The sequence below is a fragment of the Cibotium barometz genome, chromosome 50 (assembly GCF_041138505.1).
Source record: "Cibotium barometz isolate CiBa-2024 chromosome 50, ASM4113850v1, whole genome shotgun sequence".
NCBI classification, from domain to species: domain Eukaryota; kingdom Viridiplantae; phylum Streptophyta; class Polypodiopsida; order Cyatheales; family Cibotiaceae; genus Cibotium; species Cibotium barometz.
In genome coordinates this window covers 30,088,334-30,232,512 of record NC_141095.1, presented here as the reverse complement: position 1 = coordinate 30,232,512, position 144,179 = coordinate 30,088,334, and the positions used below count along the sequence as shown (strand labels likewise).

The 144,179-nt window shown below is 41.5% G+C and overlaps 1 protein-coding gene across 2 annotated transcripts; it reads left to right on the top strand.

The window, feature by feature from the left end:
- Positions 1–67,564: 67,564 nt before the first annotated feature.
- On the top strand, positions 67,565–133,234 carry LOC147610018 (guanine nucleotide-binding protein subunit beta-like). 2 transcript variants are annotated; one of them, XM_086787334.1, is made up of 6 exons: positions 67,565–68,283; positions 68,855–68,949; positions 104,649–105,067; positions 105,238–105,595; positions 132,277–132,390; positions 132,537–133,234. In XM_086787334.1, the coding sequence occupies exons 1-6, from the start codon at positions 68,178–68,180 to the stop codon at positions 132,570–132,572; spliced, it is 1,128 nt and encodes a 375-aa protein (XP_086643460.1). In that variant the 5' UTR covers positions 67,565–68,177; the 3' UTR covers positions 132,573–133,234. The 2 variants fall into 2 exon arrangements, 1 of the variants encoding a protein (XP_086643460.1); XR_015264203.1 differs by having other exon boundaries at positions 67,575–68,283; positions 132,263–132,390.
- Positions 133,235–144,179: the final 10,945 nt, after the last annotated feature.

The window sequence follows — 144,179 nt, the reverse complement described above, 5'->3', positions numbered from 1 at the left end:
TATAATAAAAACTATATGGATTAAAGTTCTTGGTTCCTTGAATCCATGAAAAAAATTGAGTCAATTTGAGTAAGGGAAGCTCCATTTTCAATTATCACAAGTAAAAATCTCAAATTTGTGTTCACTCTCCTCTTTTAAGTTTGAAACCAACCCTAGTTAGCTTTGAAAGTCTAGGGTTGGTTATCTAGCAAGTCCGAAGATGATGCCATGTGTGAGCCTTGGGATGGGCACACATCTTACATGTAATGCCAACTTTGTTCCACATAAGCTTGGAGAGGATCCACATAAGCACTAAGACACCTCACCGTCCACCTCAACTTGGTCAACCTAGTTGACTTTCCACCTCATCATCAATGCCACATCATATTGTCACCTTTGCATGCCACCTCACATATGTTGACATGGCATGCCACATCAATTAAGGTTGTGTCATACAACACATGTCCACATCATCCATCTACATGTAAACCCATGCATCCCATGTGGAATTGCCATGTCAGCTCACATGGTGCCACATGGCACTCGAGCTGGCACATGACATGAATGAAGCCACATCAACACCTCCCTCTCCCATGGCTCCATGCATACATACATTCTTATTTTTAAAATATTTTAAAATGATATTTTATTAATCTAACTACCTAATGGTTGATTTTATTTCATGCATTAATAAACTTAATATAAATTTTTAAAAATAAACTATATTTTTTATTTTTTATTAAAAATAAAAAAATAATTTATTTATTTTTTACTTTTAATAAATTATAATTTACTTTTTTATTAAATTAATATAAAATATTGGATTAAAAAAATCTCATATCACCTTTTAAATATGTATTTGCATTATAGAGATATTATTGAGTAAGATAAAAGAATATTTATTTAATATAAATATAGAGTTTTTAAATAATTAAATAATTAATGTGTTAATATAATAATAGATTATTCTATTTTACAAGAAGCTTTATATAACTTGTTTTTTATAGTATAATTTGCATTTTTTTAAAAGACTAATAATATGCACATGTTTATCTATTTATCTTAAACAATCCTATTTAGATAAAATGCAATCTTGCACCCAAATGAAATCTTCAGTGAATAAGTTATTTTTCCTATATAACTACACATCTCTAGGATCATGTCATCAACTCATAACTTAGTTTGAGCCCTCATATATATGTCTCTGGTAGCTTCCTTGAGAATAAGTTCTCAAAGTCGTTAGGAGACAAAAGTGTGATAGGACTAGACTCCCCCCCTTCTAAGAGACTATTGAGAAGGAGAGGAAAAGAATAGCTCATGAGTGAAAGAGGGAGTGGGGAGAACACCAACATGTAACAAGTACTGCTAGCTAGCCCAACCCTCCCCCTCCTCTTCCCCTATCCCCCATTTTAGATAGTGATCATGAACCCTCCCTTTCAGCTCCAAATGAGTCTATCCCTTTTGCTCCAGATGTGACCCCCCCCTTCCTCTTTCATATGAGCCCATTCCTTCTTCTCCACATGAACCACCCCCTCCTCCTCCACAATACCCCCCTTCTCCACAAGGACCCACCCCTCCTCCTCCACAATACCCCCCTTCTCCACAAGGACCCACCCCTCCTCCTCCACAATACCCCCCTTCTCCACAAGGGCCCACCCCTCCTCCTCCACAATAACCCCCTTCTCCTCCACAAGGACCCACCCCTCCTCCACAAAGTGCCCAAAGTGCCCAAAGTGTGGATAGGAAGAACTCTCAAAGTCCTCAATGCATCGTCGTGCCAATGTGATCTTTGAAGCCTATTTCAAGGATCTCACACCTTCATGACAATTGTTTGTGCTCGATGCTTTGCTTGAGAATCACAACAAGCGAAGTGCAGGGTGCTTTCTTCTATTGGAGGTCAAAGAGAGAGAAGATCTAGCATGGCAGTGCTTACAAGTGTGCATCAATCTTGCAATTATTAAGAAGAGGAATAGTGTAGATGCTTTGGCTACTTGAAGGACTATTGTGGTGGGTATAAGTAGCTCCAAAATGATGGATAAGGTGAGTGCTACATCTCACATCCTTTCCATAGCACCACACACACTTAGAGTTGGCTCTAGTAGAATGCCAATGATACTAAAGCATTGTGGATGACGAGTAGTGGTCATGCACCTAGTCATGGACGCCTAGTTCATGAAACCACTAGAGCCTTAATAGAAAGTTTTGGAAGAAGGAGAATCGTGCATCTCACCAGATTACAAGAGAGCTTTATGCAATAGAGTCACAAGAGGTGTGTTCATTGAGCACGGTTCTTGCTTTCTTGAGATGACCTAGTCTGAGTTATATTCCTAGTTTGTGGCATCATTTCCAGACCTTAAAATTGGACAAAGGTCATTTGAGGGGTGTAAGCCTTGGTTTGTGAGGTACTCACGAGAACATGGAACATGTTTATGTAGCCAGAATGTTGAGTTGTAGCATTTTTATGATGTGTTTCATTTTCTTTATAGGCATACAGAGTTGCCTCATAGTACTCAAGAGTTCACCCACTCTCTCTTATGTGAATGCATGGATGCTTCCCTTTACCATAATCTCCCTTGTTAAGAGTAGTTGCACATCATAAGAATCACTTGCAAGGCTAGACATGGTAGACCTAGATGCAAGTGATGAGGAGCTCATGCGGAAGTGCTATGTGAGTATGTAGTACATGAGCTCTAAGGTGGGGAGTCTAGGAGGCTGCAACTTGTGGATAAGCATACATCTCATTCTCAGTTCACATTAACATTCAAGGAGTGAAGTTGTACCCATACATTCAAGGAGAAGGTGTACCCATACATTCAGCACACTCAAAGAGAAGGTGAACCCATACATTCAACACACTCATTATGCCGAGTGGTAGGACAGCCAATTTCAAGCATGCTTAGCAAAGTTCCCTATTGGTGCGGTTCCATTTAGAGAACTACACATTTGAACCTTTTCAAGAGATACAATCCAAGTATTACTTCTCTAAGCAGGTATTCTTTATTATTAACATTAATTGCATAATATTAGAACCATGTAAATGGTTCAATATAGTGACTTAACTACTAGCTTTTATCTCCTCTCTCTTCACTAGGTTGTTTTGGTACATATTAGCTATCGACATGCAGAGGCACATATAGATGGCGTGGACTTTTATAGAACAGTAATAAGGAGTTTTTTTGGGGGATTTACAAGTGGCATACGCAGTCTGGTACCAGTGATTTGGAGCTACTTTCAGACTGGTCTCACGAGAAGGGTAAGCATGATGGTATAAGCACGTGTGTGAAATATGTTTTAAGACATCATCAGTTTGTGACATGATTTAAAGTAGTTTAGAGATTCACGCCAAGTGGTCAAGTGGTATTCTTAGAATTTGCGCGAGAGTGCAGTCTCATCCTACCCGAGACGTGATGCCAGGATTGTCAGGAGATTTTTTTGGTGTGTGGATGCTACCAGTATCAACTACTCTACTCCATATGATTGTGATACAGTAATAGGCACCCTTCTCTTGCATTGCATTAGGATTTTTGGCTTGAGTGATCCCACGATCTTAACACGAACAATTTACATGCTTTTCTAGAGCAAGTATGGAGGGCAATTGGATAGATTATTCCAGGTCATACTGGGTAGATCGCTAGCACTACAACACGTTGGGGGCATAGTAGCATTTTCTAGCAGTGTTTCAACGACGCTCTTTTCGGGATGTTGGGGATTAGGTTCGTTGCTGGGTAGCGGAATCTCGCTATGCAGCAGCGCTTCCATAGTAAAATTTTGCTACTAAGCATTATCTATAGCAGCGAAATTTCGCTGTTATATTGTGATTTTGCTGTTGAACAGAGAGGATAGCAGCGAAATTATGGTGCTATTTTCGCTGTAAGAAATTCCAAAGAGTTATTGGATACTGAATTCTGAAAATACATGTCACATGCACATAGAAAATGATATATAGTTTTAAAAAATCATCCATTAAAACCCTTGGAGCCAATGTTTCGAGCAAAAAAAAAAGATAGTTGAAAACGTTTAAGAAGCAAAACAACGTCAAGATCATGAATCTATCCCATCTTGTAATAAATCCATATGTGTTGCTTTATCAATGTCTATATCTAATTGTCTATATCTAATGGAAGCTCAATGAAAAGACAGGATTCTTTATTAATATCAATATCATTATCATGATCCAATGAAGTATTGTCATGATTGATAGTAGGTGACTCATCATCTTCTTTCGATTGATGTTCCTCATGCTCTTCATCGACCCCATCCAAAATGTTTTCTTCATTGTCTTCTTCCAATGAGCTGATTTAAGGTAGTATTTGTACCTCATCCAGAGATTTGGCATCCATATCTTGATCTTGAAAGATATGTTTTGAATGAGGGGAAACTTGTATAACATACCACCACTTTGGATCAATTCGATCGGCGTAAAACACAACCTAATATCACAAAGCAAAGGGGTTACACTTTTATTATTCTACATCAAGATTTAATTTGGGATTGGTTGGGTTACTAACCTGTTGAATGACAGTGTTGAGGTAGTACGAAGGTGTTTTTCTTATCATTCCAAAACTTCATGGTGGAATCAATTTGGAAGAACCCATTTGGATTTTTCTTCACGGTTGCTTGAGCACCTCTATATATCACCTTGAACCATTTGACATCAAAGATGGATAGACTAAATGCTCTAAATCCAACCTCAAGAATATCCTAAATAGTTCCACAATACTCAATATTGTCCTCTATGACATTGGTATCATGTCTACTGGCTCAACTTTCTTGCTCAAAAGTTACCATCACACCACAATCAAATGTGGCATGGAAGGATCTATGTGAGATAGATGTTTTGAGATATACACAAGAGACTCTTGCATCAACCATCCCTCTGCCATGCTTGCTTCTGGCCTTGCTCTTTGTCTCACAAAGTCCTTCAAGGTTTTTATGAACCTTTCAAAGAAAAACATCCATCGAACATGAACAACGCCACACAACTCCACTTCATCAACCAAATGCACCATGAGATGCAATAGGCTAGTGAGAATTGTTCTAGGAAAGTTATCATCGATCATACACACTGCCTCAATAGCATTGAGAACGAGCCATCTCAATGGATGTAGGATCTATCTCCTTTAAGGATATGTACCTACATACATAGAAATTACGTGTACTATTTACAAATACATAGCTTGTGAGCACATAAGAATTCCAAATAAGCAATATAACTTAGTGAATTGAAGAGAAGATTCATACCTCACCAAGCTTCCCATTTTGTAAATAGCCTCTCTCACCTTCTTATCTCCACAACTAACTATAGCAATTGGAAGAATAAGCTATGCATAGAAAAAAATGGAAGTTAGTATATGAGCGTACAAATTATGTACCACAAAGAGAAAATGAAAAAATTAATATTTATATCCCTATAATATCTTGTGCCAATCATGTGTCTTGAGGCCATATAATTCTTCCCCTCCTTTCTTTTTGGTCTTTGTGAAGGCACCCTTCAATGAATGCATTACTCCTGTTGGTGTACGAAAAGAGGAGATCACACTTTTCAGCTTATTGTTCTCCGTCTTGGTTAATGCCCATGATGCCTTTGGTAAGACTATTTTACCCCTCTCACTTTCAATTGGCCATGCACTTTGAAGGCGTCCAATGTTTTGTAAGTCATCCCTTGCACCCTTTGTATCTCTTTTACCAATTAAATGGTCCCAAATATTTGTTGCCACATTCTTGAAGATATGCATGGGATCTGAGAGATGATTGACCTTCATGTCACACCAATATGGAAGTCGAAAGAAGATTAAGTGTCTAGACATCCCATTTGGTGGTGGATTGGGAGTGCTTCTCCATGCCTCAAACCAATCTCTACCTCTCATCACACGAGTAGTGAGACATCATGTGGCACATACTTGGGATGTGAAGGAGGGAGAAATCGATGGTGTTTGTCATACACCACCTTCTTAAGTGTAGAGAGTCTTTCTGAAATAAGTGATGGTCCACAAATCAGACATGCATGATATCTGAAGGTTGCCAAACCTATTTTAATTGAGATGATTGAGATAGAGATATAAACATAAAGTTTAAAGGCTAAAACTTATGGACATAAGGTTCAAGTAGGTACCTGAGCACTCCGAGAACCCGGGATAGTCATGCATTGTTCAAAGCAAAACTCCTTTCACCTCCGCCTCACGCCTATTTATTGGCCTTGAAACGTCATGTACTTTGATACCTTGCCATAGTGTCTTAAGCTCCTCAATCAAAGGCTCAAGGTAGACATCCATGTTTGCCACCTTATATTTGCCTGGTACAAGGAGAGCAAGCATGATATGACCTTTCTTGATTGCCACCCATAGAGGGAGGTTGTAATTCACCAATACAATAGGCCAAGTAGACCATGATGTGGACTTGAAGCCAAATGGGTTAACACCATCCATCCCCAAGCGAAGACGTAAGTGACGAGGCTTATCTTTAAACTCTCGCCATTGATGCTCCACATGTTGCCATGTTGGTGAATCAGCCCTACGATCCTCATGATGCTATCGGTCGAGCGATGAGTAGCATGCCACATCATGAGTAGCATGCCACATCATGAGTTCTGCAATCGCCTTACATTTAAACATGTCTTGGATGAGAAGAATAACAGGGAAGTGTCTCAAAACCTTTTGGGGAACTGTATCACCTTAAAAATCATCTCTATAGCGGTTCTCCCCACATTGTAGACATCGTGTTGCATCTTTATTAACCCCTCTAAATAGCATGCAATCTTTGGGACATGCATGTATTTTTGTGTAATTCATACCTAGCATAGAGAGCATTTAACGACGCCCGTCTCGTGAGTTTGGTAATAGATTTTGAGGGGGAAGAATCTTCTTGAGAAGCCTACAACATAGGGTAAGAAATCATATATCAAAATGTTAGCAAGGAGAGTATATAGAACATGAAATATTTTCAATAGAATGAGGCTTTCTTACCGAAGAAGACTTGTGACACTTGCATCACTCCATCCATAAGTTGTTTGCAAGTTCAATAGCTCCAAGTTTTCTCGTAGTGTGGAGTAAGAACATCCCTCATACAAATGTGTGCTTGCCTCTCTATGCAAGGTTTCCTCCTCTTGTGACATTCGAGCTTGCTCACTATCATCTATGACCTCCTGTTTAAAGAAGTCATTCAGCATATCATCCATGATGAGATTATCTTCCTCCTCATGTGGCAATAGTGGAGGCACCTCATAAATTGGTTGGGCAAGATGAGTCTTTGCCATGCTTTCCATATGAAGCCTTGCCACCTTCCACACTTTACCCAATGTCACCAAATGGTGCGGCATGTTACCTAGAACTCTCCTATGGTTCTCCTCTATGTCATCATCCGCACTTGGTCATGCCAGTGCCTCATGAAGACCATATGTTCAGACATGCTCAATTGTTATATGACGTTGTCATATATACTAGCCCTTGCATCGATCACACATACATTGAATTTTTTCTCTCAACCATACCTCAGATCCAACTTTCGGCCCTTGATCATCACTATCAGACATCTTTAACCTAGCCAAAATTGATTTAGGGTTCATATAAAACACACAACAACATCCATTACTGCAAACATAAATTGAATTTTTTCTCTCAACCATACCTCAGATCCAACTTCTAGCCCTTGATCATCACTATCAGACATCTTTAACCTGGACAAAATTGATTTAGGGTTCATATAAAACACACAACAACATCCAGTACTGCAAACATAAATTTACCCAAGTTTTTGCTCCTAGACAATGACCACAACAATGTTTTTTTGCTGCTCATCACCAGAGCGAAATCTTGCTACTCAGCCAACGAAGCTAGCAACGAAATTTTGCTGCTCAGCAGCAATCTGCGAAACTATGACTCCCGCCTAAATCACTGCCAATGGGTGTCAATACCTACCTACTTACCTATTGCTGCACATGTAGAGCTATGCCTGCAACGTGAGTTTTCCTCCCACCTCTACTCTTGCTACACTATTTAAGACCTAGGTGTACTTCTTCTTAGAATATAAGTTGGTGTTGAGGCTATCCTATCCTTGACGGCCTTGGATAGTACCAAGATGGTGGAATTACCTCATAATACCCTTTAGTGAGTAAGCATATAGAAACCCATTTTTTATGAATTTTATAACATGGGGGTTAGTGCCTTGGTTTGTTGAGGGTGCTTCCTTTATGTACATTGAGGGGATCTTGTGGATTTCTTCGGAATCCACATATTATCATTGCCTTCATAGAGTCTATATGCTTGTAACAATTTCTTATGAACCCATAACAAGTGAATTTGAAGAAGATTTTTTGGGATCTTTTGGGTTTTTGTGGAAGAGGTTCACGAGTATTCTACCTTCCAAGCGCTCAGGATTTGCATTGTGAGCATGTCGATAAGTATTATCTAGGTTGGTGAGGTACCCAAATGGGATTTCCACCCTTATAGTAGCATTGAGCCACTAATAACGACTTTTCCACCCACCTTTTTGATACCATGAGGATATGTTGATAGTGAATTATGTAGTGGATATACCTACTTTTATGGAGCTAAAGGTTGGGTTCCTTTCTTAGCGTTTGCTTGTAATGGAAGAGGGACATTTGTTGGTTTAGTCTCAGCATCAATGATGCGGCTTGAGTCTTCATGAGAGGGGCTGCTGCTACCGATGGTGAGGTCACTTGGATGGATTTACCTTTGGAGTTGTCCTCGTTGATGACTTAGGATTGTTTGCAAACAGGAATATTGATGAAGAGTTTTTATGATAGTATCCTTTGACTCCTTTGGTGAGGTTAGTTGAAGAGAGGCTCTCAAGATAGAAGCTTCCTCATGAGGTACTACCGATGTGGAGATGAGGTCTTTATTATTAATGGTAGCTAGAGAGCCTATTTACTTGGACAAAGGGTCTATTGATGTTGAGGTTGAAGAGGGTTACTCTTGTGAGAGGAGGATCCAATGTGTGTTGGTGTTGATATGATATATGAAGGAACATATTCTAGAGTGGCTGTTGATATGATATATGAAGGAACATATTCTAGAGTGGCTGTTGGACTTTGAGGTTGTGAAGTTAGACGTAAAAGCCAGTTCATTTAATGGTGAGGATGGAGTTGAAGGGATAGAGGCTTTGTTAAGAAGGCCTTCCGATGGAGAAGGCTACTTTTCAAGTTCAAGAACTTTCTAGAAGGGGCCTTGTAGCATGTTGCACTAAGCACCAATACACATCTTTTAGCATCGAGTTCTTTCTCACTCTCAGATCCTCTTTGTCACAAAATGGTATCATGATCTCCATGTGATAAACCTTCAAGTTAATTATATTTCTTATATAAAGCATGGTAGCAATTATCCATTCCCATCCTAGAACCAAGTCTGGTTCTAATATAAACTCAATCACAAAGAATTTACAATTATGAGGGTTAGTTTGCATGTAGATTATCTATTCATAATACCCCAAACATGGCATATTTATGTCATGCATGATAGGAATCCACTCAGGATGAGTGCAAGTTAACCAAACAATTTTGGTGGTTCAAGAGTCATGAGATTATATTTACACCATGAATAAAGCTGGTCTTGAATGATATTAATATTTCCAAAGGCTTTAAATTCTACATCAAAGCTTGGAATATTTAAAGTAGGGTCCAATTCAGGCTCCGTCTTCCGTGGACAACATGAGCCTCGGCTTTTTCTTGTTGTTTTCTTCCTCCTTGCGCTTTGGCACAACTGCCTCCTTTGCGCCTTGAGCTCCTCACGAGCTGCTGTGCAATTTTCCAAGGTGGAGGGAATGTTCCCTTGAAGCCTTGAAGGTGGTTTTTTCCTAAGTACAAGACCTGAAGCTAGGGAAAATGCCTTCCAGCTGATTAGAATCACGAAAGAGACTGGCTATGGAGCCTCCATGATGATTCCTTCTTCCATGCCAACCTTCTTTCCATCTCTGTGAAGTGGTACGTTTCTCAAAGGAGCATGAAGGCCAGTGATGTTTCTCTCATGTGTTGAGAGAAAACTAGAATCGGGCCATTTACGTGCTTTCGATTTGAAATGGGAGACCCTTCAAGAACCTTTGTTAAAGTATGATGCTTTGAACATTGCATACATTTCTTGGGAAAGATTTTTCGAATTCTGTTTTCGGCGAGAATCAGAGATCAGATGCACCAACATACTTTTGAGTTCAATGAACGAAAAAAAATAACTTGGAACTTTGAGCAAGCCCAATGAAGATAGCTGTCTTAGCTTGATTGCGTAAGCACACTCTATCACCCCTATATTACCATGTCTTTGTTAACTATTTATTTTACAATAACAACTAAGTTTGGTAACATTGCATTTTTATGCAGTTATTGGTGTGCTTTTGGGCCTCATGATGCTCGCAAAATTTTTGAATCCAAAGATGATGCCAAAAGACGAGTATAGTCCAAAAGGCACCATACTGTTGGTTGTCAATTTCACTTTATTGTCTCACAATGATATTTGTGCCGTGAAATACCAGCACATAGACAACCAAGGTGATATTTGCCATGGGCCGCATAGCCAAGCTAATCCATCAACAAAGGACACTAGTAGACTCATTTTTGGGGACTTACCACACACAACATCAATTCATAACATACTTTAAAGAGCATTGGCTGTGCAAAAAATCGGTAAGTACCTTATTTTCACAACTTATAAAGGCATGGAGGTTAAATTTTGACAAGTGCATGCATGTTCATATTTTTTGAAGGGATGTGGGTTTGTGCCACACGAATGTTTTCCCATGCAAACCAAGATACCAATGGTTTTATTAAGTCATGCCATGGGCTTTTGAGAAGCCATTTTCTAAGTGGACGCCACATGATTCACAGGGTCAATGCATTGATTGGCTCATCCACAACCTATTTTGAGCATCTCATGCATACTTCTGGTATCAGGATATGTTGAAGGATGCAAGTTTGAGGAGAAACTTCAACATTTGGATGTGGTCATGTACTCAATAGAGCATGCAAAAGCCATTACAGATGAGGATGTGCTTTTTCTAAATGATATGCATGCACATGCAAAAGTGAGGAGCCTATATAGGAAAAACCACTAGTACAAAGTCCAAAATGCATACTATGAGTGGGCTAGTTGCAATTGTGAATGAGCAATGAAAAGTAACATGTGTAAGCACCAAATCAAGGTATTGATAGTCAATAGATTACATGTACATAGCATTGTTTCAAAAACAATGAACATGTACAATAATAGCTGTGGACACAATAAAGGTTAGTTACATTTGAATATAATGAGCATCCTATCTTTTGTTTACACAGACGACAATCAAGTATTTACAAGCAAAATTTGTGTGTGTGTCTTTTTTGGATTTTTTGTAGATCCTGGAAGGTTAGAAACGCGTATGAATTTTTCGCATGAAGCACACATTGACAAAGCAGATGTTGAAAGTAAGTGGTGTTTAATCATGATGGATTGTTTATTAATAACTTTCCAATTATTCTCTTATACTTTACTTTTTTAATGTAACAGTTTTGACTGGTGTAGGGTCTACACATCAACATGAAAATACCATCGACATGAATGCAATGCTCCATTAATTCCATCTCACTGTGTCCAACAAAATCTAGACATATCATGTTAGATACAAACTATAATTCAATCATGTTTGCCTTCTCTTTTTTTATATTTACACTTAATATGCATGCTAGGTGGTCACCCAAGATTACTACGACATGCGTAAAAAATGGCAAACCAAATGCTCAATTCAACTCAACAAATGAAGGCTTACATCTCCAGCTTCGACTCCCATCCATGTGGTGAATTGCAACCAATGTAGGATGGGTTTAGGAGAATTGACTAAAGCATGCAAAGTCATTCATTGAGGGAGTACTAACTAAAAGTAAAAGAAAAAGTATCAATGAATGGGATTTAAAGTCTTTTCCAAAAGCGACACACAAACGAAAGGTGACAATGCAAGCAAAGTTGGACGTTGAAGCCACACTTGGCCCAACACATGATGGTTTAGATTAGGCAAGCGATGGTTGTGGGCTTCACATCCATGCAACAATGTATTCATAAAGTGTATCAATTACTAGACTGAGTAATTATGTGACTTTTTGCATCACTAATACCGTTCAATTCGTCTACTCTTGTTTGGATCCTAGTGATCAATGGAAATGACACTACTCTCTTTTGTTAACAAACACTTAACAATCAAGCTACAATTGTTTGTCTATTCATTGTTTGGAGTTATGTTGTCAATACTTTGTTAATATGTTGTTAATGGGTAGGAAATATGGTTAATACTATGAAATGGGTCAATTTAGTACTAGTGACATACTAAGTAAACATGTATCCATCTTGAGATACCTATGATAAGTACTACTTGGCATTCCATCAATATTGACAAATATATAAGTAAATGCTTGCTTGTTCAAAATTACTACTTACTCTTAAAGTTATCTTGTGATAAAAGGAATACAGAGTAAAGAGATTTGAATTACTACTTACGCCATGATGTCAACAGACAGCCCAACCCCTTTGGACCGTCAATAACCGCCATGATGTCAACAGACAGCCGTTGCATATATCAATCCCTTTGGGTTGTTAATAGTATCTCTGTTCATATCATTAACGTTGTTGTTCACTCTGTGTCTGCTCATAGTCTTTTCTCTAAAAAATGGTGTCTTTAACATGCATGATCATAGGTCACATGTGAAGGTGTAAATATATTATATTCATGCATATTTTATGATATTTTCCTCTTGATAGTATTTACCCCTAAAAGGAATAAATGAAATTCTATTCATGTATATTAAAATGGTATTTACCTCTTGATATTACATGATATTCACCTCTTCAAGGTGTAAATTAAATTCTATACATGGATATTACATGGTATTACCTCTTGATAGTCATTAAATTAAATGTTATTTATGGATATTACATGCTCTTACAATTTTGGACATATATATTTATTTCCGTATGGTGCATTTGTGCATAAACCCTTTGTAATCTACGTGGCTCAATACCTTGATGGTGTAGCTACCATATTAAACAACATCTACAACCAATCATTACTTTGAGAACAACCATTCTAGTCTTCCTTTTAGCAGTCAAGACAACCATATCCCAAATACACTCATCGACGAGGGCCCCATTGAGTGAAAATTCTTTAAAGACCTTGGCTTGTAATATAAGCTATTCATGGTGATGATGCTAGTTAAAAGACTTTAAGACTTTTCCTTGTAGAACAATAACAGTTATATACTTCAAGTTACATCTTTAATAGGAAGTTTGTAAGATTTTCTTAATAATAACAAGATCGATTCTCACAAATTCTAAAGATACTAAGTAAGAAAACAACATAAAAGCAATATGAGTCCATTATTGTGACGTAAGGTTTGTTTCTAGCTCATTTTTTCCATTCTCACTTACATTGACCAAGACTATCAACTAATCACTCAAGAAATCATGATATATAGTACTTGTTATTGGGCGATGAAATAAAGCATTTCCAAATGAAAATACTTAGTGACATTCCTATTATTAGCAACATGGTCATGTCAAAAGATGGCTACTCAATTTTTGGGTGAAAGTGCATTATCAATATTTGTGTTTTTGGTGCATTTGAATAAGACTAAAATAAATTTAATCTAATTTTGGGATTTTAATATTAAGGATTCAATATAATAAAAATAAAATAGGCTTTTGATTTGAATTTCAATGCATGTTTTGGATTTGCATGTCATATGATCAAGGGTAGGGTATTAATACAATATAAAAGCTATAAAATGGTGCTTTATTACTTGTGTTAACCCTCACTAGAGGCCTCTTAGTTGTCGAAACCTACCACTCCATCATTTTCACCTCTTTTAGCCATGGGCATGTTAGAAGGTTGAATTCACATTAAACCATTTTAATATATTATTTTACATGCGTCATTGCCACTTGTATATGAAAGGTGTGCCACGGGATAGCTTAATTAAGGGTACCAACAATCACTATAAGGTTTACACTAGTGTAAGCGGTCTAGGAGGCCCTAAATTTTAGCTTTAGCCACCTAAACAGTGTAAACCCTAAAAAACAAGGAGGTAAGGCAAAATGTAACCTTAACCCCTCATTCTCTCTTGTATTCTACTATGCTAAGAAATTGAGTGCTCAAGGGGGTCACTCATAAATATGTAAGCGTAGCACGTGGGTTCAACAGAAGGGGTTTCTTAAATCCCTTTTTTACACATTTTTTACATACAGAAGGGTATCATTTAAAGGGGCTATTTATAGAATAAATAGAAAAAGGGTGTGTTTTATTCATGAAAAAATTATAGATAAGGGGTTTTTTAATTAGGCCTTCAACGCACATGATATAGAGAGTTTACATATAGTGAACCCCCAGAGATTGAGTTCTCTTCTTCTCACCTATCACTCGCCTTAATTGATTTAAGATCTAGTGTGCTTGTGTCTATGCATGTGTGAGTGCGTGTGAATGAGGGATCGAGGTCTGAGAGGAGGATGGAGCTTCTCTTATGCACAACGACAATGTGAAGGTAAACCTCTCACATCCTCCATTGGCGATGCTTTCCATTGGCGATGCTTTCCTTGTAGGGGTAACGGCCTATAGGGCCATCCATTGCCTCCACGGCAACCAATCCGAATCCGCCATTGAGCAGCAGTCACAACGTCTTGAAGACCTAGACTTGTAATAGAAAATAATCATTAAGACTTTGACTTGTACTAGCAATAATAATATTTACATGATTCACATCTAATATGCAGTTATGTTTTAAACAATGGTTCTCTAATCTATTACATATTAACGATGGACAACCAAAGGAGAGAAAAGAGAAATCTTGGATTTCTAAAAAATAAGAGAAAAAAATCCCTTTGATTGACCTTTTGTATCTCCGGCTTCTATTCATGTGTTTCACTTCTTAATGTCTTTTACATACCGCATCAACGCGTGGGTTTCAAGAGTACTAGTGATAATATATTAGTATACTAGTTATAACAAATTGAAGCAACTAGTTAACGTGCCAAGAGATGGGTACTTGACTTTTTGAGTTTAATTTCTTTAGTTCACTTGGATGAGTTTGAAGCAAATTTGAAAGAGCTTTGGGACTAGAATGCAAAGAGACATATCATATAGGAAAATGTTCAATAACTCTCTCTCTCTCTCTCTCTCTCTCTCTTATTGGAGGACAAATATATCTACAATGACCTAAATTGTTCTATAATATATGACTTCTATAGTAATTGGTATGTCTTTAATGGTATAATTAGTATCATGAGTGGTTGTTTTTTTCAAGTTTTAATTAACATTGTTAAAATAAACATCAAATTATTTAATAAGAGAAGATAGAGAGAATATATCTAAATGCACATATCTTATTTTAAGAAAATCATGATTAAAAATTCACAAAAAAAGTGACAATATGTACTTGTTCTCTGAAGATCCAAAAAATCTTAAGAACTTTAAACACAAAAAGGAGAAATCACATTCATAGGAATGCCTTCATAGATGGACAAGTACGTGCTCTTTGAAGGTCCAAAAATCTTCAAAACTTTAAACACACGAAGGAGAAATTACATTCATAGGAATGCCTTCAAAGATGGATAAGTTCTTGTTCTTTGTTGAAGATCCAAAAATTCTTAAGAACTTTAAACACAAAAAGGAGAAGTTACATGTATACAAATTCCTTCATAGATGGAGAAGATACAAATGAGAAACAATGCAAGGTTTTGGTTATTTTTCAGAAAACTTAGACTGACATTTTTGAAAAATAATTTTTAATGTAAATATTTATGAAAGATAACCACTCCAATCATTTTATATTGCATTTTTCCTTTAATTTGAAATTTTTAAATGATAATGATAGACATTATGCTTTTTCCCTTAATGTAATTGAGTGGTTGAAGTTCAAGGGTGGAACTTTTGAAGTTGAATTCGAGGGGATTGTGTTTCGGGAAAAAGACCTTTCTTCCATTCTGGAACTTCCCATATCTTGAGTTTGACGTCTCTTAGGCGGTGGAAAGTTGGAATCACTTTCCAGAGAAATCTTTTGAAAGATGATGGTGCTGGCTTCGGTGGGACCTTGACATCAACAAAGGCCTTGGTGAAATCTTTCATCACATCCGTATGGCTTCAGCCATAGAAACTGGCTTGGCATTCTTCACCACCCCAGGGTATTTAAGGGTTTGTTCATTCCCCGAATGAACCTAGCCATCAGCTATTCTTCATTCAGTGGTGGCGGTTGGCGAGTACTTGAGGAGGAGAGCGAACGCCTGATAATACACTTCAATAGTTCTGCTCCCCCCTGGGTTAACTCTAAGAATTCATTCATCTTGGTTTCTAAAAAGCCGAGAGGATAGAATCTCTTCTTAGGTAAATCTTGAGATTATTCCATGTTTGGGTGTTTCGATCCACACGGTTTGTCTTGCAATCGTTTCTCCATGCCACTCTGGCTGTTTCTACTATCTTCTGCCTTGTGTACTCGGTGACATCGAAGTATTCTTCCATTGCTTGGATCCACTTCTCCATAGCCTTGCCCAAACTCTTCTTATTGTTTACTCTCTTGAATTCGAAAAATTATGTAGATAAGAGTTCTATGAATCTAATTTGGGTTAATTTAAGTTAAATAAAGAATGATAAAAATGAGAAATTGTCAGCCATACAAAGGAGGTTATGGCAAAATTTTCTAAAATTTTGTGGAAAAGAAAGTTTGTTTTTATAAAAGAGTAATTCCCACCATTTTTGCATCTAAAAGAAATATTCTAATTACTCCATGTACATATTCACCTATGAATATGCATGGATATCATTGATATTAATTATAAATTTGATTTTTATGCATAGAAAGATGCATAATGGAAATTTTTTTATTATAAAAGTGTTATTCTTATTCATGAAGGTGGAAGTTATGACTATGTTACCCCACACCCAAAGATTCTGATGCTCATTTTCTCTCGCAAAAAAAACATATATTGAGAGAGTGGGAGAGCCCATGAAAAGACTTTAGGATAGAGATGGTTAATCATACCTATTTTCAAGACTCATATCCTATCGAAATTTTCTAGCATTGAAGTGACATTTTGATAAGACAGAAAACTCATTTACAACATTTAATCATACATCATCTTTTTTACTTATTTAAGAATTTTAATACTTTTAAAAATGTATAAAACTAACCCTACACATAAAATTTAGAATTTTAATACATTTAGAAGTGTATAAAACTTATTCTTATGCATAACATTTGGCAATGTTGCAAGGTACTCTTGGAAGCCTTTTCTCTAAAAAATAGTGTCTCTAACATGCATGATCATAGGTCACATGTGAAGTGTAAATATATTATATTCATGCATATTTTATGATATTTTTCTCTTGATAGTATTTACCCCTAAAAGGAATAAATGAAATTCTATTCATGTATATTATATGGTATTTACCTCTTGATATTACATGGTATTCACCTCTTGAAGGTGTAAATTAAATTCTATTCATGGATATTACATGGTATTGACCTCTTGATAGTCATTAAATTAAATGTTATTTATGGATATTACAGGGTATTTAGTTCTTACAATTTTGGACATATATATTTATTTTCGTATGGTGCGTTTGTGCATAAACCCTTTGTAATCTATGTGGCTCAATACCTTGAAGGTGTAGCTACCATATTAAACAACATCTACAACCAATCATTACTTCGAGAACAACCATTCTAGTCTTCCTTTTAGCAGTCAAGACAACCATATCCCGAATACACTCATCGAGGGGCCCATTGAGTGAAAATTCTTTAAAGACCTTGGCTTGTAATATAAGCTATTCATGGTGAGATGCTAGTCAAAAGACTTTAAGACTTTTCCTTGTAGAACAATAATAGTTACATACTTCAAGTTACATCTTTAATAGGAAGTTTGTAAGATTTTCTTAATAATAACAAGACTGATTCTCACAAATTCTAAAGATACTAAATAAATTTCAGATTCATTCGCACAAATTCTAAAGATACCAAGTAAGAAAACAACATAAAAGAAATATGAGTCCATTATTGTGACTTGTGAGGTTTGCTTCTAGCTCATTTTTTCCATTCTCACTTACATTGAGACCAAGACTATCAACTTGTCACTCAAGAAATCATGATATATAGTACTTGTTATGGCGACGAAATAAAGCATTTCCAAATGAAAATACTTAGTGAAATTCCTATTATTAGCAACATGGTCATGTCAAAAGATGGCTACTCAACTTTTGGGTGAAAGTGCATTATCAATATTTGTGTTTTTGGTGCATTTGAATAAGACTAAAATAAATTTAATCTAATTTTGGGATTTGAATATTAAGAATTTAATATAATAAAAATAAAATAGGCTTTTGATTTGAATTTCAATGCATGTTTTGGATTTGCATGTCATATGCTCAAGGGTAGGGTATTAATACAATATAAAAGCTATAAAATGGTGCTTTATTACTTGTGTTAACCCTCACTAGAGGCCTCTTAGTTGTCGAAACTTGCCACTCCACCATTTTCACCTCTTTTAACCATGGGCATGTTAGAAGGTTGAATTCACATTAAACCATTGTAATATATTATTTTACATGCGTGATTGCCACACTTGTATATGAAAGGATAGCTTAATTAAGGGTACCAACCACTATAAGGTTTACACTAGTGTAAGCAGTCTAGGAGGCCCTAAATTTTAGCTTTAGCCACCTAAACAGTGTAAACCCTAAAAAACAAGGAGGTAAGGCAAAATGGAACCTCAACCCCTCATTCTCTCTTGTATTATACTATGCTAAGAAATTGAGTGCTCAAGGGATTCACTCATAAATATGTAAGCGTAGCACGTGGGTTCAACAGAAGGGGTTTTTTAAATCCCTTTTTTACACATTTTTTACATACAGAAGGGTACCATTTAAAGGGGCTATTATAGATTAAATAGAAAAAGGGTGTGTTTTATTCATGAAAACATTACAGATAAGGGGTTTTTAAATTAGGCCTTGAACGCACATGATATAGAGAGTTTACATATAGTGAACCCCCAGAGATTGAGTTCTCTTCTTCTCACCTATCACTCGCCTTAATTGATTTAAGATCTAGTGTGCTTGTGTCTATGCATGTGTGAGTGTGTGTGAATGAGGGATCGAGGTGTGAGAGGAGGATGGAGCTTCTCGAATCCGAGCATTCACGAGGTAAGTGACATACCGTGATCGTGAATTGTAGAGGCAACAACATGGTATATTGGTTGTTTGATTAAGCTCTTATGTGATCCTAATGGTGGTTTAGTAATTCCCCACCATGACATTGGTAGTGTACTTGTGCCTTTCTCGTGGCATTAGGGACACCCATAATTGGTGCCACTACTGATAGGGAATAGCTACATAATTAGCCACCATTGCATCTTGAATGCATGTGTGTTGTTTCTATTTTACACAATAACAAGGTTATGCTAATATATAAGGATTAGAGTAGAAAAATCAACTCTATTTGTGGATTATTGGTGCATTTAATTCTCATTTTTTCATTCTACATAAGTCTTGCTATTGTTATTTTGTTTTTGCTACCCTTAACACTAGTTTGGTAGCTCAACAAGACATAAAACATCTTTTTTTTGGGTTGGGAAAAATTCTCCCATTGAATGAGAACTTAACCACTACTAATTTCCTTGTATGGGTGAGATCTATAGATGTGTAGGGTTATGGAAAAATTATAGTTTCTTGTAAGAAATATTTTTATGCTATCTTTAGACTACCATCAACCAATCACAATACTTTAACTCGGGAAAGGCCTTGGTATCCAACATGATACTTCAAAAGGAAAAATCTATAGAAATGCTTCAGCTTTTTTTCCTTTGGTTTGGTTTTAGACAAGAAAATTAAATGAAAGCACTAAAAATCGTTGATGATATGTGGGTCTGCATTCTCAGCTTTTACATGCAAATACTTTGACTACATTACCTCGTTGATTGCAAACCAATAATAGTATAATATAAGGTAAATGAAAATATCAACTTTTCAAGAGAGACGAGAATTGAATTGCTTGTTATTAGGAACCTTGAAATCACAAAACTATAAAGACTCAAATTTTAATATTTGATAAAACTGCAGTGATGTTTGGTTACTTAGCAAACTGCAACCCATCAAAGCTACACAGTCTTTCACCTAAGACTCTAGCTTCTTCTGCATGTGAAACCCAAATCAAACCAATATCAACCCTCATAACCATCCCATAATCAACCCTTTCTTATCCCATGAAGAGGATGCTCATGCATAACAAAACAAGCGAATGTAGTCAAGGAGTCTATCCTGCCCACACACATTCAAATCAGCCCAACCATGACATAATACAAAAAAATCAGCCCATAAGCAGTTCATAACCATCCCGGATAATCAACATAAAATCATCCCCATGAAGAGTATGCACATGCATAACAAAACAAGCCAAAAACAGCCCATCAAAGCTACATAGTCTTGCATATCTCCATTTCATATTTTCCTCTTCACAAACACATATTTCACTCCAAAAACATTTGATGCAAATAAAATAGGCTTCTTGTCCATCCACGAACAAGAAATCAGCCCTCTTGATTCCCAACATGCAAACCTTATATTGTCCCACAAGCACACTTATCAATATTTAGGTCCTTGTACTTGCATGAACCTCAACCCTGAAATGTTCAAGAATCTTGATAGATGTAAAATATCTATCAAAATATATGTGATGTCCTTTCCTCTTTAAATCTTTCACAAGAGGGTCCATTGTATGGAAGGAAAGCTCTGGGCATTAAACCTTGTCATAGATACAAAAGTTGAAATTGTTCCAAAACTAGATTCCAAATTTGTGTGGCTTATTTGGTTTGTACACCTTACGTGGGTTCAACTTGCCCTTTGAGGGTATGATCCTCTTACTCACACTAAGAGATATGTGTGGATTATAAAACTTGTGAAGAAAGGTCTCATTTAACATCTCCTCCCAGGGGATGATCTGTCAAAGTTTGTGATCTCTTACACCTCTGGTGGTGAGAGGCCGTTGAGAGGTATCCCTTTTGTTTCCAAATATATCCCCCTTGCTCTTAGGTGCATTTGTGGCAATGGTAGAGTAGAGGGATATGTAATGAATGGAGAATATGGGGTGAAGGCTCCTCTAGTGGCTATTATAGTAGGTGAAATGGATGTGTTACCATAGTTGTGACCGAGGACATAAGACTAATAGGTAACTTTGTGGGTTTTGGAATGTTTCTATCACAATATCTTGTGTAGGCACATCTCTACAGTTGGGAAATGTGAAGATCATGCTCTTAGGTTCTTGGATCCCCTTGTAACCTTTTGGAATGGAAACTAGAGCTTGGTCTATGGCGTAGTTGCACAGGTGTCACTATATATGTGGGATCGGCTAGGCTTATTGGTGGTGTCTCCATCACGCTTGAGGTAGGATCCCATGTATTTCTCATCCCAATCTATGTCAGAGGGTATGGAGATTCCTTGTGTCATCCTCTCTAGCTCCACCATAACATGAAGTAATGGAGAAATTACAGAAATTACAAAAAGCGGACAAACCAATAAATGGAGAAATTACAGAAATGATGAAAGAATTAGGGGATTAACACTAGATTTGTAACTAGACATAAAAGTGTCTGAGGCCATATTTATGACTTGTTTACCAACTAGATTGTGAGAATTATCCTGTTATTGAAAAATTGAATTCCCATTTCTTTCAATTACCCCAAGTCTATACACACTTGAATATCACATGATTTTTTTTTAATGTTTGGGCATGAGAATAAGGAGAATTTTTTCTTTTCGTAATTGGATAAAATTAACACTAATTCTAGATGATTAAAAAATAGCAAGAGGGCAAAAATTACGGGCTCAATCCAAGGCATAATTCTCTAGAAATCATACACAATTGTAGCCATCTGATTGCAATTTCAAACCTTGAAATCCATGCCTTCTATTGATCTAAAAAAGAGGTAACCTTATTCACCCTATCTTCAACACGTGGTGATGCATGGCCGTGCACCCATTTTCTACAATTTTCCATAGCCCCTGTGCTCTGGATTTTTGCCCCAAGCGCTTAGGCATTTTGCCATGCCTTCTATGCCACATATCCCCTATGGAGTGTAGCCAACCCAACCATTCTTTTTACCAAAGCTTAGTGGGTCGTTATCTGGTGCTTCCAACCAGTTTCTTTGGCACAATTTGAACATAAAGTGTGCTTGGGTATAGCAATGGAAGTACAACATATGCAGGCGAGATCGCATCCTACCAATGCAAATCATGCCTCTTTTCTTGTCACTTTGGTAGTAACCAAAAGATCTACAAGGCTCACTGGGAGAGTATTGCTAAATATCTTGTGCCTGTAGCAAATTTAACAAAGGAAGACAAGGTGAATGCAATAAACGAGGGTGATTTAAATGATGAATCGCTTAACTATTGGCTGAGTGACCCTGAACATCTTTCAAAGGAAGATCAAGGAGTCTTTGCTATAAGTGGCCAAGCTAGTAGCCCTCAACAATCTTCACCAATTGCTTCAAGGTGGAAGCATGTTGACGTGCTACAATGTTTTGTGTTCGGGATAGGTGCTAGTTAGCATGACTTTTTATAATGATTTTTTGGATCGAAAGATAACACACAATGCAAAATTTTGTATCATGCTATACATCATTGGAAATCTCTTGAAGCAGAGAATGTTTATTTAAAATATCTAAAAATATACAATTTTATTTACAAAAATTTTACCACATGCCCATTTTTATGTTAGCACTACTAAAAAGCAATGCTAAAATCCTAAAAAAACATAGCACATTAACATTCTTCCACCCTGCAAGAGAGACCCAAAAAGCCCAACACAGTGACCATGCAAAGCCAGGTAAACAAACTTTTTTCATACATGATAAAAAATATTTGTTAAATTGAAGTAGTTAATTAATCTGGCTTTATACCCACCATAGATTCACCTCTACCACAATGTGGAAGGCTGCACTCAAAAGTGGCCTGCTCTCAAGGCCGAGGAAGATGTCAATCATGGTAAAATCAAGAGCAAAATCCTCAAGTAATGCAAGAGGAAAGATATTCATCTTCTAGCTCTCTAGAGAGAGAAGAACAGGGTCTTGCAGAGTGCAAGAGGGTAACACAAGGCTAGGAGGGAAGAAGATGAGTCATTGAGAGATTTTATGAGTCGACTTGAGCATTTGAACTCTCATTGTGCACTACATGAGTGCTTCTCAAATAATCATGGGCTTAAGGCTTAAACATGAGGATGTCTAAATGGCTTAGTCATTAGAGGTATCACCACATGGGATGAAGTCACAACTAATGTCATCTAGTTATGAGGATAATTTGATGATGAACAGAGTCATAGCTTCAGATTCTAAGTCTGTTGCATCAATATAGCCAACGGTCGTAGGACCATAATTGCATCAGTATAGCCAACAGTCGTAGGACCATAATTGCAAAACCTATATCTAAAGGTAGTATTTTAGTGGAAATCCCCTAGACTTACATCTCAAAGGCTCTACAAGAGGAAATGAAGATCAACAAATCTCATGAAAATGTACACATATACCTAAGAAGAGAGCTTCATTTGGTGTTCAATCTGTCATCAAGGAAATACCATAAGCAAATGTCCAATTCTAAGCTTAGCTCATTACAATGGCAACTATGGCTTCTATGGGTGCTATGGTCACAAATCCCAAGATTGTCAAACCCATATACAAGCTATTGCTAATACAATGAGACCACAAGTAACCTTGCTAGCACCACTAACATGATCCCTAGTATCTGCCATAATAAATTAGGCCATTATTGATAATCCCACACAATAACTTGTATCTAAGAGCCTCAACAATGCATCCAACATACCATTACCTCCACCATTTTAAAGACCTATGCCCACCACCAAGGGTTATTCCACTTAATCAAGTTAGGTTTAAAGAGCATACTGATTACAAAGAGTACGAGCTTGATGTCAAATGCAAAACACACTTCTTTGAGAGGATTCCATAAAACTTCACCCCCTGACTATCATGTAGTTAATGGGAGGAGAGGAGTCAAGTCATTTTACCAACTTGTTGTTGTAGTAAGGGGTCAAGACATAAATGCCATAGGAAAAAGAATGCCTCTTCATTGTTACCACTGCCAAGGTCCCATTGAGTCTCAGAGTGCCCTGTAAATTTTCCTCAACTTAACTAGGTTGAATCGTCAAACATGCCACTTACCACTTGTAATTCTTATTACTACATAGATCGTTGGATTAAAGATGTCTCAACAAACTTGTGGTAACAAATTCACAAATGGGACCCATCATTACACCACTAAACATGATTGGAGTGAGTGATCAAATACAAAGGTAAATCGTTCGAAATTCTAATCTTACGCCCCCTTGAATGCTATCACCAAGCTACAAGCTTAAAACCAACATGTACTTAAACAATGGTCCATTACCTCGATAAACAACCATATCCCAAATACACATCGAGGGCCCCATTGAGTGAAAATTCTTTAAAGACCTTGGCTTGTAATATAAGCTATTCATGGTGATGATGCTAGTCAAAAGACTTTAAGACTTTTCCTTGTAGAACAATAATAGTTACATATTTCAAGTTACATCTTTAATAGGAAGTTTGTAAGATTTTCTTAATAATAACAAGACTGATTCTCACAAATTCTAAAGATACTAAATGAATTTAAGATTGATTTGCACAAATTCTAAAGATACCAAGTAAGAAAACAACATAAAAGCAATATGAGTCCATTATTGTGACTTGTGAGGTTTGTTTCTAGCTCAATTTTTCCATTCTCACTTACATCATTGACCAAGACTATCAACTTGTCACTCAAGAAATCATGATATATAGTACTTGTTATTGCGACAAAATAAAGCATTTCCAAACGAAAATACTTAGTGACATTCCTAAATGGTCATGTCAAAAGATGGCTACTCAACTTTTGGGTGAAAGTGCATTATCAATATTTGTGTTTTTGGTGCATTTGAATAAGACTAAAATAAATTTAATCTAATTTTGGGATTTGAATATTAAGGATTCAATATAATAAAAATAAAATAGGCTTTTGATTTGAATTTCAATGCATGTTTTGGATTTGCATGTCATATGCTCAAGGGTAGGGTATTAATACAATATAAAAGCTATAAAATGGTGTTTTATTACTTGTGTTAACCCTCACTAGAGGCCTCTTAGTTGTCGAAACCTGCCACTCCATCATTTTCACCTCTTTTAACCATGGGCATGTTAGAAGGTTGAATTCACATTAAACCATTGTAATATATTATTTTACATGCGTGATTGCCACACTTGTATATGAAAGGTGTGCCCACAGGATAGCTTAATTAAGGGTACCAACCACTATAAGGTTTACACTAGTGTAAGCAGTCTAGGAGGCCCTAAATTTTAGCTTTAGCCACCTAAACAGTGTAAACCCTAAAAAACAAGGAGGTAAGGCAAAATGTAACCTCAACCCCTCATTCTCTCTTGTATTCTACTATGCTAAGAAATTGAGTGCTCAAGGGGTTCACTCATAAATATGTAAGCGTAGCACGTGGGTTCAACAGAAGGGGTTTTTTAAATCCCTTTTTTACACATTTTTTACATACAGAAGGGTGCCATTTAAAGGGGCTATTTATGGATTAAATAGAAAAAACGTGTGTTTTATTCATGAAAAAACTACAGATAAGGGGTTTTTTAATTAGGCCTTGAACGCACATGATATAGAGAGTTTACATATAGTGAACCCCCATAGATTGAGTTCTCTTCTTCTCACCTATCACTTGCCTTAAATGATTGAAGATCTACTGTGCTTGTTTCTATGCATGTGTGAGTGTGTGTGAATGAGGGATCGAGCTGTGAGAGGAGGATGGAGCTTCTCTTATGCACAACGGCAACGAGAAGGTAAACCTCTCACATGCTCCATTGGTGGCGATGCTTCCTAACATGAGGATTGAGGAATCCGAGCATTCACGAGGTAAGTGACATACCGTGATCGTGAATTGTAGAGGCAACAACATGGTATATTGGTTGTTTGATTAAGCTCTTATGTGATCCTAATGGTGGTTTAGTAATTCCCCACCATGACATTGGTAGTGTACTTGTGCCTTTCTCGTGGCATTAGGGACACCCATAATTGGTGCCACTACTGATAGGGAATAGCTACATAATTAGCCACCATTGCATCTTGAATGCATGTGTGTTGTTTCTATTTTACACAATAACAAGGTTATGCTAATAAATAAGGATTAGAGTAGAAAAATCAATTCTATTTGTGGATTATTGGTGCATTTAATGCTCGTTTTTTCATTTTGCATAAGTCTTGCTATTGTTATTTTGTTTCTGCTACCCTTAACACTAGTTTGGTAGCTTAACAAGACATAAAACATCTTTTTTCTGGGTTGGGCAAAATTCTCCCATTAAATGAGAACTTAACCACTACTAATTTCCTGGTATGGGTGAGATCTATAGATGTGTAGGGTTATGGAAAAATTATAGTTTCTTGTAAGAAATTTTTTTATGTTGTCCTTAGACTACCATCAACCAAGCACAATACTTTAACTCAGGAAAGGCCTTGGTATCCAACATGATACTTCAAAAAAAGGAAAAATCTATAGAAACGCTTCTTTTTTTTTATTTTCTCCTTACTAATGTATAAATCAAAATATGGTTTGGTTTTAGACAAGAAAATTATATGAACGCACTAAAAATCATTGATGACATGTGGGTCTGCATTCTCAGCTTTTACATCTAAATACTTTGACTACATTACCTCGTTGATTGCAAACCAATAATAGTATAATATAAGGTAAATGAAAATAACAACTTTTCAAGAGAGACGAGAATTGAATTGCTTATTAGGAACCTTGAAATCAAAAAACTATATAGACTCAAATTTCAATCTTTGGATAAAACTGCACTGATGTTTGGTTACTTAGCAAACTCGTGTAAAAGCTAAGCTTAGATCTCTTATCACATCTCATATATATTTTACTTTCATCATATTAGGAGGTGTAAATATTAAAAAAAACAACATTTTTTGTAAATATCCATATCTATATATAGTACTCATAGCTTGAAACTACCATAAGAAATCATCACAAGACAATGTTTGATGATATCATCCTCCTCATCATCGTGCAAAAGTTCCATGAGAAATTAGCCCAATCATGTTTTATGAGATTATCCTCCTCATCCAAAAAGTTTCACAAATCAATAGGTAGCATCAAAACCATAAAGATAGACTAAATTGAAAAGCTTCTCGTATAATAAAGCATGCCATGTGTCATGCTAAATAATCAGATAGAGACCAGGAAAATATAAGTCAATCAAATCAATCCTAATAAAATGTTTTTGAGATCTCCACTTCATAAGAGAAGAAATCCCAAAACATGATAGTTCAGAGCCTGTAAAGCATAACAAAAAAACATACATTCAATCCATCAATAAAAGAAACTCAACCCATCATGATCCTTCACTTGCTTGATACATTTAGTCCATCAAAGCTCCTACGGATATAAATAGAGAAACCCAAATTTTTCATAAGTCTAACCATTAATTAATTAAAGATTTTATACTTTCCTAAAAATTCAGCCCAACAAAGGTAAGTTAAAATGATAACCTACATGAAAGAAGATATTATCATTGGTGGTCCATAACAAAAAAAGCCAAAAAAATAGCACATCAAAGCTACAGAGTCTTACACATAAGATTCCATCCCATCAAAGCTTGTGCATGTGAAACCCAAGGAAAACCAAAATCAGTCCTCATAACCATCCCATCATCAACCTAAAATCATCCTATGAAGAGGATGCACATGCATAACCATCCCATAATGAACCTAAAATCATCTTATGAAGAGGATGCATATGCATAACAAAACAAGCCAAAAACAACACATCAAAGCTACACACTCTTTCACCTAAGACTCTAGCTTCTGCAAGTGAAACCCAAATCAAACCAATATCAACCCTCATAACCATCCCATAATCAACCCTTTTTTATCCCATGAAGAGGATGCTCATGCATAACAAAACAAGCGAATGTAGTCATCAAGGAGTCTATCCTGCCCACACACATTCAAATCAGCCCAACCATGACATAATACAAAAAAATCAGCCCATAAGCAGTTCATATAGCCATCCCTGTTAATCAACATAAAATCATCCCCATGAAGAGTATGCACATGCATAACAAAACAAGCCAAAAACAGCCCATCAAAGCTACGTAGTCTTGCATATCTCCATTTCATATTTTCCTCTTCACAAACACATGTTTCACTCCAAAAACATTTGATGCAAATAAAATAGGCTTCTTTTCCATCCACGAACAAGAAATCAGCCCTCTTGATTCCCAACATGCAAACCTTATATTGTCCCACAAGCACACAATATTTAGGTCCTTGTACTTTCATGAACCTCAACCCTCAAATGTTCAAGAATCTTGATAGATGTAAAATATCTATCACAATATTTGTGATGTCATTTCCTCTTTAAATCTTTCACAAGAGGGTCCATTGTATGGAAGGAAAGCTCTGGGCATTAAACCTTGTCATAGATACAAAAGTTGAAATTGTATGCAGTTTGAGAGTCACATATGTTCCAAAAGTAGATTCCAAATTTGTGTGGCTTATTTGGTTTGTACACCTTACATGGGTTCAACTTGCCCTTTGAGGGTATGATCCTCTTATTCACACTAAGAGATATGTGTGGATTATAAAACCTGTGAAGAAAGGTCTTATTTAACATCTCCTCCCAGGGGATGATCTGCCAAACTTTGTGATCTCTTACACCTCTGGTGGTGAGAGGCCGTTGAGAGGTATCCCTTTTGTTTCCAAATATATCCCCCTTGCTCTTAGGTGCATTTGTGGCAATGGTAGAGTAGAGGGATATGTAATGAATGGAGAATATGGGGTGAAGGCTCCTCTAGTGGCTATTATAGTAGGTGAAATGGATGTGTTACCATAGTTGTGACCGAGGACATAAGACTAATAGGTAACTTTGTGGGTTTTGGAATGTTTCTATCACAATATCTTGTGTAGGCACATCTCTACAGTTGGGAAATGTGAAGATCATGCTCTTAGGTTCTTGGATCCCCATGTAACCTTTTGGAATGGAAACTAGAGCTTGGTCTATGGTGTAGTTGCAGGTGTCACGATATATGTGGGATCGGCTAGGCTTATTGGTGTCTCCATCACGCTTGAGGTAGGATCCCATGTATTTCTTATCCCAATATATGTCCGAGGATGTTAAGAGGGTATGGTGATTCCTTGTCTCATCCTCTCTAGCTCCACCATAACATGAATACAATCCATGACCATTCAAAGATGCCCTTCCTCGTCCGTGTGGTAGTAGAGGCCACTTTCTCAATTTCATCCCAACTAACATCATAGATGAAGCCTGTAGCCACGTTTGTCAAGGTTTCATGAGTCTCATCAAATTACCAATTCTCAAACTACAAATAGTGTATTTGAGAATCTTATGCCTAGATCCATTTTGGATATAAATTCATCATGTCTGGTACCCTCTAGCAACATGTCAGAATATATGTTTGGTTTGGGTAGCTTGGGTAGCTGGTGCAATTTGGGCTGCAAATCTCCATTGGGCGCTTGATGTAGAGTTTCTTCCTCTTTCACTAACTTACACTGTTATCTTTGAGATCCAATAATCTTGCTTTCTTACATAATCTTTTAACAATATCCATTGTTTTCTTGAACTTTGTAACTATTTCTCTTAAAGAAAGAAAAATCTTACAAGAAATAACCAAGATTCAAGAATTCACTCACTATCACCAAGATTTGATTCTACACAATAATCTTTGCAAACTCTGAAATTATGCACCAAGATTCTTGAAATTTGGTTTTGCATAGTAAGCTTTGTATAAAACTACAGTAAACTGCAAACTGCACCAACAACCTACATAAAATCCTTAACAGAATTGTAATCTACACACTACACTACTCAAATATGCTCTACAAAACTGTTAACTGCACTACTCAAATATGCTCTACAAAACTGTTAACTGCACTAAAATCTACATAGAATCTTCAATCTGTACCAATTCTTGATGGCAATTGCACCAATATTTTCACAACAACATTTAATATCCTCCAAATTACCAAGATTCCCCACAAAACTATGCAAATATAGAAGGAAACTAAGGTTTATGAATAGATTTAATGTAAGGAAACACTAATCAAGAGGATTTAGCAAGAAAGTTCTAAGAAAATCACTCTGAAAATGGTTGAAAACCTTAATCCAAAAATTTAAAAAACTCAAGATTATCTAAAATCTATGTAGGAATTAGGGTTTTGAAATCTATGATTAGCATATACCTAAAATTGATTACCATTAATCTCATTATTAATTCACTCAAAATAAAATCTACAAAAAATCTACAAACTATGTAAAAGCACTAATCTGAAAATAGATTGAGTACTTATCACTCCTAATCAAAATGTATTAAGTATTAATCACTCATTAATCAAAACATTAAAATATAATCTAAGAGCTATGATATGAATGCAATGAAGGGACCTAGGGGATTGCACTCATTAGCATGGAGTACACGCATGCCCCACTCATCCTAGGGAGTAGCACCTAAACAAATGCATATTGGTAAATCTACATGTGGACTGACAGACCTCCACTCCTATCTACATTGAGAGTTAGAGTGCAATGGTTAGTTGCAAGAAAACTAATTTTTCATGCTCGTACAAAGCATATTGAGGTGCATTATCATTGTGTCAGTGAAAGGCTCCATGTTGGCATAGTGGTGGAGACACCAAAAGCAATTATCAATCTATGCAACAACAGTGTCCAAATCTATAACTTGGATGGGCATGTGGTGATAGATTAGTTGTGTGTGATGAGAAATGTATGCATGCTTTCTTTCATTTAAGTAGCTTTTAGATGCATGGATTAGAAGTAGGGGGTGGCTTCACACTTAGCTTAGCCATGGTCTATCGAAAGGTTGCCATAGAGGATTCAAGGGGGGTTGAAGGCTCTAACTAGAGAGATTGTGAAACACCTCTAGTCTTCTTTCTCTAGGATTATCTTACCACTCTTCCTAATCATAAAAGGGGCTCCCCATGCTTCAAGAAAAAGGTCAACAAATGATGATTCCTTGCTTTGGCTAGAAGGCTCACTTAGAGATGATCAAATTGATGTTACCACAATCTATACTCATCCGCACTTTTATAGTTCCCTACCCTAGCTTAAGTTGTTCACATTATGTATATGCATGGGCCCACTTTTCTAATGGTGAAATGCTGGCCATATAAGACTCGTATATACATGACAGTCTATTTTCAACACCCAATAAATGTTGGGCATGAGCGGGCAAAGCCCTTTGTATATAAGTGACTTATCATAATGTGAGGACCCTTACCCTCTACATCTATCAAATATATGGCTATAGTGGAGGACTCATCGAGGGGAGGAGAGTCTCACCTAGGGGCTTCATACCCCACAATGGAAAAGTGTAAAACTCCTCTTACATGTCTCCCTCATAATTCCCACAAGTAAGAGGTGATTGGTGGCTCCCCTAGGCTCAACCAATATCTTACTCCTCAATTATGAAGGTGAGAATCTTGACACATTCCGACTAATATTTCTACATTCTAACAATCCAGTTCCCCTATTTATCCTAGGTCTCTAAAGTTAAACTTTTTTATCTCATTTAGAAAGCACTCGCATGCTTGGGTCCACCCTACCCCTGCTTTCCACGTGTATTATCTTTTTTCGACTTTGACCAGATCCATAGGCTCCGCCTAGACCCCATCCAGTGAAGTAGAGTCCTCACCCACTAGAGACTTTTCTTCTATGATCAGCATAGACACTAAGTCCCAAAAGTTAGGAACATTCTTCCTAACTGCTGCAACATAGGTCTTGAACAGTTTGTACTCTTTGGCAAGCCCATCAAAGAAATAAAGAGGCCTGTTAGTCTTCATGTATGTTGTATGCATGTGATAGTAATGGGATAAACCATAGGGGAAAAAGACATTGTATAAAGATTGTATTCACACATAGAACAAGAGGTCCCTTGAGACCCTTATCATTTTCATCTTATGGTGTCACCATGCCATAAAAATATATGAGTTCTAATGTTGAAGGCTTGTTGGGAGGTTTTCATTTTATGTGAGTTCCCAATATGGGTGCCAAATTTTCTTTGGCATTAATTAATTAGTTGAGGCAACAGGACCTTACGCTGAGGTTTAATTTTCTTTAGGTTTATTAACCTTAGGCAGCTAACATGTCTATAGGGAGATTAAAAAAAGAGAAAAATCTGGAATGTTTTCAACTCATTCGAGAACCGCCTTACCGCAGGTATAAGACCACACAACTCATCCTGGGTGAAAGGCTACGAGAGAGAGAGTGCACACGGTGAGAGAGAGGATGCGGGAGAGAAGGGAAATCGAAAGGCCAGTGAGAGAGAGGAATCAAGAGCACACCCACTTCTTGGATGGTCATCTCAGTAGGATTTACCACTCGTATGACATCTATCCAGCAACACAAATTCCTATATGGTACCTTCACATGCTTCCATAACAATACATATAATGAATATACAAAAAATAATCAATATAAAAACCATCATCAAGCAATGATACATCAAACATAGATTGAGTAAACCTTTGCAAGCTTGACATATATTGTTTTCTCTCCATCAAATCTCTAAAATTTCTCTAGGTTATCATTATCCTCTCAATAACTTAATCTAGTATCATTTTAAGTCCCATGCCATGGACTAGCTTCGGAATGTTAAGTCTTCTAAGGTCTTAGTAACTCCAAGGACTCTTTTTTATCTTCAAGAGATAATTCATCTCTTAGGTTTTCGGTTACAAAAACACTTGTTTTGCTTGAGACTCTCAATCTCAATTTTCAACCTTTTCCTTCAGGTTTATTAAGGTTTAGGTTGAAATTCTATATATCCTTAATTCACATGCACTTAGCAATCTCTTTCCTTTAATTCTTTAAAACCTTGATAAGGCTCAGAAAAAAAGCCTTATTGTTTACCTAGGATAACCCATTTCTTTGACCTCCTATATACTACACTTGATTTATACTTTAAGTGTTCTAAATTGATTCTCCTAACTCTAAGGTTAAATTTATATAAATTTCACTGATGAATCTTCTGTTAGTCTAACTATCTTTCTCTCTCTAAAAGTCTCTCTTTTTCTCTCCTAGAGGCAATTATTCTCTCAATCACATAACCTCTTTGGGGATTAAATAAATATTTCTAATTTCCCCTTCTAGGTCATCTTGGCCAAATTTCTATGTGGTTTTACCAGAAGTTCCAACATTTTCTTTCTCTAAAAGAGGAAATCTTCATGGTCAAGACTCTAAAGTTTCTTTATCATGGTTCCCTATGCATTCTAGGGGCAACACAACATAAGATTAACTCATCATTCCTTCCTAAAATGTACAAATATTTTCTATGAAACTCTATTACATATTTATATACGCAAATGTGCACATAATTGGTGCACATCTACTTACATATAATTAATCTACTCTAGTCTAATAATAGTCTTCTTTTTCAACCCATTAATTTTTCTAGGGTTTAAGGTAAACTAAGGTGGGATTCCCTAAAAAGTTTAACAAAATGAGGGTGATAGATTTGGGTGCAACTATGCCTAAGGCATTTGCATATTTAAATCCCCAAAAATGATGTATCTTATCTATCAAAAAAGTCTAAAATCTAAGGTATGGTTATTTGAATTAGTCTACTATTTATTGGTTTTATAAATTCTACAAAGCCAAAAGAAAACTAAAATAAGGCTAGGAGGGAAGAAGATGAGTCATTGAGAGATTTTATGAGTCGACTTGAGCATTTGAACTCTCATTGTGCACTACATGAGTGCTTCTCAAATAATCATGGGCTTAAGGCTTAAACATGAGGATGTCTAAATGGCTTAGTCATTAGAGGTATCACCACATGGGATGAAGTCACAACTAATGTCATCTAGTTATGAGGATAATTTGATGATGAACAGAGTCATAGCTTCAGATTCTAAGTCTGTTGCATCAGTATAGCCAACGGTCTCATAGGACCATAATTGCAAAACCCATATCTAAAGGTAGTATTTTAGTGGAAATCCCCTAGACTTACATCTCAAAGGCTCTACAAGAGGAAATGAAGATCAACAAATCTCATGAAAATGTACACATATACCTAAGAAGAGAGCTTCATTTGGTGTTCAATCTGTCATCAAGGGAATACCATAAGCAAATGTCCAATTCTAAGCTTAGCTCATTACAATGGCAACTATGGCTTCTATGGGTGCTATGGTCACAAATCCCAAGATTGTCAAACCCATATACAAGCTATTGCTAATACAATGAGACCACAAGTTACCTTGCTAGCACCACTAACATGATCCCTAGTATCTGCCATAATAAATTAGGCCATTATTGATAATCCCACACAATAACTTGTATCTAAGAGCCTCAACAATGCATCCAACATACCATTACCTCCACCATTTTAAAGACCTCTGCCCACCACCAAGGGTTATTCCACTTAATCAAGTTAGGTTTAAAGAGCATACTGATTACAAAGAGTACGAGCTTGATGTCAAATGCAAAACACACTTCTTTGAGAGGATTCCATAAAACTTCACCCCCTGACTATCATGTAGTTAATGGGAGGAGAGGAGTCAAGTCATTTTACCAACTTGTCGTTGTAGTAAGGGGTCAAGACATAAATGCCATAGGAAAAAGAATGCCTCTTCATTGTTACCACTGCCAAGGTCCCATTGAGTCTCAGAGTGCCCTGTAAATTTTCCTCAACTTAACTAGGTTGAATCGTCAAAGTTCTTAATAATAACAAGACTGATTCTCACAAATTCTAAAGATACTAAATGAATTTAAGATTGATTTGCACAAATTCTAAAGATACCAAGTAAGAAAACAACATAAAAGCAATATGAGTCCATTATTGTGACTTGTGAGGTTTGTTTCTAGCTCAATTTTTCCATTCTCACTTACATTATTGACCAAGACTATCAACTTGTCACTCAAGAAATCATGATATATAGTACTTCTTATTGCGACAAAATAAAGCATTTCCAAACGAAAATACTTAGTGACATTCCTAAATGGTCATGTCAAAAGACGGCTACTCAACTTTTGGGTGAAAGTGCATTATCAATATTTGTGTTTTTGGTGCATTTGAATAAGACTAAAATAAATTTAATCTAATTTTGGGATTTGAATATTAAGGATTCAATATAATAAAAATAAAATAGGCTTTTGATTTGAATTTCAATGCATGTTTTGGATTTTCATGTCATATGCTCAAGGGTAGGGTATTAATACAATATAAAAGCTATAACATGGTGTTTTATTACTTGTGTTAACCCTCACTAGAGGCCTCTTAGTTGTCGAAACCTGCCACTCCATCATTTTCACCTCTTTTAACCATGGGCATGTTAGAAGGTTGAATTCACATTAAACCATTGTAATATATTATTTTACATGCGTGATTGCCACACTTGTATATGAAAGGTGTGCCCACAGGATAGCTTAATTAAGGGTACCAACCACTATAAGGTTTACACTAGTGTAAGCAGTCTAGGAGGCCCTAAATTTTAGCTTTAGCCACCTAAACAGTGTAAACCCTAAAAAACAAGGAGGTAAGGCAAAATGTAACCTCAACCCCTCATTCTCTCTTGTATTCTACTATGCTAAGAAATTGAGTGCTCAAGGGGTTCACTCATAAATATGTAAGCGTAGCACGTGGGTTCAACAGAAGGGGTTTTTTAAATCCCTTTTTTACACATTTTTTACATACAGAAGGGTACCATTTAAAGGGGCTATTTATGGATTAAATAGAAAAAGCGTGTGTTTTATTCATAAAAAAACTACAGATAAGGGGTTTTTTAATTAGGCCTTGAACGCACATGATATAGAGAGTCTACAGATAGTGAACCCCTAGAGATTGAGTTCTCTTCTTCTCACCTATCACTTGCCTTAAATGATTGAAGATCTACTGTGCTTGTTTCTATGGATGTGTGAGTGTGTGTGAATGAGGGATCGAGCTGTGAGAGGAGGATGGAGCTTCTCTTATGCACAACGGCAACGAGAAGGTAAACCTCTCACATGCTCCATTGGTGGTGATGCTTCCTAACATGAGGATCGAGGAATCCGAGCATTCACGAGGTAAGTGACATACCGTGATTGTGAATTGTAGAGGCAACAACATGGTATATTGGTTGTTTGATTAAGCTCTTATGTGCTCCTAATGGTGGTTTAGTATTTCCCCACCATAACATTGGTAGTGTACTTGTGCCTTTCTCGTGTCATTAGGGACACCCATAATTGGTGCCACTACTGATAAGGAATAGCTACATAATTATCCACCATTGCATCTTGAAATATATATAGTACTCATAGCTTGAAACTACCATAAGAAATCATCATAAGACAATGTTTGATGATATCATCCTCCTCATCATCGTGCAAAAGTTCCATGAGAAATTAGCCCAATCATGTTTGATGAGATTATCCTCCTCATCCAAAAAGTTTCACAAATCAATAGGTAGCATCAAAACCATAAAGATAGACTAAATTGAAAAGCTTCTCGTATAATAAAGCATGCCATGTGTCATGCTAAATAACCAAATAGAGACCATGAAAATATAAGTCAATCAAATCAATCCTAATAAAATGTTTTTGAGATCTCCACTTCATAAGAGAAGAAATCCCAAAACATGATAGTTCAGAGCCTATAAAGCATAACAAAAAAACATACATTCAATCCATCAATAAAAGAAACTCAACCCATCATGATCCTTCACTTGCTTGATACGTTTAGTCCATCAAAGCTCCTACGGATGTAAATAGAGAAACCCAAATTTTTCATAAGTCTAACCATTAATTAATTAAAGATTTTATACTTTCTTTAAAATTCAGCCCAACAAAGGTAAGTTAAAATGATAACCTACATGAAAGAAGATATTATCATTGGTGGTCCATAACAAAAAAAGCCAAAAAAAAATAGCACATCAAAGCTACAGAGTCTTACACATAAGATTCCATCCCATCAAAGCTTGTGCATGTGAAACCCAAGGAAAACCAAAATCAATCCTCATAACCATCCCATCATCAACCTAAAATCATCCTATGAAGAGGATGCACATGCATAACCATCCCATAATGAACCTAAAATCATCTTATGAAGAGGATGCATATGCATAACAAAACAAGCCAAAAACAACACATCAAAGCTACACACTCTTTCACCTAAGACTCTAGCTTCTGCAAGTGAAACCCAAATCAAACCAATATCAACCCTCATAACCATCCCATAATCAACCCTTTTTTATCCCATGAAGAGGATGCTCATGCATAACAAAACAAGCGAATGTAGTCATCAAGGAGTCTATCCTACCCACACACATTCAAATCAGCCCAACCATGACATAATACAAAAAAATCAGCCCATAATCAGTTCATATAGCCATCCCTGTTAATCAACATAAAATCATCCCCATGAAGAGTATGCACATGCATAACAAAACAAGCCAAAAACAGCCCATCAAAGCTACATAGTCTTGCATATCTCCATTTCATATTTTCCTCTTCACAAACACATGTTTCACTCCAAAAACATTTGATGCAAATAAAATAGGCTTCTTGTCCATCCACGAACAAGAAATCAGCCCTCTTGATTCCCAACATGCAAACCTTATATTGTCCCACAAGCACACAATATTTAGGTCCTTGTACTTTCATGAACCTCAACCCTCAAATGTTCAAGAATCTTGATAGATGTAAAATATCTATCACAATATTTGTGATGTCATTTCCTCTTTAAATCTTTCACAAGAGGGTCCATTGTATGGAAGGAAAGCTCTGGGCATTAAACCTTGTCATAGATACAAAAGTTGAAATTGTATGCAGTTTGAGAGTCACATATGTTCCAAAAGTAGATTCCAAATTTGTGTGGCTTATTTGGTTTGTACACCTTACATGGGTTCAACTTGCCCTTTGAGGGTATGATCCTCTTATTCACACTAAGAGATATGTGTGGATTATAAAACCTGTGAAGAAAGGTCTTATTTAACATCTCCTCCCAGGGGATGATCTGCCAAACTTTGTGATCTCTTACACCTCTGGAGAGAGGCCGTTGAGAGGTATCCCTTTTGTTTCCAAATATATCCCCCTTGCTCTTAGGTGCATTTGTGGCATAGAGGGATATGTAATGAATGGAGAATATGGGGCGAAGGCTCCTCTAGTGGCTATTATAGTAGGTGAAATGGATGTGTTACCATAGTTGTGACCGAGGACATAAGACTAATAGGTAACTTTGTGGGTTTTGGAATGTTTCTATCACAATATCTTGTGTAGGCACATCTCTACAGTTGGGAAATGTGAAGATCATGCTCTTAGGTTCTTGGATCCCCATGTAACCTTTTGGAATGGAAACTAGAGCTTGGTCTATGGTGTAGTTGCAGGTGTCACGATATATGTGGGATCGGCTAGGCTTATTGGTGTCTCCATCACGCTTGAGGTAGGATCCCATGTATTTCTTATCCCAATCTATGTCCGAGGATGTTAAGAGGGTATGGTGATTCCTTGTCTCATCCTCTCTAGCTCCACCATAACATGAATACAATCCATGACCATTCAAAGATGCCCTTCCTCGTCCGTGTGGTAGTAGAGGCCACTTTCTCAATTTCATCCCAACTAACATCATAGATGAAGCCTGTAGCCACGTTTGTCAAGGTTTCATGAGTCTCATCAAATTACCAATTCTCAAACTACAAATAGTGTATTTGAGAATCTTATGCCTAGATCCATTTTGGATATAAATTCATCATGTCTGGTACCCTCTAGCAACATGTCAGAATATATGTTTGGTTTGGGTAGCTTGGGTAGCTGGTGCAATTTGGGCTACAAATCTCCATTGGGCGCTTGATGTAGAGTTTCTTCCTCTTTCACTAACTTACACTGTTATCTTTGAGATCCAATAATCTTGCTTTCTTACATAATCTTTTAACAATATCCATTGTTTTCTTGAACTTTGTAACTATTTCTCTTAAAGAAAGAAAAATCTTACAAGAAATAACCAAGATTCAAGAATTCACTCACTATCACCAAGATTTGATTCTACACAATAATCTTTGCAAACTCTGAAATTATGCACCAAGATTCTTGAAATTTGGTTTTGCATAGTAAGCTTTGTATAAAACTACAGTAAACTGCAAACTGCACCAACAACCTACATAAAATCCTTAACAGAATTGTAATCTACACACTACACTACTCAAATATGCTCTACAAAACTGTTAACTGCACTACTCAAATATGCTCTACAAAACTGTTAACTGCACTAAAATCTACATAGAATCTTCAATCTGTACCAATTCTTGATGGCAATTGCACCAATATTTTCACAACAACCTTTAATATCCTCCAAATTACCAAGATTCCCCACAAAACTATGCAAATATAGAAGGAAACTAAGGTTTATGAATAGATTTAATGTAAGGAAACACTAATCAAGAGGATTTAGCAAGAAAGCCTAAACACTTTGGGACCACTATGTCATCCAGTAATGACGAGGAGTCCACAAGTCTCACACCCAGATCTTACAATTATGCAAAATCATATGGAGCCATTTCTAACAGCCATACCACTCCTAAGGCATGAATGCTCTAGCCAACTAATGCACACGAGCTCCGTAGTTGACTTAGGCTAACACTCAGTCCAAGTCTCCAGACACTCACTTCCTAGTATAACGAGAGCCACCTCTTGTCCCCATCACACTAATCAGTATCAAGAGCACACCCACTTCTTGGATGGTCATCTCAGTAGGATTTACCACTCGTATGACATCTATCCAGCAACACAAATTCCTATATGGTACCTTCACATGCTTCCATAACAATACATATAATGAATATACAAAAAATAATCAATATAAAAACCATCATCAAGCAATGATACATCAAACATAGATTGAGTAAACCTTTGCAAGCTTGACATATATTGTTTTCTCTCCATCAAATCTCTAAAATTTCTCTAGGTTATCATTATCCTCTCAATAACTTAATCTAGTATCATTTTAAGTCCCATGCCATGGACTAGCTTCGGAATGTTAAGTCTTCTAAGGTCTTAGTAACTCCAAGGACTCTTTTTTATCTTCAAGAGATAATTCATCTCTTAGGTTTTCGGTTACAAAAACACTTGTTTTGCTTGAGACTCTCAATCTCAATTTTCAACCTTTTCCTTCAGGTTTATTAAGATTTAGGTTGAAATTCTATATATCCTTAATTCACATGCACTTAGCAATCTCTTTCCTTTAATTCTTTAAAACCTTGATAAGGCTCAGAAAAAAAGCCTTATTGTTTACCTAGGATAACCCATTTCTTTGACCTCCTATATACTACACTTGATTTATACTTTAAGTGTTCTAAATTGATTCTCCTAACTCTAAGGTTAAATTTATATAAATTTCACTGATGAATCTTCTGTTATTCTAACTATCTTTCTCTCTCTAAAAGTCTCTCTTTTTCTCTCCTAGAGGCAATTATTCTCTCAATCACATAACCTCTTTGGGGATTAAATAAATATTTCTAATTTCCCCTTCTAGGTCATCTTGGCCAAATTTCTATGTGGTTTTACCAGAAGTTCCAACATTTTCTTTCTCTAAAAGAGGAAATCTTCATGGTCAAGACTCTAAAGTTTCTTTATCATGGTTCCCTATGCATTCTAGGGGCAACACAACATAAGATTAACTCATCATTCCTTCCTAAAATGTACAAATATTTTCTATGAAACTCTATTACATATTTATATACGCAAATGTGCACATAATTGGTGCACATCTACTTACATATAATTAATCTACTCTAGTCTAATAATAGTCTTCTTTTTCAACCCATTAATTTTTCTAGGGTTTAAGGTAAACTAAGGTGGGATTCCCTAAAAAGTTTAACAAAATGAGGGTGATAGATTTGGGTGCAACTATGCCTAAGGCATTTGCATATTTAAATCCCCAAAAATGATGTATCTTATCTATCAAAAAAGTCTAAAATCTAAGGTATGGTTATTTGAATTAGTCTACTATTTATTGGTTTTATAAATTCTACAAAGCCAAAAGAAAACTAAAATAAGGCTAGGAGGGAAGAAGATGAGTCATTGAGAGATTTTATGAGTCGACTTGAGCATTTGAACTCTCATTGTGCACTACATGAGTGCTTCTCAAATAATCATGGGCTTAAGGCTTAAACATGAGGATGTCTAAATGGCTTAGTCATTAGAGGTATCACCACATGGGATGAAGTCACAACTAATGTCATCTAGTTATGAGGATAATTTGATGATGAACAGAGTCATAGCTTCAGATTCTAAGTCTGTTGCATCAGTATAGCCAACGGTCTCATAGGACCATAATTGCAAAACCCATATCTAAAGGTAGTATTTTAGTGGAAATCCCCTAGACTTACATCTCAAAGGCTCTACAAGAGGAAATGAAGATCAACAAATCTCATGAAAATGTACACATATACCTAAGAAGAGAGCTTCATTTGGTGTTCAATCTGTCATCAAGGGAATACCATAAGCAAATGTCCAATTCTAAGCTTAGCTCATTACAATGGCAACTATGGCTTCTATGGGTGCTATGGTCACAAATCCCAAGATTGTCAAACCCATATACAAGCTATTGCTAATACAATGAGACCACAAGTTACCTTGCTAGCACCACTAACATGATCCCTAGTATCTGCCATAATAAATTAGGCCATTATTGATAATCCCACACAATAACTTGTATCTAAGAGCCTCAACAATGCATCCAACATACCATTACCTCCACCATTTTAAAGACCTCTGCCCACCACCAAGGGTTATTCCACTTAATCAAGTTAGGTTTAAAGAGCATACTGATTACAAAGAGTACGAGCTTGATGTCAAATGCAAAACACACTTCTTTGAGAGGATTCCATAAAACTTCACCCCCTGACTATCATGTAGTTAATGGGAGGAGAGGAGTCAAGTCATTTTACCAACTTGTCGTTGTGGTAAGGGGTCAAGACATAAATGCCATAGGAAAAAGAATGCCTCTTCATTGTTACCACTGCCAAGGTCTCATTGAGTCTCAGAGTGCCCTGTAAATTTTCCTCAACTTAACTAGGTTGAATCATCAAACATGCCACTTACCACTTGTAATTGTTATTACTACATAGATCGTTGGATTAAAGATGTCTCAACAAACTTGTGGTAACAAATTCACAAATGGGACCCATCATTACACCACTAAACATGATTGGAGTGAGTGATCAAATACAAAGGTAAATGGTTAGAAATTCTAATCTTACGCCCCCTTGAATGCTATCACCAAGCTACAAACTTAAAACCAACATGTACTTAAACAATGGTCCATTACCTCGATAAACAACCATATCCCAAAATACACATCAAGGGCCCCATTGAGTGAAAATTCTTTAAAGACCTTGGCTTGTAATATAAGCTATTCATGGTGATGATGCTAGTCAAAAGACTTTAAGACTTTTCCTTGTAGAACAATAATAGTTACATATTTCAAGTTACATCTTTAATAGGAAGTTTGTAAGATTTTCTTAATAATAACAAGACTGATTCTCACAAATTCTAAAGATACTAAATGAATTTAAGATTGATTTGCACAAATTCTAAAGATACCAAGTAAGAAAACAACATAAAAGCAATATGAGTCCATTATTGTGACTTGTGAGGTTTGTTTCTAGCTCAATTTTTCCATTCTCACTTACATCATTGACCAAGACTCAACTTGTCACTCAAGAAATCATGATATATAGTACTTGTTATTGCGACGAAATAAAGCATTTCCAAACGAAAATACTTAGTGACATTCCTAAATGGTCATGTCAAAAGATGGGTACTCAACTTTTGGGTGAAAGTGCATTATCAATATTTGTGTTTTTGGTGCATTTGAATAAGACTAAAATAAATTTAATCTAATTTTGGGATTTGAATATTAAGGATTCAATATAATAAAAATAAAATAGGCTTTTGATTTGAATTTCAATGCATGTTTTGGATTTGCATGTCATATGCTCAAGGGTAGGGTATTAATACAATATAAAAGCTATAAAATGGTGTTTTATTACTTGTGTTAACCCTCACTAGAGGCCTCTTAGTTGTCGAAACCTGCCACTCCATCATTTTCACCTCTTTTAACCATGGGCATGTTAGAAGGTTGAATTCACATTAAACCATTGTAATATATTATTTTACATGCGTGATTGCCACAGTTGTATATGAAAGGTGTGCCCACAGGATAGCTTAATTAAGGGTACCAACCACCATAAGGTTTACACTAGTGTAAGCAGTCTAGGAGGCCCTAAATTTTTTAGCCACCTAAATAGTGTAAACCCTAAAAAACAAGGAGGTAAGGCAAAATGTAACCTCAACCCCTCATTCTCTCTTGTATTCTACTATGCTAAGAAGTTGGGTGCTTAAGGGGTTCACTCATAAATATGTAAGCGTAGCACGTGGGTAGCACCACTAACATGATCCCTAGTATCTGCCATAATAAATTAGGCCATTATTGATAATCCCACACAATAACTTTTATCTAAGAGCCTCAGCAATGCATCCAACATACCATTACCTCCACCATTTTAAAGACCTCTGCCCACCACCAAGGGTTATTCCACTTAATCAAGTTATTTTTGTGTGCATGCACCTATTTTTGTAAATCTTTAATTTTCCCTTTAATCAAATCAAGACTCTGATACCATTGCAAGAAAGAGAAGTTACACTCATAGCATGGAGTAAACACACACACATGCACCATCTCATAAGGGAGAGGTTCACCATGGAAGCTTGTTTGAGTAAGAGAGTGATTATCAAAATGCTTAGTGATTATGAGTTAATTGTGACTAGGGCTTATACTTGTCTTTATACTCGTACCCATTTTCACACACTTATACTTGTGACTAGTGATTATAAGTTAATTGTGACTAGGGCTTATACTTGTCTTATATACTCTTACCCCTTTTCACACACTCATTATCTTGGCCCCCACATTTGGTCGTGCTCATGGCCCCTTTTTCCCATTAGTTTATAAGGCTTGACCATCTTTATAAAGCATGTGAATCTACTACATTACATGTCAAAGAACCAAATGAGACTGTTGACTTATGTCGACTCCAAGGCTAGGAGGTTGTTTGATACGTTTACCCAAGAATTAAGAGAGCTCATCTCTAAATTTTCATATCTTCCACACTAGGAGGTCATTTGATACCTTTACCCCCAGGAATTTAGAGAGCTAGAACTCATCTCAAAACTTTCAGATCTTCTAGATCATTATGTTCACCTTTTATTTCAGGCACTTCCTCGGGATTATCAAAATTAAGTGTAGAAGAATATGATAAAGTCCTTTGAGAATGCATTATAGTTTACAAGTATAATCGTTTGAAAAGTAGAATCGTTGAGAAAGTGGAATCACTCTGAAGATCCAAGAGTTGAATTGAGCAATCAAAGAAACCCATGATTCAAGAGTTGAATTAGCCCATTATAGTTTACAAGTATAATCGTTTGAAAAGTAGAATCGTTGAGAAAGTGGAATCACTCTGAAGATCCAAGAGTTGAATTGAGCGATCAAAGAAACCCATGATTCAAGAGTTGAATTAGCCCATTATAAAGCTTATTAATGATCCAAGGATTGGGCGATTACACCTGAAAATGATCCCAAAAAGGAAACAATCCCAAAAACGGGCGATTATATTCGCCATATGTCAAGCAGTGCAGAATTAGGATCGAGTCTTTTTGATGAAATGATGTGACAATGAGCAAAATGATCCAACTATGAAAATCTAAAAACTATAGTTGTATTAAATCGCTTAGTTGTACCTTGAAGCCCTTGTATACAAATCGACTATATGGGCGCTGATTCTTAAAGTAAAAGAGCTTATTTAAGTTGTAAAGAGCCTTCTTCACAGTATAATGAGAAAGAGAGCTTCAATGGAAAGCTTTAAACTGAGTTGCAAACACCTGATAAAGACCTAATGAAATAAGCTATTGAAAGCTTGAACATAAGCTATGGAAGCTTACACATAGTGTAGAGAGAAACACTAGAAAGCAAGCTATGGAAAAGCTTCACTCTGATACCACTATTTGATCTCGCAGAATGGAGAGTTGGACTAACACATAAATAATGCTCAATGACAAGAACACAAGGGTATAGAGTGCGAGAAAGAATAGCAAGCTCAAAGGAGAGAGATGAAAACTCTCTACACGTACAAAGAGAAAGTACAAATGAGTAAGTAACCCTAAATTATAAATGAGGTTGCTTATATACTAGCTACCTTACCGTAAGGTACTTGTTCACACCTGGATGGCCATGGGGAAAAACCCAATGGGATAAAAGTGTCCATGGCATAAGCGTATAACCTCTTGGTGAAGTATTACCAAATATCTACCAAATGCCTTATCAATAGGCTGATCTGTCAATTGAATCTTTAGCTAATATGGGTTGATTTGTAGAATCTTTTTGAGAATTCATATTTTCTCCACATATGGTTGTCCAACATCGTACAAAGATAGGAGTGTATTAAAGATGGCATGAGAGCATATATTTTATTTTTTTAAACATAAAATCATGAGCTAAACTGAGTTCTCAACAAATATATCCTCTTATGCAAGAGAACTACATGTGCAAGAGAACTACATGTGACTGGTAACAAATGCCTAATCTCCCACATGTATAGTAGTTCAATTTTTCTCTTCTTATGCAAGAGAACTACAACTAACTCATCAAACGTAAGGGCATTGGGGATACCCTTTATCATGAGCCAAAGTGTAGATGGAAAACCCTAGTATGAATCCGATAGTGATGTGAGAATAGTAGATACCAAAGAACTATTTGGATAGGCCTCACCAATACATGCCAGCTGCTCCTTGAGATATTTAATCCTTGTGAGGAGCCCATCCATTAAATTTCCCTCAATCATATGCTCGGACTCTAACTACTTGTGCAAGGAGGCCACTCTTGCCTCGTTACACACCTGGTAAAGTGCATCAAGAATGCTTCATAGTTTTGCTTCATGGTTTTACATGAGCAAATGTAAGGAATAAAGTTCCTTTTCACTAAAAGTGCCACTATTGCATGCATATGTGCATCCCTACCATCCCACATGGCTTGTTTTGTTGAGGGAGGTGCAGAGGTGAATACCATAATTACATTAGAACTTCTATCACCATTCAAAGTACATATACTATGTTGTTGTGTTGCCGAGATAGGGCACACCTCATTTCCATTAACAACATTCCAAAGCTCTGTGACTACTAATACACGGCGTATCATATAGGACCACAATGCAGGTAGTTGGTCATGTCAAGCAAAAAGCATATCAAATACTACACTACCAATTTAACCTATAAATAACTATGCTCTAACACAAAATGCAAATATCCTAACTACCTACAAATAGTGTCACTTTGCCCACTAAATGCAATTGATATATGGCTTTGCTAGTAAATCATGACAATGAAAATCTGCAAAGTGTATGAAAATTTACAAAGTGTCATTAGCAAGAATGCAAAAATTAATGATAATGTTGATGACATTGTTGAAACTATTGAATATGAGCTCAAAGCTGGAAGATGCGATGTTGAGAAGATGATAATGCCCCTGTTTGTACACCACAAATGGTGCTTGTGTTGTGAAGAATACCCAAAATTGAACAAAAACAGTTTGAATTAACACTCCCTTGGGATGCTATGGAAACCTTAAAGCATGCAAACAAGCCTCAAAACATGCTTGAAATGTGAAAAAACTTTGTTAACATAGTTAACGCCACACTATAGGACCTTGTCCACCTAAGAGCATAGCTTAATGTAAGACAATCAAAAGAGCAACTCTAGAAGAAGTGACAAGGGTGTGAGAGCTAAGAGAACCTACACTGATACCAATTTTTTGGAGTGGAGATCAAAGCAGTAGCATGCACATAGATGTAGTAAGTAAGGAGAGAGAAATGGAAGTATAACAAGTGAAGTGACATGATAAGGTCGCTTACACACACTCATAAGAGTGTGTACATACACTCAGGGAAAAAAACCTCCTAAAGAGGAAAAAAGTGCCTTGGCCTATTTATTATCCTGCGTTCATACATCACTACCATATAAATGGCTACAATGGTGGTAGTGGGGATCACCGAGACCACTAAAGAACTGGCACAAAGGTGGTTTCACCCTCAAAGTATGATAGTTTAGTGACCTCACTAAAACACACGTGTCCAACCTGCATCTTACTTTTGAGGAGTTTAGTGCAATACTGGTGGAGGAGGAGATGTGTTTCAAAGCTAGAGATGGTAGTAACATTGCATTCTCCGCAAATGCAACGTTACTACCATCTCTAGCTTTGAAACACATCTCCCTTTCCCTTGCCTTTCTTTGCATTCTCCGCAAATGCAAAGAAAGGCAAGGGAAAGGGCTCAAGTAACCTTAATGCTTCTAAAAAGAAAAAGAAATCCAAGGTAAAGTGTTTTTACTAACAATAAGGCTAGTTATGTGGTCAAATCATGTAGATTGAAGAAAGAAGATGAGAAGAATGGCACTTTAAAACCTTGGAAGAAGGAGTCTGGGAACATTGTTGAAGAAAAATTGGAGCTATTTGAGAAAATAAAAGAAATTTATGCAAAGGTAGAACATTCATCACAGCATCTAATGGTTCATGGATCATGGATAGTGGAGCATGCTGATATATGACCAGTCAAAAGAGCTGGTATATCTCCCTTGAGCCTGTGGGGGACTCCATCCTAGTTATATGATTGAGAATCACACCATGGGTTAAGGTACTATTTCTTTTATTTCTAGCAATGGTGATACTAAGAAGGTGTCCGATGTCCTGTATATGCCAGACATCAAGAGGAGTTGTCAGCTATAGCTACTTGTGACTCGAAGGTTCTCTTCATCAATAAGGCCAGTGCAGTCATTACAGCTGCCAATGGCAATGTCATTGGAAAGGAATCTCGCATAATAACTTGTATGAGCTTTAGCAAATCGATTAGATGTTGCGATAAGAAACCTATGGAATGAGAGATTTGGGTACCTGAGCTTTATAGTCTTAAAAGAGATGCAAAGGTTTGGGATTGTGGCATATCTACCAATATTTTCAAAGATGTTAGATATGTGTGAAGCTTGTATAATGGGCAAGGAACATCGGCATGCATTTCCATAAGAATTATACAAAGGCTTCTCTAAAACTTGTACATGTAGATCGTTGTGGTAAAATGCCAACCACTGTATTAGGTGGTTCTTCCTACTTGTTCCTGATCGGATAGCTTTAGTAGGAAGATGAGGGTGTATTTTCTTCGGGATAAGACTAAAGCTATTAGAAATTTTAAAATATGGCATATCTTGGTAGAGAAAGAGACATGAAAGAGGCTGAATAAGTTTTGAAGACATTGAGGAGGAGAATTCACATCAAGTGAGTTTAAGGCCTACTACAAGGAGCACAGGATCAAGAGAGATTTGATGTTTTCTCATACTCTACAATAGAATAGTGTTGGAGAGCACAAGAATTACATAGTTGTGGAGATGGCGCAAAGTATGCTCAAAGGTAGAGGATCATAAAATTATTTTTAACACTCTAGTGCATATATCCTTAATACGAGTTACGTAAAGGCAATGAAGGGCATGACAGCTCAAGAAGATTATTTAGGTAAGAAACCCTCAGTTGATATTTTAGGACGCTTGATTGTGACATCTTCTTTGGGATATAGTATGGAGTCAAAGGGTTATTGACTATACGACCGGGAGGCAAAGAAGATAATAGTAGTCAATCGTAAAGGGATAGCCTCATCAGGTGGAGGAGAAGGCTTTGTCCACAATATCCTTCAACAAAGAAGTAGCCCAGTAGAGACACAACCACTAGTGCCAGTACCAACTCCACAAGATGTGGATTCCTTAGATAATGAAGAAGAGAAGCCTACAACACGAAAGGGGCTATATCCTAAATGAGGGAAGCAACTTTTGGTGGATGGAAAAGCTTTGTCAGCAACAATCACATAAGAGCTAGCAATTGTTCGTAGATCCAAGACAATAGAGGAGCAAAAGAGGGCCCCTACTCACATTGTCATTAAGGCCTTGATGTGGCTGAGATAATGAAAGTACAAGAGCTAGCCAGCTTGGAGGGAGCATTATTAGGGGGCATGGAGTTAGAGTATGACTCAATTTTGAGAAACCACACTTAGGATCTTGTGGATCATCTTGCAAAATGGAAGGTTATTGACACCAAGTGGGTTTGGAAGGCCACGTACAATCTTGATGATACATTGCAGAGGCGATGTCCTGCCCAAACAACGCATGGACCACGTTCCGGCGAGAGGAACTCTCGATAGGCATGCGATCCGTCGCTGAACGTCCAAGGACCACATATGTGATCCGTGGAGGTGCTTGAGCGGACCCAATTGGTTATGGGTCCTATCCTGGGGAATCAACCGCAGGAGGTCAGGTCTGAAAACCACTCATGAGGTTAACAGACGCTGCGAATTTCTTTCGACGAGTCCAGGATCGTGAACACTCGCACTTTGCCTGCGAGTGGATGGGGTGGAAGGCTGGAAAGCAGGCAGGATTATCACACACTAGTCTCCGTAGATTGCGGAGGGGCCGAGTCAAGAGAGTGCGGGGTAGGTGGACGAGTCAGGAGAGTGCGGGGGCCTTTCCTTTCCAACCTATGCGGGGCCAAGTGCTCCTCTGGAAATAACCTATGCGGGGTCCGGGTTGCCGAGTCAGGAGAAAGCGTAGATTAGATGAGTCCTTTAGAGTTTAGGATAATCCCACTTTCCAGCCTACAGCTATAGGTAGTCCAACCATTGTCAAATAAGGCCTTGATGGATGATGTTAAAACCCTAAGTTCTCTCTAGATAATTGTCATGCATAAACTAGGCATAAACTCATCCACTAACCACCCCCGAGCACAAGGGGTGCACATATGAATTGTCAAATAAGGCCTTGATGGATGATGTTAAAACCCTAAGTTCTCTCTAGATAATTGTCATGCATAAACTAGGCATAAACTCATCCACTAACCACCCCCAAGCACAAGGGGTGCATATATGAATTACAATGAAGTACCTCATACCTTAACCTTGATGTCACATACCATCAAGAGAGGTATGACTCCAATCCAACAGCATGTAGCTGTAGTGTGAAATGGCATAAGAGTAGATATAATCCTCCACACAAGAGAACATAACATAACCTTCCTTAAGTGTGCCCCATGTCCCTATTATATAGGAAGGCCCTTAAGTGACTCTTGACTCTGCATTTCCCATGTATGACACTTGGATGCCTGACCCTAACCTCAACCCTTAAGGTTAGCCCTAACCCATGCTCCACGAGCTTATTCCCATGCTCCCATGCTCACAAGCCTAATGTGGGTTAGCCTCCTAGTATATATGCATATAATGTGCACATAACATACTTCCCCTCTCTCAAAACATTTCACTCTTGCAATGAAAAGAAGGAAATCTACGCTGAACACTCTCAACCGACTCCCAAGTCAAATCCTCTATCTTTCAACCTAATTTTAACCTCAGGGATTAGTCGACTACTACGAAGTTTCCTTTCCTTGAATTCAAGTACCTTTTCAGGTTCATGTGGAACATAGGATAAATCTTCGACTTCAACAAGTTCTTGAGGAGTAACAATGTTATCCTCACCTCCCAGCTTCTCTTTTAATCTACTAACATGAAAGACTGGATGAACTCTAACATGTGGAGGTAGTTTTAGTTCATACGCAACCATGCCAATCCGACGTATAACTCGAAATGGACCAGAATATCTAGGAGATAATTTCGAGCATTTTCTTGATGATGACAAAGTCTGAGAGTCTTTAGGAACTTTAAAATAAACCAATGCTCCTGGTTCAAAGACCGAGGTGAGCGTCCTCTATCATCATAAAACCGTGCCCTATCTTGAGCACTCTTGATAGAATCCCAAGCTTCGGTCAGCATTTCCTGCATATCACGCAAGAAATCCCTCGATGCATCAAGCTCAATGTCCTTAACCGACATCAATAGGTGCCCTAGGTTGATACCCATACATAAGCATGAATGGACTAAAACTAGTAGCCGTATGTTTAGAACTGTTTATAGGCAAATTCTATCATTGGAAGATATTTTTCCCAATTCAATGGGTTTCTAGAGACATATGCACGAAGCATATCCTCTACAATCTGATTTACACGCTCTGTTTGCCCATTAGACTGCGGATGATCAGAGGAATTCATACTCAAAGTAGTTTCCTCGTTGTAAACCATTTGGAATAAAGTAGGAAAACATGGCATTAACGGTTAGGAACCAGGGATCCATCGATGGTCCGACATACCCACATCTGCACAGGGAATTATCGACGTCCTGAGTTACCCATATCAACATAGGGAGTCATCAACGTCTCGATGAGTCACATATATACATCCGTAAACCATCAAGTGGACTGTATAAATTACCTAAAGAATGGAACTAGAGAAAGAAATGCCAACAAAGGAAGAATCCAAAATTCCTTAATCCACAACAAGATAAACTCGTTGAACTCTAAAAAAAGAGGTTTCAACAAGTGAAAATGCCGATAAGATTACACTCATAAAAATGCAGGCTATAAATAAAAGAAGTTTATCTAGAGAATGCCTACACTACAACTTCAAGTGAATTTAGAAAATGAGATTGTCTTTGTGTTGGGGTCAACATGCCAAGAAATGTTAGTAAGGCAACAATCTTGAGGCCAAATTATCCCATAAGATAATATATGTGAGGAATCGCTAGCTTCCCATACCACCATGATACCACCCATACATTTCTTACCAATTTGGAACTCCCTAGTATGCCGTCTAGGAAAAATGAATAAAATCTTACATAAAAGGAATGAGATGGCCTTATCCCAGACTTTCACATACTAAAATCTGTCTATATACCTGAGACCACATCAAGGAACAACTCTTTTCAAGTACATCATTAGAAAACAATTTGAATTATTGGCACCTTTCTAATGATAACTACCCAATAAACACAATAAAGTTGGGGTAGAAAAATAACAATTCACCTAGATACATAAGTAACTAGGTATCTAAGTTGGAATATGTACAAGAGTACAAGGAACATAGTCCAAAATTATGTGCAAAAACTAAGGCAAATGCTACCTTCAAAGCACATGATATTATCCAAAAGATCAAAAGATCCTTATAAAACCATGGATAGAAGCATAGAAGCACCTTGAATCCATGAAAACCATAGTTGATCATAAAAATCAATGCATGCCATCTAATGGTCATTAATCATACCAAAAGAAACATTAAAATTTGTGGCCAACTCATCAATCTGGAGTATATGAACGTGGTGTTGTTCAACCCCTAGACACAAGTGATCTAGGTAGAACCTGATGAGTCCATATAAAACTTGAAAACCATCTAATAAAATCCACCAAAATAACTAAATCAACTAACCCATGATAGAATTTGTCTTCGGCTTAGGAAATTAAGCATATACCACACATTAAAATAACCTTTGTCTAAATTTTCACTAATTTTTTGAAAATTTTAATTTACCTCGAACACATTAGAATACGAACGGTCCAAAAATTTCAGAATCCCAATGGTTTTCTCGGAATACGAAAAGCCAACAGTTTTAGGAAAATGAAAAAACAAAAAAAATCAGAATGTGAAAGGTCAAAAGTTTCCGGAATCCGAAAGGTCAATAGATCCCCAGAATTTGGAAAGCGGAAAGCCAAAAGGCTGTAAGAGAAAAAAATAAGAAAATTTCAAAGAATATTTTTTTTTCTCAAATCTCTTCTTTTCTCTTTTTTTTCAAGCTTTGAAAAGCTTTAAATTAAAAAAACCTTATATATATATATATATATATATATATATATATATATATATATATATATATATATATATATATATATATATATTAAAAGCTTTACTTTTAAAGCTTTACTTAAAAGTAAAGCTTTACTTTTAATATATATATATATTAAAAGCTTTACTTTTAAAGCTTTAAAAAAACGATTTTAGGGGGGTGGCAATTTTCGCCTAGCGGCCTGCAAAACGCCCCCCCCCCCCCCCCCCCCCGCGCGTTTGTAATTCCTGAGAGAGAGGGAGGAGCCCTCTCCTCTCTCCTCCCCTTCTTCTCCAAGCCATGTTTCTCTCTCTCCACCCCCTCCTTGTCTGTTGTGACAGAGAGGAGGATTAAGCTTTAATTAATTTTTTAATCATAATTAAATCTTAATTATGATTAACATTAATCAAAATATGCCTAATAAGAGGTGTTCACACGCGGGAGAAGAAAATAGAAGAAAATTTCATTTTTGAGAGGAGAAAAGAATCCCACGCACACAGGAGAGCACTCAATGCATCAATTGGCTACCCCCCACACTGCATTTCAGTAGAAATTTGGTAGAAAAATTAATAGCATCTCCGCGAAAAACCTGCCAAAATGCATTAAAAATATATATTTTTAACCATAAAATACTCTAAATTTTTTAAAAATTAAAAAAATTAAGGAAATTTATTCTACCAAGAATATTCACAATAAAATGTGCTGTATTTTGGTAAAAATTTCATAAATGCTTATTTTAAACCAAATTTTTTTGAGAAAAATAGCATTGAACTTACGAAATTCCCTCGCAACGTCGATTTGTCCATTGAATAAAAGAAACATGCGTTCCAACCGCCATATCAACGATCCACGTGCATAATCACCAAAACAAACCAATAAAATAACATTTTTATTTAGTAAATATTAAAATTTGCTTTAAAATGGCTAAAATTTGGAATAAGAAAGAAAAAATAACAACAATTAACTAGAGATTGCTCTGATACTACTGTTAAAACCCTAAGATCTCTCTAGATAATTGTCATGCATAAACATGTATAAACCAGGCATAAACTCATCCACCCAACCACCCCCGAGCCCAAGGGATGCACACATGAATTACAATGAAGTACCTCATACCTTAACCTTGATGTTCCATACCATCAAGAGGTATGACTCCAATCCAGCAGCATGTAGCTGTAGTGTGAAATGGCATGAGAGTAGATACAATCCTCTACACAAGAGAACATAACATAACCTCCCTTGAGTGTGCCCCATGCCCCTATTATAAAGAAAGGCCCTCAAGTGACTCTTGACTCTCCATTTCCCATGTGTGCCCCTTGGATGCCTGACCCAACCTCAACCCTTAAGGTTAGCCCTAACCCATGCTCCACTAGAGCTTGTTCCCATGCTCATGCTCACAAGCCTAATGTGGGTTACCCTCCTAGTATATGCACATATAATGTGCACATAACAGATGAGATAATGAAAGTACAGGAAGCATTAGCAAATCCGACTAGAGGGGAGACCATGGAGTTAGAGTATGACTCAATTTTGAGAAACCACACTTATGATGTTGTGGATCATCCTATAAAATAGAACATTATTTGCACCAAGTGGGTTTAGAAGAGGCAAAGTACAAGCTTGATGGTACATTTTATGGATAAGTACAAGGTAAGGCTCATGGTGGCGAGGGTTATGCACAAGTTAAAGGGTTTGACTTTCAGGAGACAATTCCCCCCTTAACCAGATTGACCACTATTCACATAATACTAGCCTTGGTCGCTCATGGTCGGTATTGCAAATGGATGTGAAGGCAGTATTTCTAAATGACCATCTCAAAGGAGGAGGTTTATGTGGCGTAGCTAAGATTTGATATAGTTGGTTATGTGGCGTAGCTAAGATTTGATATAGTTGGTTATGTGGCGTAGCTAAGATTTGATATAGTTAGTTCAGAAAACAAAGTGTACAGACTACGAAAGGCATGGTACATGTTGAAATAGTTAGTTATGTGGCGTAGCTAAGATTTGAAATAGTTAGTTATGTGGCGTAGCTAAGATTTGATATAGTTAGTTGTAAGGTTCCTCCCTTTAAAAATGGGAGAAACACTTAAGATAGTCCGCTAAGTCTTATCTTGGGAAAAATTTCCTATTCATCGACACCTTGACCCTGTAGAGATTCAAGGATACGATTTATAGGTATGACCTAGCTCTATCCCGCAGGGGGAGCGTGATTTCCTAAGCGTCAAATCACCCATAGGGCAATTGATCAAAAATTGGGCAACTACTAGACTTGATCTCTAGGGACAACGCTTTTTTCCTCATCTTATGCAAGGCACAGCCGCTGGCCTAGTCTTCTTGAATAGAGTTGCCCAAGAACCTAACTATCTAACGTAGGGCTTTCACTTAATTTGTTGGAAAGCTACCCGACTAATCGGGTCCACCCATCCGTAGGATGGTGCCGTCAGGGCATTCCATCCTCCCACTTTCCACCCTACTCACGCATCAATTTGTTTTCTAATTAATACTACCACACTGTTTGACATAAATAAGCATATTCCTTAATTAGGGCCCTTCTTCACAAGGTTCGTTATGACAGCCTTCTTACACAATACAATCATACCAAAGACAAGATGCGATTATATAAAAAGTTTATACATGAATCCATTTCCATACAAGCCAATCCGGCTCTCTTATTCTTATTCTGCCGATGATCTAGAATTCGGCCTTCCAGCCTCTACATGCTGGGCATAACCCTACGGGACCATACACCTCATCGTCGGCTGCTGGCGAGGACTCAAGCCGGCCTGTCGCCCTCTCAGGCTCCATCGCTCGATCCTCCCGCCCCTCAGAGGGATGTCTGCACACTAGGGTGGGCTTATTTACCGCACTAGCCTGGGCCCTCAGAACTAGGCAGCCTCATAATCTCTCGCCTCAATCGGCGATCCTTATTCTCCCAAAGGTAGGAGGGATACCTTGGGCCATTCCCGGGCTTTGCTAATGATGCCGCCCGGCTACACAAGCATGGAACGGAGTTAGCGTTGAAGCCAAAAGAAATCTTGAATTCCAAAGATAACAATTTCAATGCAATTTTCTAAGTATAGCATTCACAATTCATGAAGATAGCAATTTCAACGCAATTTATCGAAAACAACATCACATAATTCGTAATTTCATATAATTTTTATGTCCTCATTTTAAAAGAAAAAGACACCATTCATTAATACTAATTTAAGGAAAAATCTCTTCTTTTGAAAATTAACCAAGCTAACCTGGCCACCGTTTCCTTGAGGGACTTGAAAAGGGAGGACTGGAGCCGCATTGGGCGCATCTCCCTCCATCTCGTTGTTACGTGCGCCTCTTGAGGCAATATTTTGCCATCTCCGGGATGAGGCCATCTTAGGCGTCGCCTTGTAGAGCTCGCTGCTGCGATCGAAACGCTTCAGTCGGATCTGAATTCCGAGCTCGTTTGCTCACCATATGAGCAAAAGAATATGGCGCACGAACCCTCGCTTGAGCCAAAAATCCCTTACTAAAGTCTACGCAAATGGGGGGGGGGGATTATGAGATGTCCTTAAGGCTAAAGGCAAAAACGTGGAGAGGGCTGGGAGGGGTGGCTGCAAGCCTCTCTCTAAGTCTATTCACACGGGGGGGGGAGAAGAGTTAAGGACACTGGTCCATGGCAAGAGGAGGATGGAGGAAAATTGGCTTATCTGAAAAGAGCCAAATGAGGGGGTGTGAGAGGGGTGGCTGTACTTGCAGCAAGTACGCTATGGCGGTACGGATGGCAGCACAACAGGGCATACGCTACACAGAAGTGCGTGCCGACTGAGGAGCACCCCGGGGGTTTATATAGCTGAGGGGTGAGGGTACGGGCGCTGCGCAAAGCAGGGACGAAAGGACGGTGTACCTTCAAAGGCTATGGATCAGTGGCCTGCATGGGTCTACCGGAAAGGTACGGTGTCGGTTGTCTGGGAAAGGAGTGGTACGCATGTACCTTATCTGGTCTGGGTGTCCGCCCAAGGGTACGCGTGGACCAAACAGTGGGCGGCCGTCCTTTGGTTCTTGGGCGGCCATTGTACGGGCGCCTTAGTAAGTGTGTACGGACCAAATTTTTGGGGCGGGGTATCCAAATTTGGGGCGCCCGCCTCGATTTGCGTGCTGGACCGCCCCGGGGGACGAAATTTTTTTTTGTCCGGGAGGTTCTCCTGGTCGCAGGGGTTCAGACCGTTTGTCAATCGGACGTGCGGTCGTGCATTTATTAAGGTTTAAAGGTCGCCGTTTTTTAACTAAAATGATTAAAATTAGCGTATAGGCTTGATCCGGTGTCCGTTTTGGATGCTGTAAAATCCTATATTAGGGTAAATCGCGCGCAGATTCCAAATTTGGGCTCAGAATTTGAAGATTCTAAGTGGAAATGACTCAAATAATAAAATTATTGATATTTATACCATAAAAACTCATAATTACATGGACATTTCTTTATTAGTGAAGATGGGTACGTTACATCCTTCCCCCCTTAAAGAAATCGAGATGTCCTCATCTCGTCATGAATTGGGGATAATCCTTTAAGAGTGTAGCTTCATCTTCCCAAGTTGCATCCTCTTCAGGGTAATCTTTCCACTGAACTAGATGTTCTACAAGAGTTCTATTTCGGAGTTGCCTTTCCCTAGAATCTATGATGCTATTGGGCTGTAATTCAAGGACTCCTTGAGTAGGGATTACAACTTGTTCATCATCAAGAATATGATCGGAACTGGGGACATATGGCTTTAACAAACTTACATGAAATACATTATGGACTTTGATATGGGCTGGAAGTTGGAGTTTATAGGCACTTTTACCTAGACACTTGATAACTGTATAAGGACCACAATACCTAGGGCTGAGCTTCTTATATTTCCCAAGTGATAGAGAACTTCGTTTGGGGCGTACTCGTAGAAGAACTTTGTCTCCTTCCTTGAAGATCCTTTCAGACCTCTTGTTGTCAGCATAATGCTTTTGTCGATCTTGGGCAGCTTTAATATCCCTTTGGATAGCTTTGGTTTGTTCCTCCATCTCTTCGAGCATTTTCCTGGATGCCTCAACTCTTATGGTCGGATCAGAGAAATTTAGAGGAGATAAGCATTCTTGCCCATAAAGTGCTTTGAATGGTGACATTTCTATGCTTTGATGATAAGACGCATTGTAGGCAAATTCTACCAGAGGAAGGTATTGAATCCACCTTCTGGGTTCCCGTCCACAGTATGCTCTGAGAATGTCTTCAATTACTTGATTGACTCTTTCAGTCTGGCCATCGGTCTCTGGATGATAAGCTGTGCTAAAGCAAAGTTGAGTCCCCAGAGCTTGAAATAGAGACTGCCAGAATTTTGAGGTGAAGTCAGAATCCCGATCACTTACTATCCTTTTTGGGAGATCATGAAGTTTGAGGACTTCCTTGATGAATATTCGAGCAACATCAGAAGCTTTGAAGGTCTTTTTTGCTGGTATAAGGTGAGCTACTTTGGTAAGTAAGTCCACTACTACTAGAATGGAGTCATATCCTCCTTGAACAGTGGGGAGACTTGTGACAAAATCCATACTAATGCACTCCCACTTCATTTGGGGAATATCTAAGGGTTGAAGCTTTCCAGGCATCTTGACCCTTTCAGCCTTGATCCTTTGGCATGAGAGACATTGTTTCAAGTACCGAAGCACATCATTTTTCAAGCCCGCCCAATGAAAGCTCCTTCTTACCGCATTTAATGTTTTTGCATAACCTGGGTGTCCTGCAGCAGGGCTATCATGAGCTTCATGGAGGATTAGTTTCTTTAAAGCAGGATCCTTAGGGATACATAGCCTGTGATTGAAGTAGAGGCTTCCTTCATGAGTGGAGTATCCCTTGATTAGATTCTTCTCTTTCTCTGAATGTCCCCCTTCTTCTACTAACTTTATCATCCTCTGATAATCTGGGTCATGAGATGAGACTTCTTCCACCTTGACCAGTATGGGATTATTTGGCATTGAAATTGCATTCAAGAAAGATTTGCGGCTAAGTGCATCAGCTACCACATTATCTTTCCCAGGGCGGAATTTGATGTCGAAATCATATTCTTGTAGAATTTCAATCCATCTCCTTTGCCGCATGTTGAGGTTAGGCTGGGTAAAGATCCACTTTAGACTTTTGTGGTCAGTTACAAGCTGGAATTTGCCTCCCAAGAGATAATGTCTCCATAATTTGAGGCAATGAACAACTGCTAAGAGTTCCAAATCATGGGTGGCATAGTTTGCTTCATATTGCTTCAGCTTGCGGGAAATATAAGCGACTGGTCTTCCTTCTTCGCCTAAGACACCACCAAGTGCTAGACTACTAGCATCGGTAACCACTTCAAATTCCTTGGAGAAATCAGGAAGCTTCAAGACTGGGGCAGAAGCAATAATGACTTTCAGCTGATCAAAGCTGTTTTGATGGATTGGCAGCCACACTATTTTGCAATCCTTCTTAAGAAGATCTGTCAAGGGTGCAGCTACCAAGGCATAATCTTTGATAAAAACCCTATACCAACCCGTGATTCCCAAGAATCCACGAACTTCACGAACTGATTTAGGGGGTGGCCATTCTAGAATATCCTTGACTTTAGCAGGGTCTACTGAGATGCCATCTTTGGAGACGATGAATCCAAGATACTCAATTTGATGAGTAAAGAAGGTACATTTGCTCTTCTTGGCATAGAGTTTGTGTCTGCGCAGCAATTGCAGGACTCTACGCACATGCTCCTCATGCTCTTCCATTGATTTGGAGTAAATTAGGATGTCATCAAAGAAAACAAGCACAAACTCATCCAAGTATGGGCGGAATATATCTTGCATTAGGCGGTTGAAGGTTGCAGGAGCATTGGTTAACCCGAATGACATTACAGTAAACTCATAGTGGCCATAACGGGTATTAAAGGCTGTTTTGGGTATATCTGCTTCCTTGACTTTGATCTGATAGTAACCAGACCTCAAATCTATTTTTGAGAAGACTTTGGCCCCATGAAGCCTGTCAAGAAGTTCATCGATGCGAGGGATAGGATACTTATTCTTGACAGTGACTTGATTTAGCCCTCGATAATCTATGCAGAGGCGGAGAGTCCCGTCCTTCTTTTTTTGGAAAAGAACAGGTGCTCCCCACGGAGAGCTACTGGGGCGTACAAATCCTTGTTCAATGAGTTGGGAAAGTTGCTCCTTAAGTTCAATGGCTTCAGGAAGGGACATTTTATAGGGAGTTTTTGAGACGGGTTGAGCTCCAGGGATCACCTCGATTTCATGGTCGACTTCTCGAGGAGGCGGTAACCCTGTAAGCTCGTCAGGGAAGATGTCAGAGAATTCTTGGAGCCAAGAGGGTTCTGTCTCCATACTAGGTTCAATGACTTTGTTGAGTTTGACTAAGAAAACTTGCTGACCCTTACGTGTCCCCTTGAGAAGATGTTTTGCCTTGACTACCCTAGACTTAGGTTTTCCTGTGATTCCCTGAACAGATATTACTTGGCCATGCTCATTTTCAAAAGTGATACTCCCCTGGTTACAATGAATGCTAGCTTTGTTTACAATTAACCAATCCATCCCAAGGATTCCATCATAAATTCCTAGTGGCAAGACTCTAAAGTGACCATGAGTTTGCCCATTACCCAGCTCAAAATCAAGGTTTCCTATAGAGTGGCGAGATACTACTTCTTTTCCACTGGCTAACTCTACAATCATTTTTCTAGCTGATTTTTGACTCAAGTTTAATTTTTGCAAGCACCTAGGAGAAAGGAATGAATGGGTACTGCCACAATCAATCAAAAGCTGAAATGGCTTACCGTGATGAGTGGCGGGGGCTTGGATTACACCAAATTGTTTATTCGGACCTTGGTGTTCTACTGCCGCATGGACGGTGGCGCGCTCTTCTTCAGCCTCTTCCAAGGTTGGTTCTTCACTTATAACACAGGCAGTTCTAGCAACTGTTCCTCCGCGGCCTCTGCTACGACCACTGCCTCTTGCACCTTGGTGGGTAGGGGTTCCACGGCCTTGATTTCCTCTGTTACCTTGGGGGAATGATGTTGCCATCTTGGGACAGTTGGCTCTAAAGTGTCCCGGTTCATTGCACTCAAAACACAGAGGGCCTTCTCTGGAAGAAGCAGCATACGAGCGGGGGCAAAAGAGTTGCCTTGTCGCCTTCTACTGTAGTAGGGGAAATTCTGTTGAGGTTTCTTGTAGGGTTGATCTCTAAGGTTTGCCTCAGGGTAAGATCTCTTTTGATTCTTTGGTTTGTTAGCCTTCATTTCTTTCACAAGGGGCTTTGCTCGTATGAGAGCATCCTGTAAAGTGGTTGGCCTCATTGCTTCAAGGCGGGAATCTAGGGGTTCATTTAGCCCTTGGCAGAAACGAGCCACTTGCTGGGAAGTAGTCATAGCTGGGGCATACTTCCGAAGGGTAATGAATTTGGAATAGTAGTCCTCAAGAGTTAAGCTGCACTGTCTAAGACTAAAGAACTCATTCATCTTTATGGATTCATGGGATGGAGGAAGATATCTTTCCTTCACTGCCTGCTTGATGTCTTCCCACGTTTGAGAATGCTCGGTGACTTCCTTGTCACGGCACCACTGTTTCCACCAGAGTTTAGCATCTCCAGTGAGGCGAAACCGTGCGAGCATAGACTGATTTGCTACTCCAGTACCGGCAGCAGAGAAATAATCGTCCATCGCCTCAATCCAGACTTCAGCATCCTTCTCAACCTTTGAACTTTCTCCTTTAAAGGAGGGAGGTTGCATTTGCTTGAGCAGGAGCTTCTTCTCCTGGGTATCGGTATAAAGCGCATTGGGAAGTGGAGGGTGGTCATCCTGGCCATCATCGTAAAAACAATTTTTAAGATTACAAGATTCATATTTGCACAACGCTTAATTTTTGGAGAGCAAAACCATTGAAATTATTTTATTTCCAAATATTTACAAGGACAAGTTTTATTACAAAGATCTGAGACTAATATAATTAGTCTTATTTGACATCAAGGGAAATTCCTAGGCTTCACTGTGACATAAGGGTAGAGCGGTCCACATATGTGAAATATGGGGGTTCCGCTGTAGTTTCTAAGACTCTAAAAACTAATGGTAAGGGTGGTAAACTCTGGATTGGGGTGGGTCCCAACACTGCTACTCTATCAGCAGGTAAGACCTGCATCACTTTGTCATACACCCAACGATCCTGAGGTATGCGAACCCCATCTATAGTCACCGAGGTGTCGTCCCTGGGGGTACCGACGAACCAAAATAAGCGGACCATCTTCAGCTTCTCAATCCAACGAATCCGCTTAAGGTCGGTGGTGAGGTTCCCAGTCTGATCTGCTCGGATGAAGAAGTATCTCGGCCCACGACTCCAGAAATCTCTACCCCATCCTCTCTGAATACGAGAGAAATGAGGGAGGGATATCTTCTCTAATATCTGCACCATGGTGTCGTGGAACTCGAAATTCGAGGAGTGACTAGCAGTCTCGAAGATGCATTGGAAAACTAGAAATTTGGAGTAGGCATCTTCCTCTTCCTACAATCATTCAAACATCAATTTAATTTATTTGTTTTAGTAGGATGTCTTTACTAATTATGTTAGGTAAAACATTTATTATAAAACAGTCCTTAAATGCAATTCCTAGGAGCCAAACTTGCTCTGATACCAATTGTAAGGTTCCTCCCTTTAAAAATGGGAGAAACACTTAAGATAGTCCGCTAAGTCTTATCTTGGGAAAAATTTCCTATTCATCGACACCTTGACCCTGTAGAGATTCAAGGATACGATTTATAGGTATGACCTAGCTCTATCCCGCAGGGGGAGCGTGATTTCCTAAGCGTCAAATCACCCATAGGGCAATTGATCAAAAATTGGGCAACTACTAGACTTGATCTCTAGGGACAACACTTTTTTCCTCATCTTATGCAAGGCACAGTTGCTGGCCTAGTCTTCTTGAATAGAGTTGCCCAAGAACCTAACTATCTAACGTAGGGCTTTCACTTAATTTGTTGGAAAGCTACCCGACTAATCGGGTCCACCCATCCGTAGGATGGTGCCGTCAGGGCATTCCATCCTCCCACTTTCCACCCTACTCACGCATCAATTTGTTTTCTAATTAATACTACCACACTGTTTGACATAAATAAGCATATTCCTTAATTAGGGCCCTTCTTCACAAGGTTCGTTATGACAGCCTTCTTACACAATACAATCATACCAAAGACAAGATGCGATTATATAAAAAGTTTATACATGAATCCATTTCCATACAAGCCAATCCGGCTCTCTTATTCTTATTCTGCCGATGATCTAGAATTCGGCCTTCCAGCCTCTACATGCTGGGCATAACCCTACGGGACCATACACCTCATCGTCGGCTGCTGGCGAGGACTCAAGCCGGCCTGTCGCCCTCTCAGGCTCCATCGCTCGATCCTCCCGCCCCTCAGAGGGATGTCTGCACACTAGGGTGGGCTTATTTACCGCACTAGCCTGGGCCCTCAGAACTAGGCAGCCTCATAATCTCTCGCCTCAATCGGCGATCCTTATTCTCCCAAAGGTAGGAGGGATACCTTGGGCCATTCCCGGGCTTTGCTAATGATGCCGCCCGGCTACACAAGCACGGAACGGAGTTAGCGTTGAAGCCAAAAGAAATCTTGAATTCCAAAGATAACAATTTCAATGCAATTTTCTAAGTATAGCATTCACAATTCATGAAGATAGCAATTTCAACGCAATTTATCGAAAACAACATCACATAATTCGTAATTTCATATAATTTTTATGTCCTCATTTTAAAAGAAAAAGACACCATTCATTAATACTAATTTAAGGAAAAATCTCTTCTTTTGAAAATTAACCAAGCTAACCTGGCCACCGTTTCCTTGAGGGATTTGAAAAGGGAGGACTGGAGCCGCATTGGGCGCATCTCCCTCCATCTCGTTGTTACGTGCGCCTCTTGAGGCAATATTTTGCCGTCTCCGAGATGAGGCCATCTTAGGCGTCGCCTTGTAGAGCTCGCTGCTGCGATCGAAACGCTTCAGTCGGATCTGAATTCCGAGCTCGTTTGCTCACCGTATGAGCAAAAGAATATGGCGCACGAACCCTCGCTTGAGCCAAAAATCCCTTACTAAAGTCTACGCAAATGGGGGGGGGAATTGTGAGATGTCCTTAAGGCTAAAGGCAAAAACGTGGAGAGGGCTGGGAGGGGTGGCTGCAAGCCTCTCTGTAAGTCTATTCACACGGGGGGGGGGAGAAGAGTTAAGGACACTGGTCCATGGCAAGAGGAGGATGGAGGAAAATTGGCTTATCTGAAAAGAGCCAAATGAGGGGGTGTGAGAGGGGTGGCTGTACTTGCAGCAAGTACGCTATGGCGGTACGGATGGCAGCACAACAGGGCATACGCTACACAGAAGTGCGTGCCGACTGAGGAGCACCCCGGGGGTTTATATAGCTGAGGGGTGAGGGTACGGGCGCTGCGCAAAGCAGGGACGAAAGGACGGTGTACCTTCAAAGGCTATGGATCAGTGGCCTGCATGGGTCTACCGGAAAGGTACGGTGTCGGTTGTCTGGGAAAGGAGTGGTACGCATGTACCTTATCTGGTCTGGGTGTCCGCCCAAGGGTACGCGTGGACCAAACAGTGGGCGGCCGTCCTTTGGTTCTTGGGCGGCCATTGTACGGGCGCCTTAGTAAGTGTGTACGGACCAAATTTTTGGGGCGGGGTATCCAAATTTGGGGCGCTCGCCTCGATTTGCGTGCTGGACCGCCCCGAGGGGCGAAAATTTTTTTTGTCCGGGAGGTTCTCCTGGTCGCAGGGGTTCAGACCGTTTGTCAATCGGACGTGCGGTCGTGCATTTATTAAGGTTTAAAGGTCGCCGTTTTTTAACTAAAATGATTAAAATTAACGTATAGGCTTGATCCGGTGTCCGTTTTGGATGCTGTAAAATCCTATATTAGGGTAAAATCGCGCGCAGATTCCAAATTTGGGCTCAGAATTTGAAGATTCTAAGTGGAAATGACTCAAATAATAAAATTATTGATATTTATACCATAAAAACTCATAATTACATGGACATTTCTTTATTAGTGAAGATAGGTACGTTACATTAGTTATGTGGCGTAGCTAAGATTTGATATAGTTAGTTCAAAAAACAAAGTGTACAGACTACGAAAGGCATTGTACATGTTGAAATAGGCCCCCTTGGGCATGGTAGGTTAGCGAGCATAGAGATGCTTTCTTTGTAACTATTGGTTTTTCTAAAATCCCGTCAAATATAATTTTTATATTTTCTCTGAGCAGGGTAGACACATGATCATTGTCTTATTTGTGGACAACCTCATCATGATGGGGAACCATGAAGAGAAGATATGGTAGACACGAGAGTTGTTGAGTTCAAAGTTTGATATGACAGAACTTGGGCTCATTCATTTTTGTTTGGGGATTGAGGTCTAGCAAGAGTTATATAGAGTCTTGATTTCTCAGTACAAGTATACAGGAGAAAGGCATTTAGCATGGCTGATACATTTTCATGAAGGCTTTGGAGAGAGATTTGCTAGAGTGACATCTTCATTGACTCAATGTTTGCCCAAAGATGTAGTTCACCTACATGAGGGGGGAGGTTGTTGCTCAATTCTACACCCTCATGTTATTTCTGTGTGGGTAATAGATGTGCTCTATTACGTAAGGCCTCCTGTATGAGGAGTAGTCATTGTGGTGAGCACCCGAGCACCCGATAGTTCTTAGTTTAGACAACAAATGCTGGCCAAGTGTGGCCAGATGGTTATGGGACCGCATTAGTGAGTGTTAGATAGCAAACTGACAACATATTATTCTTGGGTTGTGGGGCCAGTTTGATGGTCCACACAATCTTAGATGACCATGGGAGGTACGTAAAGTCCCTATATATGAGTTTACCTATAAGCCACAACACATGAGAGATGTGCCTTGTATTAAAAGATTTATACACTGTGTAGTGGTGCACTAATTTCTTTGTTAAAGTGAGCGAGGCCATGACAACTTGCATCTCAGGTCAAGTGAGGGCTTTACCTATAAGCCACAACACATGAGAGGTGCCTTGTATTAAAAGATTTATAAAAGTGTAGTGGTGCACTAATTTCTTTGTTAAAGTGAGCAAGGTCATGACAAGACCATTGACTCGTGAGACTGGTCTTCGCATGTGTGCATGCTGCACCTATGCTTCCAATAGAGCACCACCCTTTTGTTAGGTTGTTCTAATTAGCGCGTTGATCATAGCCACTAGCAATGTAGAACCTAGGTGTTGTGAATTCTCAACTTGCATCTCAGGTCAAGAGAGGGCTTTACCTATAAGCCACAACACATGAGAGATGTGCCTTGTATTAAAAGATTTATATACTGTGTAGTGGTGCACCTCCTTTTGTTAGGTTAGCGCGTTGATCATAGCCACTAGCAATGTAGGACCCAGATGTTTGTGAACTCTCAACAACTTGCATCTCAGGTCAAGAGAGGGTTTTACCTATAAGCCACAACACATGAGAGATGTGCCTTGTATTAAAAGATTTATACATTGTGTAGTGGTGCACTAATTTCTTTGTTAAAGTGAGCATGTTAAAGTGAGCAAGGCCATGACAACTTGCATCTTAGGTCAAGTGAGGGCTTTACCTATAAGCCACAACACATGAGATGTGCCTTGTATTAAAAGATTTATAAAAGTGTAGTGGTGCATTAATTTCTTTATTAAAGTGAGCAAGGTCATGACAAGACCATGCAAAATGGATAGGTCATAAACGCAAGCAGACAACAACACAAGGAAGATACCAGGCTAGATAGAGGAGGGAGAGCGGGGGAAAGCTGAAGCTCAAAAGTTTTAGGACATAAAACCTTTCCCGCCTAAGATACATATACATGTACGTAAGGAATGTAACTAGAGTAATATCGATAAATTAAATGTAAGATTATGACTTCTTAAATGATGAAATCACTACCCCTATTCAGTCTACTGGGGACATATCAAGGGGCACTAATTAGTTAATAGTATTGAGGTTAAACCTTAATAGTACTAAGGTTGCCTCATTTCTCTCTACGCTACCCCACACCCTCCCTCCCTCTCTCCGCGTTTCTATCTACTTTGCCCCACACTCTCCCTCGCTCTCTGCTTAGCCCCACACCCTCTCTCCGCGTTTCTATCTACTTTGCCCCACACTCTCCCTCGCTCTCTGCTTAGCCCCACACCCTCCCTCGCTCTCTTACCCCCACACCCTCCCTCGCTCTTTGATTTGCCCTAGACCCTCCCTCGCTCTTTGATTTGCCCCAGACCCTCGCTCTCTGCACACAGCCCCACACCTTCCCTTGCTCCCCCCCCAACCACGGCCCCTCTATTCTCTCTCTCCCCTTTCACGCAAGCTGTCTAGTAGACTGAGAAGAACAAACGAAAAAGAAAATAAAATCATTCGCGTGAATCCTCTAGAAGCATCCTTTTGTCTAAGGTCTCATCAAATTTTTTTAAATCTTTTATCTAAGGTCCCATCACTTTCCTCCTTTGTAACTAATTAATTAATAGCAAACCAGCATTTTGGTGCCATATTGCCTTGTGGTGCGGTGTCAAAACTTAAAAATTAAATGCAAACACTTCCTCTGCTAAAAAATTTAATATTGGAAGGGTGACTTTGAGTCTTTTGATAGATTTTTTCAAGTAGACTTAAAAAAAAGGTTTAATTTTTGGGCACCGTCCCTCGCGCTTTGCAAAATAATCACGTGTGAAATGTGTTGTTGTGAACTCGACGTGGTGACACGGTGGAGTCGCCTGGCGGAGAAAAAGTGCTGACACAAAGGCTGCTTGACTGTCTGTCTTCAGAAGCAAAACCCTGCACGCCTGTATACAGTCCCATGACCCTTCTCCATCGCCATAGCTTTGAAAAGGAAGCCAAAGCCTCCGTCGGAGATGTCTTCCCAGTTCCCCATCGCTGTAGTCCTCCTTACCATAGCTTCGGCTTCATTTTTCTGTGCATTTTAAGCTGTCCTTGACCCCAGTAAACGCCATCGCTCTGGCTTCATTTTAAGCCTACTTCTGCTGAGCTTCACCTCGCCATCGCTTTGCAACACCGCTTGTTTTTTTCTCTGAATTGTCCTCCCTCCATGTCCACCATTATCTTCGGCCCTGCAATGCAGAGCATCGAAACCCAACGATGTGAAACATGACTTTTCCATCGAGGCCGTCGAATCAGAAGAAGATGCAGAAAGCTTTTTGCTTTTAGTGCTGCAAAAGGGCTGTAGCTCGAAAAGGCTCAGAGAAAGAGTCGAAAATGTTAAGACATAAAGCTGCCTTTTGCTTTTAGGGTTTCAGAAGGCTTGAAACAAGGCTCAAAGAAAGAGAAGGAAAGGGTCTTTTTGAACAGGGAGATCAGTGGTTTGGAAAAATCCAAAAGGGAAAATGTCTTTGACAGATTTGAGAGAGCGGCATTTGCAGGCAAAGGTTCAGGTCAATGCTTTGAGAGAGAGATTGCGGGAAAAACGAGCGCAGCTCACTGATACTGATGGTATGTGTCACTTCTTGATGAGAGATCATAATCCCTTTTTCTTCGAGATATTATATATAGTATTCATAGACATCGATCATGTCCACCTGCCGTAGCTAGCAGGGTTTGAACCTGGGCTCATATCCAGGAAGACCAACACCTTAACTACAGCCGTGTACATCATACCCCTTCTCCTAAAAAAATAATAGGTACTGATTTTGCAAGCTTCCCGCTTGTGCGTGATGTGTATGCAATGCCCATATAATGGTTTTGGCCCTTTGCCTTGCGACCAGTGTATTCTGGTATGATATGGCTTGAAGTTTTAACCAATTTTATGACATAACATGTGACATGATGATGTTTTATGCTTGTGGTTAAGGCGAGTATATATGCATCAAATGTTGCCTCATGATGATGGCTTTGACAAATTGCAATAACATTCGCATCTAAGTGTGCATTTAACCACATTTATGAAATTATATATGACACTACTGTGTGTTGTAGGAGGGGCTGGAATAGATGTTTTGTTTTTCAGTTGAATTCACTTGCGTGGATTCCAGTTTGTGATGACTTTCATTTGCACGGTTTGCAGTTGCAGAGTATGCAAGACTTAATGGGTATGCAAGTGTTCGCTTCAGTCCTGGGGAGCTTGTTTGCTGCAGAACTCTTCAAGGACATACAGGAAAAGTATGCCAACTTAACCTGAATATCAATCTTTCAACTGTCAATAAACATTCATATTTCAAATGACTCTGCAGAGTCAAGTAATGATTTAGTTCTCCCTGCTAGATCTTGTTGAACTCTCAGCAGTTGCGTAAACAGCTGCATGTGTCTAGCTTTTACCACATGTTGTCAATGGCTATTGAAAGAGTTAGACAATTATCCCATATATGTATGGATAAAAATAGTTCCAAATTCATATATAAGCAAGGAGTGGGCTCATAAGTCACTTAATGGGTGTGCAAGTGTTTGCTTCAGTCCTGGTGAGCTTGTTTGCTTCAATACAGGAAAAGTATGCCAACTTAACCTGAATATCAATCTTTCAACTGTCAATAAACATTCATATTTCAAATGACTCTGCAGAGTCAAGTAATGATTTAGTTCTCCCTGCTAGATCTTGTTGAACTCTCAGCAGTTGCGTAAACAGCTGCATGTGTCTAGCTTTTACCACATGTTGTCAATGGCTATTGAAAGAGTTACAATTATTCCATATATGTATGGATAAAAATAGCTCCAAATTCATATATAAGCAAGGAGTGGGCTCATAACTCATTGTGTTGAGCCAACCTAGTGTGGGTCTTGAGCTAGACTAACCCTGGAGGTGGGTCTAGGGCTGCGGAGTTTGCAGGTTGGTATCATGTGTGCATCTCATGGTATCATGTGTGCTATGGGATGCACGTGGTGGTGGTGGTGGTGTGAAGAAACAGCACTTTTCCAGCCCTAAAAAGGGATTTTCTGGATTATTTTATATTTTATATTTTAGAGGTTTTTTGTCTTGGCTGCTGGCGTACACCTTTATGGTGACCGACCAGCACCCCTCTCTGCTAAAAATAGCATTGCCTCATACCTCATCAAGGCAGTACCACTTCATATGCCAGCGACTACTTCAGAGCACATATCAGTGTTTATACATCAGCTTACATCAGCGTTTTGCTTCAGCAAACACCTGCGTTTTGCTGCAGCTCACATCAGCGCTTTACATCAGCCTGTCCTCAGGCTTACATCTGCGTTTACATCAGGTGTACATCAGTGTTTATCATCTGAGCCTTACATCGTTTACATCAGCCTGTCCTCAGGCTTACATCTGCGCATACATCAGGCTTACCTCAGCGTTTACATCTGGGCTGACATCAGCCTTACCTCAGCCTGTCTTCAGCCCTTACATCTGGGCTGACATCAGCGTTTATCTTCAACCTCACATCAGCCTTACATTGGGACAGCAGCCCTCTCTGCTACTTCGGGATAGCAGCCCTCTCTGCTTCATCGGGATGCAGCCCTCTCTGGTACTTCAGGATGCAGCCCTCTCTGCTACTTCGGGATAGCAGTCCTCTCTGCTACTTCGGGACGGCAGCCCTCTCTGCTACTTCGGGACGCAGCCCCCTCTCCTTCAGGTACGCAGCACCCGTGTCACTAGAGCTTGTACCACTTGGGATGGCAGCCCTCTCTGCTTTAGGTACGCAGCACCCGTGTCATCAGAGACTGCACCACCATCATCGTCATCGACGTTACCTTTTTCCGCTGCCACTATCACCTCGGAGTGCTTTGCCTCACATCGACGCGAGCCTTCGTCATTGACCGTGCTTTAGCTCCGATGTCCTTGCTGCTGCATTGGTCTTCTTTTTGCTCAGAGTCACCTCTCATATGAGGACTCTTGTACATATCTGCACTCACCTTTTTATATATATTCACTCACATATTTCATGCTGTGTGGTTTTACTCTGATCTCTCGTATTTCTGGTCCTTCCATCCTTTTGTCCTCACAGGTGGTTCACATGCGACATGGTCTTGAGATATGAAGGCCTCATGCTATTTGGTGTACACGTGTCTCTCTTCCAGGTTCTGGCGTGGTTTGGACTAGTGAGCATACGTTGGGAGATGAGTCCATCTATTGCTTTCCTTGTGCAATCTATGTGTACTCGTGCTCTAGCATGGTTTGGAGTAGCGAGCCTACTGTTGGGAGATGTGTCCATCTATTGCTTTCCTTGTGTAATCTATGCACGTGTGTGAGTGCTTTGGATGAAGGAAAATCGTGGGACGAGATCGTGAGGGTGTTTCAATTTGTATCATAGCTAGGGTTGCAAAAAAAATGGTGTTTTTGCGATGGGCACTCCAAGTGGGACCCAAGGGAAGTGGACATGGCATAATCCCTATGATAGTGAGGAGGCTCCAGCACCCCTTTCTTTGCTTACACCACGGCTAGGCTGCAGGATTTAGATGCCGAGATCGAAGGCACTCCAGCAGGGCACTGGAGCATATTTTTCCAAAAACGCAGATTTGACCAGAATCTAGTGCAGCCGACATCAATCATCTTGCTCTTGTATCCACGATTGGTCCCCTTGGTCCTTCTCCTAGTCCAACGCTTGCCACAACTGCACTTTATGCTCCAAATCCTGATTCTAATCAATCTTTTTCTGGTTGCCCCTTCTAGACTAGCTTCAGGATATGTCCATGGGCAAACTTTCACATGACACAATGTCATTAGAGTAGATTAGTGTTGTGGTTAGTGTAGGATTAGTTTATCATTAGGTAGATATCTTGTCATTGGGAGAGCTCGATCCATACTTTCAACATGGTATCAGAGCTTAGGTCTAGCTCTTAGGTCTAGCATATTAGCAATGATTAGGGTTATGAGTTTTTAGGGTTCTCATGAGATCAGGGTCTCTTAAGTTTTCTAACTAGGACTAGTTATTTATGGTTATCATCGTCTTCTCTTTGTGACTTTGCTTTATGAGAAGACTCCTGTTTGGGCATAATAGAGAAATACTCTTTGAAAGCAACCTAGTAGAGTGTGGCAGCAAGAAAGCTAAGGCCAAGCTGTTGTATGCAGTTGTAGGGCCGTAAAACACAGCAAAAACAATTTTTCAAAGCATCAAGCAACAACATCGGCCAGCTGAAGAAGAGTAGAAGGACAAAGTACCGGTGCTAGCAACCTAGTGCTCGCTTCAAGCAACGCCCCCTTCGGCACACTGAGCAAAAGACATGAACGTGAAGTGGAAGCATAGCGAATTGTGTGCCTATGCAGTCGCGTGGGTGTGAATGAGCAGGCCAAGGTGACCACCAGAGTGGAAGCAGGCGGGTTCACCAAGCCAAGCCGGGGTCAGAAGTCCATGCTTTGTTTGAACAAGGAGATTGAGGAAGACCACCTCACCATCGAGATCTACCACCCAAGAAAGGCTATCGTGGGCAGGCAAGCATTCCAGCCCATAGCAGGCGATTGGAGCACAATTCAGCCAACTCCAGAGCGCAAGCCATATCGCGTACAGCAACAAGGAAACGCTAGAAATCACCAGAGCCTATCGTCCTCTGTGCAAAGAATAGAAGCCATCCATCACAAAAGAGCAAAGGAGAGAGAAGAACTCCATGCTGATGATGTCGCGATTGGGAAGCAGAAAGAACCAGGCAACAACCGGCGCCACAGAAACTCGCAGGAGCACAGAGCTAAAGGATAAGGTTGCTTTTGAAAACAATAAAAAATAAAAAATAATTTAAAATTGCATTAAGGTTAAAACCCTTAGGTTTTATAAAGGATAAGGTTGCTTTTGAAAACAATAAAAAATAAAAAATAATTTAAAATTGCATTAAGGTTAAAACCCTTAGGTTTTATAAACCTTGGTGGAAAGAGTCCTAAATAAGAGACTATTCATATGGGCCTTCAAAAGGGCAAGGTTTGGGCTTCATTACACCCATTACATTGTCATCGAGTAGATCTTCATCGATAAATTCTCACAAAATTGGGAGTTATTGACAAAAAATGTCTACAATGTTTTTATCACTATTGTAACCTCTGTAAGTCATTATATGAGCAGGTATATGTGATTGATAATGAGTCAAAAGATTGTAAAAGCGGTCAAATGAGCACGCTAGTGTGTGTGAAAAGAAAAAGTACAATCTTTGTAAAAATGCCGCAACCACATGAGTATGCGAGCATATGTGAAAACCATAAATGAGAAATTGCATCTAGTCCACATCAAAGAAGCTACCCACCTCACTATCAAAAAAATTGGAAATTCTACTTCCTACAAAAAGTGCTTTCTGGAGGGGAGCTGGAGCCTGGAGGCCCCGCAAACCTGTATCCTGTGCCGTCAAGAAAGTGCTCATGGCCTCCGCCACAAAAAGAAAAAGAAAGGGCGCCAAGGGGCACCCCTGCCGCACCGAGCGCGAGAGCTGGAACCTCTCTCCGCGCACGCCCTGTATCAGCACCTGGCTATGAGCCGATGTGTAGAGTGCAGAGACCCCACGGATCCACTGAGGGGGGAAGCCCATCCTCTCCATAGTGCCTTCCAAGAAGGCCCAGTCCACCCGATCATATGCCTTCTCAAAGTCGAGTAGGAGCACTGCCAGATCCTCCTGCCGAAATCTAGCCAAAGCCGTATCCTCCCAGAAAGAGAAGATGTTATCCAGGATGCTCCTATCCTGGATGAAGCCTGTCTGCGTGGAGTGGATGATGTCCGGAAGGTGAGGCTGAAGCCGCCTGCTGATCGCCTTAGCTAGGATCTTGTAGGCCGTGCCTAGCAAGGTGATCGGTCTCCACTGTCTAATCTCCAGTCTGTCTCCTCCCTCTTTGGGGATCAAGTGGATCAACCCCTCTGCCATGCTGTCCGGCATGTCTCCCAACTCCATGATCTCCTGGAATGCCAATTTGAAACCCCTATGCAAGAGACCCCAGTACCTCTGGAAGAAAGCCACTGAGAGACCGTCCTCTCCTGGGCATTTGCCCCGAGGGAGTGCCTGAAGAGCCTCCTCCAGTTCTGTATCCGAGAAGGGGGAGAGAAGGGAGTGCTGCAAATGGGCCGGCACAACCGGTCTCGTGAAGCTCTAGACTGCCTCCCTAGCCTCTCTCACCCTGTCATCTGCTGGCTCAGCAGAGAGCAGATCCCTGTAAAAATCTGTGGCGATCGCCCGAACCCTAGGGGGATCCACCACTACCTGGCCATCAGTCTGCCGAAGACGCCTGAGACCCTCTCGTCTGAAGCGAGGCCCTGTCGCCTCAAAGAAATCACGAGTCACTCGGTCTCCAGCCTGTGTCCAAAAAGAAGCCCGAGCATGGAATCGGAACTCCACCCTCCTCTCCTTGATGGATCTGATCTCTGTGCGAGCTTACTCCATCTGCTCTGTAATCCAAGGGCTCGTAGGATCCCTCTCCTGAAGTCTCTGAAGGGAAGCTAGACTCCTCCGCAGGCTCCTCTCCTGCTCTCTGAAAGCCTCCAGACGGTCCAGGACAGCCTGTCTGAGCATCCTACTGATCTCCTGCAAACCCCTGTCAAGATCGTTGGCTGCCGATCCTCTCCTGAACTGAAGCTCCTGCCAGATCTGCTCAACTCTGGTCGCAATCTCGGGCTCCTCTATGAGACAATCTGGAATCCGGACGCTCTGGCCTCGCTCTCCTCTCGTAGGGTCCTCGATCTGGAGAAGCACTGGAAAGTGGTCTGAAAACGAGGAGCCTGCAAGTATACCCACAGTGTCACGATTGTGACGTGTTTATATATCAGATTCTCTCTTCATTGTTGATTACTGTTGCAGATGCAAAGAGTTACCAGCCAAAGGGAACCCCTACCCTCGACTGGTTGCGACTCTTTGTCAAAGGATGTACCTCTTCTTCGACGAATGGTTGTATCCCTTAATGAATGGTTGTGCCTCTACATCGACTAGACACATCCCTTAGCCTAAAAGTTGTACCCTTTCGTCTAAGGTCATGTCCTTTCATCAAAGGACATGCCTCTTCAAATGTGTCTCTTCATCTCCTATATAAGAGACCTATTGTACTCAGTTTAATAACAACAAGTCAATTCAATCTTGTCTCAAGTGTTCTCCTGAAGGTTCTTGTTCTAAGTTAATTACTTAAGTAGTAATTAGTACACAATATGCAGGATTAACAACACAATCCTCACAGTGGTATCAGAGCAAATTTTTTCCTACCCGTGGGTTGTGAAGCCCTCACAGTGAAGTCAGTTTTTCCAAAGTTACGACCTCGCTTCTATGGGCCTTTCAAGATTCTTAAGAAAAATTCAACTGTCAGTTATAAGTTGGAACTTCCACCGTCATGGGGAAAGATTCATCCGACTTTTCACATCTCTTGGCTCAAACAGTATATTCAAGGAGATTCGCCTGTTCCAGACTTATCTTCTTATGTACCAGAAATTGAAGATGACCATATTATCCTTGTTCCAGAAGTAATACTTGACGTAAGACAGAAGGAAACAAGAAGAAAGTTGACTACAGAATTTCTTGTGAAGTGGATGGACTTGGATGAGTCTGATTCCACTTGGCAAACAGATGAAGAAATGCAGCAGTACCCTAACCTTCTTCAGGAGTTCTTCGACAAACAGATGTCTATCATTTGACACATGGGTTTTATTTTAAATGGGAGGGAATGTCACGATTGTGACGTGTTTATATATCAGATTCTCTCTTCATTGCTGATTACTGTTGCAGATGCAAAGAGTTACCAGCCAAAGGGAACCCCTACCCTCGACTGGTTGCGACTCTTCGTCAAAGGATGTACCTCTTCATCGAATAGCCACATCTCTTCGACGAATGGTTGTATCCCTTAATGAATGGTTGTGCCTCTACATCGACTAGACACATCCCTTAGCCTAAAAGTTGTACCCTTTCGTCTAAGGTCATGTCCTTTCATCAAAGGACATGCCTCTTCAAATGTGTCTCTTCATCTCCTATATAAGAGACCTATTGTACTCAGTTTAATAACAACAAGTCAATTCAATCTTGTCTCAAGTGTTCTCCTGAAGGTTCTTGTTCTAAGTTAATTACTTAAGTAGTAATTAGTACACAATATGCAGGATTAACAACATAATCCTCACACACAGTGCCACCTCTATCGCAAGCCCACTCATCAATGTAAAACCTTTCGATGCGGGAAAGGTTAACTCCTGTGGCCCGTCTATCCGAGCGCGAGAAAGATAAAACTCCCCTGCAACCTGCCAAACTCCGAGAGAGTCCACGGATCCTGGCCTCTCACCTGCAGCACTAGTTCCTCCCAGGCAGCGAGCTCCGGCCCATGAATGGTCTCCTGGCTGTCCCCCATCCTGTCCACTGCATCCTCCAGCATGTTGCAATCCCCCCCTAGGCACCAATGGTCTGCCATGGGGAGGGACTGCCTAATGGTGCTCCAGAACTCAGCTCTCCCGGTCGCCCCATTAGGGGCGTAGAAGTTGAGGAAGCCAATGCGGTCTTCCCCAACCCGAAGGATGATCCACTGCGCTCGACCCTGGACCAGAGTGCCAGAATCCACAACCTCGGATAGAAGTTGCTTGCTGACTGAGATGCATACTCCACCCTGGTTCCCCTGGGAGCCATATGCCGGTGACCAAAAAGTGTGACTCCTGCCTGGCAAGATCTTCCCGCAGGTGCGGGTACGCCCGGCAGAAAGGTGGTGCTCTTGGATGAAAAGGATATCTATGGGTCCTCCAACGAGAGCCCTCTGGATCTCCTGGCGAAGTCTGCCCCGACCAATGTAGCAGCGAGGTCCACCAAGACCCTGGATGTTCCATGAGAGGATCCTCATGGATGAGCTATGGCAAGTGAAGCAGCCGCCAGTGGCTCACCCCTCTCAGTCGGCCCGGATGAGCTGCCCTCCACTGTGTGAGTCTTGGGCGCCGGCTTGGAGGGAGAATAGTCACTGTCTGTCCGGGTGCGGAGTCTCTCCAAAAAGAGGGTGACATGTCTCTGTGTCGAGCCCCACTCCACCTTCGCCCTGTCCAGGGCATAGGCGTGAGACCAATCCTCGGCATATATGTATCTAAAGGTAGGCTGCATCCTCGGGGCGGCGTGGAGGAGAATCAGTAGCACCGCCTCAACTGAGGTGTGGACCGGATCCGCCCGCCAATCTCCTATACCAAACAAGCTCATGCGGGCTGAGTGTAATCGGGTCTGCAATAGGTCCGTGAGCCCCAAGTCGCTGAAGTGGTGAGAAAACTCCAGTATCTGATCACGCAAAACTTCCTCTACAGAGTTGCAATCCCATGCTGTGCCTGGGGCAACACTGAGAGGAAAGGAGAAGGCCACCATGATGCTCACCACTGAAGGAGAACGAGAGGGATGGCACACCACGCAAACTCGCAAGGGCGTGACCAGTGTCTCGAACGGGCCAGCATCCAGCTGGAGACACCTGAAAAAGCCGTAATCCACTGGGAGCCCCATCACTCGTGGGGGCCCCCCAGGGGAGGCTGGAGAGAACTCTGTGGCGGGCGAAGCTAGGATCGCCATCTCCACCGGCCCGGAGTGGCGGTGGAACAGCCGCTGAACTGAACTCTGGCCTACCCAGCTGCGCTGCCTCGAGGCAGTGGGTGGTCTGGAGGAGTATCCTGGAGAGGCCGAGGGAGGGATGGTAGCTCGCGGAGAGGAGGGGGGAGAGCGAGGAGAGGATGGAGAGGCATCTGCCAGAGGAGAGGTGTCAGGGGGGGCCGCCGGGGGAGGCGGGAGGGGGGGGCTGGGGGGGGAGGGGGGGGTGGAAGGAGTGCTCTCTGAATGAGGGGAGGAGGGGCCGGGGGTCGTAGAGTGCGGCCCGGGATCCTCAGGAATCTGCTCGATGGAGGGGGCGGGGCCCCCCGCGGGGGGAGGCGGGAGCGGGGTCTCCACGTGGGGGGCTCCACCGGCGGCCTCAACGGGCATTGAGACTGAATCCTCGTCCATTGGGGTGGGACCTGCTGGCCGCCTATCCCTGACTGGAGCATAAGTGCGGGTAGGTGCCTGGGCGCCAGCTGGAGTCGCCTGTCCGCCAGCCTGTGCTGCCTGCTGGCGTTTGCGACGGTCCCGTGCGGGCTGGGCGTTTCCGCCGGTGAACCTACTGCCATCCGCCAGCCTCCTGGGTCTGCGCGGCATCCTCCGCCGGGGCGTGCTCGTCAGATGATGGCGCCTGCTGAGACGAGCCAGGGATGTCCGGTCTCTGAGGTGGATGGCCACCCCTCGGGCCTCCTGAAGGGGGTCCAGAGGCGGCAGAGCGTGAAGGATGAACCCCCTTGCGGGGACATGCGCGTGCAAGGTGGCCCATCTCCCGACAGATGTAGCACTGGTCGGGGAGGCCCGAATACTCCACGCGCTGTATCAGATGTCCTCCAGAAAGACAAGGGAGGAGGATCGTCTTCGGGAGGGACTCCAGCGACGGAACCACAACGCAAATGGCCGGGAGTCCTGTTGCCCGAGCTATCACTGAAGCCGCTGTCTGAGGCGTCTCCACCACCTGCCCGAACGCCTTGCCAATGGATGACAAGAGGGGCAAGTACTCCCTGCGGAGTCCAGGAAAGCAGATAGTGATGGGGAAACCTGTCGCGCCTGCTAGCGGGTCAGAAGCGGGGTCGAAACCGTGAGTCCATCGCGCCAGGAACGCCCGGGATGAACGGAGGGCAATGGGGCTCCGAGCCAGCACCGTCTGAGCTGCCTGGGGGGACTCCAAATCCACCTGGTAGTAGCCACGTCCCAAAAAATCGACGCTGATGATCTTGGCAGGCACGCCAACGAGGCTGCCTTGCAGAAGGTCGCGAAGCTCTCTCCGCATCGGACGGCTACCCACTATCTTGCAGACCAAGGAGGAGGCCTCAAGAGCGGATACTGTGGAAACAAACAACTGATGATCTGCATCTGTGAACTCCAGACGGAGACCGGAATCGGCAGGGGTAGTCGGAGCGGCTTCCATGGAGTCCTCCAGAGGGAAAAGGCCAGAGACCGGGGTCACCAACGGGAGGGACACAGCCCTACGAGGAAACAGAGAGGCGGAAGGAGAGAGGATAGCGGGGGCGGAGCGGGGGGGGGGGGGGGGAGGGGGGAGCTGAGGCGGGGGAGCTAGCGGTGGGAGGAGGGGCGAGACGGAGGGGGAGGTGAGGGAGAAGGCGGGGGGAAGAGCCGCGAAGCGGAGGAGAAGGCGGGGGAGCTAGCGGTGGGAGGAGGGGCGAGACGGAGGGGGAGGTGAGGGAGATGGCGGGGGAGAGAAGGCGGGGGAGGAAGCGAAGAAGGCGGGGGGGGGGGGGAGAGATGGCGGGGGAGGAAGCGAGGAAGGAGGCGGGGGAGAGAGGCGGAGGAGAAGGCGGGGGACAGGCCGGGGGGGGGGGGGGGGGGGGAGGGGGGGGCGCGCGGCGGCGAGAAGCTGCAGGGGGAAGGTAGACGGGAGGGGGGGATGAGGCGGAGCTCGCAGGAGCAGATCTCTATGAAAAGATCTATGTTGAATATCCTTCTCAGAATGAGAGAGAGATTCTGAATGCTGATGGTGAATGACTGCTTCTTTCTCCAATGCTAATGTTCACCCTTGGATGCTAGCTTTCCTCTATGTAATAGGTAGGAAGATGACTGAATGCTATCTATGATGCTGTCTACTGACTACATGCTGAATATACTGCTGATCTGCTGACTCCCAATTCTCCCAAGGAAGGGAAACGCTGAGAAGAGAAGATGATCTGAGATGTTGAACTGAATGGCCTATTTATATGAGTGAATGCTGCTGGTCGGGTACAGTACAACAGTCGTCCAGCAGCCAACGTGCTCACGACTTCATTAAATGTTATATATCTGCTGTCGGCTGCCATAAATGCACACCACCTGATGCTATTAAATGCTTTGATGACTCATGTGCTGAGGATGGGGCTGAAACAGTCCCATACATCATGTGATAAATGCTTGAATGCGTGAATAAATGGATAAATGCTTGCTAAATGCTTATGGATGCTTTGATATGCCATGTCACTTGTACACCTTCTGGGTGTGCACATGACACAGCCACACACATACGAAAGGATCCATCCTTCTTTTGAACCAAGAGGACGGGTGAACAATATGGGGAAGAGCTTGGCTAAACCAAACCCTTCTCAAGAAGCTCATTCACCTGCATCATGATCTCCTCTTTTTGGGATGCACTTACACGATAGGTTGGCCTATTAGGTGGTGAGCTACCCGGCACAAGATCAATGCGATGATCCTCCGGTCGTACGGGTGGCAACTCATTTGGTAATTCATCAGCAAAACAATCATTGTGCTCTTGCAAAAATTTCAGCCTATCATTACTAAGAGTGTTTACATGTATATTATTTTCCTCAACATGATCTTGTACAAAAATCAAGTACGCAAAAACACTCTTTTTCATTACTTTCTTAATTTGTACATGAGTTACGAGGGGAATGGTATCACCCTCTTCACCAGCATCAATTACATGCTCTTGGCCTTTATGCATGAAGGTGATCCTGTTGGTCTTGTAAGCCTTGCACGGATCAATACGTGTATGCCAAGGCTTTCCAAGCAATACATCACAGCCATTCAAAGGCGCCACAAGAAACCCACTTTAATACCCAAAGCAGCTGCCATCTGTGTGGATATGAAATTTTCAAATGCACAATCATCAAACATGAACAAAGCGGGCTGATCCTTGAGCTGTCCCCAAGCATTACATACAACCAGGTCTTTGCTATCATGTGAAGTGTTGCCCTGCACATCCGGAACCATATGCACATTAGGCTTTGATGCATTTGCATTATCACGCTTCTTCTTGTTTGGGCATGCCTTTGCAATATGCTTGGTGCTACCAGAAGTAAAGCATTTGCCCTCACTCATATATTGCTTTTTCTGCTCCGGAGTGAGACCATAGTCTCTCAGTTTGAAGAGACGCTGCTTGGTAGTGTTATTTTCAGTCTTTGGACTATTTTTATCTTGGTTTTGGTCCTTTTTAGGATAAGAAGATAAATTACATGCAGGTACACACCTCAGCAGAATGGTGTTGCTGAGAGGAAAAACAGGATCATTGGTGAGATATGTGATGTGATGAGATGTGGATGAAATGTGATGTGATGAGATGTGGATGAGATGTGATGTGATGTGAATATATGTGGATGTGAATGTGAATTTATGGATGGATGTGGATAGACATGCATGTGGATGACTGGATGGATGTGGATGAATGAGATAGAATGTGTATGGATGTGATGAGATATGGATGGATATGGATGTGATGTAATGTGGATAGAATGTATGTAATGGGATGGGAATGCAATGAATGTGATGGATGTGAATAAATGCGATGAGATGTGAATGGATGTAAATGCAACATGACGTAAATAGATGTGATGCGCTTGAAGAAGATGAAGCATCGGTGTCCAACATCTCCAAGTGAACAAAGGCTAGAGTCTTTGCAACTGAAGCTGAAGAATTAGCACTCTTCTCGGTCCGCTCGGGACACTTTCTCCAATAGTGGCCTTTCTCGCCACAATCATTACAGGTCCTCTTGGCCTTCAGTTTCTCTCGGTTTGAATTGGGCTTCTTCTCAGAAGACTTCCCTTTGCCCTTGTTGTTGTTGTTGTTACGGCCTTTTGAGCGTTGGCCAGTCAAGGCCTCAGAACCTCCGCCTTGTGGAGGGTTTGTGAATCGTTCTTCCTGGTCCAAGACCATGGACACAAGCTCCTCCCATGTGATGGTGCTGAGCTTGCTATTGGTGATCAAAGAGGAGGAAAAGACTGAGTACTGAAAGGGCAATGACAACAACATTATGGCCATATCCTCTGCTGATATCTCTTTCCCTGCCTAGAGAACTTCTTGCTGAAGAGCCTGTAGCTTGTTGACGTGCTCCTGCATCGTCGACGACTTTGCAGGATTCATCACCCACATTTGAACTTCCAAGGAGATTCTCTTCATGGGTGATACCATGTTGTAGAAAGAAGTCAAATGCTGTCAAATCCCTCTGGCCAGCGTCGTATGCTTTATGTGATTGATCACTTGTGGTGTGCAATTGAGGAAGATGAAAGAACGGACTCGCGCGTTAACATGATAAAAAAACTGTTCCTGTGCCTCCCGTTTCTTCTGAATAGAGGGTAACTCCCCTTCTTCCAACTCCGACTGTGGAACCCCAACAACAATGAAATTAGCCAAGGCATAGGACTCCAAAACAAATTCCATCATTACCTTCCATATGCCGTAGTTGTTCTTGTCCAACTGTCGGTCCATCGGGAATGTGGGGAGTGTTGGCATCTTCACGTGCTTCTCAGCCATCTCAAGCAAATCTACCATCTCAAGGGTTCACAAGGTCTTCTGAAGGAAGGGTGGGTGGGAAAAAAGAAGAAGAGGTTGCAAATAGAATGCAAGGTGGCTGTTGTCACATGCACTCTGCACTTAGTGCATGGTGACAAACTGGCTCATCATCAGAGCAGTGCAACAGTTGTACAGTATTAGAACCCAGTAGGATGATATTTGTCATACGCCGTGACCCCATTGTACATCCTCAGTCCAGGAATCCCACTCTAGCCATTCATTTGAGTAGATAGTGCGTACCAACTCTCTGCGGACTCGCAAGAGTCTCTCAAGCACAATGAACATGTATGCAAATCTGGTGGCTGCAGGCTGCAATAGCTCAAGAGTGCTGTAGGCTCGATACATGCTCAAGACTTTTGGCCTCGTCTTCACAAACTTCACCAATAAGTCGAGGCTATGTGATGCACAAGGGGTCCACACAATGGCTGGAAATTCATCCTCTAGCATAGAGCCCATAGACTTACAATTACTTCCATTATCTGTCACCACCTCCACAACATTCTCAAGCCCAACTTGCACTATAGCCTCCCTTATATGTGTCCAAATAAATGCACCTGTAACTGTGAGACCTGGGAGGGAGGCATCAATGGCTTTCAAAAACATAGTGCCTTTGCAGCATGACACCAAAACATTGTATACATTTCTCCTGTGTACATCTGACCACCCATCACACAATACAGTGCAGCCATACTTTTTCCATGTTTCCTTCAAGGGCTCTAGCTGCACTTCTATGCATGATTTTTCCCGCTTTAGCTCTCGTGTCCGCAGAGCCTCAGATGTAGGGCCATCCCACTCGCATCCAATGCGGCTGATGGCCCTCATGGTCTTCCTCCATTGATTTGTCTTGGCCACATGAAAGGGAATGGCACACCGTATGAACATCCGGGTGAGCTCCCTAGTTGCCTCTGCAATTGCTTGCTTTTGAAATCCTGCTTGGATGCTAGCCCTTTGTATAGTATTTATTGGAGGGGTGTCTTGTGAATGTGATACATCACCTGGCAAAGGAGTCCTCCTTGCATGCACACCCGACACTGAGGTAGAGGAGAAATCTGATCCCGTGTCTCTGCCTCTGGCCCTCTTTGCTGCTGCTGCTTGACTTGAACCAGCTTCATGCTCTTGACCACCCATTGCTGTAGATACTTCCTCTTCGGGAATGGCCAAACGCTTTCGCCTCCACATTTCAAGGCTTTTCCGAACATCTAGAGGAACAGAGGGGCATGGCCCTACATCTTTGTTTGGAACATGAGCAAGATGGTCCTTCACACGGGTGACACTCCCCGTTTTGACCAACCCACAATATTTACATCTCCATTTCCTGGAGCCACCAGATCCTGCATAACCCCCCACTTGCTCCACATGCTGCCAAAAAGGATCCGGAGTCCGAGCCATGTTACTTAACTTACTTGTGCGGTTCGAGGTCGGGAGACTCGGAGAGATTCGAGAAGTGGAGGCTGTTTTTTTGGTCCTGCAGGCTGCGAGCAAGGTGCGACTCCTTCTTGCTTGGTAGAGCTTAGATGGCAAAGGTGGAGGCCCCAAGTAGAGAGGTAGAGGGCGTGGTAGAGGGCTGATGTGGAGGTAGAGGGGTAGAGGGCAAGGTAGATGGGTAGAGCAGCTCCAAACAGGCGGCGGAAACAAGGCGCAAAATGCCGGCGAAAGAGAGCACGCGGGTTTCTAAACCCTGGAAAAATAACACCTTGGAAACGCCGTTTCTGGAAACGGAAACATTTCCGAAACGTGGAAACGTTTCGGTGGGCCAGAAACGGCGTTTTTGGAAACTATGCTTGACATCAATGGCCTGCATCATTTGCCCACCACTAGCCACCTTGCTGAGTTGTTGGTCGCCGTCCTTCAACATCACCACCAGGTGTCCTTGCTCCTTAACGTGCTCTCAGTCGACCGGCTACAGTTGCCATCAACAGTTGCTCGTCCATGCCTATTATCCACGTCATTAGCAATCTGTCCTCTCCAACTCGTGCGCAACACCTCGATTCCATCTTGCATTTTCAATTTCTGCATGAAATTGAAGTTGCAACATTATCGGAACAAATTTGAGGCTTTTGCAAAATTGCCCATCTACATCAGATATGGATGCCTCCTACATCAATAGGATCACTCCCATAGTTACTAGCAGTGGGAGTGCGGTGGTGGTTATTCTAATCATGTGTAAACACACTTAGAAGTGGATAAGATAAGTGTGTCATGTGGTGTAACAAGACCGCTTCAAACACAATACAGAATATTGGTAGACAACAAGACAAGATCAAATAGATGGAGAGAGAGAGATTTTATTATATTGCAAGAGAGGTTACAACGGAAAAAGTACTTCTATACAGAAGCTCGACCACCCGACCACCCGACCATCCCCGAGCGTTTGTAAGCATAGGCTGCCTTGATCACACTCACACTCGCAATCACACTCTCAATCGCAATCATGCTCCCAATCACATTCACAAGAGGTCTCGCGATATATGTGTCACACACACACTCGCGGTATGCCGAATATAGAGAGATGCGTTCGCCCAAAATAGCCAAAAGCGAGATGGTGCTCCAAAAACGCGCGGCCCTTTCTTGCAAATTTGGGGCGCGGTCGATGCTGCAAAAACATGGTAAAAAGCAAAAGAAAACTTTTCGAAAAGATTATCAAAGTTGTTTTTTTTTTTGGAACACTGGAAAAATCGACCCTTCTTCAAGCTTCCGTATCTCCAAAACTGATGAGAATTTACCTGCGCTTGTGAGATAGTGTTTTGTTCTCCTCGGCGAGCTCTACAAGCGCCGTGAGATACTCTCTCTCCAGACTTGCCTCCGAATTCTCAAAAAACAGACTTTAATATTGAATTTTCTAGAGAGAATGAAAAACAGGCATTTTCTACTTTTTCTCTAATCTAAGGCATCAAACGAGATTGAAAACGACTAAAGTATGAAACCTTCACTCTGGCAAAGTTGTTCTATGTGATAAGGACTACATTTCATACATACAAAACTTTTTCTAATTCAATCCATAACATGCTCAAAAATCAATCCCAATGTATGCACTTGTGAAGGTGGGATGAGTCACTGTCATAACATGCCCATATGAGACTTTGCACAAACATCCAAAATCACCTAAAAATCACTTTTAAACTTTATCTACATGCATGATACAAAAAAGTTTATTATGGCCTACAAGGGTCTATTACATACTCCCCTCCTCTCAAAAACTCTTTCCTCAGAGTTAGAACGAAGGAAACTCTGATTTCAAAGTATCTAGATCTACCCAAGAAGCATCTTCGACAGGATATAAATCCCATTTAACCAAAACCTCTACTATGTTTCTATTCCCAAGGTTTCGAACTCTCCTATCTAAAATGTAATCTGGTTGAACTCGAAGGGAACCATCATCTTGAAGCTTAGAGTTGTCCTGCAAAACATGGTGAACATTAGGAACATATTTCTTCAACAAACTAACATGGAAAACTGGATGGATCTTAACATGAGAAGGAAGTTCAAGTTCATAAGCCAATGATCCTATCTTTTTCAAGCCCCTTGATTTTGTGTTGAGTGTTGGTTTTGTGTTTGAATGTAAGAGTTCTATCTTCGCAATCAATCAACGCATGATTACCCACTAGCCAATCCATGCCAATGATTACGTCTCGCTCATGAATAGGAGATAGAATTAAAGTTAGGTTTTCATGTGAGAGACAAACACACAGAGAGAAGAAGGGAGAGAGAGAGAGAGAGTTGTGGGGATAAGTCAACTCATGATATGAGTGTGTGACTCCCCTATCACACATGTATATTGCACTAGTACACATAGTGTACTTAGTACATTAAAAGTACTAAGTGTACTATGTACTATAACTTATGGGCTTGTACACACTACAAGGGTGGGCATAGTGCCTTTACCCCAACAACCTCTCACTTAAAGACAAAGTGCCCTTAAATGAAGGAAAAGAAAAAATCAGCATGTACATTATAATATACAAGGCCATATCGAGGCTGAAACTGGCCTCATTCAATGCCCATCAAGTGTCTGCAATGAGCAAATCGCTCTGGAGGCAAACTCTTTGTCAACAGATCAGCCGGGTTGTCATCCGTATGAATCTTAACAAGCTGAATTTGCTTGTTCTCTATCACCTCTCTGATGAAGTGATACTTCACATCCACATGCTTCGTCTTTGCATGAAAGACAGGGTTCTTTGCCAACTGGATGGCACTCTGACTGTCACAATGCAACAATGGAATATCCCCTGTATAGCCCAAATCAACCACTAACTGAGATAGCCATAATGCCTCTTTGCAAGCCTCTGTGGCTGCAATATACTCGGCCTCTGTAGTAGATAAAGCAGTGCACTTCTGCATCCTGGATATCCATGACACAACACCTCCTGTGAATGTAAACACATAACCGGTAGTAGACTTCCGGTTATCTGGATGACCGGCATAATCCGAATCCGTGTAACCATGCACTAATGCATCCTGTTTGCCAAAGCATATGCACATATCCTGTGTGCCCTTCAGGTATCTCATGACACCTTTCACTGCTTCCCTTACATGAGACTGCCACAAGCTGAAGCATACGGAATCTTGGCCATATCAGCCCTGCCACTATCTGACTGTGGGCTGTCCATAGCACTGAGTTTCACATATGGAGGCAAAGGAGTACTAGTCTTCTTCCCCCCGTCCATATTGAACCTCTGCAAAACTTTGCCAATGTATTCCTTCTGAGACAAATACAACACATGCTGATTTCTATCCCGAAGTATCCGCATACCCAAGATGTGATTTGCATCACCCAAATCCTTCATATCAAAGGTTTGATGCAGCCTCTTCTTCAAGGCATCCATCTCCTTACGAGATTTCCTGGCAATCAACATATCATCAACATACAAGATGAGGATCAATAGACTGCCATCCAAAGCTTTCTTGGTGTATAAGCAGTGATCTATGTCACTTCTCCTGAAATCCTGGGATTTCATGAATGTATCAAATTTATGATACCATTCCCTTGGTGCCTGTTTGAGCCCATAAAGACTCTTTTTTAGCTTGCATACAAGCTTCTCCTTTCCATTCACTGCATAACCCTCTGGCTGTTGCATATATATCTCCTCATGGAGATCACCGTGAAGAAAAGCAGTCTTCACATCCATCTGAATCAAATCCAGATCATCATGAGCAACCAAAGCTAACACAGCTCTAAGTGTGGTCATTTTGACCACTGGAGAGAAGATCTCATCAAAGTCCACACCATATTCCTGCTTGAAGCCCTTAGCCACTAACCTGGCTTTGTATCTTGGCTTTGCATCAGGTGCAACTTTGAGCCTGTAAACCCACTTGCATGGCAAAACCTTCTTGCCTGCAGGCAAATGCACCAACTTCCATGTTCCATTTTTGTGCAGAGAATCCATCTCTGACTTCATGGCACGCTCCCAAAGAGCCTTGTCTGCCCTCTGTAAAGCCTCCTTATAACATGAGGGCTCCCCACAGTCAGTAAGCATCAAGTAGTCAACCCCTGGAACAAACCTGTCAGGGGGTCTGGAGGGTCTTGTGGACCTCCGTACCCAATGACCATCATTTGCAGGTTGCTGTCCAGCCTGCATATCACCTATTGGTGGCTCCTGTTCCATTCCATAAGGCTGAAATATCATGCCCGGTATCTCCTCTAACTGTGGGATATCCATAGGGATATCTTTTGTTATCTCTGGCTGTCCATTTGGACCATTTTCAGCACCATTTAAGGGCTGGTTTTGCTGCTGTAATGGCTGATTTACAGCCCTTTGTTGTTGTCCATGATGTCCATCATCATCAAAGATGACTCTGCCAGGCTCCTGTTGTCTTGCAGGCTCCTTATACATGCATGTTTCATCAAAAATGACATCATTGCTGCGTATAATCTTTCTATTCACGGGATCCCAAAGTCTATACCCCATTTCACCTCTGTCACCATATCCTAGGAATATGCATTTGTGAGACTTAGGATCAAGTTTGGTGCGCATTTCCCTGCGTATGTGCACGTATGCAACGCAACCAACCACTCTCAAGTGCTTGTATGACGGAGGCTTTCCTGTCCATACTTCCTCTGGCACTTTCCCACCAAGCCTCGTGTTAGGTGACCTGTTTATAAGGTGAACGGCTGTCATAACAGCTTTAGCCCAAAAACCATGAGGTAAGGCAGCATGTGACAACATAAAACGGACCTTCTCCTGAATGGTCCTGTTCATCCTCTCTGCTGTCCCGTTTTGTGGAGGATCATAAGGAGTAGAGAGCTCTCTCTTGATGCCTTTAGCCTCACAAAAGTCCTGAAACTGTTTGGACATATACTCTCCACCATTGTCGGAACGCAAAGCCTTCAGTGTTTTGCCAGTTTGGTTCTCAACAAGAGCAACAAACTTCTCAAACACTGAGAATGTATCACTCTTCAAACGAAGAGGATAAACCCACACCTTGCGTGTGGCATCGTCAATAAAAGACACAAAGTATTTTGCCCCTCCCAAAGAAAGTTGAGGCATCTCACATACATCTGTATGCACAAGCTCTAACTGAGCATCTTTCTGTCCAAGAGCTTTCTTGTGGGGGCACTGGAGTTGCCTGCCATATATACAATGCTCACAAAACTGAAAACTTGAAAACTTTAGAGAAGGCAAGTAACCAAAACGAGACAATTGCTCCATTCCTTTGACACTCATGTGTCCCAACCGGCTATGCCACATAGAGATTTCCGACAGCTCGGTTGCATTTACATTAGCATGGTGACAAACACCTGCATGCATGAAGTAAAGAGTGTCCACCTTAGAGCCTCTGGCAACAACTAGTGAGCCCTTACTAATCTTCCACTTTCCACGACCAAATGTGGTAACATAATCAGCATCATCAAGCTGTCCAGTAGAAAGCAGGTTCTTCTTGATCTCAGGCATGCCTGACATCATGGAGCATAAGCTGTGAGCCATCTGTAAACACAAGCCTCACATCATCTCTGCCAAGAATCTTGCATGCATGGTTGTCACCCAAATAAACTACTCCTTCATTGCCAACAGTATACCTGACAAACAAGTCTCTGCAACCTGTGACATGAAAGGAGGCACCTGAATCAATGATCCATGAGTGCATACCATGACCATCTCCTGCAAGAAGTGAATGGGCATCAAGTGAAGACGTGAATAGGACTTCATCCTCACTGTCACCTGTATGTGACACATTGACTTCTTCAATCTTGACTCCACTTTTGCCCTTTGGCTTTGCATCTTTGGCTTCATCTTTGTCTTTGTCTTTGCCTTTTCCCTTTTCCTTTTGATCATTTTTCCATTTGTAGCATTGCTTTTTGATGTGTCCCTTCTTGCCACAATAACTACATTCCAAGTCCTTTTTGGAGCGAGACTTGCTCCTTCCCCGTTCTTGGCTTTTTCCCCTTTGCTGGGATCTCCCACGTGCATTCATTGCATTGGACTTTCCAACAGAATTGTTCTTCCTGTTCATCTCTTCTTGAAGAAGAGCACCCTCAACATCTGCATATGACAGCATAGCATTCGAATTGCTAGTGGCTGTCCTGAATGTGTCCCAACTCTCTGGCAAAGTGCATAAGAGAAAGGTGGCTTTGAACTCATCGTCCATTGCCAACTTTTGATTTATAACTTGGCTGACAATACCATTAAACTCATTTAGATGGGCTGCCATAGACGCCCCTTCCTTCATCTGAAGACCTATGAGTTTCTTCAACCAATACACTTTGCTTGAGGCACTTTGCTGGGCATACAAGTCCTGCAATCTCTGCCACATTCCCCAAGCTGTCTTCTCTTCACGAATGCTGCAAAGTAAAGTGTCTGACACAGACAACATGATGGTGGATCTTGCTAGCTCATCCATATCTTCCCACTCTTCAGCAGTAAGAGAAGCGGGCAATACACCCCTTTCTTTGATAGGCTTGTGCTGCTTCTTCTGGAGCAACACATTATAGCACTGGGTTTGCCAAATATCATAGTTATGTGAGCCTTCAAGCTTCTTGATGTGAAGCAATGAAGAGCTCTCACCTGTGGTTGCCATAGCAATATGCAACCTGTCAATGCTTGACTCCCTGCAAAATGTGCAAACACTGCACCAAAAGCACACAAAGTGCTCACAGTTGTTCTCCCAAGCTTTATCTCCCACTGCGGAAGCACAAATGCAACTCTACTCCCACTGTATGTGATGAAATCACCAAAATCTGGTTGCTGCAGATTTAGGACAGCACCTTAAATGTGCTCTGTTGCCCTTCCAAAGTACTGTACAGGAGTACTAAGTGCTCACCAATGATGTACCAAACCTGTACCAGCAAGTACAGCAGCTGAAATTGAGCCTTTTGGTCACTCAAATCAATGTGCAGCCATGCCAAAACTTGTACAAAGCTGTACCAAATCTGTACCAGCAAGTACAGCAGCAATAAATGCTCTCCTGGCTGTCCAAATGAGTGAAAATTAGACTTTTACAGTCCCGACCACTGCATACAACAGTCCCGAACAGAAATTGGGCAAAAGCCTCTTGACTGCAAGCTGATTTCTGAGGATTTAAGGCGTAAAAGTCTTGCCTGCTGCTTTGCCAAGCTCAACAAGCATAAAATCTTGAAAAGCCCCTTGATTTAAGATCAATTTCTGATCATACGTGGTACATTAACGCATATGAAGGCATTAGAAGTACACAGTGCTTCCCCCTGGCCACATATACATCCAATACATAAAAGCCCCTTGATTTACAGGCACATTGAGTGCTTGACAGGCATCAACACATTGCCCAAAGCATCAAATGCGAGTGCCTGCATGCAAATCAATCCAATCGGCACAAAAGCCCTTTGATTTGCACTGCAATTTCCTGCAATTTTGGCCCGAATGTGAGATTGCTCACATCATACAGCATGTATGAATGCCCAATGGCACAATTACATCAAAAGCCCCAAATTTCGACATCCAATTTCTTGCAAATTGATCCTGAATGTGACCAATGTCACCCAATTTTGCCAATTTTGCTCAAAATTTGAGCAATTTGGCACCTGTACCTGCTCAATTGCAAATCCCCCCAAAAAAATTGAAGCAAATACCTTGTAATTTCTGATTGCAGGAAAGGGGGGGGTCGTGCTGATGCTGCTGCAGAATTTATGTGCAGATATTGAAAAGGGCAGCTGTATTAATGCAGGCGGCAGTTCCTCAGGCGTGCTCCTCAGGCATGCTCAGAGGTGAGTAGATAGAAATGCCGACGAGTTCCATCAAGCTACTGCCGAGACGAAAGGAACAAAAAACACGTAGAAAGCAAAGGCCAGCGCAAGAAACACTGCGATGGCAACCACCTGCAGAGGATGGTACATGTCGACGCATTCTGTCTTCTACTGCACCTGTATAGACGATGTTTGGAGCTAAGTTGGCTCTCAGCAACAGACCATTCACGCCTCTTCTTCTCTATTTGGTCGACGGCGATGACTTTTGCACCGGCCGCGTTGGAGCCGATACCAGTTGTTCTCGCCCAGCGATAACACGCCTGCGCTACATGCGACGGCCCTCACCGAAGCTAGCAGCTATAGGGGGTCGCTCGTAGGCGTGTTCGATGGACGCCCGCCTGCCTTCGCCTAATGGTTTTACGCTTTGTAGCCAGGCGTCTAAAGCCCAGCCTACACACAGACTGCGCCCAGCACGTTGACTCCTTGCGCTTCAACGACCTGCTGTCTCAACGACCACACACAGTGCTCTTCTACAGTGGATTTCCAGCGTTGCAGTTCTGCCCGTGGATCTTCCTCTGCTTGTGCCAAACTCAAGGCTCCAAAGCCGAGTTTCTTCTTCGCGATGAAGACGACTCCGCACACCCGCACACACACGGACGTGGCTCTGATACCAATTGAATAGGAGATAGAATTAAAGTTAGGGTTTCATGTGAGAGACAAACACACAGAGAGAAGAAGGGAGAGAGAGAGAGAGTTGTGGGGATAAGTCAACTCATGATATGAGTGTGTGACTCCCCTATCACACATGTATATTGCACTAGTACACATAGTGCACTTAGTACATTAAAAGTACTAAGTGTACTATGTACTATAACTTATGGGCTTGTACACACTACAAGGGTGGGCATAGTGCCTTTACCCCAACAGCTCACCCATGTCTATAACATAAAAGTTTCCTTTGTGTTCAGTTTCAGCCAACGTAAAAGAAAGATTTTCAATGTACCCACTTGTGTAATGTCTTCTCCCATTAGCCAACTCAACCGGGCGTTTTATATCTTGATGAACTTTGAGTTTCAATTTTTGAGACATTTTGGAAGAGATAAAACAATGAGTACTACCCGAGTCTATAAAAAAATGTATCTTTTGAGTCCCAATCTTTCTCGGAATTTTGATAACAGAAACCCTCAAATGTTCAAGAGAAGAAGAAGTCTTACACTTCATAAGAAAATCAGAACACTTACCTTCTTCGCTTGCATCCTCGATTGTGGTCTCCAAAACCTCATTCATCTTTGCTTGTAGTGGCCTGTCCATAGCTTTGTTTGGACACTCGTAGGTACGATGTCCCTGTTCCCCGCATCGAAAGCATAATCCCAACCGCTTTTCCCTCTCCAAGAATTCGGGATCATGTTGCCAACGCACGGGTTGTCTCTTCTTACAGTTGTTATTACCAGAATTCTGATTTTGTGAAAAACTCCTCGGATTTGGTGCACGGTTGTTGTCATTAGAAAAATTTTGATTCTGTCTTGGTCTTTGATTAAAGGGTGCGGATCCCTGAAGACGATGGCCTGTCGATATGATCCTAGAGCCATAAGCTCCAGAGTTTGCTTTCTTTTCATTGAACTTCTCCATCTTCTCGTAGTTCTCTGCTCTAGCAACAGCATCAAGAAAATCCACACATCCAGATCCCTTGACTTGAAAACGTAGTGTGTCTCGTAGCCCTTCAATAAACTTGCTCTTTAATGCATCGCCGGTCACCTCAGGTGCGTATTTGTGAAGCCGTAAAAATTTTTCTTTGTATTCGTCCACTGATAGATTATGCTTGTCTTCTTCAAATTGCTTGAAGCCGTAAAACTCCATCTTCTTCTCCATATTGAAGTGAGGCGAGCAATACCTTTTCTTAACTTGAGTTCGAAATTCATCCCACAAAATAGGTCCCACAATCGTTCGCGTCTGCATATAAGACTTCCATCAAAGTTTAGCAACACTTCGAAGCTGTAGAATTGCAATTTTGGCCTTTGATTCTTCAGAAAATTCGCGTAGCGCAAAGAAGTCTTCAAGCTCTTCTATCCATGCCTCGAGATCTTCGCCAGTTTTCTTTTCGCCATCAAACTCGTTCAATTTTACTTTCTTGAAAACCTGCTTAATTGCAGATTCACCGGCACTATCTTCCCAAGATCTCTCTCGTCTTCTAGTTGGCGGTCTTGCATTCCCAGCTCCATTGTTCGAAGGTTCACCCATTCCTAAATCCATAAAAATACCTTCAACCGGATTCACAGTCGCCTTCCCTGCTTTCTCCCTTCTCAATTCATCTCGCAAAGACTGAATTAGTGCTTCTTGTTCTCGGAGCCGTTCCTCTAAGTTCGCCATCTTCAAGGATGCAGCCTGCTCTAATACCACTTGTAACAAGACCGCTTCAAACACAATACAGAATATTGGTAGACAACAAGACAAGATCAAATAGATGGAGAGAGAGAGAGATTTTATTATATTGCAAGAGAGGTTACAACGGAAAAAGTACTTCTATACAGAAGCTCGACCACCAAAAAATATGTAATAGACCCTTGTAGGTCATAATAAACTTTTTTGTATCATGCATGTAGATAAAGTTTAAAAGTGATTTTTAGGTGATTTTGGATGTTTGTGCAAAGTCTCATATGGGCATGTTATGACAGTGACTCATCCCACCTTCACAAGTGCATACATTGGGATTGATTTTTGAGCATGTTATGGATTGAATTAGAAAAAGTTTTGTATGTATGAAATGTATGAAATGTAGTCCTTATCATATAGAACAACTTTGCCAGAGTGAAGGATTCATACTTTAGTCGTTTTCAATCTCGTTTGATGCCTTAGATTAGAGAAAAAGTAAGAAAATGTTTGTTTTTCATTCTCTCTCTAGAAAATTCAATATTAAAGTCTTTTTTGAGAATTCGGAGGTAAGTCTGGAGAGAGAGTATATCACGGTGCTTGTAGAGCTTGCCGAGGAGAACAAAACACTATCTCACGAGCGCAGGCGAATTCTCATCAGTTTTGGAGATACGGAAGCTTGAAGAAGGGTTGATTTTTCCAGTGTTCAAAAAAAAAAAAACTCAACTTTGCTAATCTTTTCGAAAAGTTTTCTTTTGCTTTTTACCACGTTTTTGCAGCATCGACTGCGTGCCAAATTTGCAGGAAAGGGCCGCGCGTTTTTGGAGCACTGTCTCGCTTTTGGCTATTTTGGGCGAACGCGTCTCTCTATATTCGGCATACCGCGAGTGTGTGTGTCACACATATATCGCGAGACCTCTTGTGATTGCGATTGTGAATGTGACTGGGAGCGTGATTGCGATTGAGAGTGTGATTGTGAGTGTGAGTGTGATCAAGACAGCCTATGCATACAAACGCTCGGGGGTGGTCGGGTGGTCGAGCTTCTGTATAGAAGTACTTTTTCCGTTGTAACCTCTCTTGCAATATAATAAAATCTCTCTCTCTCTCTCTCTCCATCTATTTGATCTCGTCTTGTTGTCTACCATTATTCTGTATTGTGTTTGAAGCGGTCTTGTTACATGTGGCATCTACTTATTAGAGTGTGCTATTTGTATGGGTCAAAGGATAAAGCTGCATGTCTACAAAAGCATTGTACTTGGTGAGTAAATTACATTTCTATCAATCAATCTAATCATCATTGAGTCGGGCAATCAATTGTCCTTTGAGCATTGTTTTTCTATCTCTAGCTCTCTCTTTCTCTCTCTACACACAGCATGGAGATCTTTGATCCTCCTTAGCCTAGGATCTGCTGCTTAGCTCTCAATTAGGTGCACCTGCTAACCTGAACCCTAAAAATGTCAACAAAACAAGCTTGTTGCATCAACCCCTCAATGGATTTAGTCGAGGAACGGATCTCGGAAGGAATTGGCGTGGGGGAGAGGAGGAATGGAGGAAGAAGAATCCGAAAGAGGTAGTCGCTTCTCTGGGGCCTAGAGCATGGCTTTTTGCTCAGCAATTGATCTCCTTGTTGCTTCATGAGAAGCATGCAATCTTGGAACATTGTTTGCATCTAGTCCCATGGAGAGCATTGCTCCCTGATGCTATTGCTGGAGAATAAATAGTCTTTTCTTGGATCTGGTGCTCTCTCATCATTGGAGCAGTAGCCAAGTTTTTTCGTGATGGCAAATAAGCCATCCATTGTGTGTGTGGGAGACGTTTCCAGTCGCTTCTGAAGGCTGAAAACTGACCGTCCTTTGACGGATAGAGTCACACTAGAATGGGGAGTGCTTCCGGTATCTATAAACCATCCACTCAGCGCGATTTTTTTCTTGGCTGAATTTCTTCACCAAAAGTAAAGCTATGATAGAAAACATATAGTTTAGATGAGAAAACGCATAGGAGGCAGATTTGATGAGAAAACTGTTGCATGCGCGGAAGCCTTGCTGTAGTTGATCCACAGCCCTAAGCATGATTAAGAACATTGATGCTAATTAACACATGATTAAGACGCAAAGGAGACAGAAGAAGAGAGAGATTAGGTGTCGGGTTTTCTTGTATTACTATGGTACAAAAAGGTAACTAGATGCTTGTACATGATGTAGGCCTATGGTCAGCCCCATAGGGGTGGCCTGGGTCCCCTTCTACGTATGCTTTACTGAGGCTATGACTGAATGATGATTATGAACGCAATGATCTTGCTGAAAATTGATTTATGCTTATATATGAGTGTAGAGTATTGGTTGGCCAGCATCCAGCAGTCGACCAGTTCTGAATGGACGTAAAATCCCTTTAATATATATAAATGATGCACCTTATTATCTCTGCTGCCGGCGAGTTGCTGGGCATCCAGTCACCTGCTGGCTGCCGACAACCTGTCTACAACACCTCTATGTCAATGCTGATGATGGTGTTTATGCTGCCGAATGTCACATGCACTCTGCACTGTAGTGCATGGTGACAAACTGGCTCATCATTAGCAGTGCAACATTTGTACAGTATTAGTACCATTTAGGATGATATTTGTCGTATGCCGCGATCCCATTGTAATCCTCAGTCCAGGATAAGTCAGCAGGCACGAGCTACGTAGGTCATTCTCAGCCATAGCAAGTCAATTAGTCAGTCTAAGTCCCTTAACCCACTTTAAGAGACGCATTCATGCATATACAATCAGTGGAAACCTTAGGGTTTGCATCAGAAAGCATGTTGCACATTGCACATCATTCATGCATAGCATCTAGACCATTGCAGGAACCCTAGATATCATCCAGTATTTATCAGGATATTTACTAGGATTTTTCTGGTATTTTTCCCAGCATTTTCAGCATTTTATACACATTTATGCATTATTCATTGGACATGAGCAGTCGGCTAGTTCAATAGCCAGCCTACTGGCTCATTCAGCCCATATAAATAGAGCCTTTGCATACTCACTTTCTCATTCATTGATATTCAGCAAAGAGCATTCAAGCACCTCATATTCAGCCTTGCATTCACCTCAGTTCCATGCGTTTTGGAGAAGCGTGTCATTCTTCAGCAAGAGGAGCATCAACGCTTGTGCATTCAGCCCTCCATCAGCAAACGCATCAGTTCTCAGCATTCAACCATCAGTAAACCTTGCGTTTTTTGCATCCATACAGTTTTCAGCATTCATCATATTATCGTTTTGCTTCAGCCACTTGGTGAAGGTAAAACGCAACATTCATATTCATTAACAGCATTCATACTCAGTCAAGAACAGTCCCAAACAGCCCCTCTCTCAACCCTAGCTTTGCATCCCTCCTTCATTTCATTGGGAAGAGTGCATAGGCTCGATATTGGATATCTTTGGTGTTTTTACAACAGTGTACAGTGCAGCCCAACACTTGGTCTTCAGAGGTCTTGCGTTTGGCTTATTTTCTGTCACACCGTCAGTCTGTTTAAAGATAATAAAGCAAATACTATCTCGGTAACGGGATAGGGGACTCTTCAGTGGGTAATTCGGGACCCCATACAGTGTACGGATGTCATTTCTCTCTCTCATATCTCTCTAAAGTTTGAAGTATTAAAGTGGATTGCCAAACTCACAAAACTCAGGATACAATAGACGGTGTGAGCATTTGTGTGACAGGATCCTCTAATACGAAGACTTCCGCTGCATGTTACATTGGTATCAGATTCAGCTTGTCCACACTCACCGTATCCTAGCGTGAGGGCATCCTTGGATGGTCAGAGTGCGTTCTGGCGCGACCACCGTCTACAGAAGAGAGTACTCATCAGTCGGAAGACGTCTCCCCTAAAGGAGACCTTGCTCTTCCGACTACCGCAGACACCATAGATCTTCTTAGAGCTCAGAACTAGCTGCTCATGGAGCGTCTCCAACTCTTGGAGGCAGCAGCAGCACGTCGTGCTTCGCCTCCAGCAGCCCCCGACTACATCTCCCTCTTCTCTCAGATGGAACAACAAAGGAGAGAAGGTGAGGCCCGAAGGAGAGAAGAAAAAGCAGAAGCAGAAGCTAGAAAGCAACAAAAAAAAGCAGAAAGACCACACCGGCGAAGACCGGCGTCAGGCTGAACTCACTGCTCAGGAGCACCAACGAGAGCTTGATTGAGAACGTATGTTACTCGAGCACTAAAGGGAAAAGGAGGCCATCCATCTTAGATACTAGCAGCTCTCTTTTGCATCCCCAGCCTCAGGTGCCACCAGCCACAACAGTCCGTAGCATCAACTACCGTCATTCGCAGTCAACCTAATTTTAGTAAGTATGATGGTAAGTGTGATCATTTAGCAGTAAATTAGTTCATTCATCAATTTACTACTCATTTTCCATTAGCTAGGATCACAGATCCTCAGGATAAGAGTCCACGTAGCGGCTCCCCATCTCACTGGTGAGGCAGTCACTTGGTGGTAGCATTGGTCTAATCTTTATATAGACCAGACCACAGGTGTCACAGCTTTTAGCTGGGATACATTTGTCCATGACGTGAAGACCAGATTCCTTCCGCCCCAGTACATGACCGGTCTGGCAGATGAGTTCTATGGACTCAGACAGAATGGATCCCCAGTGCTTCAGTTTTTTGGCAAGGTTATTACTTTAGCACAGCAGTTAGGGTTATCTGCGGAGGTCGAGATGGAGCAATTCATTCGTGGTCCTAACATTCGGTTCACAGTTCGTAACTTTGAACCCAGTACATATGACCGGGCTCTGACTCTCGCTCAGAATGAAGAAATGAAGATGAACGGAGGCAAGCCTAAGCAGTCATCTCAGTCCAGTACCAAACCCCAGCAGCAGCAATCCATTGCACAGCCAAGGAAAGATAATGCATCTTCTAAAGATGCTAAGAAGGACGACAGTAATAGCTCCAGTTCAGGGGATAAGAAAGATAAAGAATTTAAGCCTAAGAAAACCCCTGATAAAAAGGCTAAAGCAGGCATTACTAGAGGCTATCTTCCTCCAGAGGAGCAAAAGAAGTATCAGGTAGAAAATAGATGTTTTTTCTGTCACATCATAAGGCATGGTAAGAAGGATTGCCATAAATGGCAAGCGAAACAAGCTACCAAAGCTCCTTCTGCCACAACATCCCCAGATCCTCCAGCCTCGCCTACTACCACCAATGCGGTTCAACTTTTACCTTCTATGCATCCTATGCCATCCGTGGTATTTGATGCTAAGTAGGAGGGTGAGAGCGATGCTGCACAGAAAAGCCTGATCCGAGCTTATGGCTCTGCCAAGGGCCGACAGTTTGTAGTTCTTTTCGATATGGGTAGTTCTGAGGATGCCATCTCTCCCCAGTTGGCTAACAAAATGAACTGCACATTAGTCCCATATCATCTGGATGTGGACGGGTTTACACCTGGTCTCCGCACCCACATTTCTCAGAAGGCACAGCAGTTTGCCTTTGATGTTCAGAAGGCCTCATTCCAACGAAATTTCATCATCTCGCCTTTGTTGGGGTGTGACATGATCTTAGGAATTCAGTGGTTCTGTCAGTATGAGCCTATTTTCGATTGGGGACAGGACACTTTTACTATCTGTAAAGGTTTTCCCGAGCCTGTCATGATTCGTGGTGTTAAAAGCATTCTTGGTATCCCATTGATTTCGCATCTCCAGGCCCGACGAGCTATCCGCAAGGGAGCAGAAGAAGCACTACTTTATGTTCGTGCTCAAACAGCCTCTATCTCATCGGTAGTATCCATCTCATCTTCCTTCCCTCAGTTAGCAGACCTCCTGTCTAGACATTAGGACATTATGCTCAGGGACGATCTGTCGCCGAGTCTCCCACCCTCTCGCCTTGAGGACCATCATATTAATTTGGTCCCTGGATCACATCCTCCTAGCAGGTTTCCCTATCGTCTTTCCAAGACTTTAGAGGGCGAGTTAGAAAAACAGTTATCTGAGCTTCTCCGAGCTGGATTTATTCAGCCTTCTTCCTCACCATTTGCTGCACCCATCCTATTTATCCAAAAGAAGGACAAGTCTGCACGTCTTTGTGTAGACTACAGGGCATTAAACAAACTCACCATTAAGAATAAGTTTCCTATGCCAAGGATAGAGTACATTTTGGAGCGTTTAGACAGTGCTAAATTTTTCACTAAGATCGACCTCAAGAGTGGTTACCATCAGGTCTGCATTTTCGAACCTGACATCCCAAAACAACTTTTCGGACAGAGCGTGGTCACTACGAGTTCGTAGTCATGCCTTTTGGGCTTACAAATGCACCCGCAACCTTCAATAAGATGATGTCTAGGATTTTCGCAGTCCACATTGGGAAGTGTGTTTTCATATTCCTTGATGACATACTAGTCTTCTCAGTCACTGCGGAGCAGCACGAGAAAGACGTGGAGAAAGTCTTGCAACTTTTGCGAGATAATGGGCTCTACATAAACGCCAAAAAGTTTGTCTTTGGTGTGAAAGAAGTTTAGTATTTGGGCTATATCATCGGTTCCGATGGGATTAGACTGGATCCATCAAAGGTTCAGGAAATCTTAGATTGGTTCATTCCTAAGACCGCCCAAGAAATCCGCTCATTTGTAGGTCTTTGTCAGGTCTATAGTACTCCATCAGTTTTCCAACCTTGAAACATCTTTTACCGACTTGCTCAGGGGGTGAAGACTCACAAGCAGAAAGTTTCAGTTACAAGCAAGGCGCTTGATGCATTCCGTGCACTCCAAAAAGCCGCCTCAGAAGCGTCTGTATTAAAGTTAGCGTCTTGGGATGAACCTTTCAAGGTCATTACCGATGCAAGCAATGTAGCCATAGGTGCAGTTCTCCAGTAGGACAATAGACCCATGGCATACTACAGTAGAAAGTTGGATGTCGCCGAAAAGAAATATTTGGTGTATGACAAAGAGCTTTTGGGTGTGATCACAACACTCAAACATTGAAATCCTTTTCTTTATGGACAGGTCTTCACAGTAAAAAACAGACCACCAAGCACTTAAGTGGCTTCAAACTATGCCAAGTGCCCAATGGAGTGATCAACAGGCCAGGTGGAGTCAACTCTTCCAACAGTTTGAAGGAATGATTGAATATATCCTTGGTAAGCATAACCCAGTAGTAGATGCTCTTAGTCGAAAGGCCAACATCCAGGCAGTCCAAGAATCTACCATTCTCGAAATCGCGGGGAAGGACTTAGAATGAAAGACCAATATGTCGACTCCCCTGAGTTTGGTACTCAGTACAGTTTGGCCCTCAATTCTGAGCCGGGCCATTATTCAGTCCAGAACCGTTGGTTGTTCTTCAAGAACCGCCTGTGTCATTCGGGAAAAGTGTTCCGCTCTTCTCCATGATGCCCATGACTCCTTAGTTGGAGGACATAGGGGTATCAACAGTACCCTCGAGAAATTAGAACGGTCCTTTTATTGGTCCACTGGATCCCGTAACACTCAGTGTTTCACCATTGTGGATCGCTTCAGTAAATTCTGCATGCTTATCCCATGCAAGCATACGGCCACAACCGAGGACGTAGCCCGTCTGTTTCTCAAGCATTGGGACCCAGTTTGTGGTTTGCCTAGCACCATTATATCAGATAGAGATTCCAAGTTTACCTCGCATTTTTGGAGGGCATTATTTGAAAACTTCGGAACTAAGTTGCAGTTGTCTAGTGCGTTCTATCCGCAGATAGACGGCCAAACAGAAATTTATAACCAGTTGGCTTTTGATGTTCTCAAGTCATACTGTCATGACCAGCAGTCCAAATGGGAACATTATCTTCCATTGGTCGAAGCTATCTTGAACGACACTCATTCATCCAGTGTTGGACGGACTCCATATGAAGCAGCCTTTGGTCGCCGTTTCTCTTCTCTTTTGACGAGATTGGTGTCTCCATCTCTAGAGGCTAATAAAACCAGGGAAGCATTTTCCGAGATCATTGAGTCAGTCAAGGACCGCTTGACCAAAGCACATGAAGCATATACCAGACAGGCGAATAAGTCTAGACGAGATGTCCACTTCAAGGAAGGGGATTGGGTCTATTTGCGTATCATGAAACAAAGATTGAAACAAGTGGGTAAACGTTGTTCCAAGCTTTCATTCCGTAGTTTTGGACCTTTCCCAACAGTTAAGAAGTTAAGTGATGTCTCCATGAAGTTAAAATTGCCTAACAGTTGGATGATGCATGATGTTTTCCGTTTTTCTTGGCTAAAACCATATGTTGGACTAGAAGTGTTTGATGTTTCAGATGAACAGCAGCTAAACGTGGTAGACGAAGTAGAAGTCATCGAGCCTGAGTAGATCTTTCTTCATCGTTAGAAGCATGGTTCCGGTCGACGGATGCGTCAGTTCTATACGAAATTTCGAGATCGAGGTACCCATGAAGCCGTATGGCCAGACGAGGAGTTCTTTCAAGAGTTTCTCCAGTTGTTGGCAGACTACTTGGAAGCCATGAACCTGCCGCCAAGCTAAGCAGGAGGGAATGTCACATGCACTTTGCATTGTAGTGCATGGTGACAAACTGGCTCATCATCAGTAGTGCAACATTTGTACAGTATTAGTACCATTCAAGATGATATTTGTCGTATGCCGTGACCCCATTGTAATCCTTAGTCCAGGATAAGTCAGGCACAAGCTACGTAGGTCATTCTCAGCCATAGCAAGTCAGTTAGTCAGTCTAAGTCCCTTAACCCACTTAAAGAGACGCATTCGTGCATATACAATCAGCGGAAACCTTAGGGTTTGCATCAGGAAGCATGCTGCACATTGCACATCATTCATGCATAACATCTAGACCATTGCAGGAACCCCAGATATCATCCAGTATTTATCAGGATATTTACTAGGATTTTTCTGGTATTTTTCCCAGCATTTTCAGCATTTTATACACATTTATGCACTATTCATTGGACATGAGCAGTCGGCCAGCTCAGTAGCGAGCTGATTGGCTCATTCAGCCCATATAAATAGAGCCTTTGCATAATCACTTTCTCATTCATTGATATTCAGCAAAGAGCATTCAGGCGTATCATATTCAGCCTTGCATCCACCTCAGTTCCATGCGTTTTGGAGAAGCGTGTCATCCTTCAGCAAGAGGAGCATCAATGCTTGTGCATTCAGTCCTCCATCAGCAAACGCATAAGTTCTCAGCATTCAGCCATCAGTAAACCCTCGCGTTTTCTGCATCCATACAGTTTTCAGCATTCATCATATCATCGTTTTGCTCCAGCCACTTGGTGAAGGTAAAACACAGCATTCATATTCATTTACATCATTCATACTCAGTCTAGAACAGTCCCAAACAGCCCCTCTCTCAGCCCTAGCTTTGCATCCCTCCCTCATTCCATTGGGAAGAGTGCATAGGCTCGAGATTGGACATCTTTGGTGTTTCTACAGCAGTGTACAGTGCAGCCCAACACTTGGTCTTCAGAGGTCTTGTGTTTGGCTTATCGTCAGTCACTCCGTCAGTCTCTTTAAAGATAATAAAGCAAATACTATCTTGGTAACGGGATAGGGTTCCCTTAAGTGGGTAATTCGGGACCCCATACGGTGTACAGTTCTCATTTCTCTCTCTCATCTCTCTCTAAAGTTTGACGTATTAAAGTGGATTGCTAAACTCGCGAAACTTAGGATACAGAAGACGGTGTGAGCATTTGTGTGACAGGATCCTCCAATACGAAGACTTCCGCTGCATGTTACACTGAATCTAATGATATTGATGTTGATGGTTCTGCTATTGACGATGATGGTAGTGCTGATGAAGATGTTGATGACCCTGACGCTTTGCTACTGATGATGTTAATGATGCTTTCCTAACTACGGTACTAATCAGGGATTAAGCCAGTTCATGCTGAAGATTAGCGAAGGCACGGGCATGCACGTGACAAAAACACACAGCTTCAAAAAGAAAACGCAGGAGACATTGATGATGGCAGAAACTTTGATGAGAATCACACAATTTAAAAAAAGCGCAGCATTGAAGACATGGAGCAGAGCTAAGGTGGCTCTGATACCATTCTAACATTTAAGGTGCTAGGATGGAGCATGTGCAAAGAGAGATGGAGGTTCAACCCATGACAAGTTGGTGCACAGAGATAGAGAAAGAAAGAAAGAAAGCTGTATTAACGTCTACTAGAGGCCGAACTCAACCTATGAGACAAATCAATGTACAACTGTCAATGTCCTTTGGATGTCCAGAAAAAAGGACAAAATAAACATGAAATAAACTATGAAAGTATTGAGCTAGTGGAAGGGGGGGGGGGGGATGGATGGAGCACTATTGCTAAAGGCTTAGTATGCAACCTATATGCGTAGGGTATACAAGAATGCAATGCAGATCCGTCTAGCTCCAACCAGTATGGTGTTGATGTCGAGCCTGTATCTCTGTAATCTCCCTTTGATGTAGTCTGGGAGTCTGGTAGCCTGGTGCTCTCGGTCTCTGTCTGGCTCGGAGGTCCGCAGCGCGCTGAAGTGTAACCCCCTTCCTGTGTCAGGGTAGGCACTGGGATAGATCTCTGGAAGAAATCATTGAGCTGGAGCTGTTGCCTACCTCTTCTTGTGGTATGAGTCCGTAGCAGTGCCTCAATATGGTGCTATGTCTCTAGCAAGAACTGGCCAAATCTGCGCTGGTCTGTGGATTCCATGATCTGGCAGAGTGAGGGATGTCCACTGAAGATGGTGGTATATATCTCTCTCTAATGTCACTATATGCTCTGCATCTGCATACATAATGCTCCTCACTCTCAACCTCCTCTTGGCATAGTCTGCATATCCTCTCCGCTCTTGGGATCCGTGCTACCCTACTTGCGTCAATCTCAAGCTGGTGTGATGACACTCTGAGCTGGCCAATCGCCATTAGAACCACGCAACTTGCAAGTACATGCTTTTATAAGCATCAAGCCTTTCTTTTGGCCAAAACTAAATAAGGGCTGTTATCACCCAGAGAGAGTTCACACCAACTAACTCTGAAATACCGAACACATAGCACAAGAGAAAAATAAGGCATGATCTTTAACATATGACATAACAGGTGCTTAAAACTTACATAATTAAAATTATTGGTTTTTTTCCAATATCACATGAATTTCTGATGATGGATCCCTATGTTTGCCTTTTTTATAGGTATACTCGTTGGATTGGTCACAAGGAAAGGATCGGATTGTAAGTGCTTCACAAGATGGCCGTCTAATTGTATGGAATGCGTTGACAGGCCAAAAGACACATGCATTCAAGCTAGATTGTTCATGGGTGATGACGTGTGCTTTCTCTCCGAGTGGACATGCAGTAGCCTCTGGAGGGTTAGATAGTGTATGCTCTGTGTATGCATTGAATTCTCAGCCCGACCAGGATCAACTTGCTCCCAAGACATTAGTAGGTCATAAAGCTTATATCTCTTGCTGCAAGTATGTACCTGATCGTGATACCCAGATCATCACAGGCTCAGGGGATCAAACGTGTGCTCTCTGGGAGTTGGAAAAGGCTCAAAAAATTTCTGTATTCGGTGTAGACTCGCCATCAGGTCACACGGCAGATGTAACAAGGTGAATGCTTTATGAAGTGGTTGCCAACGAGAAAACAAGGGATTGTTCTTGCATGGGGATCCATTAATATAAGGGAGCAAGTCATTCATGTTTTAAGGCTCTATACAAGTGCAGACTTGTGTGTTTTTTAAATGAGGCTAAAGATCACCATTTTGTTGCTCTTTTTCCAGTTTGTCTATTAGCAGTGCGAATTCGTTCCAGTTTGTCTCCGGCTCATGTGATCAGACAGCACGCCTGTGGGACATGCGTACTGCCAACAAAACAGCACAGACTTATCATGGTCATGAGGGTGACGTGAATACTGTGCAGTTTTTCCCTGACGGCCTTAGATTCGGCACAGGGTCTGATGATGGCACATGCAGGATTTTTGATACACGTACTGGGCATCAACTGCAGCTATACAAAGAACCCTCTTTGACTAATCAAAAAGCAGCGGCAGTTTCTATTGCCTTTTCATTTTCAGGTCGTCTTCTTTTTGCAGCATACTCAAATGCAGACTGCTACATATGGGACACTATTACAGCTGAGGTGAACATATCTATGTAATCTTGTTTGCGAGCTATTGCACCTTTTGTTTATGTTAGAACGTGTTTCACAATGGGGTCAAGCAGAAAGAAATGTGAGGTGGGTCTGGCTGGGGTCCTTTTTGCATCCTTTTGCACGGGTGATTTTCCACAGCCAACTGTTACTGTATTTTATCAGTATTGTTAGGAAAGTGCTTTCACGTTAATGCATGGTTGGGCCAATTGATTGAGAACTTAAAAAATGAGGCCAAGGGGTTCTTTTCCATGACTGAAAAATATGGAAACCTGACAAAACTGACTGCAAATAAGTATGTCCTCTGAAAATTCTCAGCTTCTGTAAATAGCCCACTCAGTGAGCAACTTATGCTGGGTGCTGATAAGAACATAAGCATTGCTTGGTTTATTAAGTGTCTCTCTCACACGGGGTCTATGAGACCAAACACCTGGGGTTGGCAGTATGGAACTGTAATGGCATGTTGTGGTCGAATCCAGGAGGCTTGAGCGAGATTCTCACAGGCAGGGATGTCATTTTTTATACAGAGACTCATCAGAGTCGTAAGAGGGGCTTACCATACATAGCCGGGTATCAGTGGGAGTCAGCTTTTCGAGGCGAGACCCACACATCAGGAGGAGTACATGGCTCTGGGGGGGTAGCTGTCCTTTTTAGATCCCATCTCCGACAGATTCTCTGCATCGTCCCCGGAAGGACGAGGATGCACGGTATCTTTGGGTGCGGCTACAACTTAGCAGTGACAGAGTCATCCACATTGCTGTGTGTTATTTTCCACCACGCCACTCCCCTTACGCCGCACAGCATGGCCAGTCACCGTACTTACCATTATATGAGGATATCATGGAGTTCTCGCAGTTGGGGAAAGTCCTCCTGCTCGATGACCCTATCAGACTACAGGAGCTAGACATCACTGACATAGGGTTGTAGCGATCATCACAGGACCGTGAGGAGGTCACAGTGTACGGGAGAGATTTCTTAGAGCTGGGAGCTGCACATGGTCTCGTTATCTATAACGGGATGTCCCGATGGCCCTCCTCCGGGGCCCTCACCAAGTGACTCTTGACTCTTCATTTCCCATGTGTGACCCTTGGATGCGTGACCCTAACCTTAACCCTTAAGGTTAGTCCTAACCCATGCTCCACTAGAGCTTGTTCCCATACTCCCATGCTCACAAGCCTAATGTGGGTTAGCCTCCTAGTATATGCACACATAATGTGCATGTAACATAGTACACATAATGTACATATAACATACTTTCCCTCTCTCAAAACATTGCACTCTTGCAATGAAAAGAAGGAGAACTGCATTGAACAATATCAACCGACTCATAAGTCGAATCCTCTATTTTTCCTATCTTTCCACCTAATTTTAACCTCAGGGATTAGTCAACTACAAAGTTTCCTTTCCCTGAATTCAAGTACCTTATCAGGTTCATGTGGAACATAGGATAATTCTTCAACTTCAACGAGTTCTTGAGGAGTAACTATGTTATCCTCACCTCCTAGTTTCCCTTTCAATCTATTGATATGAAAGATTGGATGAACTCTAACATGTGGAGGTAGTTTAAGTTCATACGCAACCGTGCCAATCCGATGTATAAATCGAAATGGACCACAATATCTAGGAGATAAATTCGAGCATTTTCCTATTGACTAAGTCTGAGAATCTTTAGGAACATTAAAATAAACCAACGCTCTTGGTTCAAAAGACCAAGATTGTAGGGTTTGAGCTGTTAGGGTTAGGGTTTGGAAGGCACACTAACAGGAAACGTGAGAGTGAGAGAGAGGAACACGACTGCTCATATATTGATTGTGATAAAATGAAGTACAATAGCCACATAAAAGATGTGACCTAATAGTGTGTTCACATGGTCCGGTCATAAATAGTGCCAGGTGGACCAAATCACTTATAAACCTTTATAAGTGAAACTAAACTAAACTGGGAGAAAAAACCTCCACTAACTGAAGTAAAAAGTGCCCCAGTAACCTACTGATGATCACTAGCACTCCCCTGGGTGCATACACAGCATAAAACCCAACAAACTCCCCTGGAGTGATATGTGATCACTGTACATCATCCACCAAAAGGAAACAAATTCAAAGCAGTGCGGAATGCTTCGAATTTCGAATGTGGTAGTGCCTTGGTGAAGATGTCTGCCACATTTCAATCTGTAGGGTGGTAAATCAGACTGATATCACCTGCCTGGAGTCTCTCCCGAACAAAGTGATAGTAAATCTCAATGTGTTTCATGCGAGCATGAAACACAGGATTCCTGGCCACGGCAATGGCACTTTGACTATCAGTATAGATAGGTGTAGGCTCCTCTACTGAAATAGCCATATCAGTCATAAGACGACGCAGCCATACGCACTCAACTGTAGTAGTGTAGGCTGCTCTGTACTCTGCCTCACAAGACGAAGTGGCCACTGTGGTCTGTTTCTTGCTTAGCCAAGAAATACATGAAGAGCCAAGAAAGAAACAATTTCCACTAGTGGAATGTCTGGTATCAAAATCACCAGCCCAATCTGAATCGCTGTAAGCATATAGCTGCATGTCACCCCCCTCAGGATAAAGCAATCCAAGAGACAAGGTACCCCGCAAATACCGAAATACATGCTTCACAGCTTGCCAATGTGACAATCGCGGGCTGTGCATAAATCTGCTCAACTGAGATACGGCATACTGAATATCTGGTCGTGTAGTACACAAGTAAATAAGGCACCCAACAGCCTGAGCATATGTAGTGGCATCAAATAAAATACTGTCATCTTGTAGTGACAATTTCATCCCAGGCTCCATAGGAGTGGTGATAGGCTTGCAATCCTGAAATTTGAACTTCTCCAGAAGTTTAGCAACATACCGAGATTGCAACAACCCAATGCCTCTGTTATCCTGCACAAACTGTATGCCCAAATAGTAGTGTACGAGCCCCAAATCAGACATGGCAAATGTCTGTTTTGCAGTATCTCTTTAAAAGCTGCAATTTTGTCATCATTTGATCCCATGAGCAAAAGATCATCTACATAAAGACTGATGACCAGCATATCTTTCTCTTCTTTCTTTACATACAAAGTGGCTTCTGATGGACTGTTCACAAAGCCTTGTGTCACGTGCACACCAGTCAGGTGTACAGTGACATGGCATCATTCTATGGCATCATTAGCATCATCAGTAGTCATCAGGTATTTTACTGGTATTTATGCAATTTTATAGGCATTTTTACAGGCATTTATGGGGCGGCCGACTGCATTTGTGGACATGGCATCTGGCCGACAGCCCTTATGCTGGCCGACCAGCAGCATGTTTGCATATATATACATGCGCCTCTCCATTCAGTCATTCAGGATCATCCTCAGCAACATAATCAGCAAGCGCATCCGCCTCTGGATCATCATGCGTTTCAGCCTACCATCATCAGCATCATCCATTCAGCATTCAGCACTCAGTCCCTCAGCGTTTCTGCTCCAGGAAGGCTGAGAAGTGTAACACATCATCAACAGCATTCATCTTCAGCAAACGCAGCCACATTCAGCTCAGTTCAGCCCATCAGTTCTGCGTTTCATCATCAGGTCAGCATTCAGCATCTGTTCCAAAGCCTCCCTTCAGCGTTTCCTTCCCAGGAGACAAGGGAAAGAGTGGACAGCAGTTCATCCCACATATTCAGCATATAGGCAGCATATTCAGCAGTACAGATCCATTTGGATCTCATTGTAACCACATTCATTCATCTAATATAGCTGCATTGCATTGACACCTATTTGTCTGTCTCTTAAACATCATTAAGTGTAGTTTAGTTAGACTAAGGTTGTGATTACTACGGTCTTAAGCTCTCACATGTCACATTGGTATCAGAGCGTTACAGGGTAACCAGCCTTAGAGCATGTTCAGTTCATCAGTCATTCAGTCAGTCATCATTTTTATCGCTTCCGCAGAGTTAAACCTAGTTCTCGAAATTTTGCAAGCCACCCTTAGGGATTTTCCCTTAGGTCTGCATCAGTAACCCATCCATCTGCATTCTTGCACAGCATATAGGGTTGCACATGGCTTGCATAACAGACATCTTAGCAGTCATCTTAGCAGTCAGTCTTGCATACATGTTACCCATGAACTCTCAAGAAAGAAGGACATCCATCATCAAAGAAGGACATAAGTTTTGGACTTCAACTGGCAGCAACAGGGGGTTTCTCTTCCACAGAAGACGGAAGTTTGCTCCAACATCGCCTCAGGAGGTTCAGAGCTTCAGGTACGACAGAGATGGTAGGTGAAAGGTTTCCAGAGGCAGGTCCGGGGTGACTCAGGTATTTGCCATTCAGTTCCCGCAGTACATAGAGTCTTGGCTCAAAGGATTTCACTCCTGCGGACGGCCTCAGTCCCAGCAGAAGACAGAAGGGGGCAGTGGTTCGGAGGAGAAGGATCACAGAGGAGTCGAAGGTTGCCAGGTATCCACCCAGCAACAGTTTAGCAGCGGGGAATGTCACGTGCACACCAGTCAGGTGTACAGTGACATGGCATCATTCTATGGCATCATTAGCATCATCAGTAGTCATCAGGTATTTTACTGGTATTTATGCAATTTTATAGGCATTTTTACAGGCATTTATGGGGCAGCCAACTGCATTTGTGGACATGGCATCTGGCCGACAGCCCTTATGCTGGCCGACCAGCAGCATGTTTGCATATATATACAGGCGCCTCTCCATTCAGTCATTCAGGATCATCCTCAGCAACATAATCAGCAAGCGCATCCTCCTCTGGATCATCATGCGTTTCAGCCTACCATCATCAGCATCATCCATTCAGCATTCAGCACTCTGTCCCTCAGCGTTTCTGCTCCAGGAAGGCTGAGAAGTGTAACGCATCATCAACAGCATTCATCTTCAGCAAACGCAGCCACATTCAGCTCAGTTCAGCCCATCAGTTCTGCGTTTCATCATCAGGTCAGCATTCAGCATCTGTTCCAAAGCCTCCCTTCAGCGTTTCCTTCCCAGGAGACAAGGGAAAGAGTGGACAGCAGTTCATCCCACATATTCAGCATATAGGCAGCATATTCAGCAGTACAGATCCATTTGGATCTCATTGTAACCACATTCATTCATCTAATATAGCTGCATTGCATTGACACCTATTTGTCTGTCTCTTAAACATCATTAAGTGCAGTTTAGTTAGACTAAGGTTGTGATTACTACGGTCTTAAGCTCTCACATGTCACACCTTGAGTGAGCAGGAAAGCATCTATCTTTGCATACCAAGCTCGTGGAGCTTGTTTCAAACCATACAAGGCCTTTTTCAGCTTGCATACTTTCCCTTCATGACCATGTTCTGCAAAACCTATGGGCTGATGTACATAAACTTTCTCCTCAAGGTCCCCATGTAGGAAAGCAGTCTTGATGTCCGACTGATGAACAACCCAACCACAATGTGCAACCAATGCAATGACACTCCTAAGTGTCGACATACGGGATGTAGGAGCAAATGTCTCCTCATAATCAATGCCCTTCTTCTGTGCATAGCCCTTAGCAACTAGACGGGCTTTGTACCTGTCAATGGATCCATCTGCATGTCTTTTCAACTTATAGACCCACTTAGTACCAATGGCTTTCTTGCCTTTGGGCAGATCAACCAAATCCCAAGTTTGATTCTTTTTAATAGAATCAAGTTCATCCTGCATGGCTTTGTTCCAATGCACATTGTCTCGTGCATCCACAAATGAATCAGGCTCATCATCATCCTGTAAATTGGCTGCCATAACCATATTTAAATCCATGATGTGTGCATGCTCATTGGTCCGTGTCTCCCTACGAGTACGGCCAGCAAGAGGAGTCTCTAGATGGCTGTCCTGTAATGTCCTCAAATACCATCTAGGTATATGTCTGACTTGTGGAGCCTGTTGCCCCATATTTGGCTCAACTTCTGGCTCAATCTCCTGCTGAATTTCTGCACCACCTTCATGATTGGCTGGCTGTCCTGCACCCTCATGGGTTGGATCACCAACTGTGGAATGAAACTCCATAGGTAGTAGACCTTCAAACACATCATTTTCAGCCTGATTTACATCATAATTAGCCATGGATAATTCTGATTTTTCATCAAAAATCACATCCCGACTAGTGAATATCTTCTTGGACAATGGGTCATATAACCGGTAGCCCTTGCACTCACGGCTATACCCAACAAAAATACATTTTGTGGCTTTATCATCCAACTTCCTCCTCAACTCTTTGGGTATGTGTGCATATGCAAGACACCCAAAAGTACGAAAGTGTGATACCGAAGGCTTGCGGCCATGCCAAGCCTCAAAAGGAGTAATGGAAACCAATGCCTTTGTGGGACATCGATTCAAAATATGACAAGCACACATAACAGCTTCCACCCAAAAGACATGTGGTAGCTTCTTTGCCTTTAACATACATCTGGCCATCTCCATAAGTGACAAATTCTTCCTTTCTGCAATCCCATTTTGCTGTGGAGTATATGGAGTAGTATACTGATGCTTGATACCTCTACTCTCAAGAAAGGAATTCAACATGTGTGACACATATTCCCCCCTCGGTCAGAACGGAGGGTCTTAACCTTGCATCCTGACTCTGTTTCAGCAAGTGCTACAAAGGCCAAAAATGCATCATATACCTGTGATTTCTGTGTCAACGGATAGACCCAGCATATACGAGAGAAGTCATCAATAAATGTAGCAAAATAGAAGCAACCTCCTAATGACTTCGTCTGCATGGGACCACAAAGATCACTGTGTATAAGCTGCAACTTTGCAGTTGCTCGTAGAGCTTGATCAAGTGGAAAGGAAAACCGATGCATTTTTCCCAAAATACATCCTTCACATATGTGATCTGGAGGCTTCTCCATAAGAGGTAGATCTGTCAACATGTTATGTCGTTGCATAAGCATAAGACTACCAAAATTTACATGCCCCATGCGAGCATGCCATAACTCCGCATCAACCATAGCTGGAGTAAGAGTGAATGCATTATAAGCAGACTGATCCACTGGCTGAAATGCATCCAACTGATAGAGTCCATGACATAATGTACCAGTAAGCATCAAGGTCAAGGCATTAGCTTTGTCTCTGACCATGCATTTGTCATCATCAAAGTTGACTTGCATACCACACTGTGCTAAAGAAGAAATGGACAACAGATTCTTCTTTATCCCTGGTACATATAAGGCATCTGTAAGGCGAAGAATAGAGCCATCAATGGCTGTGAGCTGAATCTCCCCAATGCCACGAACTGGATATGAAGCATTATTGGCACACTGAACGGTCTTGCCAACAGGGGCAGGGCATACATTACAAAACAAATCCCTGCGAGATGTAATATGCTTTGAAGCACCGCTATCAAAATACCAAGTACATGCATGCTCAGTCACACTCAGTGCCTGTGAAGACCAAGAGGCATCATAACTGCATGTGTAGAAACAGTAATCCCTGTCTTCAACAAAGGAAGCAGTCTCTGGAGGAGCTTTAGAGGTATCGTTTACAGACATTCCAGATTCCTTCGCCTTCTCTTTGGCAATCCTCTTCCTACACTCTGTGATGTAGTGACCTGGCTTCTTACAGTAATGGCATTTTCCCTTCTTCTTGGGCTATCCATCACCTTTCTTGGTATCTTGAGATGAACCACCATCACCTGAATTCTGATTTGAACTCTTTGGCTGAGATTTGCCTTTCCCTTTTTGACCTGTCACAAATGCTTGTTCAGCACTTGTGTTCATGTTCATGTTCTTCCTGATTTGCTCTTCCTATAACAAGAGAGCAACAAGTTCCTGATACTTTAGGGGCTCAATAGCATTCCTCATGCTGAGGTTCAAAGAGGTATGAAAAGCCAAGTAGGATCTTGGCAAAGAGTTTAAGATGGTGGATGCAAGCTGTGTCTCAGGAATAATCTCATCCACATTGATGAGTTGCTCTCTCAAATCCTGTAGCTTGTTTAAGTGGCTAGACATATCATCTCCTTCATGCATCTTCTGATTTTCCAGCTCTCTTTTCAAAAATGAGATCCGTGCCTCATTACGAGCAGCATACATCTGCACCAAAGGCACCCATGCATTCCGTGAAGAGCCAGCTGAACGAATATGAGGTATAATAGACCTTTGTACTGACAATGCAATAAGTGATAAGGCTTGTGCATCTTTGGCATCCCATGTCTTTTGAGCATTTGTTCTTTGAACAGGCAGTGGCTGACCTGGTGCCTGTGCCTGTGCCTGTGCCTGTTGTCCTCTTCCACGAGCACTCCCTTGGGGAGGAGTCTCTGGAGCCAATGGACCTGGACGTGGTTCATCACCACTAACAAAATCCCAAAGACCTTTTGCCACGAGCACATTTCTTAGCATAAAACTCCACAAGGAGTAATTCATGCCATCCACCTTGTCTTCCTTAGACAAGTACGTGAACACATCACTCTGCTGTTGATTTGCCATTATGCCAGTGCATAATGCTGTACCTGTGTATCAAAAAATCCAAAAGCAACAACCCTGAAAGCAACTATACTCCACTGAGTACAACTGACCCAAATATGCTTGCACTCTCAATCCTCTGAATGTGCAAAACAATGCACCACTGACTAAGTAGAGCAACAAAGGTGGCTCACACAATGCCAAAATGCCCAAAATTTTTGCACCCAAAGCCTTGCAAAAAGCCTATAGAGGTTTCTTTGCAAGAAAACCTCCCTGTATCTGCGAGAAAAACTCTCACAGAGAAAATGCCTAAATTTCAAAACATGTAAAGCTGTAAATTTTACCCAAAAGATTTTGCAGGTGCACTCGGCTGTAGGCTGTACGGAACAACAACAGGTATTGGTCTGCTGTCTGCTGTAGGCTGAACGGAACAGCTGTCAGGTACAGGTCGACTGCTGTCTGCTGTACGGAGCAGATTGTGTACTGAACAGCTGTACGGAACAGGGCAGGCGCCTGTACGGAGCAGGGCAGGTGCTGGTCTGCTGCAGGTTTACGCAGCAGGTGCTGGTCTGCTGCAGGACTGTACGGGCAGTTGACAGCGAGGGCAGCTGATGGCGTCTGCTTGTACGGACAGCTAGGCGACGAACTGTATGGACAGCTGCAGGGTACGGAACAGTTGATGGCGAGCTACAGCTGTATGGCAGGCGAACTGATGGCGAGTGACTGAGTGGCTGCAAGCTGAAGGCGACTGACTGTACGGGCAGCTGGGCGAACCTGCTCTGATACCAAATGTAGGGTTTGAGCTGTTAGGGTTAGGGTTTGGAAGGCACACTAATAGGAAACGTGAGAGTGAGAGAGAGGAACACGACCGCTCATATATTGATTGTGATAAAATGAAGTACAATAGCCACATAAAAGATGTGACCTAATAGTGTGTTCACATGGTCCGGTCATAATAAATAGTGTCAGGTGGACCAAATCACTTATAAACCTTTATAAGTGAAACTAAGCTAAACTGGGGAAAAAAACCTCCACTAATTGAAGTAAAAAGTGCCCCAGTAACCTACTGATGATCACTAACGCTCCCCTGGGTGCATACACAGCATAAAACCCAACAGAGATGAGCGTCCTCTATTAGCATAAAACCGTGCCCTATCTTGAGCGCTCCTGATAGAATCCCGAGCTTCGGTCAGCATTTCCTACATATCACGCAAGAAATCCCTCGATGCATCAAGCTCGATGTCCTTAAGACCGACATCAATAGGTGCCCTGGGTTAATACCCATACAGAAGCATGAACGGACTAAAACCAATAGCCGTATGTTTAAAACTGTTATAGGCAAATTTCATCATTGGAAGATATTTTTTCCAATTTGATGCTTTTCGAGAGACATATGCACGAAGCATATCCTCTACAATCTGATTCATACGCTCTGTTTGTTCATCAGACTGCGGATGATCAGAGGAATTCATACTCAAAGTAATTTCCTCGTTGTAAACCATTCGGAATAAAGTAGGAAAACATGACATTATATCAGCAGGAACCAGGGATTCATCGGCGCTCCGACGTACCCACATGTGCACATGGAATAATCGACATCCCGAGTTACCCATTTCAACATAGAGAGTCATTAGTGTCTCGATGAGTCACATATGTCCATCCGTAAATTATCAGGTTGACTGTATAAATCTCGTAAAGTACGGAACTAGAGAAAGAAATGCCAACAAAGGAAAAATCCAAATTTCCTTAATCCGAATACAACAAGATAAACTCGTTGAACTCTAAAGAAAGAGATTTCAACAAATGAAAATGTTGACGAGATTATGCTCATCAATACATGCAGGCTATAGATAAAAGAAGTTTATCTAGAGAATGCCCACACTATAAGTGAATTTAGAAAATGAGATTGTCTTTGAATGTTGAGGTCAACATGCTAAGTGATGTAAGCAAAGCAACAATCTTGAGCCCAAATTATCCCATAAGATAATATATGTGAGGGATCACTAGCGTCCCATACCACCATGATACCACCCATAAACTCCCTAGTATCCCGACTAGGAAATATGAATAAAATCCTATATAAAAGGAATAAAATGACCTTATCCTAGACTTTCACATACTAAAACCTGTCTCTATATTCCTGAGACCACATCAAGGAATAACTCTTTCCGAGTACATCATCAGAAAAGAATTTTGAATTATTGGCGCCTTTCTAATGATAACTACCGAATAAACACAATAAAGCTGGGGTAGAAAAATAATTCATCTAGATACATAAGCAACTAGGTATCCAAGTTGGAATATGTACAAGAGTACAAGCAATATACTCCAAAATTAAGTGCAAAAAACGAAGGCAAATGCTACCTTCAAAGCACATGATATTATCCAAAAGATCAAAAGATCCTTATAAAACCATGGATAAAAGCATAGAAGCTCCTCGAATTCATAAAAACCATAGTTGATCATAAAAATCAATGCATGTCATCTAATGGACATTAATCATGTCAAAAGAAGCATTAAAATTGGTAGCCAACTTATCAATCCGGAGTATATGAACGTGATGTCGTTCAAGCAAAACTCCAAAGTAAGTAAGTGAAACACATGTGTGTAACACTCATTAAAAAATCCGTAGACACAAGTGATCTAGGCAAAACCAGATGAGTCCATATAAAACTTGAAAAATATCTAATAAAATCCACCAAAATAAACCGATCAACTGACCTATGATAGAATTTTTTTTAGGCTTAAAAAATTAAGCACAAACCACACTTAAATAAGTGCAAAATAAATTATCATGGAAAAGTGTCAAAGGTGAGACACACTTTGAACACAGATTATAGCCATCATTGAAAAAATTAAGGAACATGTCAAAAAAGAATGGCTAAATAATGGTAAAAAATCATGAAAACATCGTTTAGAATTAAGTCGAACAGAAATAACTACTAATACGAGATATAATCATATTAATAATATACTAATAAACCGCATCTATCTAATGTCAGCACGAGAAAACGTACTTCAACATTAAATAATCCTCGAAAATAATAAATTCTCGAGAAAAAGAATTATCGTGATTTTTTTCTAATTTTTTCTAATTTAATAGGGCCTCAAAATACGATAATTTTGAATTTCACCAAACCTATCTTATGGCATTCCAAAACTATATTTTTTCAGAAAATTTTCAGCAATTAATTTTGCCAAAATACCATTGATATTTTAAAAATTATCAATTTCTAGGATTTTTAAAAATAATTTCTAGAAATTTTCTAATTTTTTCTGAGAAACCCATCGTTCACTAAATTTTCAATTCCGTCCGATAATTCTCAAATCCAATGAAAATTTATAATTTTAATGGATTTTTTAATTTTTTGGATCAAAAAATATATTTTCAAAGAAATTTGAATGGTTATGGGTGCTCGAATGAACACACCACATGCCAAACACCAATCCCACATTTTTCATAAATTTAAAATAACCTTTGTCTAATTTTTCACTAATTTTCAAGAATTTTTTAAAAATTTTAATTAACGTCGAACGCATTTAGAATATGAACGGTCAAAAAATTTCGGAATCCCAATGGTTTTCTAGAAATATGGAAAGCTAAAAGTTTCGGAAAAATGAAAAGACAAATAAAATCGGAATGTAAAAGGGTAAAAGTTTTCGGAATCCGAAAGGTCAAAAGATTTTCCGGAATTCGAAAAGCCAAAAGGTTTCAGGAAAACGGAAAGCCAAAAGGTTTTCCGGAAGCTGAAAAGCCAAAAGGCACAAAGAAAAAATTTCCAAAAATTTTCAGAGAATTATTTTTCTCAGATTTCAAATTTTCTCTAATTTTTAGGCTTTTTTAAAGCTTTTTTTAAAACAATTCTAAAAGTTTTTTTTTTTTGTGTAAATAGCAAACTCATTAAAAAAAAACCAATTTTAATAAGCTTTATTCAAAGCTTATGGAAAAAAAATTTTAGAGAGGGGGGGCGATTTTTGCCCGGCGGGCTGCACTGCCGTCCCCCCCCCCCCCTCCTCTCCCCTGGCGTGCGCCTCTGTTGAAGATAAGGGAGAGGAGGTCTCCCTCTCCACTCTCCTCTCTCCTTCTTTTCCATATCAATTCCTCTCTCACTACCCCAACTTCTCTCTCTCTCTCTCTCTCTCTCTCTCTCTCAATCATTAATCAGAGAGTTTAATTTTTAATTAATCTCCTTCATCATAATTAATCTTAATTACGATTAATATTAAATAAAAATGTAATTTTTTAAGAGGTGGTTTATAAACGCAAGAAGAAAATAGAAGAAAATTCGGAATTGAGAGACGAAGAGGGTTCCACGCACACAGGAGAGCATTCAATGTAGCAACATGTTGCCCCCTACTGCATTTCAGTAGAAAATCGGTAGAAATTTGATCGCATATCCGCGGAAAAACCCGCAAAAATGTATAAAAAATAAAATTTTAACCATAAAAATGCTCAAAAAAAATTTAAAAAATTAGAAAAAAATTCTTAAAAATTCTAGAAATTTAGGGAATCCATTCTATAAAAAATATCTACAGTAAAATATGTGGTATTTTCGTAAAAAATTTCATTAATGCTTATTTTAAACCACAAAAAATAAAAAAAATAGCATTAAGCTCATGGAATTCCCTGCAACATTGATTCGTCCATTGAATAGTAGTAACACGCGTTTCAATCTCCATATCGACAATCCACGTGCAAATCATAAACACAAATCAATAAAATAACATTTTTATTAGTAAAATTAAAATTTACTTTAAAAAAAAGGTAAAAATTGCAAAGAAAAATCAACAACAATTAAGTAGCGAGTGCTCTGATACCACTGTTAAAACCCTAAGATCTCTCTAGATAATTGTTATGCATAAATCAGGCATAAATCAGGCATAAACTCGACCACCCGACCACCCCCGAGCCCAAGGGATGCACACATGAAATATAATGAAATACATTATACCTCTACCTTGATGTCCTATATCATCAAGAGGTATAACTCCAATCCAATAGCATATAGCTATAGTGTGAAATGGTAGGTGAGTAGATATGAACCTCTACACAAGAGAGCAAGTCCCAAGCCTCTCCGAGAACATCACCCTCCCATACCTATCACCTGCCTGGACACATGGCACTCCTATGCACGCTCCCTCTATCATATCCCCCATCAGCCACCCCTACCCCCACCACCAGACCCCCGCCCCACTATCTTCACCTTCTTCACAAAGGGCATGGTCCTCAAGGCCATTCGTAGACTACGCAATGGGCGAGCCCAAGATCGTGAGGGACTCACTGCCGAGTACATCTCGCATGCCCATGATACCCTAGCGTCCCTACTAGCCTACATGTTCAATAGAGCCCTTTGTGAAGGATTTCCATCCTCTTGGTCCACCAACACCATCACCCCCATCCTCAAAGCCGGAGATCCACTTGATCCTAATAACTACAGGACGATCATGATTGGCCACACATTGGCCAAACTCTATGGATCAGTGCTCGAGGCGGAGCTCAGTTCATTTGCAGAGAGCCAGGGATGCAGAGCCTCAGGACAAGCTGGCTTCCGGAGGAGCTACTCTACCCTTGACCGCATCTTCACCCTCCGTGTCATCATCGAGGAGGGTAGAGCACGACACCAGAGGATTTATTGCTGCTTTGCGGATTTCCGTAAAGCTTTTGATACTGTACCCTGAGCCCGCCTCTTACACCGTCTACAGGAGATCGGAGTCCCAACTGACATGGTTTGGAGCATCATCGCCCTCTATGAGTCCGTCACCAGACGAGTGAGAGCCCCAGGAGGTACATCACAGGAGATTTCCAGCACTATTGGGGTGAAACAGGGCTGTCCTCTGTCACCCACTCTTTTTCGGCCTCTACATTGATGAGATCTCGAGCTTCATTGATGAATTAGGCGGGGCTGGTCCCACACTAGCAGGCATATTGATCCCCATACTACTTTATGCAGAATCCAGATGACATCGTCCTCCTCTCAGACTCAGCCGAAGGGCTTCAGAGACAGTTGGATGCCTTACATGACTTTTGCACTCAGCGGGACCTCTCTGTTAACCTTGGTAAAACCAAGGTAATGGTGTTCAATACCTCTCGCCCCATCACATCTAGATTGAGCTTCACATATAGAGGGGATCCTGTGGAGATTGTCTCGTTCTATGTCTACCTTGGTGTCACTTTCAGTGGCCCACCCTTTACCATGCTTCCCGCAGCACATGCAAGAGTGACGTGGGGATATGCAACCTTGAGCTTACTTGAGCGGCAGTGCTTCCAGACATTTCCAGGAGCCCAGGACGAAGGGCTGGCTTTTTGACACACTCATCACACCAGCCTTGATGTATGGAGCAGCTTTCTGGGGGTCAGATTTATCGGATGAGGCTTGGCAAGCGAGTTGAGACATGATGTTCTCTCGTATGATCCGCAGCAAACCATCAGTCCCACACCATATTATCCGGGTAGAGTTTGCTGCAGCCCCAATGGTAGTGGAGGCACTCTTCCAGACAATCACATACCTCCATCGCATCAGTCACATGGATCCCCACAAGTACCCGAGGCTTGCCTTGGAGTTCTCCAGACAACTAGCACTTGAGGGGCACTCTAGAGTATGGTATGCACGAGTTTCCACTTGGTTCTCAGTATATGGGCTCTGCATGGACCGCCTACCTCCCCTTTAGTATAGTTTGGACTCCTCTTTTTTCCGGCTGTCTCACGAGGATACCAACCGGGTTATCCAGTCAGATCTTCTTAGCCTCTACACACATTGCACATGGATCACACCCTCGGAGCTCCCCACGAAGATGCACTTTTACAGAGACCACTTCCTCACACTCACTGAGGATGGATTCATCCAGCAGTCGGGCTACTTGAGTGTTCACATGTCCTATGCCATGCGGATTGCGATCGGCCAGATACGGGTTTCTTCCCACCGCCTCAGAGTGGAGACAGGTAGAGCTGAGCGCATCTTCAGAGCCGGGAAGCTCGTACGGACACCCAGAGAGGAGAGGATCTGCCGACTATGCCACACAGAGGTTGAGACGGAGGAGCATTACATATGCCGCTGCCCAGTATACTGTGAGATCCGTGGGAGGTTTCACTGTCTATTTCGTGAGGGATTCGGTCCACTCTCCAGGATCATTGACTTTCAGGACCAACGTTGCTTGGGCCTCTTCCTGCTTGAGCTCCGCAGACACAGGGACACCTTCTTGAGACACAGGCCCCAACCACCCGGCCCCCTCCCTCGGTAGCCAACCATCACTTCCGGACCCAGGAGGTGGAGGATACCGACATAGTGGATCTTGTTGATCCTCCACGATGCGTTGGACCTACCTCGCCCGAGAGGAGTTACCTCGGACCGAGCCTCTGCACTCCACCGTGCCCGACGCCCTCGACCCCCCCCCCCCCCCCCCCCCCCCCCCCCCCCCCCCCCCGGTCGGCCACGATCACCTCATAAGCTCCAGATCTAGGACATGCTCCGCCGCCATCGAGCTACCTTTCCACGTGGCATAGCTGAGGGAGACCTTTCAGCCATACTTGTCAGCCCCATGCTTGACATTTTGGAGAGTGGTATACCATCTACTCGGAGCTGATGTTGCTCCCATGTTTTTATGTTCTTAGTATTCCATGACAAGTTTCCATGGACAGTTTTGTATCACCCCAGTGAGATAGCTATATTTATGTTTTCTTTCTATTTTATTTTCCATTCCATGATGAGATATGCCATGGACATCATTGTATCACTTTGGTCTCATAGGCCCATTGGGTCTTTAGTAGATGCTTAATATATCTTTCTTTCTTTCTTTCTTTCTCTTTGCAGAGCCTTCTACATGCTACCCCCATGCTTGATATCCTTGATGCCCCCCTCCTCCTACTGGGGGTAGCTCTATAGGCTGTATGATGATGATCCCATTTTGTATCATATGGCTTGGATTTGACATTTCCAGCTTATAGCTCTAGTCTTTGTTTTCTTTTGTACCATGATGATATATGGACACTATCGTATCACTTTTGGTATCATAGAGCCATTGGGGCTTTTGAAGATGTTTAATATAACTGTGTGTGTGTGTGCGTGCAAGAAAGTCAAAGTGGAAGGGGACCCTTATGTGGATATATGGCGTGTGGGACGGAACACCTCACGGGAGCCCCCCCTCATCTTGAAACTACTTGACCTTGCTAGCCAAGAGGCCTTGATGGACACACAGACAGCTCTCCGAGGGAGAAGATATACCTAGGGGATGATCTTACCCAAAGCCAGGTAGAGCACAGATGGGTGAACCTCCCAAGGTGCATGAGGCCTGTAAGGCGGGGAAGTGGGCAGTATATAGGGACAGGCGAGTTATCATCTCAGAGCAGTGTCCCAAATAGGGGCGTGGGGTCTGTGGGACCACACACTGGAGTTGGCAGTTTGGAACTGCAATAGGACACTAGTTGGACATTGGGGGACTTAGGGAAGTTATTATAGAGAGGGACCATCTTCTTCACAAAGACCCACCAAAGCCCGGAGAGAGGGCTACCACGCATTTCTGGATATGAGTGGGCATCCACCTACTGAGAGGAGAATCACATGCGGTGGGGTACGCGGGTTTGGTGGAGTGGCGGTGCTATTCAGGACACACCTACAGCCCATGATCACCATAGTCCAGAGGGGCACAGAGGCACACATTATGTGGGTGAGGTTACAAGTCAAAGTGGAGAGATGTATACATGTCCCATGCACACCCGTGCCATGGCCTAGACCACACCTGTGCCATGGCCTAGACCTCAGCATGAACAGCATAATCCCTGATTAATACAGCATTTAGGACATCATCATCATCATCATCATCATGGAGGGCATGGGAACCTAGTCGGCAGCCATAAGAAGCATCCATACAGCAGTCTGAAGAACCCAAGCATGTAGGCGCCAGTCTACAGCCAGTTAACAAACAGTTTGGACAAATAAAGGAATAAGGGCAGCATTTAATAAACATTTTAGACAATATTCTGGGTCCACAGCAGGCCCACCAGCACCTCTAATATATATATAAGTGTAAGTCAGCCTTTGCATTAATCAATCATTCATCAATCATCGTATTCACCTTTTGAAGAAGCTTAGAAGTTAGTAGAAGGCATGTAGAAGGCCAAAGGTCACCTTGTTGGGTAGACCAAGGGCCTTGAAGATGTATAGACAATCAGTCACCTTTTTGTACCATAATACAGGAAACCCTGACACCAACTCTCTCTCTTCTCTCCTCTTTCTTAATCATGTTTATTCAGCATCTTGTTCTTAATCAGGTTTAGGGCTGTGGATGAGTACAGCAAGGCTTCCGCGCATGCAACAATACACATCGCGTTCTAGGAAGTCTTCATATGCTATCTTGGAGGACCAATTACAAGGAATCGTACGAATCTCTCAAAGGTGTGAACTATAACGAGGGTTGGAAGAAAATTCAAGAGAAATGCCCACCCACACCTATCACATCTCCTTCCATATGTACGACGATCCCTGTACGAAGTACTAGATCAGCCCCTCCATTCCACCACCATCACATCCACGCCCCATCACATCCACCTTTTTCACACTTGCCATGGTGGCCTGAGCCATCCGGAGACAAAAACGTAGATCATAGGACCACGAGGGCCTCTTAGGAGAGCACATCTCCCATGTGGGGGAAACTTTGACATCTCTCATGGTCCATCTATTGTTCAACTAGACTCTTTTGGAAGGCTTCCCACCCACCTAGACAACCCATATCATCACATCTATCCATAAAGCCGGAGATCCCATAGACCCCAACAATTAGAGGACTATTATGATTGGCGACACACTCACCAAACCTTATGGGTCAGCACTTGAGATGGAGCTCAACACACTAGCAGAGAGACATGGGCATAGAGCATCAGGGTAGGCATGCTTCTACAGGTAATTCTCCACCTTGGATCACATCTTCACCCTTCGAGCCATCATAGAGGAGGCCAGAGCATGACACTGACCGGTTTGCTTCGGCTTTGTGGATTTCCGCAAAGATACGGTGCCGCAAGCCAGATTACCGTAGAGACTCTAGGATTTGGGGGTACCATCAGACATGGTCGGGGGATCATTGCATTATATGAGTCAGTCATAGGGTGCATGAGATGCCCAGGAGGATTATTAGAGGAGATCTCGAGTACCATCGGAGTGAAGCAAGGATGCCCACTGTCTCCCACTCTCTTTGGCCTCTACATCAATGATATTTGGGCCTTCATTGATAGAGGAGGGGGAGGAGGCATATCACTAGCGACATCCTTGTTTCCATACTACTTTATGCTGATGACATTGTGCTTGTTGCAGATTCACTAGAGGCTCTCCAAAGGCATCTTGACACATTATAAGACTTTTGTGCATAGTGGGATCTCTCAGTAAACCTTGGGAAAACCCAGGTTATTGTCTTCAACACATCCCCTCTTTGGCTGAGTTTCACCTACATGGGCAGCCCGCTGGAGCACACTTATGTGTACTGGGGAGTCACTTTTACCGGACTGGTCTTCTCGATGAGCCATGTTGCAGAGGCTAGACTGATGAGAGGGTATACTTCTGTCGCTTTCATGGAGAGACAGTGCTTCCAGGCCCATTTCTAGCAGCCGAGAACCAAGATGTGGCTATTTGACACCTTGGTCACTCTGGCATTGATGTATGGAGCACCCTTTTGGGCACCCGATATCACATTGCCAAACGGCCGAAGATAAAGGCTGCAAGTCATGATGCTCTCCCGCAAGATATGCAGCAAACCATAGGTCCCACATGTTATTATCTTGGCAGAGTTTGTTGTAGCACCCATGCTAGTAGAGGCCTCCGTGAAGATCCACCTCACATGGGAGTCCAAGGTCCACCATGTCACGTGCACGCCCACGCCATGGCTAAGCCTTTGCATGAACAGTCTTAATCCTTGACTAATCCAGCAGTTAGGACAGCATATAGGTGTCATCAGCATCATCTTCATCGTTAGCATCATCATCATCATCAGCAGCCACATCATCATCAGAATCACCATCATCATCGTCAGCATCAGCATGGAGGGTCTGGATGACCTGTCGGCAGACAGCCAGGCTGTACAGCCGTCAGAAGCCAGCTAGGTACCTAGGCAGTAAGCGGCCAAGCACCAGTATGAAAGGGCATCAGGCGAGGGCAAGCAATGAGTTAAGTGCAACATTTTATCAGCATATTTGATGATTTTTTGTCCAAGCAGCAGGCCAACAGCAGCAGTTGCCGGCCGGCCAGCAGCTCAAGCATATGTATAAGCATCAGCCAGAATTCAGCATTGAAGCAAGTCATTTCTCATCATTCATGAAGCATAGCATATCAATAGAAGATATGCAGAAGGGGCCAGAGGTGTGGTCCGAAATCCGAGTAGAGGAAAGCCTTCCAGGGTTCACGCCCTAGCTGAAGGCCTCAAACAACCAGCTTTCCTAGAAGGGCTTTGCTTTGAATAGGTGGATCAATGGTGCCCACTCCTCCACGATGTTGAGGTTGGATAATAACCGGCTAGGCCACCTTGGCACACGTAGGCTAATTATCTATTTTGGATCAGCCTTGGCACTTGTCCAAGGCATGCTTGGAAAAAAACGCCGAGGAGTAATGTACCACATGGTAGCCATGAGCACTTGGTTGGCCACCACCACATGACTAGTGAGGGACAGTCGGGCGGTGCTCCAGTAAAGGAGCTTCTTTCAAATGCTCAGAAGTAGAGGGAGAAGCTGTTGCTGTGGCCAGATATCAATCCGCACTTGACATCCCAAATACCCAACCGGGGTGCTGTTGGGTATCCACCGAAAAGATACACCAAGTCGGGGTGGGTGAGGACAACTTGTGCAAGTTGATCTGAGCACTTGAGGCCAAAAAAAAAGTCCTCGATCACCTGCGCAAATCTCTGAAGATTCCCCTCCTCTCTTGAGAGGTAGGCAGTTGTATCATTTGCAAACTCTTTGTCTAGAAGATCCTCCTGAGATCTGATGGGGAGACGCAAACCCTATGGCCTTGTCCTTTGAGCGGACAAAAAACTCCTCATTGCCTCTACAACAAAGAGGAAAAGGAAGGGGGCGAGAGGGCACCCCTGATGAACAGATTTGGTGATTGGAAATCTGTCCCTTGTGGCCCTCTCAACAAGGACTTGGCTGCGGGCGACAGAATATAGTGCAGAGACTCCCCAGATCCATCTTGCCAGGAATCCCATCCGAAGTGTGGTGCCCTCTAGGAAAGCCCAATCCATTTTGTCATAGGCTTTGTCAAAATCCAAGAGTAGCATTACCATGTCCTCTTGTGTTGGCAGTGGGCCGTGGCGGTTGCCTCCTAAAAGTGAAGATGTTATTTGGGATGCTCCTATCCTGGATGAACCTTATCTTTGTGCCATGAAGCATATTTGGGAGGTGAGGCTGAAGGTGGCAGCTAATGGCTTTTGTGAGGATTTTGTAAGCATTGCCAAGGAGGGTGATAGAGCACTAGTGACGTACCTCAAAATGGTCACCACCCTCCTTCGGAATCAAGTGAATGAGCCCCTCTGTGGCATGTGGCCAGTGATCATGATCACATTGAAGGTGGCCTTGAAACCAAACTCCAGGACGTCCCAGTGATAAAGGAAGTGGTAAACCTATAGGCCGTCCGTTTGGAGCACTTGGTGTGATGCAGGGCTTGAAGGGCGTCACTCACCTCCTCACCCGAAAGGGGCGACATCAAGAAACTCTACAAGCCGGGCGAGACCACCTATCATACGCTCTTTAAAAAAAAATACTTCCAAACTTTAGCATTTTCAATTTCAAAGAGACGACAAGTTGTCACGTGACTCAAGAGTCAAACCAAAATTCCATTAAAACCAAGTTGAAAACATACATAGATGTTAGGCTAAAGCCTAAGTCATACAATGTGAGGCGCTCTAGGCGCATGTAGCCGTAGTAGCAAGTACAAAAAATGGTGCACAAAAAAGGGAGGCTAGAGGGTTGGGGCTAGAATCTAGATGGAGAAGTGATCACTATCAAAATCAGAGCTCTCGCTAGGATCATCTCCATTAGAAGAGTGCCTATTGGAGCGCTTGCAGAAGTCACCCTCGCTAAGGATGTTGCCCTCGTCATCAAACTCGGGCTCTCTAAGCTCTTGTGACAAGGCAATCGGAGCGTCCTCATTTCCAAGAGCGGAGGAAGAACTACCGGAACCTCATCGTGTGTTTTAAAAAATTACTTATAAACTTAGGTATTTCCAATTTCGAGATATGGAGTATTTTAAAAAGGAGGGAAGCATCATAGTATAGAGGAAAGCTCAAACAGCCATAGACAAGCAAAAACAAAACCATTACTTCCAAAAAAAAATTTTGATTTTTTTTTTTGGAAAAACAAAATTCGAGAAAAAATCCTTATGATTCCATACGGCATCGTACTATATGGTATTCCGTACGATATGCTGTCGTACGTCGTACGAAGACAACTATGGTGTGCCATGAAGGAGCTTTGCAAGTGGCAGGACTTGAACATCGAAAATATGCAAAAGAAGCTTGGAGAAATAACATGGATAAATGGAAAGCAGAAATGCGGGCCCAGTTGATGAGCCAATTAAATGACATATGGGGAGAATTGATTAAGATAGTGGAAGCCAAAAACAACCAACAAGCCTTGCTCATCACAGGGTAAGAGGCCTAAGTTGCCGCACTCAAAGCAGAAAACAATAATTTGAAAACATGCACATTGTATGAGGAAGGTGAAATTAAACCATATCTTAATGATGAGCTGAATGTGCTTAGGGAGCAAGTGAAGGCTCTTCAAGAGGAGGAGAAAATTGCCAGTGAGGCAATCACATGGATTGAAATGATCCAAAAGACACAGAGGCAGTGGAGGAATCGGGCAATTGGATCGAGGTCGCCAAGAAACAATAAAACCCACCCTCAACCCCGAACATAATCAATGACATGCTTGAAGAGAAGAGACGGAAGATCCGAGCATCACATGTGAGTGGTTGGATGGAAGGAAGGGGCCTCACTGAAAGAAGATGCGATAGCACTATGTAGGAAGATGGAAATTCTCGACACCCCCTTCATCGAGGCATAGAGAGGGCAAGAATACCACAAAGGAACGCGCACTCATTCTCAAGTTTGAGGGTTTGGAGGTGAAGCAGGCATTCCTCACCAAAGGGTGGACCTTAAAGGGGGAAAAGACTTATCTTGAGGATGACCTCACACCAGCCCATGTTGCACACAAGAGGGAGTGCATGCCGGGCATACTAGAAGTGCGGAAGGCATGGAAGTGGGGAGTGTATAGAGATGGGAGGGTGATTGCACTCTCCATGATAGTTCATGACCTATGAGACCAAGCCAGAGATTGCGGTCTGGAAGTGCAATGGCGCTATGCAGATAGATGTAGGCCTGTTTGAGGAAACATTTAGAGGGTGTAACATCGTCCTATATACAGAGACACACTAATGCTAGGGGAGCCGACTACCCGAGGTGAGGGGATATAGATGGGAGTCCATCCACCGCCCATAGCCACACATAGCAAGAGGCACTAGAGGCTCACGAGGAGTGGCTATATTATACAGAGAGGAGCTAGAACATGTGATAGTGTGCTACTTTGCACCAACCACATCTAGGTATGCCACTTGTGGGGAGTCTTCATACCTACTGCCACTTTATGATGATATTATGAAGTTCTCCAGCCTAGGGGATATCCTCCTTGCTAGAGACTTCAATGCCCGCACCACCAATGCACAGGTACCTTTCTTGGAGACAGATGATCCCATGTACCAGGAGATCAACATGGTGGGCATGGATCTCGAGCGGACATCACAGGATACGGCGACCCGCTTTGTCTATGGGCATGATATTATTAAGTTCTCCAGCCTAGGGGATATCCTCCTTGCTAGAGACTTCAATTCCTGCACCACCAGTGCACAAGTACCCTTCTTGGAGACAGATGATCCCATGTACCAGGAGATCGATATACCAACAGATATGCTTTGGGGAATCCTCACACTTTACGAGTCTGTCATTGGCCGAGTACGGGCCCCATGGGGTGACTTAAGAGGTCATACACAACACTGTTGGGGTGAAACAGGGTTGCCCTCTGTCTCCTACTCTATTCGGGCTATACATTGATGAGATATTTGACTACATAGATAGACAGGGAGGACCAAGAGCACGATTGGCAAGAGTCTTGATACCTATCCTATTGTATGCGGATGGCGTTGTCCTTATCTCTGACTCACCAGAGGGGCTACAGAGGCATTTGGATGCGTTACGGGCCTTTTGCGAGGACCAGGACCTCACTGTCAAAGTTATATAATCTTTATTACCTCCCCGCAGTGGATAGGCAGATCCACACCGCTGTTTACATATAGTGGGGAGCCCGTGGAGCATGTGACCTCTTATGTATATCTTGGGATCACTTTTGCTAGACCACAGTTCTCTATGCGGGAGGCGGCCGAAACTAGATTGATGCATGGCTATGCTGCCTTGGCCTCACTCGAGAGGCGGTGCTCACAGATACAGTTTCATGAGCCAAGGACGAAGCTCTAGCAATTTGACACACTAGTCACACCTGCACTATTGTATGGAGCTCCCATCTGGGGTCCCAATTTGTACCACAGGAGCTATCTGAGACAGATATGGAAGAGGTATATGATGGGTGGAAGCCGATGGAGTGGCCCCTTGTGATGATGATTTCGCACATGATTAGGAGTAAGCCATCAGTGCCACATGAGATTGTGCGAGCGGAGATGGGGGATGGACCGATCGTGACAGAGGCTCTATTCCAGACAGTGACGTACTGGCATAGATTATGGGAGCTCCCACTAGATAGATACCCTAGCTCGCCCTAGAGTCCTCGAGACAGCTGGCACTAGATGGAGACATGTAGTGTTGATATGCATACTTGAGCACGTGGTTTGGTATACATGGCATGCAGATGGGGACACTCCCCCCGTTTCATTACATCATAGATTCTAGAGGCCCCTCCTTTGTTCTCAGCCGCATAGAACTGAATAGGGTCATCAAGAAGGACATTGTGAGACTAGATACTCGCATTGACCCGTTCAGCCCCTAGGACGAAGATAGCTTTCTACAGAGATCATCTTCTTCGCTTGACAGAGGACAGTTTCATCATACACCCGTCCTACATGGACACACATTTGTCATTTGGGGTGCGATGTGTGATTGGACAGATCTGCACCTCATCCCATCATGTTAGTGAAGATAGCCAGATATGGGCCGGGGGCAGTTGCACCAGAGGATAGGATATGCTAGCGTTGTCATTCAGAGGCTCAGACTGAGGCCTACTATATATGCCTATGCTATGAGATCAGGGGGAAGTTCCACTGCCTCTGCCGAGACTGATTTGGACCACTTTCCAAGATCGTGGATTTCCTAGACCAGAGATGCTTGGGGCTCTTCCTTGTGGAGCTCTCTAGACACAAGGAGTCCCTATTGCAGACCAGACTAGCTGCACCCACCCGAGGACTAGCATAGAGAGCTCTCACTGACTTCTTCTAGATTAGAGCTCTGAGAGCAGATCCACCCACTACACTCGACCTCCGGGTTGATGAAAGAGCTCAGTGAAGAGGAATGACACTAGACAAAGCCATTGAGCTATGCAAAGCCTGACGCCCCCGCTCGCGTCACCACAGGAGGATCATAGCCATCATTTCCCACCACCATAGGACTTTCTCCTGCCGGCACAGCTTTACTCATTGGGTACCATGATGCAGCACCCCATGCGGGATATTTTAGGGTGATGTGAGAGCTTGACGCTCTTTGTATTCAGCTTTGGCATTTCAGCTCTTGTTCCTTTCTTTTATTTTTAGTACCCATGATCATGTATTCCATGGACATAATGTAATCTTTTGGTCTCATAGGTCATTTTGGCCTTTTGTAGACGTTAATATTACTTTCTTTCTTCTTTTTTTCTGCCTCGGTATGGGGAGTGAGGGGACCCTCTAAAAGAAGCCCTCAGTAGAAATCTGTGGCAATGGCTGCAGCAGCTGCGGGGGATCCGACTCAATAGAACCGTTTGGGCTCGTCATCCTGTGGACCTTGTCTCGGCAGTGGCGAGGACTTGTAATCACGAAAAATGCAGGCTGACCGTGTCTCCTGCTTGGTTCCGAAAAGATGCACAGGTATGATTCGTGAACTCCACCCTCCTCTCCTCAATCGAGCGTATCTCCATGCGGGCAGTCTCCAGTTGTGACTCCAGCCACGGGCTATTTGGGGTTTGCTTCTAGGCTCCTATGAAGGCTCCTGTCCTACTCTCTAAACACGATGAATCTATCCTCGGCTTCCCTCTATAGTAAGAGTGAATCGATCTCTTAGTCCCAAGTCTAGATCTGTTGCAGCATATCCCTGCCTGAAGAAGAGGAAGTCCCAAATCTCCACAATCTCTGTTGGGTGGCGTATCGCAAGTGGTAGAAAATCATACAGACTCAGAGAGGAGCCAAAGTCTTGAAGATCTCACTTGAATCCATCAGTAAGTATCGGAAGAGACTATAATCCATTAGCTCCCATTGGGCATTGATGACGTTAGTGGGGATGTCGTAGTATCTAGTCCATACTATGCATAATGGAGTTGATAGTTACGGGTTCTCTACCCGAGCCATCATGCCAAAAAGGATTGTACCTATGTGAGGGGGAAGCTCCAGCCCTACTCACATCAACTATGGCCTTCAAAATCGTAAACCCTATCACCTCAAGGGTGTCAGAAAAACCTGCACCGAAATCTTGGCTTTAGTTCTCCAAGGGAAAATTTTGTATGGCTTCAATCTTTCTTCCTCTTTGCAGTTTCTGAACAACAGTTTTATGTCTTGTCTTGGAGAAAATCACTCTCTTTGAGCATGATGGCGAGCACGATAAAGCATTCATCATCTCGTGGTTTCATTAGTTTGAAGCACACATCTTTGCATCAACCTTAAAGATCATGAGAAGCTTGTCTTGGATTCTTGTCACCAAATTGGGCCAGCTTGTACCTAGGGAATAGAAAGGATGTAAAGGTGATGTCTCACAGGAATACCGAGGGAAACAGATGTAGGACAAAAGGATATGAGGATTCTTTCTTTTTACAATCTAATTAAGTTTATAGCCTGGAGTGAATGTGGACTCTCATGAGGTCAAGATTGCCTCTCCTCCTTACTTCACCTGAAACTGCAATCTTACTGTGATAGCTTTAACATCAATCTGTAGAAAAGTTCCCAGTGATAGAAGGCAATATTAATGAGCACAACGAGATGTCTACTCTCACGATATAAGGATGAAGCCTTTGTGTAATGTGGTTAATTACAGGTTTCTGCTTGCAGGTGGTTGGTAGTTTGAAGAATCTGCAAAGTGCACATATAGGACGCATAAGCTGCCTTGGTTTAGCCTCTGATGGGAGTGCGCTATGTACTGGAAGCTGGGATCGAAACTTGAAGGTCGAGAGCCTCATCTTCATGTGTAAATCTGGTTGATTCAAGTAGTTGAGGTTACAAAGCCATCAGTAAACATTGTAAATTTTAGCTGTTCTACCTTATCACGATTGCCACTTCAACTTGTGTTTTTTTTTTTTTTTTTTTTGCAGATCTGGGCTCTTAATGGTGAGAGACAGAAGAGTTGATGCAGCTTCTTGCTGGCCCTGTTCTGGTCGATCTGTTTCCTGCAGGGCATTTAGAGCTTGCTAAACTGCCCACGTATGACCTCCCTTCTTCAGAACTTGAAATTGCCAAGGTTTTCCTGTATTTGCTATAGGATGCATTCTGCACTTGCTCCATTTAAAGATTAACTTATGTCCATGCACATACGACTTTCTCAAGCTTGCCTAGTCAATTACATGGATTGATGGGCATGAGCCTTGAGGGGCACCTTGGCATTTACAATTGAGAGTCTCCTTGCATGACCATAACTCTTTTGAGGTATTTGCTTTACAATCCAAGCCTTGTATTCACGTAATGCATTGTTTAGGTATTATGTTGAAGTATTTATGATTTGGCCATGAGTAAAGCAGTAGGAATTCAAGTCTTCTTATAGACTCAGTGCGTGCCTGTCAAAAGGACCAGTTTCTGCAGCCTAGCTTCGTGAGGCACACGGGTTGCATGTTTTTGTAGGGAGGCTCTCTAGGTCTAATGGAAGTCTTGGGTTTGAGTTGAAGTCAGTGGGGCAACTTATCTCCATTTTTAAAGTTGCACATGGCTTTTCACAATGTAACTAGAGCTCCTGGCTTTGAAGAACAATTGAATGGCATACAGAGAGAGAAGTTTTAAATATATGTTACTTTGTGCACTCTTGGCTTTTCGCAATTCTCAAGTGGAACCTTTTTGCAATGATTGAGTTGGTCAATTCAAACACCAGTGTCTGCAAGGATGTCTTAGTTGTAAAAAGAGGTTTGTGATGTGATTTGTAAAAGAGCTATATTTGAAGCAGACTGTACTGTCACCTTTTCTTGGACCTAGGAGGCTTGCAGCCACTAGGTACACATGGTACCCATGCCAATAAGTGTAGCACTCCTTTGAAAAGTTAAAATTGGCACAAGTGAGGTACAATGGTGAACTTACTTTCATGGTATTATTTACTCTCAAAATAATAATTAAAAGACACCATTAAACTTTATCTGGCATCTATAAATCATGCAGTTTCTTGCTGGCTGCAGCAGGTGTCTTAAGCATCTCCAAAAAGAAGCTTCCTATTGTTGAGCTTTGGAGAGGCATCTAATAATATTTGGTTAAACAGAAAGCTTCCTATTCTTGAGCTTTGGAGAGTTTATCTTAGACACATCAAAAATGTCAATAGAACTCCATTGCATTCATGAAGAAGAGAATATTATAAAGAAGATCATGAAATTGAATTTAAGGGAACATAGATATAATCCAAGTTTGAGCTTTTCTTTTTAGATGAGAGTATCTCCTTCTATAATGGCGGTGTCACTAACGGATATAACAATTCCTACATTCTCATTCTCAGAATTTGAAGCCGTTCCTTTTACACAACTGGCAAAGAAAGAAAAAGAATAGGCTAGGGTTGGGGTCGAACTGTCATTCTAGGATTTCCAGTCCAATACATTGGCATTATGTTACCCAGCCAGCAGACCATTTTTTCTGCCTCCCATTTAATACTAACATGTTTTTACACTTCTTGCTACATCTCTTGGAGAACACTTGTATGCTTGTGACACTTCTTGCCATATCTCATACAGACTATTATGATTGTTTCTTATTGTGTGGTTACACACTTGTTTTGCATGATAACTTCTCAAATTCAAGGAGTCCACCCTTAAGGCAATATACCCATTTCCCTCTTTGACAATCAAGAACTTCTACCAAGGTTTTTGAACATCCATGATTTCAAGCATCCAATAATTACTACGAATCATGTACGGACATTCACTTCTCAAGAGAATGTGACAAAATAATTATGTGTATCTAATAATTATTACGAATCATAAACATACATTTACTTCTCAAGATAATGTGTATCTAATAATTATTACGAATCATAAACATACATTTACTTCTCACGATAATGTGACAAAAAATTAATACCTTCAAATCTTAAATTTTGTAGATTTGTGGTGGCTTTGCTATGATATAAGCTTGTTCAAGAAGCCCCAAAATGACACGAAAATGTGATGCCAACTGCCACTCTCTAGCTTTAAATAGCCGTCTTTTCTATGGGTTAATGGGGACGCATGCAAGACTCTTAAAAGGACAATTGATAGTGACATATGGCCTTAGGTTATGGACTAATTTTTCCATCTGTTAAAGGAGTTCTCCTCTCCATGGCGAATCAATAAAAAGGAGCTCTCCTCTTCTCTCCATTGAGAATCAATGAAAAGGTACTCTCTTGGCCATTTCAAATTAATGAAATTTCATGACGTTACTTTTTTATTTTGAGCTTTTCTTTGTTCTTGCTTAAAACCTCTTTAAAAGAGTAATTTTATCATTTAACACCAATCTTGTAATTGAGCCATAGAAGTGACTTAAGATTGATTTATGGATTAAAAAAGAAAAATAAAAGAACAAATCAACTTGAAACTTTATCACATGTCTTGAGAATTAGCATGTATCTATGGTTAGTCTTGTACTTGGTAAATGTATAAGTTTTTTAATTAATAAAAATAGCACACAATGTTGTAATAATTTTATCTTTAAGGAGATGTGTATGAAAAGTGTCTTTAATTGATAAAAGATATATGCTAGTAGACTACATATATTTTGAATAATCTTGGTACTGCACCTACATTGATTGTGCTTAAAAACGTATTTAAAGTGTTTTTCAAAGTAAAATTTAAAATTAGGTCTTTTTACAGAAAGTATTGAGAAGATTGTTTTAAAAACTTTTTTGGCACTTGATTTGTTTTTTTCAACTAATATCTTGTGTTAAGAGTATTTCCACAAGTAATTTCTTTAACATTTAAAGATAAATGAAGCTTTTACAAAAGTCTCTAAAAGTCACAAAAGTGGTCTTTTGTTTACAATATTAGTGCAAGATGGGCTAGCACCAATATGCTTGTTTACTTTTGATGTCATTTTCATGAAAGATTCATCAACCTAAGGGCTCTGAATACTACTCTAGGTCATTGATGGAAATAGTCTCTTGAAGGAACAATTCTCCAACAAAGCCATGGAGAAAGAGTCATGACAATTTTGCATCTTTCCACTAAAAAGCTCACAACTTCTTGTTTGTTTATTTGTTTTTAAACATTTTCATATTTTTATAAATCTATTTTGAAGCTCTATTCATTTATATAAATTAATTTATTTTTTGATGTTATTGTGATAAGGTGTAAGTCTCTTTTATGACTTTTTCTATGCATGGCAGCTTGACCATTTTCACTAAAAGCGAGCATAGCTTTTAATCTTATTGTCTTGTTTTAACTCTAATGATTTCCTTTATTTGTAAATATCTTTTAGCATATTTATTTGAAAAATGCCTCAATCCAACCACATTATTCGATCTGCACAAATTACGAAATCACCTTCTATTTATGTACACGTTGAATACATTGTATTAACAAAGTTTTACTCTCTTATTCGGATGCAATAGATTTAATAATATTTTAGTTTTCCTTAATGCATTCATTTTTCCTTCAATGAAATGTCACTTTTGATTTGTTTAGCTTTATATTTAGTAGAGAGAGAGCATTAAAACTCCCTAGGTTAACATGGTTTCACCCGCCTGACCTACCCTAAGGTGCTTTGCCATCTTACCCGCTCGAACAAGTTTTTATCTTTTATAAGATGACGTTGCAATATATAAAGCGGCGTTATCTTGTGCTTAATGTCAAGTACAGAAAGTATAAGGATGTGTACATACTTTCTTAAGATTAATAATAGAGGCCATACCATTTTTAGGTCTAGCCGGCCTAGTGTGAAAACTAGTTACTTGTATATGTCATTTTAGACAATAAGCAGTATATAATTATTTCTTTACAATAGAATGCTTATGAGTTCTTGTCATCTCTACTCTTTCTTGCTTGTATGCTATGGGATTTATGTATGCTAGAAAGATGCTCGCTTGAATAGGTTTGCTTGTAGGTTTTCCTCTCCCATCAACTTTCTCTTTTCCCTGCTTTGTGTGTGACAGAACCATCGCGAAGGACCATTTGTATTTGTCTCCATCTAGGTGTTTTGTGTCTTCAAAAACTTCAAACATTAAAATAGTTTTTGCAATTCTCACAAATTCCGAGACAGGCACAGACCTTTTGTAGAATGATCACACATCCTAATTGAAACCTTGGAGGTATTGAATTTTGGGTGCCTCACTTAGACGAATAGTCATATGGCGAGCGATCAAATAAACAAAGCTATAAGGGGTTGATCATTTGTGAGTGGTTGGGAGAGAAGAGTATTGAGGGGCAGAGATGTAGCGAGAGTAGGTGTGTGGCAAGAAGGTAGGATGTGTGTGTGGAAGAGGTAGTGTGAGAGGGAGAAGAGTGAAAGTGGAGATGTGTGATAGAGAGAGATTGAGTCTCAAAGCTGAGAGAGAGAGGAGGGTGGCAGGGGGGGTGGGGAGCAACCTCAAACTCTCCATACCATCCACACCACCATTATACACCAGCCCAATCCAATGGCCCCAGCCTCTCCACACCTCTCCACAGCTACTGGTCCGAACACCCACACCTTCATTGGCATCCTAACGATGCCATTGCAACACTCACAAGGCACTTGGCCAAACACCATCCCTGTCGACAAATTCAAAGCATTGTGACACCTGCATCGACATGAATGCCAAAACTTCCTTTAAAAGCCATTGGCAAAGCTATAACCCCCTTGGTAAGAAGAACGAGACGCGTGCACACCAACCTTGAAGCCAACACAACTGCAAGCAACCACCTAAGACACCAAAATCGAGGCCAACAAAACAAGGCAATACCACCACCAGCAAGAAGCCATTGGCATGAAGAAGACCTCTCTTGACCGTTACCGGCATTTTGGCAAGCGACAATCAACACAACGCCAACGTCCACATTCTTCTTGTGACAACTAGTAAGTGAAGGTAAATAACTTCTCACCCTCCCTTTATTGCTTATTTGGTTTCTCATCATTGGGTAGAGTGCTCCCCCCATGGAGGGTAAAGCCAGTATAACGAGATTTATTTGTAGATAGTAGAGAGTCCAAAAAGCACCACCAAAAATTCCAAAAGATTCCACCCAGATAGTCCAAAATCCTTTCCGAACACGCCAACTCACCATGCCATGCCACACACTAACATGACATTGCCCACATAACAATTGTGCACTTACCAAAAACTAAGAATTTAATCCATTGCACAAGGAACCTTCATGGACACATCATGGTGGATGGCCCCACATCCACATCCACATCGTCACCCTTGATGTGGGGCCATCATGGTGGATGGCCCCACATCCACATCCACATCCACATCGTCACCCTTGCATAGGGATCGTGGAAAAGTGGTGTATGGATCTTCAAGATGCATTCACCGAAATGTCCCTCACCATTTGTCGGGATGAAATCTCCTCCCTTGACCTTGAAATGCTCCTCATTGTTTGAGGTTTCCCACTCCATGCCCGAGTCAAAATCCCCTTGACAATCTCTTTAGGGTCCTTGCCTATTTACAGAATGTCATGCACTAGCTTCTTACCTCGACAAGGTTGGCCTCACAACCTTTCGCACACCCAATCCCCATGTGGCCAGCATCTCCCTCTTACCCTACACTACATTGAGTCCTACCATAATACAAATAATTCAAGGGAGGTTAAGATGTTGGATGTGTCACTTTGTGTTATCCCCTTCTCTACTAACTAGAAGTGCCACAACACGTGTCCCTCACCATCCAGCCAAGCTGCTTTTTGGCCAATTGATAAATTGGGGTTCAAGCCTTCACTAATGACCCCTCCAAATCTCTTGCAAGAACGTAGGGCAAGGTACATTACGTACATATGCTCACTAAGATCTCATGCCATGCCATCATCGACAACAGAGGGCTTCCACCCCTTATGCTTTGTCCAGTTCATTTCCAATCCTTTATGGGCCTAGTATTTGGCACAAAAACCAAACCGAAGTGGCCTGAAAAAAGAGCCAAAAAAGTAGAATGAAAGGTGTCACAGAAAGCACTATGTTAGAGTTTCACCAAAAGAAGCTTCTACATAGGCCCACAGAGGCTCTACATGTAATAGACACATAGGCATTGTTGTTTCACGAACAAGCATTAATCCTCATCACCGGCATAGTCATCTAGGTAACATCTTTGGATGGGGGACCATGTGTGGGTGTAAATGCCTAGCCCATGGTACGACCCATCGCCTTGACCTTTTTGAAATCAGTAAGAACCTTCGTGGCCTCATGTTTGACCACACCACCCAATTGATCCACATTGCCTATATCCCAAGTGCTTGAGAACACCATATCCCCCAAGCCACAACCACCTCCATTGTAGTTATGGACATTGCCATGTGTAACGTGCGCTCCTGTGCCCCAAACAATGTAATAATATTAACTCCCCAAGAAAAGGCATGTCAAGTAAATGTCAAAGAAAATAGCAAATAAAGTTGAATAAAGTAGTTTAGTTGGAGAAGTCTTTGTGTTGGAGAAGTACACACACGCGGGAACACCTTCCGCCCATTGTGTATGCACATCACTTGCATATTTCACTATGGGAATCACAATTTTTATGCTTCACACATCTCATGGCACACACATGCACCTGCAACTAGCCTCATATAGCATTAACCCTCTAGATACATCTCTGGATGGGGGGACAATGGTAGGTGCAAGCCTCGTTCAACATGTTGCCTACCATTAGGGCTATCAGTTTCCATGTTGCCTATCATCAGGGCTACCCAAAGCTTCCCATCACTTTTCCTTGTATTCTGCTCTAGATTGGGCCTAAACCATACCACTTAATCTCAATCACCGGCTTTATGGCGTATCCTGGACCATCCACTGGTCAGACAACAGATTCACCACCGACTTGGGTGGCATGAGGACGCGGTCACCATTAGGAAGGGAGTATTTTAAGAACTACATAGTAGGTCTACATGGTTTCACCTACCCGACCTAACATAAGGCGCTTTTCCATTTTACCCACTCGAACGAGTACTCATGTTTTGTAAGACGGCACTAGAACATATAAAGCAACCTTTACCATTTGCTTAGTGTCAAGAGAGATAAGAAAAGTTTACAAATATTGTGAAAACTAATGTATATAAGTCATTTTTGGCATCATGCCCTTGCAATAGTGTGATTGTGAACTCTCCTTTTCCCTCTTCTTGCTTGTTTATATGCTGCTAGATTCAAGTATTCTATATGGATGCTTGCTTGAATAGATTTGTTTATAGGTTGTCTTCTTGCATTAGCTTTCCCTTCATTCCTTGCCTTTTGTGAGAGAGAACCATTGCAAAGGACCATCTCTTTTGGCCTCCTTATATTTTTCTCCATGAATGTGTGTGTGTGTGTGTGTGAGAGAGAGAGAGAGAGAGAGAAGACTTCTTCATTATTTACAACATGTGTGTTATTATCCTTTTCTTGGTGAATCATAATTTGAAGTACTGTATGCGTGCACATGGGTGTAAGAATCATGATTGTAACTACCATATGCATGCGCATGGGTGTAAATAGTATTTGTATTCTTTTCTCCATGGGTGGGTGTGTGTGTGTGTGTGTGTGTGTGTGTGAGAGAGAGAGAGAGAGAGAGAGAGAGAGAGAGAGAGAGAGAGAGCACTTCTTCATTATTTAAATGTACGTATGTATACACATATATACTCTCTTCAAACTCTTCTGGGTGTAAACAACATAGTTGTAACTACTGCATGTGTGTTTCAATTTGTACATATGGGCGCTTTCCCTTCTTGTAGGAACCAAGTATTGCCTTGAGGTTGATTGAGAGCTTCAGCCATGACCATTCTCAAATCTGCATGTGGACTTGACTGCAACATTTCTCTCATTGTACGAAGTGCATGGGCGTATGGATTATGTTTATACATCGTTGTTTGCAACCTTTCAACCACATTGTGATTTAAAGAAGGCATCCCATGAAGTCTATTCTACAATTCATGCTCCGTATTATACACATATAATTAGGCAAATGAGGAGCTACATCTCGTGTTTCATCAGGTATTGTAGAACACACAATGATAGATAGTACCATCATGGATTCAAAAATTGAATACTCCTCCCTCCCTGTGAACTGATTATTCAAGCGAGTATCCAATGAAACGAATGGAATTGTTATAAGAGAGAGAGAGAGAGAGAGAGAGAGAGAGAGAGAGAGAGAGAGAGAGAGAGAGAGAGAGAGAGAGAGAGAAATGACACATGAATATTTATTTTCGAATTAACTTATGCTTAGGGGGGGATACATTTAATAACTTCTTGAAACACTTGATGTGCTTCATTTCTATCACACCAAGGAATGCCTTTTATTTCGTAAAAATCAATCAACCCTAGACTTTCTTTAATATTCATCAACACAATATTTTTATCTAAATCATTTAAATTTGAATCTAAAGGTATAATAATTGTAAAAATATCATTCCATCCACTTGATATAATCTGCCATGGCCCAAACCAAGGTACCCTAGGAAAAATGAGATGCTCAAATTCAGCAGCCAACTCCTCCCTTTCCTCAAAGGAAAGAGTACTCCTCATATGCTCAAAAAATATGAGAGTCACCTCTTCCATCTCTATCAAACATACATACATAATTGTAACTACCATGTGTATTTGAATTTGTACATTTAGGTGCCTTATAAAAAACATTATTAAAAAAACTCACCTTCATTTAAAATCTCACATTTTTCTTAAAAGATTTTTAAATAACTCTCTCTCTCTCTCTCCCCCTCACACACACACACACACACACACACACACACACACACACACACACACACACACACACACACACACATACACGCACGCACATAAAAAATACGCACAATATTTAAAAAACAAACACACATATTCTCTCTCTCTCTCTCTCTCTCTCTCACACACACACACACACACACACACACACACACACACACACACACACACACAATGTAAATAATCACTCCCTCTCTCCCTCTCTCTCTCTCTCTCTCACACACACACACACACACACACACACACACACACACACACAATGTAAACAATCACTCCCTCTCTCTCTCTCTCTCTCTCTATATATATATATATATATATATATATATATATATATATATATATATATATATATATATATCTATCTATCTATCTATCTATCTATCTATCTCTCTCTCTCTCTCTCACACACACACACACATATAGCCTACTAACGATGTACATTATAACTCTCTGTCTCTCTTTCTCTTTCTCTCTCTATCACATACACACACACACACACACACACATGGCATGCACATTAAAAATATTTAAGACATTTTAAAACACACACACACACATACACTGTGCACTTTTAAAATACTTACATTTTAAAAAACTTGAAAAACTTTAACATTAACATTAAAAAATTTAAACTCTCTCAAATAAACACACATTCACTATGAGATCCCATTGCCTCCTCCGCACATCGAATTCTCGGTAGCTAGCAGCGGAAGTAGCTCCCTCATGCGCAGGGCAAGGTTTCCCACTCGGGGCCTCGCCCTCGAATGTCTGGGCACACGAGACTAAGCTGGTGGTCATTCCGAAAACCAAAATCGGGAAAATTTTCCATGCTCGGAAAATGGGGACGATTCCACCATTTTTACTTTCTTAACGAAATTTTCTAATGAAGTCAAGATACTGAACTAACCTTCATCTGAATAAACCAGATAGAAGGGAAACTATTACAAACTTATCTTGAAGGAATCAACGCTTTTTTCCTAGTTGAATCAAGCATAGCCATTGATCTATTCATTTGAGAAGTCTTCAGGTTATTATTTAACTATTCAAGTTCTAAGCGTATTCCTATTAATCAATTTTATTATTAAAACTCTACTGATTCCAGCCTATGGGTTAGCCACCGCCCAACCACTGGAATTGGTAGAACCAGACAAGTACTCACCCACCCATAATTGAATGCCTTTCTTAACTTTTGCTTTAGAATACAGATACGCACACTCCTCTTTAAACTTTAACTTATAAAACAATCCATTGACAAACAATTATTGGTTACAGATATCATAACTCAAAATTTCCATCCAGTTCCTTGTTTCTCAAAAACAAGTATCACTCTGGACTCTCCGTCAAGACCAGCTGGTTCAGCAACGAGATCCAGTAACAGATTACAATAATTTTTTATCACATCATAAATATATGTCTTCCACGACATACGCATGGGTGTCCTGAGCACCGCGAGCCCATGCATGTGTCCTGGCACTTCACTCAGGGACCACTTCGTCAGTCCTCGCCCATCGTACCGAAGCACACCATTTTTTACCATACCAAGGCTGGTCAAGACTTGGGTAGGTTTTTGCTACATGAGCTGTCCTTTGAACACTCCCTGCCAGCTGTTGCAATCGACTTTCCCTTAGAAAAGCACATATACCAAATGCTCCCTCTAGTATTCTGGCGTAAGACAGTCCTTTAAGAAAACATGGTTTCTATGCAAGTTTTGAGTTTTGAGTTTCTTTTGAATACAATGAGTATATCTTAAATCCATATCCCAAGACTTTCTGATCGCAGGTCTGAATTCCAAACAGAATTCCTCAAATTCTGTAACCTTAATCCTCAGATCAAAATCAAAGGGTCTCAACTTAGTTTCAGATTCGGTGGGTGATTTGAGTGTATTTTCCTAAATTGGTCACATTGTCTTTCCTTGAAACTGATAAAGAGGTTGGTCTTGGTCAAAGTCTGATTCTGGGTTCGAGTCTGGTAAGGTCCTTCCTGAACTACCTTTCTCGAAAGGGGGCGAGATTTCAATTACTATTATTCTGACTTTCATTCATTGAAAATCTGCTTAACTGATTTCTAAAAACTCTCCACGAATTCCTATGAGGAATAAATTAATCATTTATCTAAAATTCCGACTTCGATAGTTTTTCCGAGTTTTCTCATTTACCATCCTAGAGAATATGAAACGCTAGAATTTTTTCTCACATAGTATTTACTTATTCATACCAATATTCATGGGATTTAAACATAGGATTAAAGAGAACTCTTATTTTGATATAAAAATTATGTATGCATCTATTTATGCATAAAATCCAACTTCTATGGAAATAACACTTTTATATAAAAGAAAATCCTTTTATGCATAAAAATCAATTTTGATAAAAGTAACACTTTTATTTAAAAAAATTTCTTTTATGCATCTATTTATGCATAAAAATCAATTTTGATGACAGTAACACTTTTATAATAAAAAAATTCTTTTATGCATCTATTTATGCATAAAAACCAATTTTGATGAAAGTAACACTTTTATAATAAAAATTTTCTTTTTTGCATCTATTTATACATAAAAATCAATTTTGATGAAAGTAACACTTTTATAATAAAAAAATTCTTTTATGCATCTATTTATGCATAAAAATCAATTTTGATAAAAGTAACACTTTTATAATAAAAAAAATCTTTTATGCATAAAAATCAAATTTGATGAAAGTAACACTTTTAAAATTATTATTTTTTCTTTCATGCATCTATTTATGCATAAAAATCAATTTTGATGAAAGTAACACTTTAATAATAAAAAAAATTCTTTAATGCATCTATCTATGCATAAAAATCAATTTTGATGAAAGTAACACTTTTATAATAAAAAACATTCTTTTATGCATCTATTTATGCATAAAAATCCATTTTGATGA

Bases quoted from the DNA above. Each gene is read 5' to 3' on its own strand.
- LOC147610018 (XM_086787334.1), top strand. From the start codon at position 68,178: ATGTCTTTGACAGATTTGAGAGAGCGGCATTTGCAGGCAAAGGTTCAG. The intron at 68,284-68,854 runs GTATGTGTCACT...CACGGTTTGCAG, and splicing joins GCAGCTCACTGATACTGATG to TTGCAGAGTATGCAAGACTT. The intron at 132,391-132,536 runs GTCGAGAGCCTC...TTTTTTTTGCAG, and splicing joins GCTGGGATCGAAACTTGAAG to ATCTGGGCTCTTAATGGTGA.